The 144,179-nt window shown below is 43.1% G+C and overlaps 3 protein-coding genes across 3 annotated transcripts; all 3 read right to left on the bottom strand.

Annotated features, from left to right (window-relative positions):
• Positions 1–1,661: 1,661 nt before the first annotated feature.
• BSX (brain specific homeobox) lies at positions 1,662–3,447 on the bottom strand (the record flags this gene model as incomplete). The annotated part of the gene is made up of 3 exons (XM_082493869.1): positions 1,662–1,907; positions 2,021–2,217; positions 3,183–3,447. 3 exons carry the CDS (start codon positions 3,445–3,447, stop codon positions 1,662–1,664), a joined length of 708 nt encoding a protein of 235 aa, XP_082349995.1.
• Positions 3,448–31,390: 27,943 nt separating this feature from the next.
• HSPA8 (heat shock protein family A (Hsp70) member 8) lies at positions 31,391–36,670 on the bottom strand. Its single transcript, XM_082493847.1, has 9 exons — positions 36,572–36,670; positions 35,542–35,751; positions 34,848–35,053; positions 34,591–34,743; positions 33,936–34,491; positions 33,439–33,641; positions 32,924–33,122; positions 32,409–32,641; positions 31,391–31,874 (listed from the first exon to the last, which is right to left on the bottom strand). The coding sequence occupies exons 2-9, from the start codon at positions 35,744–35,746 to the stop codon at positions 31,689–31,691; spliced, it is 1,941 nt and encodes a 646-aa protein (XP_082349973.1). The 5' UTR covers positions 35,747–35,751; positions 36,572–36,670; the 3' UTR covers positions 31,391–31,688.
• A 6,741-nt stretch (positions 36,671–43,411) lies between these two features.
• On the bottom strand, positions 43,412–84,836 carry CLMP (CXADR like cell adhesion molecule; the record flags this gene model as incomplete). Its single annotated transcript, XM_082493728.1, is given in 8 exon segments — positions 43,412–44,092; positions 45,512–45,653; positions 47,269–47,391; positions 47,750–47,917; positions 48,775–48,976; positions 49,677–49,834; positions 84,691–84,728; positions 84,730–84,836. Coding segments are annotated over 8 exon segments (1,233 nt in total). The 3' UTR covers positions 43,412–43,797.
• Between the last annotated feature and the right edge of the window lie 59,343 nt (positions 84,837–144,179).

The following is a 144,179-nucleotide window of genomic DNA, read 5'->3' as shown; positions in this document are numbered from 1 at the left end:
GACAGCGCTGAATTGAAAGGTTTTTGAGACTCTTTCCATCACCTCCCTGCCCACGGCCGGGTAGGTGTGGAGAGAAGGGATGAGCCGCAGAGCTGGGAGAAGCGTTTCCAGCCAGCAATGTGAAATGACCTGCTGTCCCCCGCGCCTGGCTCTCCACCGTGCTTCAAATCACGCCAAGGCTTTAGGAGGAAATCAGTTGTTTTACCTTCTGAATTATAATTTTCAGGGAGGCGGGTGGCATTTTAGCAAAATCTGTTGATGAAAATTATTGTCCTAAAAGTATTTATAAACACCATGTAAAAGACAACTAGCCATTTGCTGGACAGCTGGTTGGGTATTCAATATTCCCCCCCACCAACATGTGATCTTTATTATTTTATGTGTAAAAAGCGTAACGAGAAGCCCACAAAAAGGAAGCAAACATACACACTTCAATCGTCTATATTTTATATGGTAAACAGGGACACATTTTCCCCTCACAAAACTGCATGTCCCGTAATCCAAAATGCCTTGAAAGTGCTAATGACACCAGGCAACAAAATTAACTTCCAGTTAAAAAAAAAAAAAAAAAGGAAAAAAAATATTTAAATAACCTAACGAGACACCGACATGCCACCGGGCTGCGCACCCACCGTCTGAGCAAGCACAGCCCCTTCTCAAGGTTTTTACCGAGGAAAGCCCCAGCCCTCCCCTGCAAATTCGGAGCCTCCACCGCGCTCCCAGTTAATTTGCCAGCCAGCAGCTCACCCCAGAGGAAAAAAAAAATAAAAAAAAAAAATCTTAATTTACCTGGAAATTAAAACCATTTCCCTGGCAGGAAGGTAAAGGCAAAGCGAGCGCGGATGGTGACTGCGCTATCTGGCTGCGACACGGAGCTCACTGCTTGGGGCAGAGGCAGGTGGGGGGGACAGGAACCAAAGGTGGGAACAGCTGTGCGGCTCTTTGAGAGGAAAAGTAAAGTATCCGGGAAGTGATTCACACCTGGAAGCCGTGAAGGGATCGGGCTGCCCATGCAGGTGCATCTCCAAGCTGTAGAAAACCTCTTTTTCTCGCTGGGATTTGCGTTTGCTCCGAGCAGCCCTGGCAGGATCGAGTTATTCGTTGATGCTCCCCCTTTCCCTTCCCCATATCGGAATTAAATAAACGGTAATTTTGGTCTTACCTGTTTCTTTGGAGGGCGTTCCTACAATTCTTTGTGTGTGTGTGTGTGTGTGTTTTGTTTTGAGTACGTGCGTGCCCTGGAAGCTCTGCCCGGGATCAAACCCGACCTACCGCACCGCGGAGGAGACGGCGAGCCCCTGCCCTGCCTGCCGCTCCCAGTAACGACAACATGCTGGCACGGGTACACGTTTATTTGAAAATCGAGGAAAGTTCGGGGAACGGAGAAAAGTCCGGTATTTCGAAGGGAAAGGGGAAACTTAAAGGAAACTCGCCTTGTTTTGCTCTCCCCTATCGGATTTGCAGGCAAAGCTCCGGCTTGGGATGATGCTGGGGGGAAGCCGGCGGTACCGCGGGGCCCCATCGCTGCCTTCGCCCCGGGGCTCCCCCCGCATCATCACCTCCTGCCAAAAACCGCCACCCCCTTCCCTCTGGGCTCCGGCACTACCCAAGGCTGGGGCGAGTTGCGGGGCTGGGGCAGAGCCGCCCCGGAGAGGCAGGTCCTAGAGACGGTGGGGGCCGGCGCAGAGGTCCCCCTCCTCCAGGATGTCCACCTCGTCCTCGGGGTCCTGGAGGAGGAAGGGGCCGGGGGGGACCTTGCGGGGCTCGGCGCCGGCCGCCTCGGGCAGCTCGGGCTCGGGGGAGCTCTGCTCCCGGCTCTCCTCGCCGCCCGGGTGCTTGGGGTCGTCCTGCGTTTTCCGCAGCTGCTTTTTGTGCTTCATCCGCCGGTTCTGGAACCAGGTTTTCACCTGAGGAGAGCAGGAGGACGGAGAAAAAAAAATAATAATAATTAAAAAAAATAATTAAAAAGCGAAGTGGAGGATGCTGCACGGGATGTGGTGGCGGTCCCTCGCCCCGGTACCTGGGTCTCGGAGAGGCTGAGGGCCGTGGCCAACTCCACCCGCTCGGGCGTGGAGAGGTAGCGCTGGATCTCAAACCTCTTCTCCAGCCCGGAGAGCTGCGAGTCGGAGAAAACGGTGCGGGCTTTGCGGCGGCGGCAGTGCTTCCCGGGCAGCTCGGCGTGAGCGTGGTGCTGGAAGAGGGCGGGCACCGGCACTCCTGGGGGGGGACACACGGCGGACACTCGGGCAGGGAGCCGGGGCTGCCCCGGGGGCTTCTGCCCTCTGCGGCCCCCGGGTGGGCTCTCCCCCTGCCTCTTTTAATTTTTTTTAATTATTTTTTCGTTTGTTTCTTTTTGGGGTCGTTTCATCGGTTTGGCCTCGGCGGGGGTCTTGTTGCTGTGAAAACAGGGGGCTTTGCAAAGCGGTTCGCCTCTGCTGAGCCCGGCCCAGCAAGGCAAAGGCAGCCCGGGCGGGAGGGATGAGCCCGGCGACCGAGGCTGGCAGGGACACCTCCACCCTGCCGGTAATTAAACCGCAACGAAATGGAGGCGGAAAAACTAGGGGAGCCCTGGAAAAGGCTGCGACGAGACCGGGCGGGAGGAGAGCCGTCCTCCACGGCCGCCCCGGTGCACAACTTGGGCTGCCCGGTGAGAAACTTCGGAGGAGAATTTCCTTCCAGAGCACCGAGCGGGCCCGGGGAAGGGCTCCTGCCGGGCGGGGGGAGCCGCTCCCGGCCCCGGGGAGGGCAGCGGGCACAGCCCGGGCAGCGCTGCTGCAGGGGGAAAAGCGAAGCCCGGACACCGTCTGGAGGGACAACGCGAGGAAAAAGAAATGTTATCTGTCCAAAAATAAAAATAATTTTTAAATAAATAAAATTAAAGTCAAAGAGAAGGAAACTCTCGAGACTCGGGGGCAACCAAGCGATTGACGAGCGGCAGCGCGGTGGGCTCCTCTCCCCTATAACGAAGCCGGGGGCGGCGGGCGGCTCCTGCCCCGGGGGGACGCGGCCGCGAGTTCGGTGAAGGATGCGGAAAGGTGTCCCGCCGCCCCGGAGCGCCTTCTCCCTCACTGCTGGAGCGTGTCCCCTGCGGGGCCGCGGACTCTCGTCCCCACCCGTGTCCCCACCTCGACGCCACCTGGCCACCAAGTCGGGGGGTTCCTCCTGCGAAGGGCTGCACTTACCCGAAGTGGTGAGAAAGTAGGGGTGGTGGTGATGCTCCGGCTTGTGCAGGGCAGGGTGCGGGTGAGGCGCCAGGAGGGTCGGGGTTGGCATCAGGGGGTACCCATAGTCCAAGAGGGGGACGCGGGAGGCCAAGGAGCCGGGGAAGTGCTCGGGGGGCACCTCCCGCAAGGGTTTGGGCTTGTGCAGCAGAATATCCTCGATGAAGAAGGAGGTGGGCCTGGGCGCGGAGACGGGGTGCACGGGCGAGGTGAAGTTGAGGTTCATTTCGGTTGTCCCCCCCTTCGGGCAGCGGGGAAGGGAGCGAGCCGGGCTGAGCGCTGGCTGCCGGAGGAGACGGGGCGGCCGGCGGCACCTCCCGGGGCCGAAGATAATAAATAAAAATAATGATAATAAATAAATAACAATTTTAAAAAAAATCCGGAGCAAAATTAAATAATAATAATTTTTTAAAAAATATTCCCCCAGCCAGAAATAAACTGAAAGAGCCGGGGGATGCGAGGCGGGTGGGTTTGGGCTGCGCGGGGAGATGCGCGCCTTTGAGGCGCGGTGGGAAGGGGGGTCTCCAGCGAGCCAATGGCGAGCGGGCGAGCGGGGGCGGGGGGGGACGGGGACGGGCCCGCCGGGCCACCCAAACCACCGCCGCGGCGCGGAGGGGGCGCGGAGCCGCTCCGCTGCCGCGCAGCATCCCCCGGGCAGCGCAGCGCAGCGCAGCGCGGCAGCCCTCAGCTCCGGTCCGAGCGGTGGGCTTGGGGCGTTTTCCCAAACGTGAGGGGTTTCTCCTTTTTTTTTTAAAGGCAAAAACTTTAGGGGGGAAAAAAAAAAAGGAGTGGCTCTTTCCCGACCTGTCCCACGCTCCGCTCCAAACTTGTCACTTGTCCCCCCGCACGCAACCTGTGCCGTCCCGCTCAGGTTATTACCCCGTTGGGGTTTTGTTCCCATCCATTCCCCGCTCAGTGTTGTACTAAAGCTTTTTTTTTTTTTTTTTGGTCTTTCCTCTGTTTGTCTTTTTTTTTTCTTTTCCCCCTCCTAATCTGTAACATTCATTTCCCCGGAGTCAATTTGCTAAAATGAGGGTGATATACCACATCATAGCCGAGATAATTTCGGTTCGCATCTCAGAAAATTGCTCTAATTATTGATGTTAAACTCAGGGAAATTAAAAGAAGGCACTTCTCCTTCATCTCCTGATTTTAAGCTCTAATTTGTTGAAATCGAGTTGTCATCACAATTCCAATCACTACCGTTAATAGTAAAAGTGTTCTAATAGAGCCAGAATTCGCGCAACCCATGCTATTAGATAATTAAGAAAGATGTTAGAAAGGCAAGTGCTAATCCTTGGGCACACGGACAGCATTTCCATCTGATCCAGCAGGTAGAACAAATTAATTACCAGAATCAATTAGTCCTAAAAGTACAGTTCTCAGGGAAGTGTAAGCCATGTCTTCCATATGGATGAGCTGGTAAATGGTAAATAGATGAGGAAAAAACCTTTAAAAGAATAGAAATGGCGATCGTCGGGTCTTAATGAATCCGGAACTCGGAGCGCCCGAGTTTTCCAGCGGTGCCGTCTATTCTCCGCCGCCGCTGGGCACAGTCACGCGTGGGCGAGGGCACGGGCAGCCCACGGCGGGCAGAGCAGCGGGTCGCGCCCGCTCGGTGTTTTAAGAGCAACCATTTATAACGCGAGGAAGCTTTTAAAACACAGGTGCGGCTCCTCCATCAGTTCCACCGGGCCAAAACTCAGGGGGGACCAGGGAGCTCCCCGTCTCACCGGGAAAACCCACGGGAGGATTTTTCTCTCTATGTACAGTCTGTGCGTGTTGCGGCCGCGCACACACTTCGTTTCACACGTGTAGTGCCCAGGCGCGGGCGGGCACCACTGCGCTCATCACTCACCTGAGCGACATGTGTGTGCATATATCTCTGTCTGTGCATCCATGTCGCACGGTATGGATGCGGGTGCAGAGCTGCACCGAATCGGCAGCGCTTCGGGAGGCGCAGAGCTGGGGGAAAGGCACCTCTCCCGCTGCTGCCGGCAAAACTCACTCTTTTTCTCCAGGGCGGAAAAAAAAAAAAAAAAAAAAAAAAAGTCTGTTTCTGTTGCAGCGTCCCCTCCTGTCCCCTCCTGAAACGCCCATTTCTGCATCCGCCCGGGATTTTGGCCGGGGGTTTAAAAATACAACAGGCTAACAACTTTCTCCGAGGAGCAAATGGGTAAGCAAATGAATTAACAGTGATGAAACGGGTCTAACGCCCGACTTGTTAATGGAGGGAGCGCAGCCAGGGGCGCGTAAGCCGCTTGACTGGCCATTTCATCAGCTGAGATTGCTTCTCGGGGAGGGCTGGGGCTTTACTCAGCACTGGGGTATATATTTATATATATATTTAAAGCAGATCTGAAAGATTAAAGCCGTGTTACTTCAGCCAGATTGGATCACAGCTTTAGGATTCAGGCAAGAACTCGCTTGCCCGACAGCTGCATCGGGAGGGGCTGCTTTTTGGGGGTCCCTTTTTATTTAGGGTACAGCTGGGGAGGGGGGAATGGGGCCACTGACTTGCTGTCACCTTGCAGCAACAGCAGCAAAACTCATCCCCAAACTGGGCAGTGGCATTTTGGGCACCACAGCCTCTCCCTGGTGCTAATTCAAGGGCAAGAAGCAGAGGTGATAACCCCCCACCTGTGGAGAAGCCCCCTGAAAGGAAGGTAACCCCCAAGAAGGGGGGACCTCTCCACTGCAGTCCATCCCAATTTTTAAAATTTAATATTTCATGGCTTTTTGTGACAGGAAGGGGGTGCCAGGTGCTTCCCACCATCGGCAGGCGTCGTTGGCAGGGTCGCCTCTTTGCCCTATGAGCCTCTTAACCTATTTTTCCCCTTTTGGCCCTCTCCTGCAGGTCTCTGTGGTGCTGGCGACCCAGCAGGATGGATCTCACCCCGGGACCCCCAGACACTCCCAGCCCCGGCTTCATCCTCATCCTGACCCTCCCCGATGACCAGCCCCCGGATCACAGATCAGCCCTTTTTCCTGGCTGGCCAAACATATGCACACAAATGGATATACCTATGCATTTTGGCGTACATACACAATTCCATTTGCTGCCAAATTCACGGGTGAGTCAGGTCTCCAAAGAGACCCTCTGTGGTCTCCTCTCAACGAATCGGGGTCCCCTGTTGAGGTGATCCCACAGTTTTTCCCCAGTTTTGGCTGAAATTGCCCCAAAGCTGGGCAGAAGCTGAGGTCTCACTGGGCTGACAGACACATTTAGGAGAGGAAACGAGAGGGACTGGGGCCAGTGCAAGGTAGGGAGAAGCAGCAGGTTTGGCTGATTTACTCACTGTGTGTTTTCCTTCCCATGGCAGGGGGACCAGAATTGCCCCTCAACGCTGTGCTCTTGCATCCTCCCCTGAACACCTCATGGGACAGAGTAACGTCTCAGCCTGCAACCCCAAACGACGCAGACCTCCTCCAGAGACACGCGTCTGTGAACCCAGGCAGCCACACTACTGTCGAGTTTGTTCATTGTTTCTTCAATAAAATAAAATGATTTCTACAGGCTCAAAGAGCTTTATAAACTTTGCTGGTAGAGATGCACACGCATTCCCCCCCCCCCCCCCCCCCCCAAACGCACCCCTTTCATGATTTAATAACATACGTAATACACAGTGTGCTTTGCTTACATAAACACCACTTGTCATTAGTTGCACACTTAAGATCATTCAAAGTTATTATGGGGAAATTTTGCCCAGGAAAACAGAAATTTATTTGACTTAAAACCTAGGGGGGTCATTTAAAAGGTTGGTGCAGCTACATTGATGTTAGTAGCTTTATTTCAGTGTGTTGCATTACGGATAAATTTGGTGCGGTTTGAAAATACATGCACTTACCTTCCCATGGCTCTTGAAGAGGTAAGGTAGCTGGGAGCCCAGCTTTTCATGCCTTTCAAGACAAATCCACTCAAAAAGGAAGGGTTAAATTAAAAACAGACAGCCTTGATATGATCAAAATGGGAGCCTGGCTGCAGGAAAGAGGTCTGAAGAGCTCAGTTTGAGTAGCCACACACATAACATAGAGAGAGGTCTTTTGAACACAAAGCATGGCTTAATGGAGAATGTTCCATGCATGATGCTTCAGGCAAAACCGCTCCCCACCCCGAAGGAGCGGGGTGCCTCTGCCCGGAGCCTCACTGGGTGCTGCCAGTGAGAGGGAAAAACGCTCCTGTCTGTCACTGCAGCCGCTTCCCCCACCTCCATCCCCTCTGCCTCTGCCTACCTCTGCCCTTTCTCTGCAGGTCTCCGTAGCCCGTCTCACCCGGCGCCCAACTCTGCCTCCCACCACCCTGCAAACCCACTGGGGAGAATCGTGGCTCCCAGGAGCCCAGCGGTACCGTGTTCACAACAAGAGAGATTTTTTTTAAATTCATCTTAACTGATGTGACACAAGAGTGCAGCTAAAGGCAGTGGTGGGAAGCGCCTTCAGTACTGTTAGGTCTGCACTAGAGGTTTTTACTGGCATTTCCGTGTGGCCAGAGATAATATTTTAATATTGGCAACCCTCTAGTATGCCTTGACACCAGCTCAAGTTCGAGGAGGGGTCGGTGGGTGGGCTTTGAGGTTAAGCTCTGCCTAAAACACCAGGGCCTGGCAGGTTGTCTCAGGACAGATAGTGCAAACGACAGGGCTGGTAGAGGGTGGGAGGGGAAAGAAAGTGTCAGAGAAGAGTTTACCTCCTAACCGGGGTTGATGGCAGCACCAGGAGAAGAACCAGCCAGATCTTCCAAGGTTCATAACTCTGCCACCCCTTGGCTTTTGCTGCCTCGAAAATACGTCGTCCCGCAGCCCACGGCTGGGCACTCTCCTTCATTTGTAGCTGAGATGAAGAGAAGACAGAATGAGAAGCAGAGAAGCAATCAGCCTGTTGATTTTGTTCCAAGACAATAAACACTCAGGTTAAAAGCTGGGTCTGTGTTATTCTGACAGAATCACTGAATCTACCCACAAACATCACGGTAATTTCAAGGCTACAGTTCTAGGTAAAAAGCACAGGGGGGGATGGAAGTGCTGCTGATGCGAGGGGACCACATTAAGAAGTGACTGAGCCAGGAACGTGCTTTTGAGGCTTGTATCACTACTGATAACTGCAAGAATTTGGGGCGTAAAAAGAGATATGGCATCAATGACAAGCAAAATAAGATTTAAAGAGCAAAAGCTTTTGCTGTAGCTTCCTTATACGGCTCCCAAATTCAACTATCTATGCATGGGCTCAGGGGTTTCATTCCTAAATCCAGAATTTTATCTTTGTACTGAAATTTTGCCTTGTTAGCTGATAATCCTGAGCATTTTCTGAAGGCAGGGTACTGACCAAAAGAGAATGAAAGTATTAACACCAACAGCTTTTGTCTAAACACTTCCCCTAAAATAGTGACTCTTATTAACTAAAACCTAGGATCTTTTTAATTATCTAATATTTGTTTTCAACTTCAGCAGGGTTATTTGTACTGTTCCAAAACACAACAAGATTATTTCTTCTTTCTTTTTTTTTTTTTTTTGGAATGAGTCAGAAATTGGCAGGGAGGCTTAGAAGTTTCCCTGGGACCTGCTTTCAATTAGTCTTCTCTTCATTTGGTTACATATCAATTCCTCCTCATCGTGTGACCAACCCATGGACATTGCTTAGTCTCTCGAGGCGAAGGTGATTATTTCACCCAAGACCATCTGTACTTTGGGATCTCGGCTAATCCTTTGCTCTCAAAAAATCCATTCTTGCTGCCGTAGTCACTGCTTTGCTGTCGCTTTTAGCACATTAATGCTTATTCGTTTTCTTTCATTCCAGCTGTGTAGCAATCATCTGCACAACTCAACGTTTTGATTCACTTTTTTGCACTAATGATTCAGAACCTGCCTTGTTTCCCTGATTTCATGATGTATGAACGTTGTACATCCTCGCTTTTAACCTTCAGGGCAGGATAATCCTCCTTTTCCCTTTCTTATCCATTCAACCTTTAGTTTACTCCCATTGTTTTCCTACTGCTCTTTGTGTTTTGCCTCTGATTATTTCTCATGCTCTTTCTGTAGCTGCAGGTTCCTCATGGAAACCTCATACGCCTTTTCTACTTGGAGGAATACTTTGAATATATAATCCCCAAGTCTGATCTCAGGCTGGCGTAAGTCGGAGTAACTTACATAAAAATCAATGGAACACATAAGTCTAAATGACGCAAATACTTTGATTCTTTTCAATTCCACTCTTTACTTTCCAACTTTAAAGTGTCTCATTTTGAAGCCTTAAAAATAAAAAGCACACAAATGATGTACTCCAAGGTCAGAGGAAGCTTTTATGACCACCCAGTCTGACCTTCTGAAACGAACCAGAGTTTCATCCAGTAACTCCTGTATCAAACTCAGAAAAAACATCCAACCTGGGTAGCCTGTGGAATAAGAATCCCAGTTTTCTAATGCTTTAAATTATGTTTGATACATCACAACACGTACTTAGGCAATACCTGTTAATAAACAGGGTGAATGAGCGGCTTTCTCTTATCCCTAGACCTCTAGCAAGCCTCTCCATTCTTCGGTATTTATATTTTGACTAGCTCCATTGAAAATCTGTGATTATTTACAAACTCTACTCTAAGATTTTGTAAATATGATTCAGCCTTCAGTTAAAAGGTCACTCTCTACTAGAAAGTAGCTTTTATAAATCACTTAGGACAAGCTTCAACCTACTGGCATAGTTTTTCCTCCTCGTTTAAATACACAAATTGTTATATGATCTTACCCTGAGGTTCAAGATGCACACAAATGTCACGTCTTACATACATCTCTCACACCGTGTGTGTCACATGCACAGTGACGTTCACAACCTGATGCTGTCTTAGCCAATCATTTCATTAAAGGAAAAGGAATCATTCTTTATTGAAAGATAATTAAACCTTTCTCTTTCATGTTTGCTCCAAACAGATTGCAAAACTAGTTGGACCTAGTTTACGAAAAAGATAACCTTTTTGATGATCAAAGGAAGAGATTGGTTCCATTACTTGCATTAGTCAGAGTTGTCTGTGCTGTGGCCTTCAGAATAAAGGAAGAAATGTACTTTAGAAAGATCTGAGTAACACGCTTTACTCGAAACATTTTTGTATTATATTGCTTCTTGACCGTTTCAGCTTACTCTGTATCTGTGCACTTTATTTTAAGCACTCCAGAAGTGGATGACAGGTCTGGAGGAAGAAGATAGAATCTGGTCAGCATCTCGCAAATGCATCTTCAAATAATGCTTTAAAACTGGAAATTACATTTTGAAATGGTATTTTGTACATTTCCGAGGACGAGGTATTCAAATGGCGATGTGATGCAATATAATATTATCTAATGTTAAAAACGCTTTCTCACATTTGTCCACATTATTTTTAAATGGAAACATTAAAATGCTCTAGGTCATCTGAAACAAGTAACGATGCAGGCAGATGCCTCGTAATAAATTAGTAAGATAATATTTGCATGGTTTTTCCACACTTCAAAAACTAAACTTGATTTATTTAGTTCAGCAATATTTGATTCAGTCCAGCTATTCCTTGCTCTTTCTGATATTTTATTTTAATAAGATTTCCTGAAAAAAAAAAAAAAAGAAGCTTGTACATCCCTCTGTAACTCTCCTCTTTCCCCTTGCCATGGTAAGGTTTTAGCAGAACAGCCGATTTCAACCAAATCAGTCGGACAATTAGCAGTCTCAAACATACACTTTCCCCAAATGTTCTGTATGTCAGCGGCTGACCAGAAGGCAGAACCTTCTACCCATCGCTCCCTGCCGAAATGCGGGCGCCCAGCACCGCAAGCAGGCTCCCTCCTCAGTTACTGGAGAAAAAGGGGCTCCTCCGGGGACAGCGGGGGGATGGCCAGGGCCTATCCAGGCGATGGGACAGCACTTTAGCATCATCTTTAATTTTTCATTAAAATCTATTGGTGCTTCTCGGGGGAACGGTAACTTTCTGACAAATGTCACTGGACTACGGGATCAGTTTTGCATCATGTATGCATACTAAAGAATTTTGTATGTGGGCTAAACACATTCCAGATAACAAAAATATTTACGTGTCCCAAGTTTTTCAAGACTTCCCGGTTTTGAAGAAAAATCGTTAAATACAGAGTTTGGTATTTTTTTTTAAAACAGGAAAAGTATGATGGAAAACTGCACAGACTTGGAAACACGCTACAATTTCTTACTTATGGGATGCGCAGATTTTATTTTTTTGGTCTTGATTTAGGTTCCACTCAGCTAGTATTATTAATAATGAGTTATGGGGTTTCATATTTCATAAATATGTTATCTCCTCTTCAAAGCTACTGTTAAAAACAATCAATGCAATGTAATCACCAGGTTCACCAATGCAAAGAAAGTGTTTGTTCTCTGCCAAAATCTGCTTTTGTTTCCTTTTGACTTCAGGGGGATCAAGACTTGGCATTCAACAGCCTACAGCCGTCTTTGTAAATTAGTTTGCCATTTGTTATTACACACGGAAAATTAAACCTAGACATCTAACAGGTCAAGAGCCATAAGCTTGAATGGAGGAAAACAGCAGCACAATTATGGGAAACAACATATCATACAAAACGTCCTCAAAGCTAAGGGCGAATTTTAGAATATTATAAGCCTGTGCATCTTTCTAACAGGGTCTCAAATAAGAGACGTGTGTGTGCACGCTTGTGTGTCTGCTTGTCTGTACATTTCTGTCCAACTGAGATCAGTACTTGAGTCTCAAAATAAGTACAAAAAGGAGAATTTTCCAGTTTGTATCCTCTGGCAAATGCAATTTCCCTCCCAACACACATTAAATTCATTTAGCCTAGTGCATTTTTAATAGACATTATTCATCTATTACCTTAATGAGCTTGTGGTGAAAGCATATTGCCTCCCAATTTTAACAAAAGCAGTCTAATATTGCTGCAGCTTTTTCCCCTTTTGCCTTCTAAGGCAGCAGCACAGAGAGGGGAAGAAAAAAAGCTATAGAGACAGATAAGGTTTTTATTCTGTGTCACAACACTACATTAAGAATAAAACCTTCCACTTAAACACTTAAATGAAAACATCGAGAAACTAATTTACCATTTGTAACCACATGATTTAAGTAGGAGCAGCTTTAATTTTCTTCCCATTTTCCTCATATTCAATGTGAGCCCACATTAGATTTCACTGGCTCAAATCACAACACTTAAAGCCACTTTCATTTTCTTTTTGATTAAATAATTGAAATTCCTGTCACTGCCTGCACTTTACTAGCACACAAATTTTATGTGTAAAGATAAATACTCTTTTTTTCTCCCTTCCCTGGCTGTAGGCTTTTTTTTTTTCCTTTTTCTTTTTTTTTTTTTTTTCCCAGTTTAATCTTAAAAGCAGGCAAGGTTTAGTTTATTGATGGTTCCATAAAATGGATCACTACTCCATTCACCTATTTCGTGGAATTATACTGCTCCCATTAAGTGATTGTTTGGAGAAATTATGGAAAGCCATCTTCTCTAATTTAGCTGTCATCGCTGTAAGGTTATTGCTATCCAATCCTAAAAGGACAGGAAGCCTAGTTACTCGTGTGCTGCTCCCTCTCCCACAGACACATCCATTAATGTCAGAAGCCTTGATTTTTATTTAAGTATTTGTTTCAATTAGGGTAACAAGTTTTATTAATGCTCCCTAATAAGTTACTCCGACAAAATTCAAGACACTTTCCATTGCAGCCCAGGGAATGGACCAGTCACTGTGCAGCATCAATTGGCACTGCCTGTAATGAGCCGTGGGCTCAAACGCGGCTTCCAGCTCAAGGGAGAAACACCTGCAAGGCTCACCCACCTCGGCCGCTCCCGACGCCTCTCACAGGGCTGTAGCAAAGCCCATTTCCCTTCCCTTTCTTTTCACCTTAAATCGTGCGAGAGAATTATCACCCTCTAAAACACACCTCTAATGGATCCTACCTACCAGTGAGCTGAAGAGGCTGGTGGCAGCTTGCTCTCCTCATCCCACCTGGTCTTGGCCCATGAGGGTGGACACTTGTCGCATCCCCAGGGGACGGGGAGGGTGGAGGTGCTTGAGCAAGGCGCTTTCACAAACCCTGGGCTTCGTTAATCACGTCTGGCTTAGACTTTGGAGCAAGCGACCCTGCACAAGCTGCTTTGGTCTGGGTCCTCCAAAGGATGGAGGGGTCTAACTCTGATGAACAGGATTTAGATTTGCCTACCTTGGCGTCTCTGTGCTTCGGTTCCATATATATGAAGCACATGTGTATATATATATATAATGGGTGCTCTGCATTTTTCAGCATCAGCTGCACAATTTAACTCTTAACAGTTTTTCGTGGCTACTAACTGCAGGAGATTTGACACAAAATAATAGGCGTTGCCTGAAGACCACAGCAAAAGACCTACCAAAGACATTTAAGTGAATTTAAAGAAACTCTGGAGCCCCCATTACTTTCTTTATCTAAATGACAAAGGCTCGTATAAAACTTCATGTGTCACCCTTCGCGGGCCCATGGAAGCAAAAAGAGGAGACAGAACCCGGCTGGATTCTCACCGGGCCCCGCTGTTTTGACCTGCTTTCCTAAGGCATCAGGTTTCCCCGATCAGGAGGAATGGCAGGGTCATGAAGATGCAAGAGAGGAGTGAGGCTATTGCCACGACGAGGGATAGGGGCTATAGAGGTAAATCGACAAGGAACTGGACTTCCATGAACACCCAGCTTCCATGAGAAACACACGTTACGTTTCCCAGCAAGAACCATTTTGCCATTGCATTGCTGTGAATTCTCTCCTAATCTGACTCTTTGATTTTTCCTGGGCGATGCTTACAAAGTGTAGAGGCCCTTACAGCAGCACGCAGGAGAAGTAGCTGCCGGGAGGGGTCATGAGGTGCAGGAAGATTTCTTCCTCTTCTGCAGCAGCACAAATAAGAAGGGCAACGTGTGTTGCCTCCAGAGTGAGCTTCTCGCTGGGGTGACATAATACAGAGCATGGACAGACGTGGCCTGAACCGGCAACGGGCAGTGTGGACGTACCTGTATCACCCAGCCGAGCACAACACAAGCTCTCAGAGCCACAAACACCACCAAGAACGAGGGTGTCTCTGCAGTGGTTATAAATGAAGACAGAAATTAAAGCAGAAGTCTAAATCAAGCCAAATTATAAGACCAGCAAAGATTAGAGCAATAAAACTGTCAAAATCATATTGCAGCCATGCAAACAGCTTTGTATGAAGTAGGACTGGCAGCCAGCTCAAGAGCTGCCCTGGTCCATCTCCCTGCCCCAAACATGCCCTGCACATCCCACCTGGAGAGGGACGGGTCCGACAGCACAGCTGCTAATTCCTCTCCGATTCCTCTTCCCATAACCACCATGATATTTAGATGCTCTGTATCAGCAGTGCCAACCCAATCAGAAGTTTCATTCCGCAACACACAGTGACACCCTCCTATTTTCTTAGAAGGAAAAGTTAGGATAATTTTACAATTCCCACAGAATAGCAATCTTACTGCTGACATCGTTCCCCCACCAAAGCAGCGATGGCTTTGAATTTGGTATGGAGTTCTTCTAGAAAAAGTTTGTGAGCTTCAAAGGCTGACCAGGTTTTCTAACTGTATTTGCTGAGCTAGTAAGAGGTAATGCCTTTCGCTGCCAGCCTGGCCAAGCTTGTCTCATATATATATATATATATTTATATATATATTTCTTCATCAGGAAAAATGATAAAGGCAACTTTCATTTTCGTATAACACGTCAGCCCATTCCACACAATTCAGAAGCCTTCCTGGTACTGCTGAATATGCATTTTCTAAGGGGTGACAATGACAGACAGACCAAAAACAAACTTCCAGAGGAAAATTTGCCACCAGCATTTGCAAATAAGTTAGGTCCAGAAATTAGGGACCTTTCTGTGAATAAGGCAATGCAGTAGGTCAGCCACAGCTCTTAATTCTGAAAGGAGGTCCAAGAACCAGAAGAAAAACATCTTTGTGATTGCCCCTCCCTTTCCCTCAAACTATTCACCCTAGAGGACATTGTTAACATATAATAACTGGGCATGTCAGAATCAATTAGGCAACTCATAATAAAGCAGATGCTGCTATTGTGAAGACGATGCAGTGAAAGTATGGGTATAGGAAGGCCCTCAGCACAGTCCGGGCTAAGCAGATATGATGCTAATTGAATTCTTGCTGGCAATTTTTCACCCCTAAATGAACAAGAAAGAGAGGAATCTTAGAGTCTCATCTGTTTAGCTTGTGAACAGGAAAATGTTTTCAAGCCCAGTAAATGAGCAACCTAATCCACAGGGATGTTAGCAGGAGGGGTTTCTTTAAAAAAAGCAACGCCCCAAACCCCTGATATGTTGAATATGAGTTGTGCCCTGTTCTCGCAACACCAGCAGTGATCGGGGAGTTGAGTATTTCATTTAACCTTAAGGAAATTGAGCATTTCTGCAGTTTTTCCTTCTCCAGAGGCTGGAGATCCCACACACGGCAGCGAGAGGGCTTTTCATGCTGCCATCGGCACACCAGCCCGCTACTTGCTCCAAGGCACTTTCAGAGCTTTACAGAGGCTCTGACAGCACAAATATTTCAAGTACAAACAGAAGAAGGACTTAATTGGACCCTGGGCACCTGAATTAAAAACTACTCCTCTACATGCCCCTTTACTGCTAAACCCACACCCAGAAACCTCTCAAAACTTGCCAATTCTCTCCCCTTTTGCTCTGTAATTCTGCTAGGAAGAGGGAAACTGAGCTTCAAGCCCTGGTGTTTAAACGCGCTGGGATGTCCCTGGAGGAGCCTCTGACCACCGAGCAGACGGAGGTACCTGTTAGGCAGGAGAGGTGGGGTGCAGCGGGACCCCCTGCCACTGCTCAGCCTCCCCTGAGCCCAGAAGAGAGACACGAGACCTTTCCCCGGAGGTTTAGGTGCCAGTTTGTAAGTTAAGCCTTGCTACACCCAAAGTGAGGACTCCCAGATTTTTACATGGACTGAAACATGAATTCCAAGGTAAAACCTGCTAGGTATTATTTTTTGGCTAACAGCCTTGCTTTTTATTACTACTGGCACAAAAGAAGTGATTTCTCCACCTCATAGTTATCAATGAGTAATTAAGTCTCTTCTAGTAACCCTGTGCTGAGAAGGCCTTTTAAATTAAGATATTTTCCATTTGATTTTGTTAGCTGCTAAATGAAGATCAGGAAAAATAAGCTAATTACAGCTATCCTAATTAAGCTCCTACAATAACTCATAATTACACCCATATTTATCACCTTTGTGCTGGACACTTTAACCTGTTGTGGTTTGTAATTAGCACGTCTGCGTCGGGGGCTGTAAGCTAACATCTTCTCTCCCCGGGTCCCGCTAGAGTTTTGATTGGAAGTGCGGAAACAAACTCTCTGTTTGCAAAACTGTAATTGGGGTAATTTATGAGGCTTTCTGGTTAGCAGCAAACCTAGGTTAGAGAGCTGGGCTGGGTTTTAGCACACCGGCTGACTCTAAGTGCATTTCATTAAAGAGAAATTGTGGCATTAGTGCTGAGCAGCACAAACACGGCCTTTTTGGAGGAGAGAGAGGAGGTAGAGTTTGATCTCAGCTCAATACCTGGGCTTCTGGCTGACCCGCTCTCAGAGCCTTAGCAAGGCACTGCTTGCATTTAGGGGTGAAAAAAACCCTCGTGCCTCAGTTTCCCCACCCGTAGAAAGGAGACAGGCCTGTGATCCAGGGGGTGGGGGCACCCCACACACAGCATCCCTGCCTCACCCCACTCTGCCCCATCTCCACAGCCTGGTACCCCCTCAGCCCTCCGGTTATCCGCAGCAAGGGTGAGCCCGCACTGCACCCACAGCGAGCCGCTGCCCGGCCAGGTCAGCCCGAAAAAGCCCAGCCTGCCCAGAAGAAAGGAAAAATGTGGTGCTTACAGCTACTCCGGGATGCCCCACTCTCCGTGCAGCGGCGGGCAGGTCTCTCCTCGCTCCCGATGTACATTTGCCTTCATCCTTGGGTTGGGAACGTGCAGGGGTGTCAGGAAAGGTGGGCACACCCCAAGCAAACCCACATACTTAACCCTCCAAAGGTGACAGAAGGTGGTTGCGGTGTGTAGCTGGACGTGGGCACACATTTCAGTGCAGGGCTAGTTCCAGCTTTTCCAACTTTTACCCTGGTTTTAATCTCCTCTTGCCTTAAAGCACCGTGAGGCTAAGGAGAGCAGAGGCCAGGCACCGCTGTGCGTCTGCCTGCAGCTCCCTGGAGCTGACAACACATTATCGCAGCTTTTTCTGTAACGAGGGGGAAGTGAAAAGAAGATAAACCCCTCGCATCCAAAGGCTAACTCAGAAAAACATTGGGGTGGAAAAGCTAGATCCAAATACCCCAGAAATGCTGGGGAAAGGCTGAAATCCAGCCAGAGCAAACTGCACAAAATGCCAGCCCCCATTTCGAGGAGGGGAGATGTGGCTGTACTTTTACTGCCAGGCTCTTCTATGCTGGGGGGGGGAGGGGGGGGGAGAGGAAGATGTGCAGGTTGCAAGCGCTCCCAGTGCCGAATTGAAGCGCTTTCCTTCGGCTGAGAGCACCTGCTTTAATGGAGACACAAATGGGTTTGCAGGGAAAAAGCCTCTCCCGGCTGCGCTTTGCAGAGCTGGGGGCAGACACATCTCCGTGTTCCCCCCCCTGCGCCCCAGGGAGCGGAGGGGACCCGGTGCTGGGACTCACCGGGATGGATGCTCCAGGGTGAGGGTGGGACACTCTGGGGCTGAGAAACAGCAGCTTTGAGGGCTCGGCTGTGAGTTGAGAGCACCCCTCAGAAGCAGGACTGATATTTCCTAAATTCAAACCACGCTGACCGCAAGGGTGAAATATCTCTTTCCCTGTGGGGCCCGAAGCACTGGCAAGCCTGGAGGAGCTGATGGTTTTTCTGGGGAGAACCCCAGTTGGCAGCAGGTACCCGGGGAGCTGCAGCACAGCTGAGCTGGATATCCACAGCGCAGCTCTGCAGAACCACCCTTCCCTGCTGCCCGCCTCTGAAGGAACCTGAGGGCTCAAAGGGTCCTGTGGTGTAAAACAACAAAGTAGGGTTTGTTGGGTTTTTGGTTTTTTTTTTTTTTTGCTAAAACGGTAGTATTTCACAGGCCAGGAGAGCTGTGGTTACAGGAATGATTTCTCAGGGTGCTGCAAGTCCTCAAGGGGAAAACTGCCCTTCCCTAGATGAAGGATCCCACACTGAAAACCAGCGAGGGTCCCTTGCCTCCTCAAAACACCCAACAAGGTGGGCTTTGGTTTCTGAATCCTTTCTTACAGCCCTTTTCTTTCTCTCCTCCATCAGTTGTTCCTCCTCCCTGCGTGGTCAGAGAGTTTCTGTGGCCTTTCTGCCTTATGTCAAGGGATGAGCTTTGGGGTCTGGGTCCCCTTCTTAGAATATGGGGCAAGGAGGGTGGCTGCCTGTAAAACCATCCGGCTCACAGGCACCAAAAAGTTTGTGGCTCTCAGGATGGATAAACTCTCCCCTGATAGACTTCAGGAGCTAAAATACAATGAGGGGACATGTATGTACTCTGTTCACTGCAAATCCAGTGCTCTTCTGCCTGTCTCGCCTGAGAAAATAAAGAGTCCATGGTCTGTATGCACAGTGAGAAAGCAAACGCGTTCAAATAACAATTTGTTGTCTTCTAATAAAAGCACACTCATCTCAATTAAATTGGGGGGGAGGGTGTGTGTGTGTCAGTCTTTTGAGGACAAAGTTCTAGATAAGCCCCACAATCAAAGCCACAGAGACTTCAGCAGAAACCAGTCAGTGCCACAATGCTTATTAGTTGGGCAGAAGTGTATTGTAAGACAAAAGAAGAAAAATGAGGGGTGTGATCTTTGCACTGAACAGCACTGCCTTTATGGAAATACTCGGAGGAAGGAAAGAAGAAATTTGTTAAATCATGTCATTTTACTGTTCTGAAATAAAGGGCACCCAGCACTGCCCACACTTACGAGGCCATTCAGAGCTGATTTATCGCTTGAGACCACAGAGACAAAATCAAGCCATTACAACCTTTTAAAAGCTTTCTTGCAACAAACTAAAAATATCCATTGCTGACAGATGCAAGCTGTCAATAAGGAATTTAAGAACTCAGTATGAAGAGTGGAAAGAGTGCAAAGTCTTGATAAACATCTCAAATTGGGTCTTACTCAGTGGGAAACAAGTAGTTTATAGTGGTAATTGTAAAGGGCATTTTACATTGAATCAATTAAATGAAAATCTTTTAAACCCTTTTTAAAAAGAGACCTTTTTAAGTTAACAGGTGATTTTAATTGGAACCATGGGACTCGCATCACGGGAGGTGGGTTGGGTTTTTTTGTTGAGATTTTTTTTTGGAAGCATTCAATATAGGGGAAAATCGATACACTTCCATCAGCATTTGAACTCCTAGCGTCTTGCAAGTTGAATAGTGAAACTAAGCAAGAATTACAGTTTGCTCTGGTTTTGTGTGGCTTTCCCTAACAATTAAATATGTGTCCATCATAACTCCTTAATTGCAAAAGGTGCAGGAGAATTTATCAAGGCTGAGTTACCTTAGGATAATTATTTTTCATCAGAACCCTCTGCCATAGCCTGCTATAAAATACCATAGGTTTTTAGAGACAATTTACCTTTAGAGAAGACGTCAAACATCCCAGCTGACACAATCAAAACCAGTAATTGCATGTGAGCAGGATTTTACTTTTAAATTCCTTTTCTTTCTTCTCCACAACCATAAAGGATGCTCCGCAGAATTATCAGCAGCAGGTACGCCTGCCAGCCGCAGGGACTGGAAAAAAAACAAACCCTTCCCTCAAAAGCAAATGACACTTTCAGCAATTGCCTCTTAGAGCTGGTGAATTCCTTCGCTTCCCCCTGCTCTGCACTTCATCAAACCCAGCGCTGTCTGCCCTGCAAAGCTGCAAGCAGTGATCCAGAAGCACCAGTTAGCCACCTGGGAGAGGCTGGGGAGAACCCGGGGAAGGGATAAGGCAGGGTAAAGCCTTGGAACTGGCTCCCTCTATGGAGCCCCGCAGGCAGACACGAACCGGGTTAACCTGCGGATGCTTTCTTCCCCCCACATAAACTTCAGCCTTTGAGTCTCATCGCCTAAAAGTCGAGTGTGTCTAACCCCGAGGGGGAGAGCTGAGACCCAGGGAGGTTCGCAGCCCTGCTGGGCAGGTGAGGCAGGGCTGGCAGAAAAGCATCACCCAGCCGGGCTGGGCATCCTTCGCAGCCAGTTAAAGGAAAGCTCATCCCTTCGACAAAAACAACAAAGTCTTTGGCAGTGCTCGCTTTAAGCAGCTACTGCCCGTGAATTTCAACGTGTCCATTAGAACCTGTACCGGGACCGGAGGCTGCTTAGCGGAGAAAGTCGGTGCGGTACACTGGGCGAGCGCTCCTCTTGTGCCTGGGGGAAAGGAGCCAGCAGGGAAACTCTGGTCCCGTCGCGACTTTCACTGGCCATGCAGACACTCAGGGCATGGGGAGGTTTGCTTCCCAGCCTAGGGCGGAGGAAAAATGTCAAAGGGGAAGTGAGAACTTCTCCAGGGGAATACAGAGAGGGCGAGAGCAAGGGCAGCTCGGCAGTGTCAGCAGCTCCAGGGATTTTACTGCCATCTTTGCAAGAGACAGTGTACATTTCTTAAAGCAACCCTGGAGTTGCATCCCGGTGTTACCTCGAACAAATAAAAATGTGCGAGTCTCTAAAAGAAGCATTCGGGCTGCCTGGGTGTGGAAAAAAAGCCTGGAGAAGTGGTCTGGCTGAATGCTAGGAGGAGCTGAAGGGCACCCCAGCGTCTTCCCTGCAGTTCCATCCTCCCCTCCCTTCCTTTGAGAAAAGAGGCCAACGAGGCTGAAGAAATTAGGCATTGCCATGATTTTATTTACTTTACAGAAGTATTCGTGTCACAGGGAACGTGAAAGCCCCCCCTAAAAAAGTATCAGACCAGCACATATCTCCTGCCTGCTTGCCCATATGGAGCTGAAGCCTCTTCTCAAGCAGCCAGAAGCTGGCAGGCTTCACGGATAGCTTTAGCAGGCACTAAAACACCCTACGCGACTGCCGGGGGTGGCTCTGTAGCCCTCCTGCCCTTCCCTAACCCTGCAGTGACTTTCCTGCACTTGCAGCCATAGTGTTCCCAGCCTGGTGGGCAACTGAAAGGGTCCAGAAAAGCCAGCAAGTGCCTCCCACATCCCGGCCGGGCAGGTGGGGAAACTGAGGCACGGCCGGTGAATCACTGCAGGGAAGGGAGAAGGCAGCAATCCAACCTCCTCATCTTCGGCGTCACGCCCACCCTTCCTCCGTGGAATTGATGTGCTTCTGCTGTGCACTAAGTGATTAGTCTGTGGCTTCGCTGAGTGTAAAGTTATGGAGCAGGAGATCCAATCACAGGCACAACTCCGGTTGTGCTACAGGCCTATTTGAAAGGGTAAGTGTTCTGCATTTTTTTTCATGCCTGCAACAATCTAGACAAATAGGCTTTTAAATTAAGCAGTGATTTGGAATATAAGTGAGTGCATTTAAGCTGCTAAGAGATGGAAAGATCCTAATGGCTGAAATATTTGTCATATCACAAATAAACTGGCTGTATCGGGAGCTACTAATATAACTAATTTTTACCAAATCCTTCACTGCTCTGTGATAGAAAATGAGGTCAGCATAGGTTGAGGCAACATAAAATGAGCAGCTGCTAGAAGGCAGCACAGAATACTGATAAAGGACTCTGCAGAAACTCTATCGCCTGCCCACAGAAAAGAGGAATCAGTTTGTTCAAATTAAGATATAGCTTTTCCAGAGCATCCAGGGTTTTAATGAAAAGCTGCCGACGAATACAGGCTTTCAATGGATCCGGAATACAAATGCATACCAAGATACTTCCTCAAAGCCTCCCTATCCCCCTAGACATAGGTTCACCGAGTTTTTCCACATTTTAATCGTGAGATCTGTGCAACTTTTGAAGGGTACCGGAGGTGTGAGAGAGGGCAGGAGTGTGCTCTGGTGCAGCCGATGAGTCCCTGGGATTTCTACAGCTCTTCTGATTCGTGTGGGGCTTTTCAGTTACAGGAGTTAAGCCCTGACTTAATCTGCCACTCACAAGGAGGAAAAGTGAAATGAGGAGGAATTCAGAGCACTTGGCCCACTTTAATAGAAAAAACAACCCCAAAGCCCAGAGAGGCTCCCTGGCACGGCCAGAAACAGCTCTCACACCTTTAGAGGTTCAGGAGCCAAGAGGACCTCCCCAAAATCACCTTGTTTCTGCCGTGCATCCGTCCAATCCCATTACACCAGTACAAGGTGCCCTAAGATGCCACGTGGAGGATAACACCCAGAGAAGAGAGGCAAATGCTCAGTGTCAGAGATGCATCGACAGACTGTGTTTTGCCTAGTGTGCTTTTAAGGCTTCCTCAAACATTTGGGACCAAGCAGGATGCAGCCGCGCTCTGATTATATGAGAAAAACAACGTAATTGGAATGTCCTCCCTCCCTTACAGGCGTGAACAGCCTGTCTTTGAATAAGGGGAGGATCTTGGTAGTAATAATTGGCCCTTTTCATCCCAAAACGCCACATGAGTGAAAAAGAGCAAGTAACTCTATTGGTCAAATGGGAAACTGAGGCACAGAGAAACTGGGGCACAGAATGTCTTCTGTGAGGGGAGAGACTGAGTGTCTTCTCCCCCCAGACAGGGCTGGCAGTGTAAAGCACATTTGCTGCCTTTTCTAGCTTCCCTATCAATAAACTGGGACTGACTTCACCGTGGCAAAAACGGGTCAGAGAGGGGACCAGGGCGTCCAGTTATTATTTGGGATGATTTGTTAACGTAGGCTCACTCACACATAATCCCGTCTCGCTCTGCCACGTGAGAGGCCGGCGCCGCTGAGAGCGGCTCTCCCGGGATCAATACGCAGAGAGCCTTGGCCGGGGAACCGCGACCACTCGGGAGTGTCGGACAATTTAAGAAAAATAAGATCAACATGGATTAGCAATAAAACTTAAAGCTCGCTGCATTTCCTAAATGGAATGGTAGAAGGGTTCATATTTGATAACCATTAAATGGTTTAATGAAATAATTATAACCCAGACTCCTGAGCCCAGCCACAATCAATAACTATGAGCTCTAAGCAACAGCATGATCCAAGTTCTGCCATTTTCACAGTGCTCCCCAGCAGGCAGAGTGTGCGACTATAAATGCGATTGACAGTAAAGTTGCATTAAAACACCCCCATCAAGGGCCATAATAGATTAAAGGCTACTGAGGCGCTGCAGTTGGCTGGTCAATATGCTTTATTTTCTGCATCACCCCCAATTTTGCCACCCTCCCGCATACTATTAGTGGGAGTCGATTCGCTGTCAATGACTAGCCCTGGCAAAAGATGCATTAATGCATGCTCACAAAAGCAGTGCGCATGGCATTATCACTTCACTCGCTTTCAAATTACAGCCTAATGCTGTCTCCAGGCAGCTTGTGACACATTAACACTATGTGCGATTTGTTGGTATCGGGCTAAATATTTCATGTCTAAAGATTTCATCAGAGATTTGATGACAGAAATAAACTACCGCCCGGTGGGAAATCTTTCCGAATAATAGAATTAGGCATTGTTGGAAAATCGACAGGACAGGGATGGGATAGAGGAAGAAGAACAGAAAAAGCACGAGGGGAGAAGGAGGGCTGAGCAGAGGGCTGCCGAGTACCCATTTGTCTGCTGACTAAAGGGGGTGTTATTAATAAACCCAGTGACAGGGCAGAGATTGCAAACCAGGTGATTTGTACCTTGCTCGCCAGATACCAGGCTTAGGTGCTCTGGTGCTGCTTTTAAATGTCAAAGAACCCCCCATAATACATGAAACGCAGGCAGATATGGCCAGAGGTTTGCTTTATTTTCTGCCGAAGCTCACAAACCAGCCTATAACATGTGTGCCTGCGCATCCCTCTGCCACAAGTTGCATTATCCTCTAGAACTAGTGAAAAGGGCCTTGAAAACCGAAGGCGTTGACCAATCTGAGGACGAGGGGGGACGCGGCGGCAGAGCATCCCGCCCCGCCGCAGGGCTCCAGGCTGATTCCCCGAAAGCACAGTCGGGGCAGGAGTCGGGGGGGACCCCACGAGGCGCTGCTCAGACGCTGCTCTGCACGGGGAGCGCGGGCTACGCAGCCCCTCGCGCCGCAGGAGCCCGAGGGCCGGTGCAATACAGCCCAGACCCGGGCCCCGCTGCCCGGCCCGGCACCCCGAAGGGGCAGGGCAGCCCGGCTGCTGCCGAAAGCCTTTCTTCAACGCTGACTTGGGTGCACAGCTCGAAGGCAGCAGAACCTATTAATCCTCGCTTTTTCAAGGCCCCAGGACCTCTGCATTGACGACCTCCTCCAGCAAGCGCTCCTGTCTTTCAGCCTGAACAAAACAGCCACGGAGTCAATCGTGTGATGAAAAAACAGGCACTTGACCAGAGAGAGGAGACAAGTACCGAGGCTCAGCAGTGAGCAGGCGGCTTGGTCTCCTGGTCAAGCTGCATTTTGCCTTTACAGCAAGCCCTTCTATAAAGGCAATTTCAAATCACAGCTTTAATTCATGCCCTTTCCTTACAACCAGCTGTTGCCACCCACCACTGAACACCCAGCTCTCACTTTTCCTGAGCTGTTTTTATTATTGTCTTTTTTTTTTTTTTTAATGTGGATTCCTAAGGATTATTTGAAAAACTTAACAGCGCCTTTGCAGTTGCTGTGGGTTAGGGAGTTCCCTCTTCTCCAAGGCAAGAAAGTCAAGCACAGCTTGGTTAATTAACCTTAAGGCTACTGCAGATTATAAACCTGCATTTACTTGCAAAACATGAGTGTTTAACCCCAAAAAACATCTTTCAATACTGCTTTATTCTTCAAGAAACTGTGAAAGCTTCTTCAAAGCTCCCTTTCTTTGCATTTTGCAGTATGTGTTGAAAATAAACTGAACCTGACTCCTAGACCAACCCAGTTTTCCCTCCCTCAATAGCAGACTGCTTAAAGTTTTATAATAAAGCTGTACAAGGAACCTAGAGCTTTTTTCTTACCTCTGCTCCCGGGCTCCCCGTGTAACCCTCAGGCTGTGGTTTTCCAAGAAGCTGAATTAGGTGCTTGAACAGGACTGAGAGAGCTGCTTGGAAATTCAGCCTGACTCTACCCCAGCTTCGGCTTCCCACCGGTTAGCAAGAACGAAGCTCTTCCCCAGCTGGGTCACTGACTCCAGCAGGAATATCCTTCAAGCCCAAACTTAGGCTGCATACCTCTACCCCACTTTTATCAAAAAATAAATGCACTCTGTCTCTCTCACACACACACAAACACACAGAAATTTGGTAATACCCCAAAGCAGGAGCTTTTACAGGGGCAAGCCGGGAACATATTCCTTGCCTGTTCTACAAAACAGCCACAGCACTCTTTTATCTCTGAAAGCAGACACCAAAACACTTTGAAAAGAAAAAGAGATTTAATTCACCTTGGTGAAGACACCCAGAAAGCAGCCAGCAACATCCACGCAGACTTCTGAGCTTGTAAAACAAAACCTTAAGCTAATTCCTGCCTTGTGAAGAGGCTATGCAGAGTTCCTCCTCAGCAGAGCCAAATTCAGCCTCTTCTGGTGAAATATCAAATAAAACCCCTCCCTTAAGGCTATTTACTGAGACATTTTTCATCTTTTCTTCTAAGACAGGCAACACCGGTCACTGGGAGATCTCAGTTTAGCTGGACTTTACTCCACTGACTATTCTTAAGCCTCTACAGCTTTCGAGAGTAGCTGCAGGGAGAGGCTGCCCCTGGACATCAGCATTTCAGCCCCCCCTGCGCTTCAGTATGAAACCAGGCAGGAGAACTAGTTTCTCAGCACTTCAATACCAAGCAGAGACTTGGAAAAGGTCCTCTGCTCTCCACTGGGGCTCCAGTGGAAGCCACAGTGCTAAATTCAAAATGAATGGTCTTTTGTTTACAGTGTTGCAGTTACCAGACTAACGTAACCTAAAACAGGTTTGGGAGAGGGAACCCGAATGAGAACTTCCAGGGAGATGAAACCCCGGAAGCTCCTGAGACCCCCTAAATAAACTATGAATTAACTTTGCCCTTTCCAATAAGGCAGTAACCAAAGGAGGTGATTCCCATAGCCATCTCTTCCGTAGCCCTTGGAGCAGAGCAAAACCTGGACAGATCTTACAAAAAAAGAAATAGTTGTAGCAGAGAGCATGGGAGCTGGGTGGCCCAAGATCAAAGCCATTGCAATAGCTGCTTGGCTGCAAAATTTGCTAGTTAGGAAAGGTGGGAACCTAACCGGGGAGTTTTCCTCCTGCAGAGCTCTGCTGTCGGTCAGACGCAGCATTACTGCTTCTGTTTGTGCTTACAGAGACAGATCTTGCTCATCGGTGAAGAAAATAAAGCCAAACACCCTGCCACCTTGGAAGCACACAAGATCCTCAAAAGATCCCAAAAATAAAGTTGTGTAAACCTTACTTGCCTTTGATTCTTTGCCTCTTTTCGTGCTCCCAGGGCAGCAGCATTACCGGCACACAGGAGAGAAACAGGACAGCGACACAGGTGCCTGCCCTTAGCATCAGCCTCACCACCTACGGCTGGGGGGATTCCAACCTATTACCCAATCTGTACCTAATTAAGAAACACTTGTAACAAAAAAAGAAAAATCTTTAATTTAAGTTTTTTAATAAAGGAAAAAAAGGAAAAAATCACTTAAAGTTTTTAAATAAAAGAAAAGGAAAGAGCTTGAATTAAAAAACTTCTCAAATGAGCCATACATCACCCTAAAAACAGTTCCCCTGTTTTGTACACGACTCTTCAGGCTTCTTTTTTGTCATGAATGTAAAAACTCACAAGTTTGACACTGTTTTCATTCATTTACTCCCTTAAAACTTCCCTATGCCCTTGTGCAAGTGCTGGTGTGACTGTGAACCCCCTCAGCAGCCCCTTCTGCCCCAGCTCCATCTCGCACCCCCGTGGCCTCACCTTCAGCCTGTTCCTGCACTTGTTCATGTTTTGCACGGTGAAAATTCAGCCCTTGGCCTGGCAAACCTGGTAATTCTGAACCACAGCTCTCAGAACCCCCAGGAATGCCCCCCCCCCCTCTAAAAACAGTGCTGGTTTCTAAAACACCCTAAAATACCACTTTCCAAAAGCTATTTTCATTTATCCCCCCTACAGCAATGAAGACAGTGCACACTTTTAATGGGAGATGCTGCTACGGACGGAATTAAACTCTCTAAACATTTTTTGGGGGATTTAAATCAAAACCGGGGGGGGCAAGCAAAAAGTAAAAGGGCCTCCTTGCCATTTGTGATCAGATGCTGCCATCTGGTGGCCATATCCCAAGCTCTACTGCATTCAAACACGGGAGTGTAATACTAATCCCAGAGCACAAGGTTTGGGTGGGTGTTTTTTGGTTGGGTTTTTTTTTTTTTTTACACCTCCCCTCTCCCCTATTTTGTGAAAAAGTGTAATTAATGTTTCAGGTACCCCCCCCAGTTATTCTTAAGAAATTATGATAGCCTCCTGGCAATGGAATGACAGTGCAATGAGCAGGCACAGACACCACGGGGTCATAGAGGGACAGTCACTGTCCCACACTAAGGTCACCGCCTGCATCGGCTTTGTCTGGGATGGGGTTAAATTTCTTCATAGTGGTTTGTGTGGGGCTGTGTTTGTGGTCTGTGGTGGGAACAGTGATGGCAGCGCAGGGATGTGTTAGTTATGGCTGAGCAGTACTTGCACGGCATCAAGGCCTTTCTGCTCCTCACAGTGCCCCTCCACCGGCAGGCTGGGGGGCTCAGGGAGCTGGGAGGGGACACAGCCGGGACAGCCGACCCCAAGTGACCAAAGGGATACCCCCCACACCATATGATGTTGTGCTCAGCAACGGGGGGGGGGCAGACATGGATGTTCAGTGTGATGACATTTCATAGAATCAGAGACTCACAGAATGGTTTAGGTTGGAAGGGACCTTAAGGACCATCTTGTTCCACCTCCCTGCCCTGGGCAGGGACACCTCCCCCCAGCCCAGGTTGCTCCAAGCCCCGTCCAACCTGGCCTTGAACACCTCCAGGGATGGGGCAGCCACAGCTTCTCGGGGCAACCTGCGCCAGGGGCTCACCGCCCTCACAGTGAAACGTTTCTTCCTAATGTCTAATCTAAATCTCTCCTCTTTCATTTTAAAACCGTTATCCCTCATCATTATCTTCCCAAGCCTCCATTACACACGATGGAGCTCTCCTTTCCTGGAGGTGGCTGAACATCTGCCTGCTGATGTGTAGTGCATGAACTCCTTGGTTTGCTTCGCTTACACATGCATCTTTGGCTTCAACTAATGAACTGTCTGTCCCAGCTCATGAGTTTTCTCACTTTTACCCTTCCGATGTTCTCCCCCATCCCACTGGTGGGGTGAGTGAGCAGCTGCGTGGGGCTGAGCTGCCGCCTGGGGTTCAACCACTACGTCCACCTAGCAGATGAAGGGAAGGCAGTGGATGTAGGCTTTCTGGATTTTACAAAGTCTTTTGATGCTGCCCCTCATGGTGTCCTTCTGGACAAGGTGGCCAGCCGTGAGAGGAGCAGGTACTTGGTGCAGCCAAACAGCAGGGCTCAAGGGGTTGTAGTGAATGGGGCTACATCTGGTTGGGGTTCAGTCACCATCCATGTTCCTCAGCGCTCCATTCTTTGGCCAGTTCTGTTCAATATTTATATCAGTTATCTGGATGCAGGAGGTGAGCGCATCCTTAGTACGTGTGCTGATGATGCTGTACCAGGAGGTGCCATGGACTCTCTCAAGGGACAGGATGCCTTGCAGAGGGACCTAGACAGATTGGAGCATGGGGAAAGTCATTACTGGCACGACATTTAACAAGTCCAAGTGCTGGATTCTGCACCAGGCACAAGTATAAATTGGGAGAGTGGCTGGAGAGCAGCCCGGCAGAAAGGATCCAGGAGTGCCGGTCCTATCAAGTAGCAGGTGTGATAGGAGCCAGCGCAGCATGCTCTGACAGCCGAGAGGGCAAACTGCATCTTGGGGGGCATCACAGCATCACCAGCTGCTCAAAAGAGGTGATTACGCCGCTGTATTCAGCATCGGTGTGGCCTTGCCTTGGGTGTTGTGTGCAGTTCTGGGCCCCACAGCTTAGAAAGGACGTGAAGGAACTTGAATGTATCCTGAGGAGGACAACCAAGCTGGTGAGAGGGCATGGATGGCCTGTGAGGAGCAACTGAGGATGCTGGGTTTGTCTAGTTTGGAGAAAAGGAGGCTGAGGGGGCGACCTCGATGAGGAGACATGGAGATGGAGGTGCTGAGCTCTTCTCCCTGGGATGAGAGGAAGCATGGGAATAGCTCCAAGCTGCGACGGGGAGGTTCAGACTGGATATTGGGAACCATTTCTTCACCAAGCAGGTGGTCAGACACCAGGACAGGCATCCTAGAGCGGTGGTCAATGTCCTGTGCCTGCAGTGTTTAAGAGGCATTTGGACAATGCCCTTAATACCATGATTAATACCGTGGTCGGGCAGTTGGACCAGATGATCCTTCCGAGTCCCTTCCAACCAGACCAGTCTATTCCAGTGATGATTTTTATGGACTCCAGTCACAACTTAATGAAAATTGCCACTCCACTGCGCCAGGCTTCACTGGGAGCAGTGCTGCTGGTACCAGAGGCAGGAAGGTAAGATAACGAACGTGATGATGAATGGTGAGGCACCTGCAGATCGCACGCTGCGCTCTTCTCCTTATTATTCCTCAAGACTTTGGGTTTTTTTCCCCCCAAATGTCCTGCAGGATGGAAGTGCATGGGCAGCCTCCTGTTTACCATCGCACTGATCCACACCACCTTTGTGTCAATAAGGTTGACGTGCCAAGTGTTTTAAGGCCCTCAGCTGCACCCCGTCAGCATTTCAGCACCTGAGCTGCAGGCAGCCCCTAAATTCCTCCCCCGGAGTGTTAAGCTGTTGGAGCACCATTTTTCCCCTTTGGTTAAGCACTACTGTTAAAAAAAGATAAAAATCCCCGAGTTCTTCTCCAATGTCGAGAAAGAAGTAACTCGGGGAAGTGTTTAACTCATTCAGTATTATTTTTTTATCTTCTGAAGATGAAGATATAACCAGCACTGAATTGCTGATTATTCTGAATCATCTCTCTAGATGTAATAAGCAATAGAACAGCTGTGAGGATTTTTATGGTCAAACCAAGACTTAATGACAATTGCCACTACATTGTGTCAGGCCTCACTGGGAGCAGTACTGCTGGTACTGCATATAAAGTAGTATATAAATACACACCAACATATAACAAAATACTATATATGAGAGCATTAATTGCTTATTATTGCTGAAAAGGCTGCCCAAAGCCACCTCCCCACCCAGCAATGACTTCTCTAAATGAAGAGCCACCTCTGAACTCACCTTCCCACAAGCAGGGGGTGAAACCTTGAGGTGATAAATGCTTCTAGGACCAGAGGACAAGCAATCCATTTTGTAGTTTGACACTATATTTTAAAGATACTCTTTACTACTGGGGGTTAACAACATCTGCCAGTCCCCTGAAAATGCTACTGGACTTCTTGAAAAGGGCGAGGCGACTCAGTTACCACTTCCTTAAGGCAGGTTTGCTTTTTATTTAATGCCCCTTTTTTATTTAGTGTCCCACAATCACTACATATATCCAAACCCCGGCAAGGTGTCCCTCTTCAGTGGTAGCCCTCCCCTGCCCACGAGGCACCTGGTTCCAACCCTCCCCTTTCCCTGAAGCTCTCCTGCCACCTTGTGGCCATCTACCGAAGTCCGCTCCGGACTGGCAATTGCCATCAGGTCTCCAGCCGGAAAGGGACAAGCAACCATTAATTTTTCAGCTCAGATGTTCAGGACTGTGCAGCTCAATCTCAACCTGAAAGCAAAGCTTATCCTATGCTACCTCCGAAGGTGATGCTGTCTCACTCTCAGCCTTCCCCTCCAAAAAAAACCACCAAGGCTCCAGTTCAAGCCTTCCCCTCCCAAAAAAAACACCAAGGCTCCAGTTCATTACTCAGGCTCCAGAAATAAGCAGCTTTTAACCAGAAACCTCTCAAAGCTGCTACAGCTGAAGCTCACATTAATCCTTGTGCTTAAATCATGCTCAGCTAGCATGTTATCATGTCTTTATTCACTTCATTTCTCACACTTCTCAGTACACACAAAGAAACACAGAACCATTGTGATGCCCATTAAATAGTTTTTATTCCTCAGGACATGAATTGCATTTCCACTTGTTTACAGTACTGTAAAGTGCAATGGTATTCATCTCCCCTCCTGTGCACATGTTCAAGTATTTAAAATGCCCAGAAAATGGTTTGTTTTTTTTTTTTTTTTTGTTTAATTTTTACAGCAGCTCAGTTATGGAGTTTTAATCTGGCAGAATATACCCAGATGTGCCTACAGGTTTGGGTCCTTCAATCTAACCCCCACCTGGGGGTCCTCCAACACTAACTGCTAGTGGAATGCATTTCCCTGGTGTCTTTAGTCCACCTCCTCAATGGTTGGTCCAGAAGAAGCTCCACCAGATGGAGGAGCTCCACCACCAGGGAATCCGCCAGGCATGCCACCAGGCATCCCTCCTGCACTCTGGTAGAGCTTGGTGATGATGGGGTTGCACACCTTCTCCAGCTCTTTCTGCTGGTGCTCAAACTCCTCCTTCTCAGCTGTCTGGAAAGCAAAACAAAAACAAACCCACAAGCTCACTACCTGCTGATCTCACCAAGTGGGTACAGTCTAGAAGAAGTTAATTGTATTTCAAGAGCATGAATTTCTATAACCTGTCTTTAGCTCCACCAAGTCAGACTTGCACTGAGGTCTTTGATACAGGAGCATTTCTCTGCTTGGTTTAGTTCCAGCACAGCCAGCCTACTTACTTAGGACTCCCTCCCATCACTCCCTAGAGCTTATATTGCTCCTGGAGCAACATGACCTCATTTAAGGCTACAGAAGATTGTACTTGCAAGCTAGCCAGCTCTAATGAAGAGGAATTGTAAGCTATAGGCTTGCAACCTGTGGTCGCTCAGACATCCAAGGAAGGTACTTGGACCAACACAAGTCTTTCGACTTCTGGTGGAAACTACGAATGGCTTTGGAATCACTTTCATCACAGCAACCAGTGGTTCTCCTCCATCCTCTTGAGCTCTGTGTAGCGAAGTGAACAGAAATAAACACTGCCTAAATTAAACATGGAATATAACATACCTGATTCTTGTCCAGCCAGTTGATGATTTCATTGCATTTGTCCAGGATTTTCTGCTTGTCTTCATCAGAAATCTTGCCCTGGAGCTTCTCATCTTCAACAGTAGCTTTCATGTTGAATGCATAAGACTCCAGCGAGTTCTTAGAAGACACCTTATCACGCTGCTTCTCATCTTCTGCTTTGTATTTCTCCGCTTCCTGAACCATCCGCTCAATGTCCTCCTTGCTCAGACGGCCTGCAGAACACAGCAGCATTACAGCTCATGGTATTCTCATCAGTCATTTCTAGTGGAGGATTACAGCCTCCCCAGCAAACGGCACCTCAAGTTAGCTTGGGCAGGCAGGCAGTAAGAGAGGCCCATACGCTATCAGGTGCCCCCATCTTAAACTGCTTCATAGGCCTTCTTAGAAACTCCAAGTAATAGTTTAAGTTCTAATTAAGACAGAAAGCAGGGTCTGACAAGCCGAACTTGTACCAGCTAGCCAGTATCCCACCCTCTGAAACGTATGATCCTTACCCTTGTCATTTGTTATTGTGATCTTGTTCTCCTTGCCAGTGCTCTTATCCACAGCAGACACGTTCAGGATGCCATTGGCATCAATATCAAAGGTTACTTCAATCTGAGGTACACCTCTGGGAGCAGGGGGAATACCAGTCAGCTCAAACTTGCCCAGCAAGTTGTTGTCCTTAGTCATAGCACGTTCTCCTTCATACACCTATTAAGAACAACCAGCAAATTAAGTTCCAAGTTTGACCACACATTATTGAATCATAATGGAGTACTACTGTTAAGTCACATGGTCGCTCAGACATCCAAGGAAGGTACTTGGACCAACACAAGTCTTTCGACTTCTGGTGGAAACTACGAATGGCTTTGGAATCACTTTCATCACAGCAACCAGCACATGCCCTGCTAAAAGCAAGGACGAAACACCTGGCCTAAGATTTACTTCAAGTGTCAACCACTGAAGTGTTGACAGGGCCATAGGGACTATGTGAGCACCTTATTTCACCCAAGTGTTGCTTGCCTACCTGGATCAGCACACCAGGCTGGTTGTCCGAGTAAGTAGTGAAAGTCTGAGTCTGCTTGGTGGGGATGGTGGTATTCCGTTTGATCAAGACGGTCATGACACCTCCAGCAGTCTCAATACCAAGAGACAGAGGAGTCACATCCAACAGCAGCAGATCCTGGACATTCTCAGACTTGTCTCCAGACAGAATAGCAGCCTGAACAGCTGGAGGGAGAACACATTAGAAAACCATTAAGACCTCTGCAACAGATAACACTGCACACTACAGTTAATCCCACGGCTCGCTCAGACATCCAAGGAAGGTTTTTGGCCATCATTAGTAGTAGACTTCTGGTGGAAACTACGAATGGCTTTGGAATCTGATTCATCATTGCAAGTCAAAGCTAACACTGATTCAGGTGTAAGACCTAGGGCCTATACCAGTACTGCTCTGAAACTTCCCTTCAGCTAGTTTGCCAGGACCACCAACACACAGAAGATGGGAAATTTTGTCATTACCTGCACCATAAGCCACAGCTTCATCAGGATTGATGCTCTTGTTCAGCTCTTTGCCATTGAAGAAATCCTGCAGCAGTTTCTGAATCTTTGGGATACGAGTTGACCCACCAACCAGCACGATGTCATGGATCTGCGATTTGTCGAGTTTGGCATCGCGCAGGGCCTTTTCCACAGGATCCAGGGTACCACGGAACAGGTCAGCATTCAGCTCTTCAAAGCGAGCTCTGGTAATGGATGTGTAGAAGTCAATACCCTCATAGAGAGAATCAATTTCAATACTGGCCTGCGTACTAGATGAGAGAGTACGCTTTGCACGCTCGCATGCAGTGCGGAGACGACGAACTGCTCTCTTGTTCTCGCTGATGTCTTTCTTGTGCTTGCGCTTGAATTCAGCAATGAAGTGGTTGACCATGCGGTTGTCAAAGTCTTCTCCACCCAAGTGAGTATCACCAGCAGTGGATTTCACCTCGAAGATGCCATCTTCAATAGTCAGAATTGACACATCAAAGGTGCCACCTCCAAGGTCAAAGATAAGAACATTCCTTTCAGCACCAACCTGCAAGAAATCAATTTTCATAATACAATTATTTTTCTACTGCTTGTTTAGCAGGTTTACTAGTTGGACATCAGAGACAGCAGTCACTCCATAGCATACCTTCTTGTCCAGACCGTAAGCTATTGCAGCAGCAGTTGGCTCATTGATAATTCGCAAGACATTGAGCCCTGCAATGGTTCCAGCATCTTTTGTAGCCTGACGCTGAGAGTCATTGAAATAAGCTGGTACAGTCACTACAGCATTAGTAACAGTCTACAAAAAAAATAAGTTAAAAAAAAAAAAAAGTCAGTTACATATGTTAGCTACTCACACATACAGAATTATTTGTTACATTTCATTTAAGTTCTAAGCCTTACCTTCCCAAGATATGCTTCTGCAATTTCCTTCATTTTGGTTAACACCATGGAAGAAATTTCTTCTGGGTAGAAACTCTTTGTCTCGCCTTTGTACTCCACCTGGACTTTAGGTCTGCCAGCATCATTCACCACAGTGAAAGGCCAGTGCTTCATATCAGACTGGACAACAGAATCGTCAAATCTACGCCCAATTAACCGTTTTGCATCTGGAAAAGAATAGTTGTATACGTTAAATATGTTCTTCACAAGACAAAAATATTAATTTCTTCCTAAAAAACCAATGCCTAAAACCCTAGAACACTATAGTCAACCTGGAATTTTTAGTGCCTTGTCAAGAGCCCGCTGCAGGCACTGCTAAATTTCACCTTTTGGATATGCAGAGACTTATCGCTATCACCTCACAGCCAACCTCAATGCTGCAGCTGCTGTACAAGCCAGTGCCATCCGGGATTTAGACAAACTTAGTAAAGGCTACTTTAATTCTAACTGCCAAGAACAGCACAAGTTTTTTACTGTAAGGCACATACTTTCCCAGTACATAATGAAGCTTCATTAGTAACACACCTTGTATTATTTAGGCTAAAAACAAATTAGTAGTTTTAATTTCCCAGAGGTTTAACCCTGCTATCAGTCAGTAACGCCTACCATTACTGCGCTAAGCTTCTCTACAAGTATGCAAATCTTGCAGCCTTACCAAAAACTGTGTTTGTTGGATTCATCGCAACTTGGTTCTTCGCAGCATCGCCGATCAACCTCTCAGTATCTGTGAAGGCAACGTAGCTTGGCGTGGTCCGGTTACCCTGGTCATTGGCAATGATTTCCACCTTCCCATGTTGGAATACACCAACGCAGGAATAGGTGGTGCCAAGATCAATTCCAACAGCTGGTCCCTTCGACATCTTGTCTGAGGAAAAAAAAAAACCACACAAATATTCAAGCGTAAGATTGAGCTCGAACTGAAACGTTTCGTTGCTCTATTATCCCACGTTTCAGCAGCAACACCTCTTTAGTTCAGACGGCTAAGGCAGTTAAAAGCGGTACCACGTGATATCCAACCACGTGGCACACCACGTGGCCTGGGAATCCATCTCCCGCCATGCACCGCGCCGCCCGGGTCACGTGGCCGTTGGCGGACATCTTAGGTGCCGGGAAACGTAGTCCGGCTCGGCGTGGGCCCAGCCCGCCGGCCCATGCGGCCTGGCACAGCCCCAGGCCCGCTGCCAAACGAGCCCACCTTGCACCACCACCACCGCCGCCCGCGTCCCGAGCCCTCGGGGTCCCCAGTCACCACGCTGCGCCCCCGCAAGCCCGCTCCTCGCGTCCACCCCCACCCCACCCCCCCCAGGACTACCAACCCCAGCATGCTTGTCTGCTCCGGACACACCGCTCCGCCTCTCCCCCCTCCCACATACAGCCCCAGGCGCTCCCGGTAGGGGATAACATGGGCGCCGAACCTCCTCTATCCCTCCTCCCCACCCCTCAACCGTTTCAGCAGAGCAAGGGGATGGAAATCTGGAAAAGCGCCCATGAAGTCGAGTTTAGGACACGTTAAAGGGCAAAGCCACCTCATCGAAAGGGGAGGAAAAAAAACATCGCCGCAGCGATAGAAGGGCCTCCACCCTCCAACGCAGCCCAAACCCCCGCAACGCAAAGGCCCCACCAGACCGCTGCTCGCTCGCTCGCTCCCTCCCTCCCTCCCTCCCTCGGCCAGTAGGCCCCGTTACCTGATCGGCGCGGACAGGCTCGGACGCGCACAAAAGAAGAAGCTCGTTAAAGGTTGCTGCTCAATGAGACCGCTCCGCGCCCGCCCCACCGACTTTATATACACCCTCAGAACCTTCCAGAAGGGCCCGCCTCTTCGCTCCGCTCCAGCCAATCCGCTCGCGGAGGCCGCCGCCCTGCCCGCCAATGGCCGTCAGCCGGAGCCCGCACCCTCCGTGACGCACACAGGAAGAGGGCGTGTCCGCCGGCCGGCCGGTATTCTCGAACCTTCATGCGCTTTCCTCTCTCCCCCACCCCAACCACCTACCGCTCCGCAACGGACGGGGGGCGGAGCTTCGTACGCGCGGGAGCCAATGAAAGCCCTCCATGGACCGCATTCAGGTGACGACACTGCCGAGCGTGGGCTGAAGGAGGGGGCGGGGGCAGAGAAAGAGCGCCAGACAGCCAATCGCAACGCGGCGCCCCGAAGATCATTTGCATATTTCGCGCGCGAGGGGGAAGGCGCCTTGGGGTGGGACGGCCAATCAGACCGTGCGGCTGGCGGGTTGATTTGCATAGAGGTTAGCGGGCTGCGGAAAGAGGGAGCTGGGCGGGGGGGCACAAAATGGCGGCGGGAAAGGGGAGCTGGGCTCGGGGGGAGCACAAAATGGCGGCGCCATGCGGGGCTCGGCTCCACGCAACGATGACGGATTAAACGCAATTAACAGCAGTATTAACGGCAGGCGGATCAAATGCAGCCAGAAAAAGAGCGCTTGGCTTTCCGATGGGAAAGCTGGAAGCGCAGGGGGCCTACCCTGGGGCAGAGTACTGGGAGATCACCCTCTGCCCTGAGAGGTATGACAGCATTTCACATTTTGGTGTTCGTAACTCATCGCCTAACGCTTTCCTAAGGGCTTCCTACAGCATTTGCTTCAGTAAATCTCTCTCAGTACAATAATTATACCAGCAGCTCTAATCCTCTGTGTTCTATTTAACAAGGCAAAAGGCAATGTTCTCTGATTTTTCCCCACACCTCATTCTCGCCCAGGCAAGAGGAAACCATGTTGTCTGCAGTGTTTTAGGGCGACAGCAGTTTCTCCACAGAGCAGAATCCGACCTCCACAGCACCTATAGTCCTACTTTTTAATCCAACCTGAGTATTTCTTATCCATAATCAGTGCCAATGCACCAAGGTAAGGGACAAGGTGACACCCCTTCATACGTCAGTGCTGCTCACTGCCTGCTCTCAGCATGGCTTCCTTCAGCAGAAAGAAAACGGCAGGCTCTGAACGGTGGAAGACTGTGGCTGTTCAGCATCCTTGGGGATCAAGCGAGCAGATGGACGACCACAAACGTTCAGCTGGTCTCAGCGCCTTAGGCTGAAGGCTGATCAGAGGTCAGAAATCACATCAGGTCAGGCTCTAGGCAGGAGCGCCGTGAATTGCATCAAATGCTTACATGGCATAAAACACAGAGTGGAAAAGTCAGAGGGAGTTGCTAGGAGGATGGCTACACAAAACCCGTATCCTGGCCAGCCTCTGTGACCCCATGCAATGAGAAAAGGGGAAAGGAACCTCTGCAGTCTGGGGCAAGAACTGCTCTCTTAATGCTGCCCACAGGCTCAGCCTTAGACATGCTCCTGGTAGGTGCTGAAAAGCCCAGTATTGGGAGGGGTGCAGTAACAAATCTCTCTTTTCAGCCTTATCCCAATCAAATGACTTTGTCCTCTGTGGTAGCTTACTGTGTGCATGCCTGCAGCCTGAAAAAGATGGGTGTTAACATCTTTTTCTTTCAAGCCATTTTGAGTGACCTCTGCTAGAGAATATGACGCAGTTACCCCAGATGAGCTGACAGCTGGTAACCCATCATCAGACCACTAACATGCAGATTCTCACTGCCACATGCCACTAGGCTCCTGTGGCAGATGCGGTGGGTGTGCTGACCCACAGGAAAGCGCTCATGTCAAGCAAGTTTGTGACTCCAGTTCTTGCTCTGCCACACACCGGGCTGGAACCTGAACTGGGACCTTTGGGTGACAACAGAGGGCATAGTTTGGAAGGGTAACTTGGGTGTACAAGGCTAGAGACAGGAGGGGCAGCTGGAAAAGGGCTCCATATTGTCAAGCACTAGCTGTCACTCTGCCTTGCTTTAAAGATCAGGGTGGTCAGTATGAACCGTCGCCCCATATCTGACCAGGTATGGCATGCAAAGCACACTCCACCCTGTCCAGAGTACAGGGTCCTGGAGCGCTCAACTCCCAGGATGCACAGGAGATGCTTCTCAGGCACGCAGTGCTAACTCGCACTGAATACATCGCACACCAATTCTCACAGGAGCTGTGCTGTTAGCAAGGGATTGCCTTTGCTTTTTTGTTTTGTTTTTGTAAATCATGGGCAGAATTTCAGTAGGATCTAAGAATAGCACTACCTGCACCTTGAAATTAAATAGTGACATTTGGATGTGCAAACTGTACTTCACACAGCAGACTGATAGCAAGTGAAGGCAGCCTAAAGCAACAGTGAGTCAGTGCAGGGAGGAGGGCAGTTTGGCAAATGACTCATTACATTAGAAATTGACGACTGTTAACATACTGGACAAAAGTAGCTCGTTTACTGTGTATTAGAAAAATTAAGGCTCAGCGGGCAGACACTGACAAGTATTCTGTGCAGATTTTTTCAAATGATGAATTCCAACATTATTTTTTGAAGCCAATTTAGAACATTAGAGACCAAGCACTGCTTCTCCTTTAAGTGTTTAAAACAGAATTGGGAAGAGAGTGGAGATTATCAAAGACACACTTCCTATTCACAACAGCAGCATTTGTTATTTTTACAACACTTGCAGCTGCATGCCCCAGTTGAATTTTGAAAATCATGCATTTCCAAGGCCATCCCTTCCCTTTCCCACCGTGTTCTCCCCCTTCAGTGTATCAGTACAAACTGATCCAGGTTAAAAATAACCCAAGATTCCTGATACTGTACAAAAGTATGCAATTGCACAAACCCTCTCAAAATGTGTATTGCCTAATCAGGATTTTGGATGTCATCAACTCAGGAGGGAGCCAGTAATAGCATTTCCTCATGAATCAGGGATGGACAGGACACACCTATGAGACCACTGTGTTGTCACTGTGTTTTGTTTTAAATACTGTGTAATTATGTTGCAATTTTTACTCCCAGATTTCAGTAAAGAAGATTGCTGATGTTGGGAGACCACGCAAAACACCCTCAGGGAAAGAAGACTGAAGCACTGCAAGAGAAATCAACCACAGTTATGTTTAGTTGCCTTAAATTCCACCTACATCTCCCTGACTGGAGAATCCTGTTAGCTAGTTCAAAATGTTTATCTGCAGAGAACATCTAAACTGTCTGAACGCAGCTCTTAGTTGTTCAAGGTTTCATTGTCATCTCCCGCCCAGTACAGGAGATGAACTGAAACGCACCAGGCGGTTCACAAGTAAGGTCGCAGATACGGGAGTGGGAGGGCAGCGTCACTGGAGGTTTGTATCTGTGCTGTGTCTGTGCTGGCACTATTTATCGTATCAGCTTGAAACATCTACAGCCTCAGCCAAAATATCTCAGGTGAAATAGCTGCCTCGAAGTCAAAACACCATTTACTTCAATACACCCAAAGTTTCACAGATTTCATACTACATCACATAATTTAGACTGGAAAAAAAAATAGGAAAAAGACCAGCTTCCCCACACTTTCTATGCAAATATGCACACAGTCCTCGTTAGCTTAAAAATGGTATTTTTGACTCTGTACTTTTTTCCCTTCAATTCAGCTTGACAGCATGTAACACACCATACCACAGAAGATGGAGCATTAGTACAAGTTTAGTTGAGCTGCAACACTTCAGCTGCAGCACATTTATTTATAAAACAACCAACAAAAAAAAAAAAATTATGAAATCATTGATTCAAAGGAATCAATAATAAATATTTGCTTTCCTCTGAGTTGTTCAGACACAGTACAAGTACACCAATTATAGCAGGTAGAAGAGATGTAAGCTTAGCTTAGCTACTGAGAAACAAAAGAAAGCTACATAACATTGTATGCATTTAATCACACTAGTAATAGCTGGTATATGACAGTAAATGTTTTAAGTACACTATCTTACAAAATAAGAGTTTGGCTTATGGTTCATTTGCTTCCCTTGTGCAACTCCTGATAGTATTATCCAGAGCTCAGAAAATGTCCCTTTGAAAATAAAATACCTTTGAAACGATCTCTTGTATTTCCCTTGAGTAATGAACATTTCCCTTTGGGCTTCATGCTAGCAACTGAAGTGCAAAATTGACTTTGTGTTCACCTGTGAGATCACTGATGTGTGGTCTGAAAAGCACCGCAGCGTTTCAGACTTGGTGATTTTAAATCAGCGTGGTGCCCACACTATCTAACCAGGGCCACACATCTTTGCATCTTTGTTCCATGGCAGGAGAGGGCCACAGTGCTTTTTCTGACACGGTTCATATACAGGGCAGTCTGCACATGCCCAGGCAGTGGGCACACGTACCGCCTGCTTCCCAAGATGGCTAGGAACAGCCGTGAATGATCACAGGCACCAGGCTTCAGCAATTGCTTCCGACTAACTTCCCTTCCCCAGGGTCCATAAACCTTTCATCCCATGCAATCAGGCAGATGGCTCATATGACAAGCAGTGACTTCTCTGCTCCAGGAGAGTTGGAGACCAGGAGAGGGCTGCCACAGCTGATCTGTCCTGAGGCCTCTTCCCAAAGGCCTCCAGGAAAGGACCGCCAGGAGCAGGCTGGGCAAATTCTTCTAGCCGGCAGCGAGCAGCCCCTAGGCTGTAGACAGAGCATCCCCCTCTGCTAATTGCAAGTCTGGCCTGTGACTCAACACTAACCTACAGCATTTGGTACTCAGGCTGTAGCCAGCTCAGCTGTTTGAATTGTTACCCTTATTTTGTGGTAATAAGCTTCTGGTTGCTCAGGCGTGTATTCTTTACCGAGAAAAGCGTTCCTGGTTTTGTATGCATAGAATAAGTGTCCTCAGATGCAACACAGGTAACATTAAGCACAACAAGCAACCATAGAAGAAGCCACAAACTACTTTGGCAGTCCAGCTCATGCTCCTTGGGACTTTCCCAGCTCTGGAGTAACTTGTAAGCGCTTTGGAGTGCCTAAAGCCTTCAGGGTCCAGGAAAAGAGTAACTGCGGAGCAATCACAGACACTTGCCACTGCTGCTTCCAAGCAGTGACAGCCACTACCAAATCCATCAAAACACAGCTGACCCAGGAGCGTGTGGACACTGTCCTAGGTAAAATGACACAGTACCCAACACTAGGAGCTGTCACAAAAGTAGAAACTTATCAAACACCTAATACCAGATGTCTCCTTTGTTTAAATCTGTGACTCAAGACTGCCTTCCCTGCACAACAGATCAGTACTTGGTCCTGCCAAGGGTGGCTAGGTTGACTCTAGGGTACAGAAAGCAAGTGAAATTTTGGTACGTGTGATGTAAATGGGTGATTGCTCCTAGGAAGAGACGTTCTCAGACAGTATAGGGCAAGTTTGAAAACTATCTCCCATAAGGAAGTAGCCCAAGCAGGGCTTGGCTTTGGTCAGGTTGTCTAAGATCTCCAGCAAAGAAGCCAGAATTCCAGGTCTCAGTCAGAAAAGGAGATTAATGACAGTCCCTGGAGTGAAAGAATTATAGATTTGTGGTTCTTCTGTGCTGATCCATCTCCTGTAGACTCATTCCACAAATTGGAGAAAACCTTCCCTCCCTCAAATGAAAAAACCACCTTATGTTTTAAATAGAAAATCATCACTTCAGGAATGCAGGAATCTACAACCTACAAGCTCAGTGTCTTCTGTGTAGCAGTCATCAGAGCCAAGTCCTTCAGAGGAAAATATAAATGACAGATCTGCCTCCAGAGGAAGCCTGTCCCTATCCTCCCATCGTTTCCTATTAGCCTTCACCTTGAAGCGTAAGACTTTATATTCCTTGGAAACATTTATTCTGGCTAATTTAATCACAGAAAAAAATCTTACAATTCTTGCAATTTTTTAAGAGTTGTGCTCAGGTTTAAACCTCAACAACAGCACACGGCCCAGCATTTGGTGTATAAACAGGACATAGCACATAAATATTTTCTAATGGAAGCAGCATTGTGCTTGTTTACCTATCCCTGGTATATTTTCCTCACTATGTGCTCTGTCTCTCTATCCTTCAGTCTTACCTGGATGCCTGAAGTTCAGCTTAAGAATGCTGTTTGTTCAGTCTCGGGAAGAACTCTCCATAAGGCTTCTACAGCATGGCTTACCCCAAAACTGGTGAATTCACAACCTGGCAATAGCAAAGATATCTTCCAAATGCTTTGTCCAAGCTTTTTGGTAGATTAGTGGCTCTCACTTTTTGAGGTACTGCCTTCATTCTGGATTCAGTGCCCAATTTGCATCACACTAAGGCTCATGTGCCACAGATACCACTCCAGTGGAGCTACTGTGGCTTTGCAGTGCTGACCATAGAAGCAGAGTCAGGTTCCTGGACTTAGCTCTCTGGGTGCACCATTACATTTATTCTGGCAGTTAAAGCACCTCTGTTTCCTTGACATAAAGGGTCCTTTCTCTTTAGTACAGAGGTTAGTTCAGACACATGCCTTAATACTGCATCTCTTGGCTTTTTTGTGAGATCTTTTCATTTCCACTTTAGTTACAGCCTCCAAAAGTATTTCACTAGAAGACTGAATGCAGAAAACGTGAAGCATCTGTCAGTCCCCTTTGAGGTTGAACACCAGACACCCTCAGCAGGGAGCCTGCCTCAAAATCTTCAGATAAGACAATGCATCTTTGAGAAGGTCCTCCACCACAAGAGACTTTTCCCTCCCCTCAAAACCTCTCTGGAATATTATGTGTCTTTATGTCTCTGTTGATCCCTTTTAAAAAATCCTGAGGTTTGGGTTCGTTTCATTTGTACAGCACTCAGCTGTTGTAGTTCTAAAATGCTCTGTGTTCCATTTCCAAAAAAAAAGATAATTTAAAAAGAAGGCTCCCTTTTCCTTCAAATGTATCTCTCAAAAAAAAATAATAATTCTGTATCAGAACCTCAGTGCTGGAAGATGTAAGAAAGTTGAGTGGGAGGGCTTCTTGTGGTGTGAATAATCACAAGTGATTAAAATTAAGCTGGCCAGGAAGATAACTAATCTAACAATTCCTATGTGACTGGTGGTACGTGAAGTGTTTCTGGACAGCAAGGAGTCTCCAGGCGGCTGGTGAGCAGTCACACGGTCTGGAACGCTCGGCTTTGGGCAGGCACCATGACCAGCGTCGCCCCCATTTTCATCAGGTTAGTGTAGTCGACTTTCTTTGGCTCAATTTCTTTTCCTTCTGTCTCCCTCTGGCTGTACTGGGGAGGAGTTAGATGGGGAGTAGCCTCCGTTGACAAAGTCCGTTGGCTGCGAGAGGCACTGTTGGCTGTCGACCTGGTGGAGGAAGAACCTGAGCGCGAGCTCCTGGAACCAGAGGAAGAGGAACTGGGCTTGACGAGATGGGCCTTGGGTGCCTCTGCATCTTCTCTGCAATCAAACAGATGGCAGAGCTCAAATACCATGAGAACAGAAATGTTATACATTTTACCAGACTGAATTGCTGCTGCAATAGGCAGTTGCTTATTGAAGCTGCAAATCACCAGGGCAGATTTGTCCAGCAGTTTGAGCAAGGTACAGGGTTTTCTGAATTCTGCGCAAAGTAACTTTGTGGACTGAACTCCCTATTGCTCTGCAGAGCTACTGCTCAAATGGATTTAGAATACATGCTGCACACGACTGCCTCTTTGTGTGAGGCTTTGAGGTCTGTGGAATGAATGCCAAGTGTCAGTACAAATAATTCAGATAGAACTGTCTGCTCTGTAATCCTTACTCATAATGACAAATCACCTAGACAGGACTAGCTGAGACCAGTTCTTCTAGTTAAAAAAAAAAAAACAACATGGGTAGTGAAAGAAGTGCAAGAACTGGGCCCAAGAAAGAGAGAAGTGGTAACAGTCATGTAAAAAGGTGATACAAGAGGCTGAAGCTCAAACTAAAAATAAAAAGGCACGCAAGATTTGAAAGCAAAGGGAAGGGAAGAAATCAGCAGAGGCTACCTTCTTGCTGGCAACCTGACCACCAGCCAATCAGCTGCTGAATGGATTATAGAGATGCCTAATGGTAGAGAGATGTCTTTTACAAACAGAAATAAAAGGATGGAGCAAGACAAGGGGTTTCTTCAAGGGCAGGAGCAGCTAAAACTCATTCCTGGAAATAATCTTTTTCCAATGCTTTCCTTTCCTGAGAAGTTGAGGCTTGATTGGCTAGAGACCAATCTCTGCTTAGGGGAGTTAAGTGGCAGACCTCACACGCATGTAACATGAGTTCAAAGAACATGCGTCAGCATTCTTTGTACACCCGCTGAGGGTGAGGCTTCTCAACTCTGCACACAGCAGCGCAGGGGACTTTTCACCCTGAGCTAAATCCAGAAGCACAGTTGTTCAAAGGACTCAAGACAGACTGAAAACCTGCCTGCCTCATAGCATTCCGAACAGAAATTGCAATTGGAAAAAACAAAACAAAACAAAACAAAACAAAACGAAAACTCCAAACCTCTCAGAACCACAATGGACAAGTGGGTTGAATTTAGTACTGGAGAGGATTATGCAAATGCTTTAAAATACTGAAATTGCAAGCCTGGGAGAGAATATTTTGTTGAGTTGTATGCTAATTTGTATTGGGGGAAAAAAACAGACGTTTTCATCTATCTAATTTTCTGGAAAGTCTTCACAAAGATGATTCTCACAGTGAAGAAATTTGTCCCTTATGTTTCAAGGAGACTTTAAAAGCTTTTTAGAACAACCTTTTAAGACACTTATACCTAAGTTACTTAAAACTGTAGTGAAAAGATGTGTGAAACTGAAAGAAGGGAAGGGAGGAGGTGGGGGATTAAATAAAAGGCGCTACCTGATTTCATTTGGTGCCTCCTCTTCCTCATATCTCTTCTTTTCTTTCCTCCTTATTGTCAGCCTCACCACCACAAAAAGGAGGGAAAGTCCCACCACCACACCACAAACTGCTCCAGCGATCATGCCGATATTTTGTGCATCTGTTGTCCAGAAAAGTTAGTTAGTGGGGAAACTCTCACTCGGGTCATATGGTCAGATTCTAGTCCACAATACAACTTACAGCACCAGGTATATAAATCAGAACAGAAATTATTAGTCTACTTATTTAGGCGTGTCTCCACACACAAGTTGAACCAGTTTATCTTCAGGTATTGTTTCTAAACCTGAACTAACAGTGAGAAAAGTATTCACCTCTGGAAGGGTGGGATCACAAGTGCTATGCCTTTCAGCTATGGGTCAGAATTGAAATGTGGAGGAAAAATCCTCTCATAAAAGCACAGAACCACAGAAACTACAGAGGCAGACAGGACCACCCACATGTGAAACAAAGCAACAAGCAGTTTCCTACAGGCAGAAGAGTGTTTGAAGTATGAATGTTTCCCCATGAGGATTTTTTTTTTTTCCTATTAACTCACCCTGAAATGATTACAGTCCACTTGGAGAATGAATTATTCAACTGGCGAAAAAAGTGACCTGAGGGGGGTAGAAAGGAAGGAGGAAAGGAAGGCCATACTGTGCAGGTGCAAAGCGTTTTTCATCCAAAATAACAAAATTAATGAGAGAATACTTCCTAGGGTATATGAGCCCTCAGCGTTGATACTTTATGACAACTTCTCGTGATAAGAGTGGTTAGGTTGGGTTTGGCTGAAAGTTGTTTCCTTAAGGCTCGTCCCTACGGAGGGTTTAGCAAACCAAAGACAGGTTTTAAACCAATTTGGTTCAATCGGCATAAAAGCTGCCTGGACGCTTTTACTTCAGATGCCTGAGGCAAACAGGTTTTCCTTGCTACATGACCATATTCCAGTTATTTCAGGCCTGGCTGGGCAGAAAAATTCCAAAGCTATGGAATCTCCATAGAAGAGACTTTGCTGTTAGCAGCCTTTTATCACAGCAGATCCAGCTCCTACTGATCCCCCCTGAGAGCTGCTCATAAAAACCTGCTAAACTGTATTGTTTGGATTTGTCCTCAGTGCTGGTGCTAAAAAACGCCCTTTTCCTTGCATGCATACACAAAGGCACAGATATCTAGACACACACACACCCCTGATGGGGTTAATCAGGTAGGACATTGATTTTAATCTCTGTTCAGGACAGAATTTATTAAACCTGGATTAAAACCAAACTGTGCCAGAAGTTGCTTTTTATTCTACCCATTCCTTCATATCAGTCAGCCTTTCCAGCTGCCTTCAGATAGTTTACCATCTCAAGTGCAACAGATAAGTCATTTGGAATGATGGACTATCCACATAAAGATTTTATACTTGAGAGTAATCTCATGCAATCACTCCAGCCAGAACTACCTCAAAAGCTAGAAACTCTAGAACCTCTAACTCACCATTTTTTTCCCTCATATTTCATTAGTCATTCTCAAAATCAAAATTTCTAACAGACCAAAACATCTGAGCCCAAATGATGTATTTACCACATTAGGTTATACAGAGGACTGCTGTGCAAACCGTAAGTATGGTAAAAAGAACTACTCCACGTGATTCATGTATGAAGGGGCAAAGGTGTGGCACAAAATTTACCAGTCAAGATGGGGCAGCTGTGAAGCTCATATGGTGGTGTGAATACTCATTACGTGCCAATACTTACGCTGCACGGTCACCTGAACAACACAGCTTTCTTGTCCAGCCTCGTTGGTGGCAATGCATTGGTACAACCCTGTGCTCATCTGCGTAAGATTCTTCAGTAGGACTTGTCCGGGATTAGAAATGTCTGAAACGGGAAAAACACCACCAGGATTAATCAAAAAAAAGACTAAGAAACCCCAACCGTGGATAGGATGCAGAAGCACAAATTGAACTTCTGGATCAAATCGGTTCAAGAACAATCAATGATGCCTCACAAAAGATCATCTGCCAACCTTCAGCAAAACAGTAAAAAAACTCCTCATGCACTTCCTTGTTCAGGGTGGAGCACACAACATCCAGCTGCAGTAGGTACTGTTATACCATTGCTATCACTGCCACCAAGTTTAAAAAGCAGGCACGTGACTGTCCATGTGCACGTACTCGTGGGTGGTTATCTGGCTTTGAGCATACTCGGAGCTCTAAGAGGAAATGACCTGACTTACTGACTCTTGATGTAGGCGGGAGATGTTCAGCTCTCTCGTCTTCCTCATTTATGCGCTGCCATCGGTAGGAGATAGGTGCAGTGCCAGAGGCAGAACGGCACTGCAAGGACAGTTCCTTTCCTTCCAGCAGCTCCCCTTCTAGCCAGCATTTGGGCTTAGAAGGTTTTTCTAGAAGAAACAGAAGACAGGTCATGCAAATGCAGTAGATTGTTTTCTCAATGGAAACCCCTTTCTTTGGCAAAGTACGTAATTTAAGCAGCTTCCAAGAGCTGCCTGAGAATTCCAAGAGAATCTGGAATACATTAAGGAATTACACCAGTGATGTTTGTTAGGGGACTTTAGCTGCAACTGTGTGCAACTTCATAGTCTAAGAAGTGGAGCTGGCTGGCTCAGACATAGAAATGTCAGACTATAATACTCTGGGGCAGTTTGCCTCGTGGGTACTTGCATCAGTGGAGCTGTATCACTGCACTCCCCTTCTAGGTACTATTTAGAGAACATCCTTTCCCTCCCCCTACTTCTCCGTTTCTTCCTTCTCTCTACACCATCTGGCAGGCCACGGCATTTCTTCCTTGGGATGATAGTATACGTGCCAAAAGCCAATCAACAAACTGAAATCAGGGAAGAGAAATGCTAACCCTGGCAGATTATTTGTCACCTCCACAGACTTGGATCAGTTTGGGGTCCTGGGACATGAACCCAGAGGCCTCAGCAGGAGATCTGGACAGGGCGATCTCCAGCTAGGCTAGAATATCAGTCTAGTTTGTGTGATGAGATCATAGAGACAATTTGGAAAGAATGGTTCATATGATTTTGCAGGTGATTATAATTACCTCAAACCAGTTCTTTAGGCTCTTCCTGTGTCCTGTCCTTTGCCAAAAAATGCAAAGGCAGATAGGGAGTTGGACAGTGAAACCTGATTGAGAGATGTCTTTGTATTTATACACTGCTGAAATAAATCTCTCTCCAGGAAATGAGTCCAGGGATTTTTTTTTTTCTTTGGAATAACAATGAAATGACCTTACCTACAACCTTCAGGGTGATGCGAGCCCATTCGTACTGCCCGGCATTTTTAACCTTACATATGTACTTCCCTGCATCGCTGGACTGCAGGGATATGATTTGCAAGGATGCATCTCCAGCAAGGAAGTTGGATGTGAAGGAAACACGCCCTTTCTGTTCCTCATTCAGGTCATCATAAACACGGCCTCCAGAGTAAGTAATCACCTGAGGAGCAGAGACAGTCACTGATTAGCCAGTTGTAATTTTACTTTCACCCGGAACAACAAATCAAAGCATTTCCAGGAACGGCAGACTAAGGTTCTGCATGGTCAAGTGACTTGCCAAGGGTCACACAGGAAACCTGTGGCAGGGCGGAAAATTAAACCCGGATTTTGAGTCTGAGACCAATACGTAAACCGTATTTACACTAGAGATTTATATTGGAGCATTTATACTAGCATCAAAATATACAACAGCTTATACCACAATATATGAAAGCAGTCTTTAATTTTGGGTGGGTTTGGCTAGCTAATTTAAGTTACTGCGGACCCGATTTTTCTAAGTACTAAACTACTATTTTTTTTTCTGAAACCAAGGGCCTACAAAAGCCAAGGTAATTTCTGAAAACCTGAAGAGCAAAATTCTGAAGGTTATCCAATGATGACTCATTATGTAACAGTGATAGTTTAAAGAAAACACGATTGTCACAGAACCTGTTCCAATACAGCACATGTGAATATCAAATAACTTCTATATGTTATAAATATTTCTAAATAAATCAGCTGTGTTTTCTAATCACTGCTTACTTCATGAGAATAACTTGCAAAGATCATCACAACAGTCTCTTTGAAGCAATGGCTGCTGATGACATCAACATAGAAATAAGACGATTTTCTCAGCAGATGCTAATGACAGCTGAACCTACCGCTTTTTGTACTGTTTCCGAAATGTGCAGCAGCCACTCAATATCCAGGCTCCCTTGCTCCAGGAGGCCCAGGCGGTGGTGACAGGGCAAAGTCACGTTTTCTTCAGCCACTCTCTTAAATTCAGTCTGAGCCTTGGACAGCCAAACAGAACAGGAAGCTGAAAGACAGACGCCGATGGTGAGAGGCCAGGACTAAGAATGCATCTCTGCAGTGACAAGTGTTGCTAGCTTAGGTTTTGCTGGATTCTTCCTCATTTGTTTCACAACATCAAAGAAAACCCAACAGCTTGGCTTCTTAGACAGACTGCAGCTGATTAAAGGGGACATCTAGACATATACAGGCAGTCAGTTTCACACTAATATTTAAGTATGAAGAACAGATGGCTTCACACTTCAGAGCTGTCAATACTAAAGTTGCACACACATCCTCTATGCACACAAAATTTCAGATAACCTCCTAGGGTTTGCCTTCACCTTTTATTACCTTAATTTATAAGCAGTATTTCCACCCAGAAGACCTTCAGAACCCACCGCTTTATTCCTATTTCAGCCTGACAAGGCTTGGATTCTCTTCCCTAGCACTGAATAATGTTCATTGCGTGCATTTCAGCAATGGAAATAAGAAAGCAGCCTGGAAACAAGAGGGTTAACCCTAAGAAAGGCATAGTAGAAGTAGGCTAGTGAAGTGTCTTTGAACAACAACATAAAAAAAAAAAAATCTTAAGTTGTCAAAAACTATGTCAGGATTTTTTTTAAAAAAAGAAATTGCCAAGCTGAGCCACTAGAGGGAAGCAGAGCCTTTTAAATGTTAGCCTGTAAATCTGAAAACTTGGACCAGTAGACGGCGCGGGGCAGAAAAACAGGTTAACCAGCACTGCGGTACTCGCTGTGAAACTCGTGCTTTCTTTCCGAGTTTCTTTCTATCCTCTGCATCCCTGCTAAAACTGAACAAAATTGGGGTCGACTCTTGGCTTGGGCCATCTCCAACTTTTGATAACACACAGACTCATCGTGGTAAGTTCAAATTCGATTAAAACTGACCCAAAAGATGAGAGGTATGGAATATTAGAGGCATTTAGGTCAGGGACCCCTGACTTTGTCTTCTATGACGTCAAATAAAAAGTCTTCCAATCAAGTTTCCATGGGGATTTCTGGGACACAAATACCATCTGCCTTTCATGTATGAATCTTCTGAGTGCAGTTGGGTCATTAATTTTTGCTAAGCAAGAAGAAAGCCTGAAAGCACTTTTTATTTTCCCCTGTGAAATGAAGTGAGATGAAATATTTTGCTTCTTGGGCTAGTTATTGTGAAACTGATGAAAACTGTGAGATGCCACAGCACTAGGAAGTCACATGTCTTATGGAACACCCAATCCTGTGATTACATAGCAAGATTACTGGCAAGAGCATAAGAAGCTCTAGTTGCATAGGCTAAATTTATTCCTATACTTGTATTTAAACAGTAGAACGTTAACCTTTCCTTTACCTTTGGGGGGGGAGGGGGGGGAAGCCAGGATAAATTATGTCCAGCATGACACCTTTCCCAGCTTTTTCTATGTCCAGCTCCGGTTTTGGAAAATTTATTCTGTTCCTGCTCCCATTCTCAGATCCACCTCTAAGTTAACATTACCACCCCTCAGCTCCTGAGCTTCTGATAATTAATCAATACTTGCTGAGCACTTCTATAAAAAGTATCATCTATGATGTGCACATGCATATATAAAACACCTAGAATTTTAAGACAGGTGGAGTCTTGCAAAGGATTAAGCTCTCCTGCCCAGCATGGATCTCCACATGAATCGATGAGAGTGAAAGCTCCTTTTCAGCCACATTAGCTGCTTTCTTTAAAGGGAAAATTAATCCAGTTTATCACTGGATTCACTGGCCTCAAAGCTCCATCTGCCAAATGCAATTATTCATTCCGCTTAAGATAAACTCCTGCTTTCTCCTACAGCCCACATTGCTGCAGGGTGCCTTCATTAACACGCTGACGCTTGCTAGATGACTGATCAATAAGTTTAATTTAAGCACCGCAATAGTGAGCATTCACATAACATTTGCAACATTTTCAAAGTCCTGTGCCAGCAGAGCACTGAGGTTTTGTGCACACCTCCCACTGTATTCTACATTTTAAAATGTAGTTCTACATTAAAAGCTTTAATTTGGATTATAAAAACACCTTTTGAGGAAGTATAACAAGCACCATTTTTCATTCCTCTCTGGCTCGGACACCTTGCTTTGTTCTTATTGTCCCCAGCAAACATGTTCCAGATTTGAGAGAGAGCCCTGTGCCTATAAGCTCATTTTCTAAATGGGAGTAAGATCAGGGAGACATCCAGTGTGACTGTGACTGCAAATTTTCAAAACACCCTTTGTTTTTTCAAAGATACGTGCAATCAGAGATAATTTGGAGCTGATTCACCATTGAACTGCTAACCAGGTTGTCATGCACAATGTACTTTTCCATGACATGTCTGTCTTACCTTAAGAAAACCTCAACTTGTCCCTTTAGTTCCTATTAGTTCTTTAATAATGCCCACGAACTCACAAGGAAGTCTGTAAGTTTTACAAGTGTTTTAGAGAAAACCCTCACATTATTTTCTTTTCAGTCATCTATACCTGTGCAAAGTCAAAAGGAAGCTCAAAACACAGCTTCATAGACGTACCTAACATAGGGTGCCAGTTACGGAAATTACCCATGCAAAAACCAAAGACAAACCTCATGCCTTTCAGTAGTTTGGGCGGGATCTCACCAAAGCAAGCAGCAATGAAATTGAAATCTACCTTCAGATATATGCTGGAATTTACAATATGTGCCTGAGAAAGAAAAAGGAGCCAGAGAACATATCCAAGCCACTTCTAGGTTAAGTTCTTTATTATTCAACGAAGAATAAGTGCCCTCTGAAGTTCTCTTGTACTCACATAGAGGAGACCTAGCAAGAACAAGTCAAGGAAATGAGATTTTGCTGATAGCGCTTTTACCATTTATTCCATGCCTCAGTTTAATTTAAATTAAGTACTAAAGGAGGGTGCCTGCTTACTGACAACCCCTTAGAGCAGCACACACTTGCATATACTGGCCAGGGGACACACCGGCTAGTTTACAGACACTCACAGCACACACTGTGGCTGTGCTGGATGATGGGTGCACAATGGCTCCACACCTTTCCCATCCCAGAGCCACAGGAGGGAAGGGCCCACGCAGAGGAAGGCCTCCAGGGCTGCCTCAGCAGACAACAAAGTAAAAGACAATAGATGATTTTCCCAGAAGTCGGATACAAGAGTCCCGCTCAGTAATGCCACATATATGCAGGCTCTGCTGTTCTTGGCCAAAAAAAAACCCCTCTTCCCATTCCACATCCTGCACACAGCTCTTCATACCGCAAAGAGCAACTCAGGAATGGCTTCTTTCAGCTGTACTCTGGCCTTACTCAGCCCATGTCCCATGACTCCAGAGGGAGGGTGGTTTGTTTTTCCTGCAGAGCAGGAACCCTGACGCTCATTGCGACTGCAGCATTTTGAAAGCTTTGGCCCTGGGCCTGAAAAATACGTTGGGTGCAGTGCCAGGCTCGCTGACACACACAATGTTCTGTATTTGGGGGGGAAGAGACCGTTGTAATATTTGCTCTATTGTTCAGAAGACAATAACTCACCCAACACCCTGCAGACAAGGGAGAAAGATTATTGTCTTTCATCCCTCACTGATGTTTTAAATACCCAAGAAATACAGAGGAACAAATATTTTAAACAATAGCAGAGCTAGCACACCTAAATAGGCAGTACCCAAACAGCACAAGCACAGATTTACTAGGGGAAGGGCACACAAAGGGATTTTTAGCCCTCTCAATAATAGGCCATTCCTGCCTTGTGCGCAAAGCAGATTTTAAAGACAAAATAAAATAAATAAAATCCAAAGTAGACCATATTTGTGCATCTTTCTCATGCAAAGATGTCAGTCTTAAAGAATTTCCTAGAACTCATTTCAACACTTAAAGGACTACTGATTTTGAACATATCACACATTGTAAGATGGTCTGAATTTCAGAGAAGTCTGCCCTTCAAAACTGGTTTAGAGGGAAGGAACCATCTCCTGTGCAATGAAGCAAGTGCTGAGCCAATTGGCACTGTGTATTTGGCCTTATCACAAGTTATGAGCACCAAAAGTAGTGTTTTTATGTCTGCATCCTTAATGTGATCACACATGCTTTCATATACATGCTATTATGAAGCTCAGTTTATTTTCATGGTCATCCAATAATAAGTATGTATATACACAAATACACATAACAATCAAATATACATATCTGCAAGGCACAAACATACAAGTAGAATCAAAGTGAAAATGAATGTTTCACTGGCACTTTTATTTGTAGGCAAATTCATGTGCTAAAAGCTAAAGAGCTTCCAGATTTAAATCTTTCATTAGGTTCAGAAGGCAGCTTGAATTAGGGAGCAATGCTAAATATAGATTATACTTCTAAAAAAGTAATAAGTTGTGCTATATCATTTCACTGCTGGAATTAGAAGGAACAGCCTAGGAAAGATTCAGAGAATTGAGATAGGAGTAATCCATAATGATGCTTTGTAAACTTGCCCCAAACCATACCTACACAAATTAATTTAAGATGTAAGTAACCAAAGTGGGTCTTGAAAAATTTCAGTTGCTGCAGGAACTCCTGTGAAATTCACTCCTGTGAAATGTTTTTTATAATTTATTTTGGCTTTTTATCAAGAATGATATTAGCAACAGACTATTCCAAGATACTGATGTCCATGGAGGAGGAGAAATGCAACCTGTAATTTTCCAGCAACTTGAGACACCCTGTACTAGCACCAAAGGGAAGGGAGTCAGGAAGCAAGTGACTCAAATCTGCTGCTGAGAAAAGCTTTCTTCAATACAGCAGCAAAAGAAGGAATTCCAGTATTATCCACACAGTTTATAGCACTGTCTGTACAATTTCCATTTCACCTGTGATAGGTGCTCTATCTGCTTTTGTTCATTAATATCAAAACATTTCCTGGGTGAAAGTGTGACAGGAACAGTGAACGGCCACTGTTGTCAAGACTCATCGCATCCTTTCTGAAAGGAGAACAGTCCCCTACAGACAAGTTTTCTCAAGTGTAACCAATAATTTTGTGGTCTGGTTTTGAGTCTTCCTTGGGATACTCTTAGAATAATTTTCACATCTGCGTGATTCCACTAGGTGAAGAAAATGGGGTCCTTCTGAGAAGGAAGTTTTTGGTCCTGTAGTCTTCCAAGTAACACATTCTTCTCAAAAATCCAGGTAGGCTGTTGGAAAAAAAAACACCTCGGTGTACCCAGCAGTCCCATACTACAGCTGGTCTCAGCTACAGAAGCTGTTCAGCCTGCAGGTTTAAGTACTTTGTTTTAGTCAAAATGATCCAAATCAGCAAAAACTTTTCACTTAGTTTAAATTAGCCCAAAGAACTATTCAGGCTTGTAGTGTTCCTCTAGCTGAATAATCCTGCACATTTGACTCACTTGTTGTGCTAAAAACATTTATCCCACTCAAGAAAGTATTTGAAAACACAGTATCTAAGTTCAATATATACAAGAATAATATGTTTGAGAATTATGAAACAAAAAGCCCAGGACAGCCTGCCATGTTGCAACTTTGAACCATTCCTTCATGCCAGGAATTTAAGACATTTCACATCTGTTAGAGTTCAGCCTTGCTACAGTCTGGCAGGAAATGATTTACTAAGCTTCTTTAAGAAAAAGCCTACCCCCCACTCTGTCCAGTGGTCATTACAGTGGTAACGCGCAAAATCTGAGCACTTTGCACCTAACAAATTTAGAGTTCTACATACTTAAATAGGAGGCTGACAACTACTTTTATGGCCAAAGAATTACATGTTGAGTAAAACTTTGAGATGCTTGAGTGACTTGGAAGCCCAAATGGGTTAAGTGCTAAAGACACTACAGACACTAGTTCTACAGTTAAGTATTTAAGGCTCAGTAGGCCTTAAAATTAAGCTCTCTATTGAGGAACCAAACATTTTCTCCCCACTATTACTATTCAGTAATGATAAGAGACACATGCACATTAAGGCTTTTATCTCCCCTTTGACTCTTCCCCAGTTTCTGCTGTGGATAAACCAAGACAGTGGATAGCTATGTTGGTTTGCTCCAGAGCTGTAAAGAGAACCCACAAGGTCAACACCCCCTGCTCACTCTCAGACCACACTAGCCCTAACAGTTACCCTGACGACATTTTAGGCCAAAATAAATATAAAATGGTGTCTCCTTACAGACTGCTATTTTGCATTCTTTGCACAAGGGAGGAGAAGCTGGGGGCAGCCGAAGTCTCCTAAGGATAATTAACTCAGCCAAGGCTGCGCTCTGGGACATCTGCTTTCTGTATTCCTTGGCTGGCAGAGACATAAAAGCCAAAGGTCGCCTTCTCCCGAGAGCTCAAGTGCTCCAAGTGACTAAGACCTGGCCCCCAGTGCATGCTGCCTGCAGCCTGCTCCCCTCTGCCTCCCTTTGATTTCAGGAATTCAGTTGTGAAGCAAAAGCATCTCAAATAAGAAAAATGTGAGCTAGCAGTCAGATCCCCCAGGAACAGGCTAGCTGTGTTAAAATAAAGAGGTCAGCCTACCCCCATCCATATCCACATAGCATTGCAGAGGTTCTCTGTAATTGGAACCACATGTGCTTGGGGCTGGGGTTTGAGGAGACTGTTAAAACAGAAAGCAAAGGGGGAAGAGTCCTGCATGTTGACGAGTTTCCAAGTGGTGATGTGAAGCATTTGGAATTGAAACTGCCAGAGAGCTAGGAAGGCTCAAGAAGAAAGAAAAAACAGCGTTTCACAAAGCAAAGCCTCTGATTTTGAGAGCTTCACGACCACTAAAGCAAGAGTGCAGGAGGGGGCTAGAATTTGGCTGGTGATGCACAGGCTCCTACCCACAGAAATATCACCAGCTGCAGAAGCATGGGCAGGAGTTGGCCACCAATCCTTCCCTGGGCAGCCTTGGATAAGCCAGCGAAGTGATCTGTGGGACAGCTGTTACCAGCATAGTGGCAGCACACAACATGTGTCTAAACACACTATGTCTTCACACTGCCCCTGGGCACAAATGAGATGCTTCGCCCAGTGCAGGTTTAGGTCTCACAAATGGCCCCAGTAGCAAGGATGCAATATAGCCTGGGGAAAACTCAGGTTTTCTCTAGTACATTAAAGACAGGATCCTACAGTACCCAGTGGCCATGTGCAATCTAAAGATCTTACCTATACACTCCTAGAATCAAGAGGTAAAATTCTATCCCTGAAAAAGCAAACAGGAGGTTTGCCTTCAACACCACCACACACAATTGAATCCAAAGCCTGGATAGACTTTGGAATACTGGGGGGGGGGGGGGGGGGAGGGGGGGAACCAAAACAAAACACATTGAAGCTTTCCCTTAGCTGAGGATCTTCACAGGCAGCCAGCAGCTATGCATGTCCTGTGGCTGTCCTTTTACTCACTGCATTTTAAAAATCAAGGGCAAGCAGGAGATTCTGGGTTTACATCCCTAGAGACCAGAGAACAGAAAACAAGGCATCAGAACTGCATCTTCCTATTTAACAGTTCAGAGTGTTTATACAGAGGAATGTGTGAAGTTCCATAGCCTTTAGTCCAGGCATTTTTATCAGTAAAATGGTTCAGGTGTCTTCTGTTTACAGTACCAGAGCTCAACTAAGACTTTCAGTAATGCAGCTGGTGATTTCAAGCTCTGTGGACTAGATCTGCACAAAGAGCTTGTCAGTACATATCACAGATTCCTTGGGGCTGAGGCACCTATGCTGGCTGATACTCCCTTTCTCTGCAAGCATCTCGGGACTGCTTTGTGTACCTTACAAAGCTTTGTATTGAGAAAAGCAAGAGAACAAGATATTCCACCCCAAAACATCAGAAATTTCACTCATTTTGCCTGGTTTGAAACGAGGCTTGAAAGTATAAGAAAGGTGGTTTCAGTAATAATTTCTAGGGTGTCTTCTGTCTGAGAAGTACGCTTAGGCCTCAGTCTTCCAGTGAGCCTATTGTTGCTGTCAGTTCACAGACATAAAAATGAAGGCACACAGAAATGAAGTTATCTGCCCAAGGCAGACACCAAGCAGAATCCAGAATACAAACCAGAAGAGACAGCAACAAAACTGTTTTCAAAATTGTATTTGTCCATCAGCTCTTTCTTCACAGATTTCAAAATCCGAGGAGTAGGTTGCATCAGCTGAGGTAACTCTGAAAATCAGGGGGAGAGAAAGAGACTTGAGAGGTTGATAAAGATTCCCAATAAAGCTATTCGTGTACTGAGGATTCCCTCTCCTTTTTATTTTCCTTAGCATCAGTGTAAGATGCTAACCTGGAAGCACTAAACTGATTGTGCTTTTCTGCTGCTTTTTGTCATAGAAACTCAAGTTCTTTTAAGCTCCCAAAAGAGGTACCAAGAAACCCAGAAGGTACTCGTCACAAATAAACTTCATGCCTTTCTGCATCTTTCTCTCACAGAGATTTTCCACAAAGTTTGATGCGGTTTTAAGGTACCAACTTAAGTCCTGTTCAGCTCATCCATGTTACCTCAGTGATACGTTCAGTTGCATACTTCTAATTGCACGTAACACGGTATGACATCTCACTTATCCACTACAAGCACTACTAATATGATACAAAATGAATGCCTAATGTATTAGCACTCTGTCACTTTTCATATTCTCACATTCACTCAATCTCAAATCCTCAGCTACAGCCTACCCTAGGGCAGAAAAAGAACAGCAGCAGCAGCTCCTCCCCATCACCCCCTAAGTCTCATGAAAGAGATATATTGAACTCTGCAGCACTTCTGGGATGAATACAAGGTGCAGTGTTCTGGTCTGAGCACAGGACCAGGAACAACAGCAGCTTAACTCCCTAAGAGTTATGTTACAGGTACTGTCTACCCAGCTGTCTGCAGCCACTATTTCTCACCAATGCTGTAGTAGTTAGGATCAATTACTTCACATTTACTGAATCCATCAGGAGGTTAGAATATTAAAAGAAGCCTCATTCTCTTAATCCTCATCCAAGCACTGGCTTCAGTACGAACCACAAGGAGGAAAAAAGGAGGATCGGGTTCATAGTTATCTTATCACTATGATTCAATTCCCTCCCTGCATCATTCCTAGGGTTTGGCACAACGGCATTACCAGCTGCAAGCAGACTCTGAGAACAGCTACATCTTTTCTCTCCGTTTTTTTTTTTCCTCCACTGTTACGAGGAGTTATGGCATCTGGACATGTCCACTATGGTCTCAGACGAGTAGAGGCGGAGCTCTGTAAATCCCACTTTCTGAATCAGAACTACAAATTGAGCAAGTGGGGATTACTGAGGAATGCAAACCAAAGTGTAAGTGCTGGAAGAGATGCCCACCAACTGCATTTCAGGAAGCTGGAATCACACAGACAATTCGCTAAATCTCTCCACACTCAGTTCACACTGTACTGAAGGAAGTCTGATCTTGCAGTTGGTGAGGCCCTGTGCTCAAAAAGGAACCCGAGGTTCTTCCCAGTAACATTTACAAACCAAAGACTAGACTGAATAGTATACTCGTGAGAACTTGCATTGATTTTAAGAGTCAAGCACAATTTGGAAAGCATTCTCGCTTCATGGGGACAGCTTTCCAAAGTGGAGCACAACAGCTATTTTAACAGACAGCAACACTGCACAGCTGCTGAAAGTGATTCTGAAGAAAAAAACTGTAAAGACACAGGAAATAAGGAAATGTTATTTAACACCAAATAGAAAGTATGATAGATTCCTGCATTTTATTCCCCCCCCCCGTGACTGTCAGGAGCACAGCTGCACCTAAGGCATTCTCGTGCACTGACAATAGCCAGAGACCATGAAGTCTGAGGAAGATGATTCCACTACCCACAGGACTGCAGTGTGCAAGCTGAGGGACAAATTCTGACTTCTGGATCCATTCCAGTAGACAACAGCCTACAGTCCTAAAAAGGACACGACTATACAATAAAGTTACATTTATCAAGTTGGTTAAGTGCAGCAACAAGGCAGCAACCTAAGAAACAACATTAGAAAAAATGAAGAATTAATATTTTTGCTTCTGTGAAAGTTCTGGAACATTTAAAAACATGTGGAAAAGCATATTGTTTATTGGTTTTCAGCTGTCTACTTATTTACTTATAAACCTGTGCTGTTTCTTTTTTAATCTTAGCGTAGATTTATCAAAACCCTACTCTTATTTTAGAAGTTCAAAGCATGAATTAAGTTACCACGCAAGATGCTTGGAAAAGGCATAAGGACCAAAACAGAAAGCCAATCCATTTCACTTCCCTCAGAAATAGAAGCATGTTTAAAGTACTGACTTCTTAAATTCAATTTTAAACTGGCTTTCAAACATACAGGTGGAAAGACTAAAACAAAACTTCAGCATTACCAGAGCTAAATAAAACCTGCAAACTGCTGGGGGGACAACAGGGAGGGATACTATTCCAGAGTTAAACAGCTCAGGATCTATCAGAGCTGAACCATACCGAATTCCTTTATTTCTAACAGTCATATCATCAACAAACAAACTGCCTCTGCAATAGGAACAAGATTGGTAGGGAAGCGGATTTTCTTCTCTGCTCACCATAGGGCTCCAACGCCAGCAGCTGAAATGTTGTTACATATATTTTGCATGTTTGCAAATACCAAGGGCTCTGCAAAGCAACAAAATCTGCAAAAGCCTAGGGCCATTGCTAGGGGAAACTCTGAATGATAACATGCAAGCATCATGCCTGCCAAATATTCCTGTGACCTTTGTTCAAAAGAGCAATCTAGTTCTCCTCTGGCACATGTCCTTTCCCTGAAGTGAGGGATGCCCCAAGTAAGACTGGAGAGGCAGAGCCCTTTGTAAAAACAGGCATTGGCTATCAGCCTTCTGAGAGCAAAAAGGCCCTATCTGAGAGCTATAACATGTCACTGGGCTCTGGTGAGCAAGCACAATGTTTCGAGATGCTGAACAGGAAGAAGGGTTTGGAGGGAGGCAGAGGGTAAAGTGGGATTCAGGCAACAGTTGAACAAATCTGCTCATTGGGTGTGAAAAGGTCAGGCATCTTATCATGAAGCACACTGCAAAGGTCAGGTGAGGTATACAGAAGTAAGCCTAGGAGGAATGGGTAGCACACATGACCAGTTCCACCACTGGGACTCTGACTTTCCACCCTTCTTTTCAGTTTACCAAAGAGGTCTGACCAACTTAAAAGCATCACTGAACTTTTCCTATGTTCTTATTCAGACTGAGGTCCCTACCACAACTAGACCAACTGATTTCCCCAACATCAAGAAGTGTTTCTATCAACAGCCATAACTTATCATAAGCAGAAGATGTTGAAAAGTATTGTGAAGTGTTGGAGAAAAGGTTAGTCCTTAAAAAAAAGTTTACAGACTATACTACATTATTCTTATCTTGTGATCAACTATCTTGGATTTTGTTGTGATCAAAATGCGTATGCATCATCTTTCAGAGACACTTTTAAAGCTGTTGTTTAGGACAACAAACTATCTGTAGCACCTACTGTAAACTCCCGATATCTCAGTTTTATCAAGCTGCTTTAGAGCCACAGAATAACGAGGGTCAGAAGGGACATCCACAGATAATCTAGTCCAACACCCTGCTCCAAGCAGACACTTCAGTCCCTTAATCATCTTTGCGCCCCTTAGCTAGACTCATTCCAGTATATTTGCCTCATATTGGACAGCCCAAAACTGGGTACAGTACTTCACATATGATCTCACCAGTGCTGAGTAGAGATGAAGGATCACCTCCCTTGACCTGCTACCTGCACTCTTCCTAATGCAGCCCAGGATGCTGTTGGCTGCCTTTGCCACAAGGGCACAGTGCTGGCTTGCATTCACCTTGTTGTCCCACAGACCCCCAGGTATTTCAGCTGCAAAGCAGAAAGGATATAAGCTACAGGATACAAGGACTCCAGAGCTAGTGCAGCAATACAGGCAAATACAGCTTCCTGGTAGGAAAGCTCAAGCTAGAAAAGGACCTCAAGCCCTGATGCAGAAGTAAGGTTTCCTAGACAAGCTGCAGCTTCCTGGCGCCTCGCTTCTGTCCTTTTCAATTTATGTAAGAAAACCTGCATGCCTCAGGGATGCATATGTAAAGCTTACAGAGGGAACAACAAAATTATGAAGAAGTCAGAGCCAGACTTCTCAGAGATGCACAATGAGTGGATGAGAGACAATAGACAAGTTCTCAAATGGGGGATTCTGGTCAGATATTAGGAAAGAAATTCACCATGAGAACAGTCAACCACTGGAACAGGAGGTCACAGATTGTAGAATCAGCACTCTTGGAGCTATTCAAAACTAGACTGGCTGAAATCCTGAGCAGCTCAATGAAAGCTGACCCTCTTTTGAGCCAGAGACCTCCAGAAATCCCTTCTGATTTATACTATTCTATGACAAGCTCCAAGTCTTACAGCAGGCAAGGAGAGACCCATGAGACTCAAGTCCCACTCCCTAAGCCTTTGGCCTTCCTGCTGCACTGCAACTTCTAGACTACCCAGAAAAAAAAAGTATGCAGTTCTGCTCTCACACTGCCTTCATTACAGAGGGGTTCTGAAGTGCCACAGTTTGGTTTCAGCAGCCATGACACACAAACTGTACACAGCTGCTAGATCAGCATGGTGGGCTCTTCAATGATTAAGTCCATTGTAATGTCTGGCAGCCATCTGTGAGCCACACTTACAGTAAACCCCAGCTCTCCTAGTGTGTGTGGTCTGTGGGGATAACAACACAATTCGATGAATTCAATGAATTCAACCTTTTTTTTTATTACTGCTGACAGTATCTGTGAGCAGGTCACAGCTCACAGTTTCACTCCAGTACCAACTTTTAAAAAAATTTTTCTCTCCACATGATGGAAAAAAACAAGCTGTTTTAACCAATCAGATACATCACCTAATACTACTAATAATAATTACCTGAAGTCACAAGTAAAGGCATATCTATTTAACATTGGGGTTTTCCCCAATAATTACCTGGGTAACACTGAAATTAATTTCAAAGTGCCAGAAAAATAACTAAATTATTAACTGACTATGGAAAGTGGCACAAAGGGGCAAAGCAAATGCGCTAAGATAAAACATTAATATTTGCATAGTACATTATCCAGCAATGCTCTGATTTGGGAAATTGAAGCAAAAACTGGAGAGCCCAAACACTCCCATTTGCTTCCTTTGTCTTCCTTTCCAGGTGATCCTGGAAATGCATATAAGCCCAGGCTTGCAGGGAGGTACCCTGTCTGCAAAAGCCACAAGAATGTTTTCCTGCAAGTTGAAATCAACTTTTTATATTATTGCTATTCAGTGTTCCTATGAGTTAATTCTGTTTTCAAAAGTTCCCAATGTTCTCTAGTCAGAATTGCCACAAAAAGCCGCCAAAGTATTTGGCTAATCTCTGCAGTACTCGTGGGTTTTCGCTGGTTTGGCTTCTCTAGAAAAAAAAAAAAAAAAAAATCTATTTTCTTTAATAGGAGCTGACACAGCTTCTCCCTTCCCCTGCTTTAAGAAGGCATTTTCAGTCAGAAGGAAGACTAGATAAAAACACTGTCTAAACTGAGCACTCTGGTCTTTGCCTCCCCAAGCTGCTGTTCACCCTCATACCCTTCACTGAGGGCATGCACAGCTGCAGGTCTTCAGCACCTCTGCAAACCAGCCATCAAAAAAAATCAACTGAACTTGTTTGTCCTTTACCTTGCACATCCAGAAATTGTGATTACTCAAGCCTATCTGTTACTCGTCAGGGACCTGGATATCGCCAAAGAGAAAGAGAAAGTTGTAGAGAAAAGGAAATAGTATATTCAATGAAGTCTATCACTTATTTACTTTAAGCCTTATGGACTTCTTCAGTGGCAGTCAATTAACTAGTTTCATATTGCATAAGCAAAAACATCCTTAACATTACCTTTCCCCACTGGTGCCCCATGGTTTAACTTATGCACATTGTACAATTAAAAGGACAAAATCATGACTCCATTGACCCTCCCATGCCAAGATCTCAGTGTTCTTTTCACAGCCCCATGTTCCTAAGTATCATTGTTTTCTGTTTGCAAAGGAAAAAGTAGATATTGAAAGCTCAATTTGCCCACAGATAACCAGGGACACAACAGGACCAGCCAAGGTCACAAGGAATCAGTGGCAGAGTTGGGAATAAGATCTACAATTCACAAGGTCCATCCAAATCAAACTATGCATCGGAAACACCTCTTGACTGGCTGTTTGGAGAAGGCAGGAGCTCTCAGTGCCCCAGGCCATCAGCCCAAGCTTTAACTCCGGCTATATTAACTTATAGCACAGTCTTTCTGCTTCTTATAAAATTAAAGTTACATTGAGTCTCATGCAAGTTACCAGGCAGTGCCAAAAGGCCATGGAAAAAGGCTATATGCCCACTGTGCTGACTTGCAAAGAATTGCTCCCTATACAGACCACAGTGGGAAAGGGGGGGGAAATCCGCTCATGTCAGCTCATTACTTCTAGTTTCCAAATAGGACAGAAAGTGAAGCCAGCACAGAGCTCAAGCTGCAAGGAGGTAGCTGGCTTCTTGCCCAATACATCAGTTCATTTTTCTGAGGCCCCTTCAAGCTTCACATTGCTAAAAAAGGAAGTTGGAAAATGTTATACTGGAAACAAGAAATGCCGCATCTCTCCCTCCCGCTCCCTGCCTGGAAGGAACATCTCTAGGTAAGATTCAGCCACCCAAAGGAAGAGGAGCAGGCTGCTACGATTTCATCTGCTTCTTGCTTCACAAGGGAAGCATGGGAATAGCAACAAGCCATCAGCCATTCCTAACACTCATCATATTCTGGGCTGCAGCTAAGAACTTGGCTGTAAAATACAGGTGTCAGGTTATACCACATCCCCTCCAGCTCTTTGAGAAACTCCAGATCCTGAAGAAAAAGAGTCAGTTTCTTTTACACTTAGTGCTGGTGCCACAAGAGCAGAACTGACAACTGACAGTGTTTTCTCCTGAACCTTGCACAATTGTTACAAAACCTAAGTATTCTCCCATTATTACTAAAAAGGGCAGCAACAAAATCCCTATTCACGCTGCAGGCACCCGGTTTTCTTGCAAGGCTTCTTCCGCCTAGAACTGCCACAGCACAGGGAACAAACACTCCAGAACAACTCCACCAGCACAGCTGCAAACATCCCAGTGGTCCCTTTCATCTTTGACCTTATGTTGCCAATTAGGAAACAAATGTCACCAGTACTGCATTGATTTTGAGAATCTGACACTAGTTCACTGGATGGAGAATAGAACAGCCACTCCACCCCAAGCTACTAAGCAGTGAATTCCAAGAAAACCCCTTCTCCTTTCCAAACCAGCATCCTCTCTCTGCACAAGGTTTCGGGTCCAGCAGGTGGGGAAGGCAGTTACACAACTGCTGCAGGAACTGAGGGGGAGAACGAATGTCAAAACTTGCTAAAGCATGAACCCAGGAGCCTTGCGGATTCAGTCTCTAACATCCATCAAACATGATTAATTTTAATGTCACAACATTTTAATGTCAATTACTTTTAATGTCACTGCTTCTTACTAGTGCAACCACATTTTAGAGCTGATAAGAGATTCCCCCAAAGAACTTTTAAGATCAAATAAATAAACAATCAAAAATAAATGCAACAAACAAGCAGTAGCCTGGTGCCTCCCTGCTATTGTAAGGCTCTTGATGTGGTGCCTTTGACTATTTCAAAGGCTGAGGCAGTTGAGATATAGAGCATCTGAGGCTTTCATGTTCAGGGCCAAATCACTACTTAGTAAAAATTTGCTCCTACTCCTGTTTTTCTGACTACATAATTTGGCTAATTCAAGATATCTGTTAGACATGTGGCTTGACATTATTTACATTAGGCTAAGCCCTCAGACAAGGACATATTTTGTTTAGATGCTGCAAAGAGAATAACAAAGTCATGATTCTGAGTATCTTAAAATTTATGTATAAAAAGAAGAAACAACAGGCAAGAGACTGATGAAGAAACTCATAGAAGACTTGAGACTTAAAATCTTTAGGTTATCAAGTGGCTGGGGAAAAACTGGACAGCTGAAGATTTTTTGCAAAACAACACGAATGTTAACTCCTCACATCATTTCAAAGCCATTCAGACATTGCAAATTTAAAAGCCCATACTTTCATTCAAATTGCTCTGGTTTTATATGCTCTTTGGCAGAGACTAAGAAGCAGCAGATAGATGGGAAAAGAAACAGCACAGAATATATACAGAAAGAGGGACAATGAAAGAATGTACTCTATACTTAATGTGTATAGTACTTGCTTGTTGCGTGCTACTCTGGAAAGCAATTAAAGCACACTCCTCTTGATGCAACATTCAAATAGCTACTGTATATCCAGAAAGTCAATTGTTTTTAAAGACTTGATTCAGGCTGAAAAAAACTTGTGGGTATAAACAACAGGAAAGATTGATATGTGAACTTCTGTTTGTTAAGCAGTTATTCCAAATAGCTGGAGAGGCTGGCAAAGCCTCAAACCCCATGGGGTTTCTCAGAACAAAAGAAGCCTTGTACCTATCTTTAGAATAAATTATAAGACTGAGGATAAGTAAGGCCTCTATTCTAATATGTAATTTAGATGGATAAGAAAAAAAACAAGTATTTACAGACACACTACAGAAAAAGCAACTGGAGAGTAAGTCAGACACCTGCAGACTTTTAGAGTCTAAGAGCTGACTCTGTCCATTCATTGAGATACATTTGTCTACCCACATTTGCACTTGCCACCTCACTTAATGGTAATGCACTACACTGCTCTGTGGAACTACTGCAGTTTTACTTCAGAAAGCATACTTCGAGCCCACAACAGCTCAATGGGACATTTTAAGCACATAGTTCCATCGCTGTTATCAAATTAAGTCTCAATCCATAATACAATTGTAAGAATGAAATGCAACATTTATTAATACATTTTCAAAGCCAGAATAGATGAGTTTTGATCATTCAAGTTTTCAGTACAGCGGAGACCACTGAACATCACTGTGATATTTGCAGTTTGACATCTTGCAGTCCTATTAGTGTCGCTCTCCAAGAAATAGCCCCACTTGCTCCACTGAGAGACTGCTTCAGTGGCACATTAAACTCCCTGGTAATTCCTTGAATCTTAGCTTCTGTCCTGCATTTGTCAAGGTTCAGCTTCTAGCTACCAGCTCTTAAAGCCCCTTGCATTCTAGATTACAGAGCCCTCTGAGAACACTTATCTAGTAAAGACAGCAGGGTCTGCCCTGATCTTGTGCTCCATCTGGGAAGGGGGAGGTTTAGCATGAACCAGCCCTAGCTACCAGTTGATGTTAAGATCCAGGGTTTATTCAGGACTGAGACTGGGATTTACATAACTTGAGTTTAATTCTCTCTCTCATTCCAGGGAATCAATCACAGCACCCTGACCCTTCATCTGGGCAAAGTGTCTATCATGTCATCCTTGTGTCTGTGTTTGCCTGGACACATTGGTGCTCAAATAAACATTTACCATAAAAGGTAATCAGGTAAAACATGAGAGGTGCCAAGAGACACCAGACAGCACATTCTGATAGAGCTCTGTGTATATCTGACAGCAAGCATAGCCCAGAGTCATCTCCCAGTCTTAAACAGTTCACATTCCTTCCTTGAGCTTAAACCCTGCTTGGCTGCATTGCTTCAACAAGCTGAAAAGCAGCCTTGTGCCAGAGGTTTACTGCTGGGACCTTTACCCTGACACACACTAAGCAAGACTCTCCAGGCACAAGCTCCTAAACAAAGCACCACATTCCAATTATTTACACATTTCCTCTGTCCTGAACCAGCCAGAGAAAAAGATCACCGCTGCAAGGCTGCAGGGAGATCCGGAAGGCCAGCTCTTCACAAGATCACCTGAGGCCACATGAAACTCCACAAAGCCAAAGCTCAAATTCCTCAACAGGTTCCCCAGTCTATTTTTGTTCTAACTCCTCTATCAATCTGAGAAATCATCCAGTCTGTCTTCTCTATTACAGCTGACTCAGCTTCACTGAAATTCAGCAGTTCAGACCTATATACTTAGCCAGTGTCCATGCTTTTTATTTATACTCTGATACCGGCCAGGAAACATGTTTTCCAATACAATCTCATCAGTAAGCTCACGGAATCACAGAATTTTCAGAGTTGGAAGGGACCTCTAGAGATCATCTAGTCCAACTCCCCTGCCAAAGCAGGATTGCCCAGAGCACATTACTCAGGACTGCATCCAGGCGGGTCTTGAAAATCTCAAGAGAAGGGGACTCCACCACCTCCCTGGGCAGCCTGTTCCACACCAAAACACAACTTAGGCAAGTTTCCTCCTTAGATTGGTTCCCTCTTTTCCATGGCAAGCTGGGTACATCAGGTCAAGGATGTATATATGCTAGATAGCATCCCATTTTTTCTTCTGTGCACATAGTACTTCCGCCATGCACTTAAAACCCATTAGAAGACAGACTTGCAGTCACAGTGGGCTTGTAGTATAACAGCACACCTACGGTACCAGCAAAACCTGACACATTGTCCTTTCGTACAACCCAAGAACAGCTAAAGACTTCAATTTGCACTCCTTTAAACAGACTTCCACTTTTCCCTTCTGGAAAGGTCTAGTCCCACAGGGCAGAGACTATTCAGACTACTTTCAAAACTGGCATCATTAGTGGCTATTCACCCTTGGTGGGAAGACACGATGGTAAGCACCTAATGTTGTAATATTACAGACTGGCAAAGGCAGAAGACCCATTTTGCTCAGGAATGCACATCAAGAAAAGGAGCATCTGGGTACTAGAAAATGGATTCAACATGCTTCATTTCTATTCAGGGACTCCTTAGGTATTTAAAAGGCTCAAATAACAAGTTACATTAGATGTATTGCTTCAAGTATATAAATACATGATTTTGCCCTAACTGCCCTATTTGGCAATAAGTTTCCTACATAAGCATGTGATTCCACATACTAACAGCTACGGATTTTCTTCCACCTGAAGGAACTGGACTTTTTTTTTTTTTGCCAAGTGAAACAGTCCTTTAGGTAAACTGTTAGTCTCATCTGGTCCAGTAATTCCTAGCTCCTTATTTCCATGTTTGCTGTCACACAGGAGGAGTCTGACTCACTGGCTGAATCTATGTAAGATAAGTAAAATACTTATTAGGGTTATTGTAGAGTTTCCAAAGCATCTGTCAGTCTGATGCAATTGTGACAGCTCACAGAACTGAGTCAAGGGCATGAATAACTGTGACGAACCTATGGGCCACAGTAGGAAGTATGGTTAAATGAGTACATTAGCCATTTGCTGACTATGAATATCGGGAAAAATCTGGCCAGGGAAGCATCCATTTTTTGCCCTGTTCCTATATTCTTTCCCTCAGACCAGCTTCCTAATAATAACTGGAAACAAGACAACAGGCTAAGTTGGTATTCTGACCCTTATTGTACCTCATTCTGTAATACATGCTTATTAGATACTGGCATTCTGTCCAGGACAGAGTTTTAATGTGTGAATCTTGCACTGACAATTAACATGCCTATTTGCTCTTTGGTTGCCATATCTGGAGTGACAGGAGATAGACACCCCTCATTTCCCTGTTACAAGCCTGACTTTACCTTCCCAGTCTGCCTCCCGTGTTTCTTCAGCCCAGCAAGCTCAAAAGGAAAAGTTGCAACAGCTCCATAACACTGAAAATAGTTTATTATGTTTGCCTAGTAGAGAAGGGAAAAGAAATCAAATGGCTCCATACTGTAGATAACAGCAGTTCATCAGCCCCAGACCACACAAGTCTCTGCATCTGGCCCTCATTAACATCTAGAAACAAACACAAAGTATCTGCCTGCCAGGCAGTGGGTCTTACTTGACATTTATGCAGAATAAGCCAAATAAAATGTGGCCACTTGCAGGGTTCCTATTGATCCTCAAGGATCATTTGGGGCGATTCTAGGCACCAGCATGACCGGAGCAGGCATACCAGGGTATAGTAAGATTTACAGTGTGGTTTGTGGTGAGGCCAATTCCCTTGATCAGGCAGCTGCTTCTGGCATCCTTCAGGATAGAAACTGCTGTTTGGGAGGGGGGATGGTGCAAGGGGAGGGACATTGTCATGGGTTTGCTCAGAAATGTTTTATTCAGGCTGTTTATCCTCAAAAGAACGTTTTCCTTTTAGATTAAATTATCTGGATTCTGTTTATTCAAAACACAGGAGACAGGACTCAAGCATTTCCTCTTTTAGGAAGTATGGCTGAGTGTATTTCCTACAAAATTTATAAAGAATTGAAGTAAGGACTTGCATGGCTCCTGAAGATTTCAAACTCTTCTTCCCTAAATGCTGAAAGAACTGGCACTGTCAGAGCACAGTTACACCCAGCAGCATGAAATACAAATGCAAACAGATAACAGCTATAAGTACTTTGGAAAGGGAAGTCTGATAAAAACCGTAATCGAACTACTTACCAATACTGCTCATTGTTTTGTCTGAAGACCATAAACCACATCATACAAGACATTTCCCTTTTTACAGATGAGGAAACCAAGGCTCCAAAAGGACTTTTAAAACCACATATTGGGATTACAGTTGAGATAAGACAAGTTAACAAACAACAGATCTGAACCCCACCAGTGAAAAGTTTTCATTCTAATAAGACTACAGAGTCACCACTGGAACTGGAAGCAAAAGCACAGATTCCTGCCTTCCAATCTCTTCTTACAAGTCTGACTCTCTTGCTTTTAAGATACTACCAAGTTTTGTATGCCATTTTCCATGCATTAGTCACACTTGAAACACAAGGGAAGTGTCTTGCTCAGTCTTCTAGGAGACCTGAAAGCCAGATAATGAACAGAGCTCCTTTGCCCACAAGGCCAACCCGTCTCAACATTCACAGCACAGCTCAGGACTGATCCAAGTCTAGTGTTCCAGTATCTTTACTCTCTCACTGCCTAGGACTTTTTCCCCAGTATCTACTCTGAATGTTCATATATTATGATCATATTACTTCTGGATCGGAGGGGGATGTAGAGAATATATGAACAGTGACTGCTATTTAAAATGTCTGCAGAAATAACATTTATCTGCTACATCAAGTCTTCCCTGCCTGCACTATATGAACATAACTGATGGTGGGTGTTCACAAAGTACGCATAATCATGACCTCCTCAATTGCTGTTGTTATAATACATGGTGGGCAGCAAGTGCTGCCCATTGTGGGGCTCCACCAGCTCCATGTACTGGGGGATTTCTTCATATTTTGTTTTTAATTCTGCATCATAATCAGGCCCTAATTTTATGCATATTGGCTCATTTTATTTTTCCTTTCTTTTACATTGTCAGTCTGCTTGCCACATTCTTGCTGAAGGGGATTCCTCACTTTAAGTCCTTCTCTTGGTAGGGCAGAATGGCCTCTTTTGGTTGAGGGTTATAGGCTCTGACAGTGCTGACACAGAAAAATAAAACCCTGGAATGATTTAAAAGCAATGAGCAGGGCTGTTCCCTTAAGACCAGGAATATATAGCTACTACTGTCCCTTCCTGCTATAACTCACCCAGTCTAAAGCTGGGTACTTACAGACCTTATCCAGAGAGAACAAGTCACAGACTCTTTGACAGCCTCCACCCCATCACGCACCCTTCACTGGCTGATAAGATTGTCAATTTTTAGTAACAATGAGACCACACGCTGTGTCTCCTCCTCTGTGAACTAAAGCATTTATGGCCCAGTGTCACAAGAGAAATTATACTAACTGGGGCTGGAACACTACGGCATAAAGGGATGAAGAGACTTCAACAAAAGCCAAGAATGTCAAACCTCCTAAATCCAGGACAATTGTATCATACTGTGAGGCAGACTGAAACTGAAAGGTGCTAGAAGACATCTTTTCAAGAAGAGAGTATTAAGTGAGCTCAGTTCTAGTCTGCTCCACACAGATGCTTCAGAAAAAACAGAATTTGCCTTTTTAATGGATTTTTTTGTCCATTCTGCTTACACAAGAGCATCATAAAAATGAAGCAGCATTTAAATCAGCAGCAAGGATGGAAAAGCAGTGCCAGCTCCTCCCTATTGAATAAGCTCCTCCCTTGCAGGAGCAGGAAATTAATTTTCCTTCCAAGGGCTAAAGATGTTCCTGTGCCAGACTCACTATATCGGGTGCTTTCAGTGTAAAGAGATTTTCCACCACAATGCTATGACACTGCCAGAATCTTGAGACTTGCAGCAAACATCCCAGACCCCATCAAAGGCTTATGAAGCTCAGAACCACAAGAGAAGATAGGCATATAGAGTTAAAAGCTTCAGCATACTCAAAGTATGTCTCATTAGCATGAAGGATGCCAGCAGCTATTGAAGTTGCTGTTTTTCTGGGCAGACTAGGTTTTCCATGCACATGGTTGCAGAAAAGGAAATATTGAGAGGACAACCTTAAGGACAGGGGCTAAAAGGAAAACTATAGCCAGAAGCATGCTACACATGTGGTTTTGCACCACATAGTATAGGAGAAGCTGCAAATCTGCTCTGAAAGTAGGTAATACAAGCAGGAGTGGCATGGGAAGGGGGCAAGGTTCTTACATATGTCATATGCCATTGCAAAGTGATAAAAAGGTATTTGCATTCAAAGGATTCTCCTCAGGGAAGGCAGCTTTTGTCAAAATAAAGGACATCCCTCTGCCCAACACTGCCTCCATTAAGTAATAGTTTTAGAGTATATGGAAAGTGCCCAGTGTAGCTGTTTCAGTAGTAAATCACTTATAAAAAACAATTCAGTTTTTTTTGCTGTTCACTTAATATAATTCTGAGCTGGGGTAGGGTATGCCATACACCAGGATTATATTCTATAAAACTAAGCATGCATGAATTATGAGTGCATTGGTTTCTGGAAACAAAGAATGGAACAGGGAACAGTCCACATCTTCAGTAGCCCTCAGAGCCACTAATAAGGGAGAAACAAATGACAAAATGCCAATATTGTCTAATAGGCTAGTTAAAAATCCTTCTACATGCATGAATAAACTCCTCCCCCCATTTTTTTTTTTTGCTTAAAATGTTTTTAAGGAGAAGGTGGGGGGCAACTAAGGAGAGAAAGAGCCTAGGCAACATTTTAATTCCCTTTAAAAAAAATTGGTATACAAGTTGTTCCGGGAGCTGAGAAAAACCAACGTAAGAACATACCTGAAGAACAGTATGATTTTCTAGATTTAAATGTCTCTTTATAGGAGGACTGATAAAAGTGACTAAGATATTTTTGAAAATGCCCAGGTACCATACTTTCAGAAAGGTTTCTAAAGGATCTGTGTTCAAGGTCTAACAGTGAATTCCCTAAATTAGTCCTGACGACTCGGCAGAAGCGTGTGGTGCACAGCACCCGAGGTGTGGCACAAGTCTGCTCCATGCTACAGTAAATCTCTTTCGCTAACCAAGCCAGCATTAAATAAAAAAAGCATAAGCTCAGGCAAAGAGAGAGCAGAGATTACATGAACTGAAACCAGAAGTATTCGAGTTATTCAGAAGATATATAATCTTGGTGACAAACTGATGGCAGATTTATACCACCTGAGGCCTTCAAACCAAGCCTGGCTGTCTTTCTGGAAGAGAGATTTTACTCAAGTAATTAACATGAATGCAAGCATAACAACAATGAAATCCTCTGCCCTCCAATATACTTTAGCAATCTCAACACTGCCCTCAATTTCCTTCTAACTCTACCTTTGAAGAGGGACAGAGTTCCTTCTGCAAGATTGCTTGAAAATCCCTGTCACTGTGTGTATATTGAGATCTCAAAGCTTCCCCAGATACGCCTGTAAGATAGATTTCTGTTACGTTTTCTTCTGTGGCTTTAATGTGCTAAAATCCAGAGATGCTGAGGAGTCCAATAATCCTAACTGCACACTACAGGGCTGCTCAGCAGTTAGGACCATTAGCAAAGTATAATAAACTTGCAAGCAGATACCGGTTTGTGATCCAGCCAGAACAAGCCCAATTTACATCAGCCCACAGTAACTGAGCCCCCTCAAAATCCCATCTGAATGGTTGTTCAGATGTCCGAGTATCTTGGGTTCCCAACTTTTCTGCATTCTTGCTGCATGAATTTATGCTCTAGAATTACACACATAGATGCTAACTGGGTGCCTGACTTGTTTAGACAGCAAGCAGGAAAAAAAATAGGTTTAAGACATTCTGTATTGCTGTGCAAGCTTTCAAGTCTGCAGTGTTGTAGGGAACAGTGCAATCAGGCAAAGAAACAGTCCCTGCCTCAGAGCACTTACAACCCAGAAAATACCATCCTAAATAGTTCCATCTGGTGCAATAAGGCCCAGTTTGTTCCAGTCACATTCCGGTTTTGGTGTTCCTCCTCTCTTCTGGTGCACTGAGAGAAGATACAGGGCAGGGGAAGATGCTTGCTGACAACTTGAAAGAAAAAGAAAACACTGCAACCTTCACTGCATTCAATGCCTGTTATTAATGGTATGTATTCATTGCTATCCCACAATGGAAGCAACATGCCCAGGGCATTACTAAATAGGAAAAAGATGCAAGCTCAAGTAATTAGAGGGAACAGTATTGTGCAATGCAGGATCATTAGCTCAAGAGCAGAGGAGCTCAGAATTTTGAACTTTTCTTGTACCAGGTCATACTGGGTCCAAATTAACTAACAGCTGCAGAATTGTCTCTTCTGTTTACTCCAGGGGTAGCCTCGGGCTAAATGGAAGGAGCTCTGACAAAGCCAGATAGGCTGGGATCCATTTGCCACACTGAGTGGCACTGATGGGAAGACTCTTCACCCATTAAACTAGTGCCTGACATGTCTTAACAGACTATCACTTAGGACTTTTGCGGCTCTATTTCTACAGTGATTTCTAAGCACTTTACAGCTCACGAGGGAAAGGTTGCTACATTTGTGAGTGCCAACACTCACAAATGGCACAAAACAGTACAAGCCAGCATTTTCAAATGCACCCCCAAAACTTTGAATGCCTAAAGGACACCTGACAACACATAGTTGGTGCTACCAAACTCATGCATCCCTAGACTCATATCTTCAAATGTACTGACACTTTAGAACACTTGAAGTGCAGACAATCAAAACTAACAGGCACTTAAAAATGGAGCCTGAATTACTAAATCACCAAGTCACTGGCCAAACCAAGAATGGAATCCAGACATCCTGAATGCCGCTTTGACCAGAAAGCACTCACAATTGCTTAAAATTCCCCTTTGGAAAAGAATTTTTTTTAAAAATCACAGCATTTGTCAACACAGAAGCTATGCTTTGTCTGGTTAAAATTGACTTTGTCTCCATGCAAGAGCTTGAAACAATGGAAATGAAGAGGGGTTTAGCCCACACCGCAGACCATATTAGAACAAGACAAAGCTGTACTGTGGAAACAACCATCCAGATTGGATGGATTCAGTAAAACAGTTCCTTATGTGAAATGCTGAGGCTCCTAGGGGATTAGCACCAAGCTCTCTGCGAGAGCCACCTCAGCCACATTCTGTGGTGGGTGCCTGCAATGGAAATCGACCTACTCCAGGCATCAGAAATAGAAAATGCCACAAAAAAAAAACATCAGAGCTGATGACCAGGAACACTTTGAAGGTCTCAGAACAAGAATAATACCAAATTGCTCATCTGGAATCAAATTTCTGAACTTCGCTCACAAAATGTACATGGTCTGCTTTGTGCTCAAGTGGCAAATACTACCCAGTGTTTGTATGTTATGGCAGCATCAGTTCTAGAAAAAGGCACACTAGTCTTCACTTACAGGAAAACAGATGAAGCTGGCACAGACAGCTCTCCGTGACATCCAACCCCAGGCAGACCTGAATAAACACAAGAAAATGGGGAACACCACAACCACTTGAGGAACAACAGGGGATTTATGGCAGTTATAAGTAACGACCAGAACGTCATTCAGCCAGATCACCAATACATATCATTCCCACTTTAACAGTAGAAGGTCACGGATGCTCAGTCACCACACGGCTCTAAACGTTCATTGGATGCTGCTTTTGAAATCTGCTAAGGTCCAGTGCCCAACTCCCATCATAAACTGACTCAGGTTTCTGGCTCCTAACATCAGACCAGGTCTGTTGCTCATCACCTATTAGTACAATGTAAAACAGTCTCCCCAGTGTTTGCAGAGCCCTGATCATAGCCCAAACCTTTAAAAAGTACCATAAAACAAAGCAAGCAGTTGCTAATAATAACCCCTACACTCAGCAGGCCCAGCTTCGCTCTCAGCCTGGTGCAGTACGACTAAGGAAATGAAAGACTTCACTAAACGTGATTGAAAGCTGTGACACCATTTTAAGACTGTTTTTACACTTCAGCAGTCTGAAGTAATGCTACCAGAGACATCTGAGAATTAGGTAGCGCTTCCACTGGCTGCAATCATGTCTTGCTTCATTTTTTGAAGGACACAATAGCTCATAGGCTCACCACTGGATAAAACACTGCACCAAATTCTTTACTTTATATACCTAGAAGTCAGTCAAGTTCCCTCAGCAGACTCATTTCCCATTTTGAGCACACTAAGCTGTTTGCTTTCCATGAGTAGTGCTTTTGCATGCTTATGTCTTACAAGACCCACAGCACATTTAGCAGACATTCACTGAAGCTGCATGTTGCTGCACTGAAATGAGTCCTAGTGCCAGTTAATGCCTGGGGAAAATGAAGCAATTTCCTTAATATTACTCAACAAGGCAGGATCCGCAGCAGGATTCCCTGCACCCCGCCAGACACTGGCCTTGAGTCTCACTTCAGCAGATTTGCTCTGGAATTACTCTACCACAGCAAAGTTCCCAATCTGACTCTGTACCTTTTTTCTGCAGAGGTTTGATAAATGGTCCTTTGTTCAGAAAAAAAGCCCTGATGTTGGAGAACATGGCTCCTTTTTCCTCTTGTCCCTGGAATTGTGATTGGAAATAATTGGAAGTGTCACTGGAAGTAATCAGAAGTGACAGTCCCTGGGCTATAAGGCTTTTGCTTCAAGTCTAACGATCCCCCCGCAAAACAAAACCTAAATTTAAACAATGAAGTCATAAAGTGATTTGCCTTCAAGGTTGAAAACCCTGCAATATTTTTCTTTAAACAAAAAAAAAAAAAAGTGCCTGACTGTTTTAGTTCAATATTCAAGGCTTGCTGTGTTATAGGAAAGACTTCCCCCTGCACACACAAAACCACCCCACCATTTCCTAGCACTCTGCAGCCTACCCTACAGATAAAGGTTCATATCTATATTAAACATTTCTATGGCCTTTAAAATTTTATCAACCCTTTAAGAAATAAAAAAAAAGGACCCTAAGCAGCCTGAGTTATGAGACTCAGCCAGTATGCATCTCAAATATACCAAATACTGGAAAACTACCTAATTCTGTTATTTTGGCTGAGGCACAAACAGGGGAAGGGAATGGAGCCACTATTATTTTCATACAGTGGTTCTGGAAAGGCCTCTTACCAGCCCAGGTTGTACTAAATGCCATCCAGGCAAACAGTGAAAGACAGCCTCTGCTCAAAAGAACTTAGAGCCTCAATAACCAAAGAATAAATCACATAATTTCTCTCTGCAAAACAGTCTGAGAGGCATTTCCACAGACAGTACAATATTGTTAGTGTTACTACGTGACTGCTGCTAGTTAAAAGATTATAAGGAGCAGTTCAATTTTGAGTGAATGGCAGGACACATGCTTTAAGGCAGACATACAAATATTCCCCTTTATTAAAAGCCACAGGGAAGAACGGGGGACTCTCATTTAGTGTAGCTGGCTTCCAGGTTCTGCTGTGCCAAGAAGCTCAGCACAGCGGACACCTAACTACAAGTGATTGCTCCACAGGTATACCATAGCTAGAAAGATGAGATTTTCCTCTTGTGTGTGCAGAAATAATTCAGAAACTAAAACACACAGCCTAGAATTTATTTTCTGTGAGGGTTCTTCTGGTAAAACAGCAGTCATTCATACCATGAGTAGAGTTTCTCAGCACATTGGTACTAAAAAGCCATTAATACCTTATCAAGTACCTTATTACAAAGTAAGGATAAGTCATACTGAGTCCCCTTCTCTGGAGATTTTCAAGACCCACCTGGATGCAGTCCTGAGTCATGTGCTCTGGGCAATCCTGCTTTAGCAGTGGAGTTGGACTGGATGATCTCTAGAGGTCCCTTCCAACTCTGAAAATTCTGTGATTCTGTGATACCTTCCCATGACTTAGAAATCATCCCTCCAGATAGCAGCTCAAGGAGCTCAGCTTGATAATTGTACCTGATGGATTCATCTGTTTGTCAATGATCACTATTTCTACCCACATTTGAGGACATCTTCAAAGGAAAATAGCTTTTAGTTAGAGCTGCGACATAAAACAGCTACCTCGCCTTTAGGTGGTATGCACCCACCTGTGCCTTCGCTTCCTCCTCTGTTAGATGGGCTTTATATACTTCTCTACCCAATATGGCCCTGCTAGACTGACTTATTCAAAGCTTTATATAAGTGTAACACTTATCGCAAAGCATGCTACAAAATAAGCAGCAGTGCAGTATTATGGTAGACCAAATGCAGTCTAGCGATGGTCAACAGTTGCCTCTAACTGTGCACGCTCCATTTCAAAAGACTGTTTCCAGGAGAGCAGGCTCTCTTCTGCCAATGCATATTATAAGCATAACAAAATTTTCACTGACCTTTTCCTACCAAAGGCAATTAAACTGCAGGCACTACACTGAACTTCAACCTTTCTACCTCATCAGTCAGGAACAAGTCACATACACTAAGGCTTCATACTCATTGCCAGCCACAAAAATGGATGTCAGCTACACAGGAGAAAAGACAGGGTGAAAATATACTGTAATGTATATTGATTCTTGTAGGACAGCAATTCTGACATCATGAATCTGGGTCTGGCCCATTAGGGGAAATGCTGAGTTACAACATTTGCCTTTTTAAGCTGCCAAATGCTTTCCCAGAGAAGATGGAGCAGATAAGGACAGGAGTTGTTTCATCATCTTCTATCACATTCACCACCTTCAATGCATCTTACAGTTGCTCAGTCCTCACCGCAATGAAAAGCTAGAGCTACCTAAATGGTCACATGAAGAAACCGAGGTACCAAGAAGTGGCTTGAGAAAAGTACAGCAATGGTGCTTTGCCAAGGCAGGGCAGTACCCACCCTCCTTGCATTGCCCAGTTGCTTTTTCTGGTAGTTAGGCAGTGAGCTTCTAGGGAAAAGGACCAGCTTTATACTGGGTTGCTAATGCACTGCTAGAGCACCCAGTCACTATTGCGTACACCTTCTCTGTATCCTGCCCAGGAAAAAGCATGTTTTAGACAAGGTTTGAAACTCTTGCTGGCAGAGGTGGGCTGTTATACCACTCCGCAATACTGAAGCGGCAGATTGACGTTAGAAGAGAGTCAAAGACAGAGATAGAAATGCACCCTCCTCACTTCTGTTGACTTGACTTCCCATCACTTCACACATTTTCCATTGTTTTGCTTCCTGCACAGCCATTTCTGGATCCTCCACTATCCTGTCATTTTAGTATCTATTCAGAGACCTCAGTGACCTGACTTCACCCTTGGCTTTTTGCTAGGCTGCTTCTGTAAACTAACCGTTTCTAAAAATGGATGAAGGAACAGCTTTGGGGAAAAAAAAGAGACCCATTCATCTTTTAGACAGGGCACCACCAAGTTCCCACTGCACCCAAAGGAGCCTCTTTTGTAACACATTAGTGCATACAAGTTAGGCACAATATTGTGTGTACGTGAGCCAAGCTTTCTCCGCAAGTGTATAAAATACATTACAGATACACAAGCAATGACTACTGCCCTGGCTAACACAGGGGACTGATTTAGCTAGAAATCAAAGGTATCATTTGATGAAGGCTGTGGGGACTATTTCTGGAGGAAAAAGGCACAGAAAGCAGCTTGGAGCACCCCACTTCATTGGTACTAGACACACTTCGTGCAATCATTTAGTATGTTGTAACCAGCACACTTACACACAAAAGATTTTTGAAATACACACAAGTCTTTGTCAGAGTGACTGTTTACATTTCTTTTTCAGGCAGTTCCTGAAAACTCTAACAAATCCCAGATTGCAAACCTGCTAAGTTCCCTATAAAGCCCTGTATTTGCCTTGAGGAAAACAGGGGCGTTTGTTGTGATCCTGAGGATAAACATCAGGATATCTCCATGCCAGTTGTGCAATGACATTTCTGGGAAGCTTGTGCTGCTCTTACACAAAATGTCCTTCTGAAGTGGGACAAAGTACCCCACAGAAACAGACCACTAATTCTACGTAGAGGAGACAAGGTCCAGGGTGGACACAAAAGCAAAACACCATTTGTTTCCCATGGGAAATTCAGAAAAGTTGCCTCTTCCCCCACCCCCCCTGCTCTATTTCCCATAAAAAGAATTTATCTTCAGAATTTCAAATCAACTTTGGCATGCTGCTTTTCCTCATTCTGGAAGGTTACCTTTTTTCTCCTTTTCTTCCTCATGGTAAAATGGAAAAACCAGAAAGGATAAAGATAACCCCCAAAATAATATTTTTTTTTTTTAGACGCTAAAAATCCAAACTATTTCATATAAAACAAAGCACAACTACTGAAAAATAGGCCATTTCTTATCAAGTGTCTTGACAGAAAATATTTGATGCAAACCATCCCTGGCTTTAGAAAAATTTTAGCATCTCACAAGGAGTGTTAACCCTGATATCCTGCTAGATAGCAACTCACTTAATTACGTCTAGCTCCTTTGAATTCCCCCTGGAGTGCCAAATGCATTCACTGCTTTCCTTTGCTCCCATTCCTTCAGTATTCTTAGTCTAGTGTTCTATTAAAGAGCTCTTCACTCTGTCATAGAACTAAATTCACACTACTGTAATAGGCTGAATCTTGCATACAGTTATTTTTTGTTGACTGCTTTTGGAGTGTTCATAACAGAAGTTGTCAATTTTCAATTATAGGAAGCCATCCTTGGTAGAATAATCTTTTGAATTAACTACACCAAGTTAAAAGAATTCCTTCAGAACCCAATGACACAAAGAGAAGGTGAAATCCACACAGCGAAGTCACACACAAAATCCCCTTTCACAGCTACAGGTTTTTCTTTTTGTACTCTACTCCTGAGCCAAGGCTTTGTTTTTTGTAAGTGCTGTAAAAACATGGGGGAAAACCCTTGTCCCACCAAGCTTCTCAGTATACCATGAAACAAACAAGGAAAGGCAGAGGAGCCATGAGAAAACTAGGACACAGCAAGTCTTATGTACTGCTGGTTATTACTGAGAAGTTTGGGAAATACCTGGAAAATCACAAATAAAAAAACCATCAGCACCTATTTTCAGGTTACTTAAAACAGCCTCCCTTGCTTTTTATTAGTTCCAGGCAGAAGCATTCCATTAAAATGCAAAGCTTCCCAGTAACCTCACTGGGAGCAGGAATGCTTTTTTAAAAAAGCACTGCAGTGTTTCTTGGCTATGCTGGAGTGTAGCATTGCAAGGGTTTAAGGAGAAGGATCTCAAGGAGATGTGATAGGGCACACTGCAGGTTGCCTGTGCAGGAGAGAAGGCCAGCCTCTGTATACCAGAGCACAGCCCCAGGCTGACCTACCACTGCTGAATGCTGCAGAGCTGTTTCCATATCATTGCAGATTTTCAAGCTAGAAGTCGGGTGAATACCTAGGCAAATGCACGCTGTCAGACCCAATTGCTCATGCCAAGAGGCACTGGAAGGATCTGCACCATAACCTTTTTCCCAGTGCAGTGAGACAATCAGTCTTGGTGTTCAATGCAGCAACTGTTACACCCCTGGGACAGCACTATAAGAGTCATTGACCTCAGAGGGCAGAGCTCTGCAACATCAGTATAGGAGAGGTAGTTCTGCTATTACAGCTGCTCCCACTCTAGCAACACCACCCCCGTGTAACATACTGATTCTAACACACTGAACACATCCTTGTCAGACAATTGTAAGCCAGACTAAGTGTGCATTGGGGTGAGCAACCCCTAAAAGTAATGTAAATGTTCACTGCCAATAGCAGGACATCAGAAAGTTGGATAACTGATTTGTCTTGGCACATCTACTGCTTTTAATCTCAGACCCGTTGGTTTCTGAAGGGCAATGCCCACACACTACCTAACAACTGAAGAAAAAGCATGTAATGCCAGTGTGAAAGTCAGGCATACAAGCATTGCCCACTTGTGAGCATATTTGACTTCAAGAAAATTAGCTATTTACTGTAGTGGAAGGCTCATTAAAAATATTCAAAATTGACTTGGAGGGGGTGAAAGAAGGCAAAATAATTCCAGCACCTGAAAATTTAAACCAATTTAGTAAAACACTAAATGGGAACATTTGCTACTTTTTACTGGCTGAGAAATGCAACATTCTAGTATGAAGTTTTTATACTCAGTAGTGAAGAATCATAGATATTTCCCTTAGAAATTTCCATTCCGATTTTTAAGAGCTCAGTGTGTTACACAAGGAGTTTGAAACAATTTTGACCAGCTGCAGTCTGAGATGAGAATCAGATGTCAAACACTTGCATGTAGGCACACACATTAGCACACATCACTTTCCACTCGCTCCTTCCTTCTTCATTTACCTAGCTTTTACTAGGGAAGTAAGCATGGTCATGCTCTTGCCCACACTTAGGAAAGTCTGTCATCTTGTCTTTTTTTAAACGCCTCCTTAAAACTAATTGGCTCCTGTTTCCTGTCTCCTCACACAGCTGTTCACTTGCCCCAGAGAGGCAAACAGTGCAAGAGACAAAGACTGTATATATTAGCCATGATATTAGTATGTTTAATAATCAAAACACAAACCAGGCAACCTTCCTTTCAAGTTTGCTTGGCTTCCCTAAATGCTTTTTTCTGCACTAATCTTTCACTTTATCAGCAAGAAAAGCAAGCCATCATTGGCACTTCTATACCTTTTTACTGCAGAAAGTCAATTAGACTTTCTCTAGTTAACAAATGAGACTCCACAGCCTCCTTGTTTTCAGGACAATCCAGGAACAGGGAATCACAGTACTTCCTTACTTTTCCCTGGAACACACTAATATTGGTGAATGAAGCTGAATGCAGAGCAGAAAGACCAAGTTATCTGTTGACAAGGCAGGTAAAGCATGGGCAAGACAAGGGGCAGTAATGACTAATGTAGTGCACCACGAAACAGTCCAGATTTTACTGTAAGCTCTGGGAAGCCACTTATCCTCTCCTCACCATTGCTTGGAGAACTCCCACAGCGAGGGTGAGAAACTCGACTCACAGATGAGGGCATAAGCCCTTGAGGGCAGGGACTGCCTTTTGTGTTTGCGTTACTAGCCTACTGAAGATGCCTAGATGCCAAGGACATAAGAATAACAATGATAAAGCCCATTATATTTTATAGATAAAAGCAGCACTAAACATGCAAATGTAAATTATCATTACATTATAACCAAAAGCACCTTCTCTCTGGCAACAACTTACTCCTTTTGCTCTAAGCCTTCAACATACAGGCATATTTAGCAGAATAGGGTTGGTGGACTGCAGGTCCCATTTGTCTCCATCAGCGAGGTAAGCCCCCTACCCTTCTGTCTCCCAATTTCCACAGAGCAGCTTTCCTGGCCATTTCTGCAGGGATGACCCAGCCCAGACACCTCAGGAAGAACAGCCAGGCTTCTGCCAAACCTTGCTGTCTCACCTGGAGTCGTCTTTAAACACCATCTCCACCACACTGAGACACAAACAGCCATTGCAGATGTTCAGGGGGGACAAACTGCTGCCTGCATTCCCCTGCAGATTCAGCAGCATGTCCAAGCCCAAGCCCCCTTTCACACTCTTACAGATAAAAACTTTGCTAACAGCAATCCCTAGAGCAATCCATTTTCTACAGTTTATTCAGCAGCACTACAAATTCTGTCTTTCAGATAATTAGAAATCTTGCTAGTCTATGTTCCACACCTGTGAGACTTAAGGCTGTTCCCTGCAACATTTCTTTATAGCTGTCCAAAAACTCTATTCTACCTGTACCCAGCCACATCAGTCCTCCACCCTGTGGGCTTAACTCTTCCCAGGGAATCAAAGCCCAGCTCACTTTTTCACACCTGTACCCAGGTTCCTGGGAGACAGGAGGACCCAGGAATCACAGCCTTTGCCCAGCCACAACAGATTTCAAAGCTGTCTGCCTGTCAGCACTATCTGGTGAGCAGAATAGAGACAGAAGCTCACTCATCACATTACAGTGCCTCTGGAGATGCAGAAACCCAGGCTGCTTCTGAGTCAGTCTTGTAGTCAAGCTTTCTCGAAGACCTCAGGGCTTGAAACTCTTTTCTCCATAGGCTACAGCTTTAACAAACAGCTCTCTTCAGCCCTTCTCTCTTCACTCTCCTTTAATGTCTCCTTTCCTGTTCTCTGCTCCTCTCCTATTCAACAGTCAACCTCTACCCCTTTTCTTTCCCTTCTTTCAGCAGCCCTCTTTCTTCCCATTTCTTGCCTTCCCCCTTTATCTCCCTTCTCCCATCCTTTCCCCCCCCCAACTCCTCCCCTCTTGCACTTTAACACATCTGTTTCTAATCTTAGGCATCAATTGCAAACAATAACCCCTTTTTATTTTAAAATCTGAATGTTAAATGCCCAAGTAAATAAAAACAGAGTTAAACAAATTTGACACTATGCCTGAAACAAAGACATTCTGTTCACCTTGTTTTGAACAAGAGGTTTAAGCCCCTCGCTAGTTTATTGCTTAAAAGCACTGCCCTCTTTAAAGAAGGCAGATTCCAAAAGGAATCTGTTTAACCACTTCTAAATAATTAATCCAGATATTAAAAGATCTCAGACTATCAACTTGCTAATAAAGCAACACGAAAAGCATCAGAACCCAAACAACACTGAAATTGGAGTTTTCCATAAAAGTTTTTTTCTGTACAAATCCTTTTCTCTCGCTCATCAGAAATGAATTTCAGTCATGCAGAGAGGGCGCATGAAGTTTGATTAAAAACACTAAACAAAACCAAAAAGCCAACCTACCTAAAAAGAGAATTGAAAGTGCAGACATTCCGTCTCCAAGCAAGAGGGACTTTTCCTCCCTTTTTCTTCCTTTCTCCCAGGAACGGCAGACAGACCTGCACAGGATTCAAAGGAACGCCTCTGGAATGCACTGAGTGTAATTGCATCCATGTGCCAGAAAAATAACCAACTTCACTCTTTCTTCCCTTCTGCTATTCATCTCCTTGTCCATATTCCATCCAGATTCAGTGAGAGCTTTTAGATTTCTGCGGCTGGTAATTCAGGCCCTTGAGTTTTTGGAAAAGAAGAGACAGAGGCAGTGCAGCAAGGAGTTCACATCTACGGCAGCATAGAACAATTTTGCTTGTCTGAAAAGGAGAGAAGCAGGGGAAAACACTGTGCTCAATGTTCACCACATGGCTGCCTCCCAGAAGAGCCCCTCCCTACCATCAGCTGGGATTAATAGTGAAGACCAGTCATGTGGGTGAGGTAGAGCTAATTTCTAGTAATAATATATATATTTACCTTTGAAGGAGAAACAAGAGGATTTCTGTAGTGTCAAAACAGTTAAGTTTGGAGGCAGTAAAAATCCAGCATGGAAAAATAAAATCAGATTCGTCACTCAAGGGCTAGAGAGACTCTCAGAAAAAAGCACACATGCTCTTCAGAATGATAAACACACTCACATGCATACATTATCTTTAGTCTATTTTATAGCTAGGAAATTGCAGAATTAAAGCTTTTAGTCTTACTGGAATACTTTTTTGATTTGCCTCATGGCTTGCTTTTTGGGTTTCTAGGAGAGAAAAAAATCCTATAAACTGTTTTAATTTTGCATTTTTATCTGTGCTTCACTGATGAGAGAAAAAGCAAAATCAAGCAGAAATTGGCTGTCTAGATTTAATGACTGTTATGGGATGCAACGTATAACTCTCTCCTAAAAGCCATTTTAAGACAGCTCAAGACACCTTTACAGCCCATCTTCAGCTTCAGTCTAGTGCAGTGTTCGCAAGTGAGCAAGTCTTACGAACTAGCTCAGATACTCCATTCCATTTCTGCCATCACAGCAGTGAAAACAAACCTCTCAGTTTCTGTAAGAAGGCTCAGATATGGTAGGGAGCAGAATTCACAGAAGACTACTCTGACCATCTACCAAGCTGAACCAGCCAGAACAAAACTTTTATTCTTTAGTAAAACATGTATAAATCTTGCTGGTCACAGCAAGGCCATGGAAATAGTGATGTTTTGCATGTATGCATATAGACAACTGTTCTGATCTAGTGCACTTTACACATATACAGGTCATGCTTACACTTTTATATCCATATGCCCTAGGATACATCTGCTTTTTAGAAAAAACAAAGCATTTCCAGCTGGCATACTTGGATATTAACAGAAGTGTAATACTGGCTACTTGAGACTCTACAGTGGCTCTAAAACCATTCAAAAAGCTGAGTAAGTATTTGGGTGGCTAACCTGTGCTGATCTGGGTGTTGCCACAGCTATACAGGTACCAGACCCCCAGCTAGTTAGTTTAAGCCTGCTAAGGTGCATCTACATAAACAGCAACTGTGCATTTTTCTAAAAAAATAGGCATACTCACAAAGAAGTGTCCATCATACACAGCTGATTGCAAGTGAAACAAATTTACCCATCTTGTGCAACTTGGACTGAAGGAAAGCTTTGGAAGACAGAACAAAAATCCTTTCCCTTAGGAACACTTACAAAATTATTTCTAAGACCCAAGAGAAAGAGCAGGCCATATGCAAGGCTGCCGGCCTGTGGTTTGAGACCTCAGACTTCAGTTTCAAGCTCTTTCATTAGCTCCCTGTGTAACCCCATCTACATGCAGTTTCGATATACCTCCCTTGTAAAATCAGGAATAGCATACTGCTCTCCCTCTTCAGGGCTGAAAACAAATACAGGATATTTATGAAGTCTGTGATGAGGGCACTGTGCTTCGAAGCTCCATAGGAATTCAGTACCTAAGCCCTTCATTGCAGTACAAGCTTTTCAAGTGTTTACTGGAAGACAAGAAACACCGCTACCCTGAACAAAATCAGTCCCTAGATTCAAGCAGACCCCACCAGAGAGAAATAACATGGATAAAAGTTACCCTTCTGCATCCTGTTTCATGTAAGTTTCATTTGCCCCTCCCAGCCTCAGATGGAAACAAAAGCAGCATTCGGCTCCTCCTCTCCAAAACAGCTGTTCTCTCTGTAACAGTGAGGAAAAAACTGTTAAATGGCATATTCAACTAATACAGACTGATCATACAAAAGGAATTGTTATCAGATTAATATAACAGTTCCTGCAGAGCAGCTGTATCTACCCTATCCATCCATATCTTAAGAGCCAAATCCTTCAGAACTTTTCCCCACACACTTGACCAAACAGGCTGCTGGTTTTCAAACAGTTGAGTGGATCTGAGAGAACATCATTGATTTTCAGTGCAGGACATAAATCAATGGAGAAAAGTGCATTTAAACCCTTCCCCCACTCTCCAGAAGCCAAGCAGCACTGAGCTTGTCTCTCTGCATTACGAGTGTGACAGAAGATGTCCCAAGCTATGCTGTAAATACCCAGCATGCTGCTTTGCTTTAATAGAATCAATGCATCAGAAACCAAGACAGAGAGAAGCGTTGTCACCCTGGACTCACTGCCCAGCCTCCATGGAAATCCACAGAGCTGGGATGTTTGAGGGTTGTACACAGAGGAGAAGGGGGATGCGGAGAAAGAAAGAGGAGGCCATGCATGCAAAATCTCTTCTTTATCATCTCAAACAAGCCATCCCACAGCCTGTACTCACTTTGAGTTCAGCCCCTTCAAGAAGCTCCTCAAGAATAGGTTACACTTGGGGTTCAGTGGGGATTCTCCCTCTGGTGTTCATACCTATTACAGCAAGGGTATCTCACTTGTTTGCAGAACATTCCAGTGAGAGGCAAGTAAGGACTAGTACAAGTACCTATAAGGACACCCATGCCACTCACAAGCACATCCTCTCAAGGCCTCTGCTGATTGTGTTTGGGGGAACAGGTCCTATCTGCAGCACATTATTTTTTCAGAATTATTCTAGTGTGCTTGTGAGCACTTTCACCTATTACTACACAATGCTAGCACAGCATGGGAGACATAGCATGCACTTCTCAGCAGACAGAACAGTGAAAGAGAGAAACTGATGTTTGATATCATAAGCATTAAGGGAAAAGGTTTTATAAAAAACCTTTATAAATTGAGTTAGGTTTTCAGGATTCCTGTACTGCTGTTGACAGTTCCTGACTTAAGTCTGGGGTAGGTTCAGATTAAAATACCTGTATGCAAACATGACCCACAGACCAGCTTTTTGGTGGTCTTACCCAGCACTGTCTCAGTTTCAGCCCCTTTCACATTTTCATGAGTAATCCCTTTCAAGAAAATAAGCTCTCAAGTCTGCATGTCCCAAGAGCCTGCCCAAGCACTTGTTACCTCATTCCTGCACCTCAAATAATAGAAGCATGTGGGGGGTAATATTCCTCAAAGCCCTACTGATTTGTTTCAGTGTCAGGTTAAGCCATATTTTCTTCCAGAACTGTTATTAGTTAACAGTTAGTTAACATAGCAGTTAACACAGACTATCACCACTCAGCTACTCTATTGTTGATTCTTTGTTAAGTCTTTTCTCTGAGACTCCAATACAAATTTATCTTACAGAGCTTAAATTATTTAAACAACTTATTGATACAGCCAGGAGAAGAACAGGGTTCATCCAGCAGGAGAGCCAGATAAGCACTTTGAGTCTCTTGAGCAAGACCACATTCTGTTCAGCTCTTCGCTTTGCGACTGAAAACTGCACAAAAGAGTACTCTGACAAAGGAAAGACACCACACAAACAAACCAGCATGTAAATAAGAAAACTCACAACAAACAACACAAGGTTAGAAAAATAAAACTCCACACAGATTTCTTTTCACAACACACCACTGGTGGAAAGGCTGCTTTATACTACATCAAGACACAGATATTGAAGTGTAAGACAGCTGCTGTTTAGGAAACTCTCATCTCTCAAGTAGGCTTCAATAGTTGAACATAAAAGCACTATTAGTCATTTAGTATTAGTAAAAAGCCTCAGTTAACAAGCCTTCACACTCACAGTGTCAGTAAACATATCTCTCAGAAGGAAACAACCAAAGAAGGACTCCTTGAAACTCTAGCTAGTTTGAAGTACATCAATCCACGCAGCTTGTTACACGAACATTTATTTTCTTGTTTCTTTTATAGGAATATACACTTACTACTCTTTTAGGTAGCCTTATTTTCCATATAACCCTGTAACTATATTCCACATTTATACTTTGAGGATTATAATAAATAAGAAGTTCCTCACAAACAAAAAGAACATTTTTAATCTTTATTAACTTTACATTGCTGTTACAATGATTAAGAACTGAGCACAATATAAAATACTTAGATTGTAATATTGTTTTTGTAACAGAAGGCAGACTAGATCAAAACCTAAAAAGTTTTGTTACCCTTAACACTAAAAACTTCAAGGTTTTATAATACAAGACTTACTGGTTTTAAATAAAGCCCTAACAAAACTTTTTTGAGAAGAAAAATATCCTTTTAACAAAAAAGTTACCAACTAGTCTAATAAAACCAGAAACATTATAAGCAAACAATAACCTCTCCTTACCTCCCACATTCAGTCCTTTTCTAACACAAACAAACCAGCTAATGAAGACTGCTGGATTTTATTCTCTATCCTCTGAAAAACCTGCCAATGAAACACCATGCTTTAATTTCCCAGCTGTGAGATTGGATAATTGGCAAGTACAGTTTATCTACCAATCACAGGTGTGAAGCATATGAGATTACACAGGGTGGGTCAAAACACAGGTGTGGAGCATATGAGATTAAACAGGGAGGGTCAGAACACAAGTTAAAAACCAGGAGAGAAGGATGGTTGATTTTTTTAGGTGGAGGAGTCATAGTAGAAACAAATTTAATGGCTTGTAAGGCTAAAAGTTTTTTCATTTTTTTAATGTATTTTTTAATATGTATTTGCTGGATGGTGATAGAAAATGTTGGAGGAAAAGTTGAATAAGTTAGCTGGGAAGAAATGCGTATATGAAAGTAATGGCTAAAAAAAAAGTTATTTGCTGCTTTTACTGCAAGGTAAGTAAAAACCATGGGCCTCTTAATATTTTAGTATAAGTTTATTTTAATTAAAAATACTTTTAACATGTAGGTTGGTTTTTTATTTGCTTTTATTTGAAGTAAAAAGTAAAAAAGACTCTATACAACTGACCTGCTTGAATCAGTAAACACCAAACATATAAGGTTGCAAGTTCTATTTTATGGTATTATGTGGACTATTTAAGTCACTTGTCTATAAACAGAACGAAGTAAGTAAGTAATGGTTAATAGACTACAATAATACCTAGAGAACTAGGGAACCTTTCAGTTAATCAAGATAACCTGAGTTTCTGCTTCTAGGCAGTAGGGTGTTAGCTTTTAGAGTGTCTCTCTGAGAGGACTTCCTGTTTTATGCTTTTAAAGTAAGCTTTTAGAGTGTCTCTCTGAGAGGACTTTCTTCCTGTTTTATGCTTTTAAAGTAAATATAGTTTTTATGTCTTCGGAAATTGTTTGAGTATGTGAAATCAACTTCATTGTAAGTAAGATATAGGAAAGATGAAACTGGACACAAAGCACAAATTAGCTCAGATGCTTAGAAGCAAAAGAAAGCAATAATGTTGTTTACTGTAATTGAACAAGTAAGATGTCAATACTGAATAATAGAATCTTTTTTTAATCAACTTTAAAATATAGTCCTACAGTACTGAGTAGTATAGACTTTCAAAACTCCTTGCAGCTGTTTTTTGAACTTGAGCGTCTGTCTTCAAGTGGAGATAAGAAGGCTCATCATGAGCACTGTCTTGACTTTGTAGAAATTTCCTTCTTCAAAGGACTCTGTAAAAGTTAGTGGAGATGAAATCTGATCTGCAAAAAAAATGAGGAGGGACTTTTTTACCCCAAGAACAAATGTTTAAGCCTTTTTAAATTAAACTGTTGAAGCTAAAAGGTGAGGTCCACATCTGACTTTTGTTTTGTTCTTCTTGGCTTTAAACAAGTATTTTGATATTGTCAATATAAATATCAGTGCTGCTTTTGAACAAATTTATAATAGTATGCTCCAGAAGAGCAAACAATAACATGCTTCTGAATTGCTTTCAGGTAACTTCTGTCCAAGTACTTCTGTACTTTTCAACTCTTCTGCTAATAAACAATTAGACTGAAGCTTACGTTCTTGACTGCTTCCATCATAGGATGCAGTTTGTATGACAGTATTGCCAGCTGCCTGTATAAAAGTCAGTCCTTTGGCTTGCTTAAACAGCATGTAACATTTTGGTTAGCAAACAAGATTTTCCTCTTGATATTAGAAGAGGTTATTTAGAAGTGCTGGCTATGAAAAGACATGTCTTAAAATCAAAGGGAAGGAAGAAATGCTTTAGGAGTTTTCCTATACATATGCTTATGAATGCTTAGTAGTGAACTTGAAGTTGCTATATATAGTAAGCAGGGCAATCTAGGAATACCCATGCTGAGACTGAAACTGCAAGTCCCAAGCCCCAGTCTTGTTCTCTTGTACTTCTCATTTATTCAGCCTTAGAGAAGGGGATAGGAGGAACCAGCGGGCCATTTCCAAGTGGAAATGGTCAATATGTATTAGTTCCACATCCCTGCTATCTTCATTTCTCTCTTACTGTAGTCACCTGTTTGTTAGCAATAGTGCTTAAGAGCTAGGTAAGATCTTCTGTGACTCTAAGGAAAAGGAGGGATTTGTATCAGACCAGAGGAGGCAAAGAAACAGCTTGCATCTTAGAAATTTCTGCCTCTCATCTATTAACCTTGTCATTGGGGACCGTGGCATGCATAACACTCATCTGTTGACTGTTACCCAGTTGGGTAGTGGGCAACTGGAAGTGGGCAGAAGTTTTTAATGTGCTGTAGCTGTTTACAGAGCCATAGGAGACAAATCTGAAAACTTCTCCAACTGCTTAGTGGGTGTACTAACCCCACACACTGTTATGGTGACCTAATACAGGACAGGAGGGAAAGGTGACGTTAAAATGATTAGTGGAGACTTGTGGGCTCATTCTTAAACACTTTTCTCTAGTGTGAAGTGAAAATGACGTGTTAATATGGTTTTGAATGATAGCCAGTCTGTTGCAAGCAGGGGCCAGGCAGAAGCCTTCTATCCCTGGAGCTTTTATTTTAGTCTTTACTATATAGAGTTCACTTAGACTATATGGAATAATTAAAGAGCCTATTTATTCAAGGATAATCAATATAAAGTATTAACTGCAATGGCATGGTGGACTATGGTGATGACTGTGTGGCATTTGAGCACCCATGGTCCTGGATTCTCTTCTGTTCTGCCTCTTTTGTCTACTCCCTGAGGTACAACAAGCTGTTAAGTTATGCCTCAGTTTACAGCTCCATAAATACATTGTAAAAGCTTTTTTTTGAGCTGCTTAGAACCTGTGTTTAAGTACTTTAACATTGCAAAATCAGGGTTGCTCGTTTGTTATAGGTAGTTTGGTTAAATAGAGTCTGTTTCTACCTTTGCTTTACAGTTGTTGCACTTAAGTTGTATTTTCTTTCTTAGCAGTGAAATTTTCTAACCTCAGTGGCTAGAATGACTAGATAATTTCATTAGGTATCCAGTGTTGCAAGAAACATTTACAAAGCCATTAGAAAAAATTCCTTGTTTTCAATGCCATGCTCAGTGTATAGTTCCTCACAGAGTCAGTTTTAGGAACTCTCAACAATAATGTGAATGCAGAAGTATGCATGTTTCTATTGAAACTAAGAGTGGACTGAAGTCCAGATGCTGAAGAGATGCCAAACCTGAAAATGTCCCTTTGAATCAAAAATAATTTTGTCATTGGATTAGAGGTGACTTCCCATGTTTTAGAGTATTAGCTTTTGGTCAGGAAGGTTGATCTCTGGACTTGCTGTCCTGGTGTTTAAGTATTCTAATGCAAATGTTATCAAACTGTTGCATTAACTGTGTGCTGCAGTACTGTAATTGGACCAACTTGGTACTGGTTAGAAGTAGAAAACGTGTTATCAGTGAATTTCTCAGCCTGCTTTTATCTTGGAGTCTTGAACTTGATGAATCATTCCTTACAGATGGTTAAGACTTAAACCAGTTTCCAGGACAGTCAAGTCATGCCTACATTACTTGAAAAGAATGTCTGGACAGTGTGAACATAGTTTTCTTTGCCTTTCTATATAGAATGTTCTCTCTGGGCTTGTTTTAGAGGATTTGGTCTTGTTGCATCTGAGGCTACACTGCAGCTACCTTCTTTGTATGCCACTAAATTCTATATGCAATCTGATGTACAAGGATTGCTTTGACAGCTTTATTGCACCAGTTGCTAACATAGTTGAAGTTGTGTAAGTTGCTGCTGTAGACTGCATGGCATCATGCTACTTCACACTGTATGTAACTGTTAAATTTAATTACTGCAAACTATGATTTAGCGTACTGTTGCGCTGATAAATAAAGCAAGGCAAAACTCTGTGTCGGTAACCTGAGGCACTTCTCTCAAGTTTTTACGAAATCCCTGATACTTTTGGGTGCCTGACACAGGAAAACTGATGGTTCTGATTCTTCCGAAAAGTCACGTGCTGACTGCCTGACAATGGGAGACTTCCAGCCTGTTCAAAAATGACTGTATCAATTATAAAATGCTGGCTTTTCAGTATAGACTCTTAATGGGTTTGGGTTTGTGCCTGTGTATCCCTATGCTTCAAAAAAATGTTGAACTTGTGAACTTGCTTGGGCACACTTACATGTGCAAACATGTTGTATACTCATGCATATATAAGATACATAATCTCTCAGCTTTTCTGTTGCAGTTTGCTTGAGGCAAATGTCCTGTGAGGTTATGTTTAAATAATGCCATCTAAGATAATCATTTAATGTGAACTGTAAGGAGTGAAGGTTCCAAGACCTGTTCTTTCAGCTCCTATTAAAATGCCAGCATGGTCACTGAGGCTATGACACTGACTCTGTATGGCTAAAAGACACTCAGAAAGGTTTCCTGTTGAGTTGCTAAACCTTTTCTGACAGTCCCAGTTGCACCAATCAAAGCCATTTAAACCCAAAGGCCCAAAGGACTCTTTTGGCAAGTGATAGGAAATCTTGAATGCAGACGAGGGATGCAGGCCATAGGGAACTTACGTTCCCCTCATTGGCATCATTCTTAAAAGTTCCTTCTACAGCTCTGCCTTTGTTATCAAGTGACTGGGTGAAATCCACCCCATTCTTCAGGAGAGCTAAAGCAGTGAAATAAAGGCAGTGAATGCTGCAGGCTAATGGAGGAAATTTCTTTACTTTTTCCTCACAGTACCATGTTCTTGTCTGCTGGTCTGAGTGATACTCAAATTGTTTGGGCATCAGTGGGCAGCCTGGAAGAATCAGGACCATGGTTAATAAAGAGTAATTTGATAACTGTTCAGGCCAGTACATTAGGGAGTGATTGCTTTCTGTACAAGTCAGCTGTCTCGCAGGAGGCAGTACCTCAGGAGAAGCTTTGTTGACCCCCTGCCTTAGCTTGCTGAAGTAAGCTCCTGTCATTTAAAAGGAACATCTATTCTAACATCTTATTTCTCTTTTCATCTTCTCTGAGGTATTATAGCCTGGTTCCTGTTGGAATTTTTTTGTATAGATGTTAAGATTGGTGTGTTGGACTGTCTCCATCCAGGGCTGATCAAGTTCTGGAGGAGTCTTAGTCTCTTTGCTTTTTCATGTGGGTCTGATAAATTTCACTTAACAGAATTACTGTTCTACTCTTTTCTTTCTTCCACCTACTGTAACTATTCTTGGGAGATGGCATGGGTTGAAGAATTTGGAAAAGGCTTACCACACATGTACTGTGCTGTGAATTAATCATGTTATTAAATGAGTAATCTTTCTCAAAGGTATTCCTGGCTACTTGAAACTGGATTTTTGTTGATTACAAGGAGCTCTAGTTTAAGGAGAGCAGATAAACAAGGTGGGTTTGCTCAGGTTTCTTGATAGGTTTCTGAATTACAATAGCCTAGCATCTCTAAGGAAACCAATTTCCATGGTCCCAGTAGTAAGGAGAGAAGGGTCTCCTTCCTGTGTGCATAGAAATATTCATGAAGATGTTGAGATTGCTAGGCTGGAGTGAGAGCACTCTATCAATAAATAAAAAGCACCAGTATCTCATGACATTAGTGAGGAAAGAATGACATCTCTCTTGCTTTTATTTCCTTCTATTTTAGAACATTCAAGTTGTAATATTCAGCTCAAAATGACACTTGAAGCAAGTTTCTGAGGATTTGATAAAAAAAAAGTACTTTGCACTAAAAGAATCCATTAAGCTCAGTGGGGGATGAGCAGCTATGTAAAACTTCCCAAAGTCCTCTCCGTGGAACATCTCAGTGTCTGAGATAGCTGGCTGGCAGGCTTACTTCAGGCTGGAGAGGTCCTGGATGAATATCGGGAATGCAGGTTCCCCAATAAACATATGTAGGGAAGGAAGTAAGCAGAGTGAGCTAGTGGATTTTTTTGGTATGCTGTCAGGGATGCCAACTGTAGCAGAACTTCAATCCCATTTTTTCAGAAGGATCAAGGTTTTTTAAAAGTAATCAGTCCAGTATTAATTAAGAGATAAGCCCCATCTAGCTACTTTGGTATCTGGTAAAATCTTGTTCTCATGTCACAACTGTTACCTTGGATAATGATAACCATTTTTAGACTCTTCTGTTACTGAGTTTCCTTCAAGAATTCCTTGCCCCTTCAAGAATCCCTTGCCTCTTACAGATTTCCCTGTCAAAATGATCTGCTTATTGGCTGTTTACTGAAGATTTAGGCAACCTACAGGCTATTGCTTGAGTCCTAATCTGAAATGCATCACCTGAAAGGGAGTATCACTTTTATCTGGGATTGTTGGCTTTTCTTGTATAAAGAGCTGTCCCACTGTAGATTGGTGGTACCACCTTGCTGATTCTGTATTGTGGAGTTCCCTTCTAAAGAGGAATGGTGGTCTCTCAGTTCTTCCATGCAGTACATCCTTTGCTGGGCTAGCAATCTTGATCACAGAGAGGGAATTGGGGAGAAACCCAAGTGTTTCAACATGATTCACTTCTAATCCAAATGTATTTAAATGTAAAGCTGACCAACCTTTGTACAAATTTTTAATATGCCCAATAGTCTTCTGGCTCAAGTAAACTCTCCTAACTCTATGTGCTTGCTTCTTTCCTGTTTGCACCACAGAAATGCTCTGGAAGTGCTGATATGTAGCACAGGAGAAGGCTGTTCGCTTAATATAGATGTAGCCCATGGTGCTAAAATGCATAATCCTATAGGTTTTGGAACAAAACTGCCTTTCCAGGTGAGATTCTCCCCGCAAACTAATAAGGGCATTTGAGGGCTACTAAATATCTGGAAAGCTGGAGGTTCCCCCATAGCTAACTTCTGGCATGTCTTCCAGTCCCTGAAATAAGCTGGTTAATATTGTGAAAGAATTGCAAAGGGGACAGCCTGCTCCATTCCTGTGGAGGAGAATCTCATCAGGATTATGATTAGAGTCCTAGCCTCAGAAATGCAATCTGAGAAGCAGTGATCCTGCCTGTGCAGACTATGTGCACCTCCCCTCCCACTGAAAAAGTGATGCTCAGTTGAAGTACACATGGCTGTTCTGGTACATCAGTGGAGTGGTGAAAGAGGAGGGGCTTGGCAGACAAACTCCTGTTCTGAATGACTTTACCTGGAGGTAATCTTTTCCGCCAGGCTGAGTCTGACATTAAAAATGGAAGAGGCCAGGGACATTTTCCACCCAAAGCTCAATAGAAAGTGGCAGGTGTCAGATTTTTGCAAATTTCTTTCTCTTAACTCACAGGCTTCTGCTGACAGGGACTTGAAGGCTCCAACCTGGAAAAGCTCCAAACTAAACTTCTGCAACTAACTTAAAATACAAAATATTTTTAAAAGGTGGAGGGAAGGAGGAAGGACGGAGAGGTTACAGGTACAAATGGAAATTCTTCAGCTCAGAGAAGCAGTGTGAGGGAGAAATCTCATTTGTACACTGCTAGTCAGCTGAAGATGTTCACTTGCATGCTGGTTTAGTCATTCAGAATACTGTGCCTTTGCCAGAAACACTGAACTTGGAACAAGATTTTTCTTCTTTCGTCATTCAAGTGCACATGGAGAAAACTTCTTACCAGTTAGGCCCTTTGGCTAACCCCTCCTGGGTTACCAGCTGCACTTTCTTTTGTTTATTGGATTCAAATACGTGTATCCTGTATGCAAGCTAATTCTCGGTATTGTGCTATTTAGTAGTCTACCATCAGATGAGGAACAGATGCTACAAGAAAGTGGATCCCAAATTTAGGTGACTCATTTCCTGCTTCTAACAGATACATGATGGATCCGTCTTGAGCAACACTTGTCTTTTGTCATGGCAATTTCATGGAATTAATCAACCCTGCAGACTATGACTTGGATAAGATGCAGTCTTGGCACTTGAGGCATGTGATGAAGATAATGTGCTTTAACCAGTTACTGTGTGTCTGTTACATTGCAATAGTTATTCATACTCTTAGGCCACTATGATTGCGAGGTTAGGCAGCTCAGTTTAGATTGTGATGGCAGACATTCAGTGCTTAGGCTGTGGTGCTTGGGAACCTCTGTATTAAGCTGGTGTTCAAACCAGATCATGCTTAATGTCAGCTTTCACACAGCCACTTTGAAGTAGTGTGTAAATTCCCACCTGGGAGTGTGTTCTTCCCTCCCCACCTCCCTTAGTGCTTTCTTAGAAGAATAAAACCCAAATACTAAACCTTTGACTTCAGAGATGTGTTAGCCTGAGACATGCAATATAGAATCTGTCAGGACTCCATAGGTAGGAAGAGTACTATGTATTAATTGCTTGGGGGAAACTGTTTTGCATAATAACCAGTGCAGTTTACAGACTGGGGAATTAATTTTTGTACAATACCTTAGGAGATATCTGCTTGCTTGCACCCTGACAGGAATAGGTGGAGCCAACTTACTTTCAGACACTTTCAGTTTTGGATTACTGAAACAGAAGAATGCTTGAAGTGAATAATCTGGCTCAATTAGACCTCTGAATGAAGGACTGTTAATAAATATAGGAGATGTATTGCATTCACAGAATGTCAAACTGTTCCTGGTTGGTTTTATTGGGAAGGTTTTCCAGGTATGTGATGGGGTAGAGTCATACAAGAGTGGGAGAGAAGAAAGTGAAGCTTTGCTGCCTAACTGACAATGACATTAATCTGCTTCATGTACTCCAAGTGAGCTACTGGATAACGTGCTACACTTTTTTTTTTTTTTTGCTTTCAATTTATATTGATTCAAAGCTAAAGTTTGAAACACTTCATTAAATAAACTTTTCTGCTTCAACTTCTATTTCAGATGGCTATGCAGGTGGGTTTTCTTCATGAGGTATTCTTAGTCTAGGAATTCCCATTCCATTATCAATAGCTATGTTAAAAGAAAAAATAATTCTACATAGAAACAAACAGCTAATAACCTCTGCAAACTGGAAGGTGAATTTAAAATTTTCTCACAGTAATGTTTAGTGATATCACTTTGACATCTTGTTACTTAAAGTTACTGTGATGGTTTCAAGTGAAAAAAAAATAATCAGAAAAAGTGAGGAGAAAATACCTTGACTTCTGGAATTAAGTGTTCAGATAGCTTTATTTCTACCACTCTGTCCCTCACATCTTGTTGGTGGATAGAAATGAAGTAATTGACACTTTTAATGTTCCTGTGAAACCTCCAGATTTCAGTGACGCCGCCCCCTTTCATGGGGAAGAGAGTTTCATCAGATACACTGCAGCTAGCTATATGAGCTTTAACTCCGCTTCTCTGGCTAGAAACTGCATGCAGAAGGTGTTCAGTTAGTAGAATTAGTAGGCAATATTGCTGTTCTAAAAACACTAAAGTTGAGGATTGGCTTCTTGCCCTTCGATCTAGCTGTTCCTCATGTGTTACTATTCTTGTTCCTTATTTCCTTTAAGTTTGGTAACCTGAGGATAAGAAGTTGAGGTTGGTGGATGAAGAAAACAAACTAGTTCTTTCCTCTTGGAGAAATGTTTTTGGTTGCTTTTGTAATAAATGTTTTTAGTTAACTTTTAAACAAGTTGTCACAATGTGCTGCAGTGAAAACTAACAAGAGTCTCTATAAACAGGTTGTACAATGATAGCAATGTTAAGACATGCTGTTACTTTTACCATGGCCCAAACATAAAAGGCTTTTAATTATATACCCACCCAGCCTCAGCCCAAGAGGACAGCTGCTAGTTGACAGCTCACAAGGTAGCAGAAACCTTCAGGTAAAGAGTGAGGATTATAATATTTCTTAAGCAGCAGCACTTTCATCATTGTATCACATCCTATTCTTCTACTGCAAGGGTACTTGAGTCCTGTCTTGTGGTCATGCACAATAATATTATCCCTGCCTAGTGGAAGATAAAAATCTAAAGGATAGAACAGAAGCTCAGAAATTGAGGTATTGTGTGTGATGCTCATTGGTAGTAAAACCATAGTGGGTGGGTATAAGAAGCAGGCAAGCACAGTATGACCTTCTCGTTTGCATCACCCTGATGTTTTACAAGGAGTGACTTGGAGATTCCTTGAGCCAGAGGCAGTTACTGCCTCCCAATGTTTGGTTGAAAAAATAAACTATTTTAACTCAATGGAGCTGGGGAAATTGGAAGAAGATAAAACCTACTGTTTTCATCTAGTCTACTTGTGACTCAGTACTGTTTTGCACAAGTATATGGCTCAATGTTTTATCAAGTGTGCCACGTCATTGCTTCTGTGAAACTTCAGAAAGCATAAAAAGTCTTTAATGTGAGCCACTGTATGCTAGTTATGCCTATAACTATGCACTTAGATAAGATGGCCTATCAACATCTGCTTGTGTTACAGGATAAAGTATGCCTGTGCATTACTGCAACTGAATTCCTTCAAGTACCTTGTGTGGTTTTTGTACTTAGTGCTGCATTATTCCTGTGCCTAAATAGATTTACATACTGTATGTAATAGCACACGGATTACCACATTGATGATTCTCTGTTAATGGAAAATTGGTCCTTTAACTGTAGTGTACGTAAAAAGTTGAGCTTTGCATGTTCTTTCAGTGCATAGCTCTGAATTATTTATGACTGACCTTCAAAAGGGAAGAAAGTAAAGAAAATGTAGTTAATGGAAATGCTTTCAAAATGTAAATATCTTTCATAAGTACATTGTGTGTCTTTGAAACTGAAGACAAAATAACATGTCTGGGAGATAAAGCAAAAAGCTCTTTGGAACATAAATTGTAGGAGCTGTGCCCTGCTGTCTCTGAGCAGGGGGATGCTGGGTGGTCTGTCACTCGGGGGGAAAGCAAGTTCTGGCATTGTAAAGTACGCAGATGTGGCTTTCCTCTTATGTGGTATCCCATTGTTCATAGTGAGAAGAAAAGCAGTGATATAATTCACCGAAAAGTTCATTTTCTGGGAAAGAGGGACGCTTAATCACTGATTTTGCTATAGTTAGCTGAAGAGGGGTATTTCTGGTTTTGCTAGCAGATGGAACAGGCCATGTTCTAACCCTTGCCTGACATTGGCATGGAGTTTAAATGGAAGTGACCCTGGCCTTTCAGACAAAAGGATATTTCCATTAGTTCTTGGCACCAACTTTTCTATCACACATAACTGGCTGTTTTGACTGCTAGTTTTTCCTGCATTACCACCTTTTGTTTGGCAGGAGGATATTGATCACTTCACTGAACAAATGGAATTGTTAATCCTGTGTCTTTGCCTGAGTTTTAGAAGGGAAGGAGAGTGGGAGCAAGAGTGTTACTGTGGGTTCCACCCAGTTACTCTTCTGGACTGGACAAGCAGAGAAATGTTGGGAAAAAGCCGATGTGCTTGCTAGCATATGCTAGGTGATGTAGTCTGTGGTGGGGGCCTAACTTATGTCCTTCTGCTGAAACAGCTTTCTCCTGTGCAAGCAATAATGAATGCGATGGCATCTTCTCTGTTTATGCAGGTCAATCTACCCGTCATGTATTTTGTTCGGTCACTTCTAAGTGAAGGCTTTGCTGATATTGAAGTGTTGGCTGTGAGTTGGCCCTTGCCTCAAATCAATTGCAATTTCAGTGAGTTCAAGTAGGAATGCTGACTACTTAGAGGTGGTGAGCAACAGCTGCATCAGTGTCTGAAATTGGTGCAATTTCCCACAGTGTATATGAAATCAACTTGGTGTTAAGGACAGTGGTCTGTTTGTATCTTTCCTTTCAGCCTCTTTGCAAGGAGCCCTTATTAATTCCTAGACTGTCCCATTATTGTGATGTGAAAAACTGTTTCCCCCTTAGACTGTAGGGGACAGGGTTGGGAGGGAACACCGGGGGAGGGAAAGGCTGATCATCTTTGAGAATCAGAGATTAGCTGAAAAACATAGACTCCTCTGCACTATCAAGGTCAAGTGATTTGTTGCTTGTTCTCTTGACTGATGTTCTATCCTGAAAGTGGATGTTCATTCAAAGCTCTAAACTGACAACCCTCAATTTATCTATTCCTCAGAATAATTTGGCAACAGATTTGACTTGACATCACTACAGTGGAATGATTGGATGTCTGAAGGGAAGAAAGGGGCTTGAAGCAGTTTTGTAATAAAGAAGGAAGACAGGACCCTAACTTGAATGTCTCATTTGCTGATCAAAAGTGTGATGTGAACTTATAGCTCAATGTGCACCTCAAGAATTTGATTCCATGATGCTTGTTGAGTCTTTTGGGCCTGCATGCTTCTGACATGGCTACATGGACCTTTTGGGAGCTGTCCCTTGATGTCTGAATGCAGAAGTTCTACACTCTACTGAACATAACTAGAAGCCTGTTAAAAGGAAAAATATGTTTTGGGCAGATATGCAAGTTGTTACAGATACTGTGGTTTTTTCAGTGTATAACCACAAGAAGGAAAAAAAAATTGCTTAATGAATAATTCACAGATAATGCTCTGTTAGGATTAGTGCCTCTAACTGGGCTGATGCCTATCAACATTACTGGGTTTATGTAGCTTCTGTGTTGGAATCTTGGTTACTGGATGCTAATTTTTATAAGTTATGGGGTGAGATGGAGGAACAAATTGTAAGAACAATGAGGATGCATTGTTGTAACCAAACACCTTTGCCTTCATTTTCTAAAGGAGCTGGGTTGTTATAATGGAAGGTAAAAGAGATGAAATTGCTTTCTCTTGCAGAACTCAGTTGTTGAACAGGTCATGAATTTGAGAATTACAGTGAAAGCCACCCATTAATGTGGCATAAACTCCATGCTGACCAGTATCACCTGAGAATAGTTAGGTTCTGTTCCTTGTTTTAATTAGAATTCCCAGTTTTTACAGGTTACTTTAACTTAGGCCAAAGGGAAAGGTCTCCCATTTGGTTTTACTGCCCTATGTTTGCTCAGTTTGGTATGAGAACAGAACTAGAAGCTGCTGTTATCCAGATGTATCTGTGTCTTGGCATTAGCTCATATTTGCTATGGGGGCACATCTAGGTGCCTGATGAGAAATGACAGGCAATTCTTGGGACATGGGCAGTAGTCTTAGAACTCCTGCAATCAGTGTTCATTTCCTGGCTCTATGACAGAAGTTGTGGGTTATGTGGTGCTATTTCCTTGATCTCTCAATGGCCAGGTTGCCCACCTGTGAAAGGAGGACTACAATTTCATGTTTCTCACACCATTAAGTGTTTACAGAGCAGATCACTGGTAATAGGTACATGGGGTAGTCCCCTCTCAGAACAGTTTTGGCCTGTCTGGTAACTCTTTTCCACAGGAGCTGAAGGAAAAGCCACTCCCAGTCAGGAAAATGATAGGGAGGAGAAATGAGAATAATGCACTGGAGGTGTTCATAGTCTGCCTTGCCTTCAGCAGGAGGACATGAGATGAGGGAAGCCTTTCATGTGTTCTGTGGTTTTAGTGTTTGAAGAATAGAAAGTTGACTTGTGTGGGGAAAAATCTGAATAGATTTTGGGCCTGTTACTTGTCATTCCTCTGGCAGGAAGGCATATCCACCATCCTTCAGAGGGCTTCTGCCATTCACGTATGTGCACACACCCCACATAGTGTGTAGTATATGTCTGTAAACTTTCTCCTTCAGTTGGTAAGATGCTTGTGATTGCTGGTTGTTTGGGGAATGCAACCTACTCCTACTTTGTGTTTTGCACAGTGAAGTAGAAAATGTCACCTTGTTTCAGATTCTCCTCTGTCACATTGATTACAATGATCTTGGAGAAGGGCAGAATGATCTTTAGCAGCAGAAACCCATGATTCTTGTAGCTTTCATGCTCTGCCGGAAACACTAGAAACTGTTCAGCCTGGCTCTCACTATCCAATGGAGTTGGAAATAAAATAAAACAATTTTTATTCCTACTTATGTAGCAGTAAGACATTTTTCTTTAATTAGGGATACATTCTTTTTTCCTGTTTTGTGCTTTTAGTGTAGTATTGATGTTGTCTAAATAGGTGCTTGTACCCTGTGCTCAGACAAGTGAGGTAAAGACAAGGACCGATTTTAACAAACTTTGATTTCAGCTTTTTATCACCTGAAGGTTTTGAATATGCGAGTTGATTCAAAGGTGCTATCATCATGGCTAGCCTGTGTTCTGGAGTTAAGCCAGGGTAACATGGGATGTGTCTACATGTGGATCTTCCACCATAACTAGATGTGCTACTTCATTCATTGAGAATGTAGGATTCTAACTTTGATCTTTATCTAGTGGTTTGTAGTGGGTACAATTTTTGCTTATGTTAGATACCTGCACTACATAGTTTGTGGTACTGACATTCTTAGGAGCATTTGTTAAACTGCTACTGTGAGAAAGGAAAATAAAATGCTATTATGTTTTTCTGCTAAGGAGAAGTATATATGTATGATTGAGCTAAATGGAAATGCAACATTTCTCAAACTGCTGGCCACAGCATTTTGACAAAATCAGAGCATATTTATTATTTGAAGTTAGTGTAGGAAAAATCTCAGACTTTTAACTTGAAATGGAACAAGGGACATAGAGAAGGAAGACAGTGGTCTATTCCAGTCATTAAATATTGAGGCATATGTCAAAACCAATGAAACTGAGTGCTTCTGTTGATGTTATTGTTATGAAAATTAGGACTGGAGAGGAGATGCACAACAGGATGAAAGCTCTGGGGCATGACAGACACAGGTTTATTAAAACTAGAGTCTAGACAGTAGCTGTTGTTAAAACTAAAAATTGTACTGAAGTAGGCCTCCATGTCTCATCCTGTTTCTCAGAGGGGGCCGTTGAATGTTATTTGAGTTACAGTAGCATTGAAGAGCCTCACTCAGAGCTATGCATGTTCACAGTAGGTGCTCTCCAAATGCAGAACAGATACTGTCTCTGACTTATTATTTCTTTCTTAGTTGGGCTAAGGGAAAATGTGGCATTTAAAAGCCACTGTTTCATGAAAGTGTGATTTGCAACTTCAGTAAAAGCTGGGGGGGGTTGTATTTGACTATTGGTTAATGGATTATGAAATAATTAATTTCCAGGCTCTTATTCTTTTAGTAACGATGCCACCTAGTGGGCTTGGTCAGTAGGAAGGACGGTGGGTGCTGTGAAATGGTGGGGCCAATAGGACAAGGATGAGGCTGGAAAGGCAGAGCATGTTTCCAGTGCTTTGGAAAGGCTGGTGGCATTTGCCTTTGTCAATGTTCTACTAATTCCCCTTACCATAATACGACGTTACCTAGCAACAGTCTTCTTGTTCACAATTACTTTTTATACTTAGTTACTCAGTTGCTATCTGATTACTTCTAACTTCTCTCTGCTGTAGTAAGAGAAGGCTTATTTGGTGGATTTTAATTTGCAGTTTTAAAAGCAGCAGGTAATAAATAACTTTGAATTTCTGGACACCTCTATCAAATACATAAAAAATTATAGTGCCAAAAATAGCTCCTTCATTGGATGTTTTAGTAACTTCTACTCCCTGAACACTGTTCCTTTACTGAGGATTTCGGAGGGCTAAGCTCACAAGTTGGTTAATATAGTTAAATGCCACATCCTTCTGATATGGCATAGAGAAGTAGCCTCTTGAAAGTTCTCGATATTTCTACTATCTGGGGCTGTCCTGTAACCCTTCCACTTACCACTATTGATGAGATGCCTTTGAAGAATGAGAGCGCTTGATTTTCTGTGTTTTCCTCATGTCCTAAAAAGAAAAAAATCCTTCTGTGAAAAGAGTTGTGATACCTTTTTTCCTCCTAGTGAAAACATCTGGCAGGTTTTCAAAGGGAAGGGTGATAGAACACTTGGACTCTTTGGCCTGCAGCATCAACAAAAATAGTTGTTGTTATATGCTGTGATATCTTGTGACAGTGATGGACAGAAGAGAAACAATTCTGTTAATAGCAGTGCACAGGGCAGTTGCATGGATTTGTTTTACTCATTTGCAGGAGGAAAAGAGAATCCTTCTCCCCACTACGGCTAGATCTCTTTATTTGTTGTGAAAAACAGATGATTTGAAGTATCTTCCAACTGCATAAAATGGCTGTCTGGGAGCCTAGCTTTAAGAAGACAATGCTTTGCATGCTCTCAGAACTCTTTACTGTTTGGGGTCAAGCCACAAGTCTCATGTCAGTTAATATGTGCAATGGCTCAAAACTGGTGGATGCCACCCATGAAAAGAACAATGTGTATTTTTTCTGTTGTTTTCAAGGGGAAGTGATTAGAAAAGGGGGCTTAGCCAACAGGCTTTGCATAGCAGAGCCACATGGGTTTGAGCCATGTGTATCAATAACCTTGTCATTCACATCTATTCCTGAATTGGACTGGGCTACATGTCTCCATCCATTTGGCTGCTGTGTAGCAGCTGACACGTGGCAACTTGTTACACTTCAGTAACTGAGTAACTTGTCATCTACCCAAAGCCCTTTAGCATTGATAAGCTTCAATACTGTGGCAGTAGTATAGGCAACACCTCATCTCCCTACCTCTATCGCTTATCTTTGGTTTGTTGGGAATCCATCTATGCCTCAATAGGGATGAATCTGTTGTGTGCTGGGTATATGATATTTATACAGTTTTTGCAAGCTGAATCTATGTGGTTCTGCAAAATGTTGTAACCTGTAAATTTCTCTGTGCTATATTCTTGCTATAACAGATAACCAAAAGAGTTTGTGGCCTGAAAAATTTGTGTACACATACCACTATTTTGATATTTTTCTTTAGAATTCTGTATTTTTTTCCATTCTTTCACTGTAGAGCAACCTGGTTCTGAAAGGCAAAACAGATGCTAAAACATTGCATTCTTAACTAAATGCTTGTAGAATCTCACAAAGAATACCCTTAAATATAGAGGGTTGGGAGGAAAAAATAGAAATGCCTGCTTATTAGTTCATGCTGCCATTAAAATACTAGATTTCTCTGTCACAAGGAACAAGTGTGTGCGAAATGAGCTTGTGGGTTACCTGCAAACCAGAAACATCCCTTCTGTTTCCATTTCATAACAAGCATTCCTGGGGGAGACTGCCAACAGTTTTTGTGTTAGCAATGATTAATCTCAATACACAGAATAAGCACTGCCTGACAAGGATTTGGGCCCATCAGAAAACATACTTAGCATAGAAACTACAAATGCTAAGGGGATGTGAAGGTATGAAGTAAAAGAAAACAGAGGAGGCTGGGAGGTGTTTGCTCTAGTTTAGAGCTGGAGCCTCTGTTCAAATATGGCCCTTCTCAGCAGGGACTGGAAGCCACGCTTGACTGCGTTGTGAAATGTCTTTCCTTTGTTCTCAGCTCTCAGTCGTGAATGCTCTAGGAAGCATAAGATCACTTTAGTCCAGTAGATGAAAAGATGGAAAATGAGTTCTAGTAGAGCTCAGAGCCTGAATAAGCACAGGACATCTAGTTTTTGTCTTATCCCTGTGTCTGCCTCTCAGATTTGCAGCTGTATGGACATACTGAACATATGCACCAACGCCGTAACTTTTCAGAGGCACCAAAACTGCACACTAGCTCTTTGTCTCTGTATTGGGATGAAGTGCCACCAGAGCCTGAGGCCTGCCCCGTCTCCCAGTAGATGGAGCCCTTGCTGAGCCTTTCCATTTTCCATTACTGCTGCATCTGCTAAACACACCCTGGTAAGCAAAAAGTTCAGAAACGGTTGCAAGGCAAGGGTTACTGGGGTAAGGAGGAAAGAGCAATAGTTGAAGCTTATTTCTTTGCATGAGCTGATCCAGAAGATAAATAAATTGCTACACAGGACAACCAGAGAAAAGAAATTGCCCCAGTAAACCCATCGCACTTAACAGCTTGAAAAAACTGAAGGAGTTTTGACCAGAGCCTCATGCTTCATCCCTGTTAGGAATTTAGGGAAGAAGACGCAGTTAGATTGGATCACGATCTAACAACAGTTTATTAAGTATACTCATGTCGTACCACATTAAAGCTTAAATGTTTCTCCCCAGGCCTCCAAGGAAAATTAATGCCTTTCCCTAGTGCTTTTATCTTTTCTTGTACTTCAATTGCAAGCATGCTCTTTTGCTGCTTTCCACAGTAAATTTTTTCTAGGTCATGATTTTTATCTATCAATGGCAGTTAAGCAAGGTTAGTCTAGGTTAACACTTCAATAAAGAGTTTTATTTAAAACTCAGTCTGTGGAGAGATTACTTATGCTGGGTTTCTTCCACATTACTTTGGAAAATGTATTACATGAGATGTATCTGTGGTGTAGAAGAGTGATGTCCTGATGGCATATGCTTATTGGTATTAAATAGCATGTGGTACTGCTATTTGAAGTTATTTTTGGCTTTATTTCAAAGCAGAGATAGTATCTTGTCATCTTGGTTATTCAATCAAAAGGAAATACTGCCCGATTGCTCTTAAGAGTTTTACAGTGTTCCAGTGACCTGCACTGGTGGCTGCTTTCCACTGCTGCTTAGAACTTGTTAGGAGTGATATATGTGTAAAATGCGTTCTTCATTGCATGATAAATGCTCCAGGAAATGCTCCAGGAAAGTTATTTTGGTGCCAAACGTCAGGGTTTGCACTCTGAAGCAAGTTACTGGGTCATGTAGACTGGCAAAGCCAGGATGGTCAGCAGGTACGTCTACTCATAGAATGGCTATTTCCTATACATGCATATTTTGGTGGGCATTAACAGGAATATAGGAGAACAGATTGCATAGAAAACAGATGGCTGCTTCAGCTGTTCACAGATGTCACAGCAATGTCCTAGCAATGTTCTTTGCAAATACCTGTGTATGCTTTTTAACTGTTACTAGATGCTAAGAAAATCCCCTAAAGGCAAAATGAGGAGCCAGGACTTGTGCAATTAACAAGATTTCATGCAATCATTTGCTTTTTGGGTGAAAATCCTTTGTGTAAGGCTGGCTGGGAAGGCTGCTATGTAGTGGAGGAAAGCAAATTTAAGCTGGAAGGTGCTTATTAGGCAATGCTAATTAAGAGCTAGTCTGGATGTGTTGTGTTTTGCTGATGGGGAAATGACTAACTATGGAAAAGGAATTTCATGCAAGTGAATGTATGCAAATATGTCTTCTGAATTGCTTAACATGAGAAGGATTCAAGCAGCATGGTTTTTGTGCTCCAGACTACATAATAAGGCCAAAAACGTCATATAAGGACTGTGGATTGTCCTGTATGACAGAAGCACAGTTGAGAACTTAATTAGAGCAGGGCTGCCTAAAATAAGGGATATTGTACAGAGTACACTGATGGTACAGGGTGTTAGGGTAAGAGTGTGACACTGTTAATGAAACATTGGCAGGTGTTTTGTATGAAATAGTGGTGTTCAAGTCTACTAATCTACTTTCCTCACCATCATAAGGGCCAGAATGTCAGCTTCATAAAAGTGGTAGTCAGCAAAAGGCTTTGCTTCACTGAAACGGATGAACAGAAGCCCTGTCTGATGGGTGCTATCATTACAATTTTCCACTTGACCCCCAAGAAAGGTCTTTCAAGGGTAAATAGTTGAAACTGGTGTCTGATTGACTCTTGTCACTCAGAATACCTTAAAGACCTCACTTCCAACTCTCCTGAGGTACTCTATTAATCCCCCAGGCCAGAGATAGTATAATAGGGTACTTAAATCTATTCTTATTATCATTTAGCATGTAGAAGCCTTAAGCATGGACAAGGAGTCTGTTTTGCTAGGTGTTGTATAAACACTGAACAAAATATAATTCCTACCCTAGGGAATATACTGCATGCAAATTAAGTCAATTACAGAAAGCTTAAAATAACTCTAGCAATTGCTGGCATGCTGCAGAGGCTAGGCCCTACCACATCCCATTCACTGAAATTTTGTGGTTGACATCTGAGCAGCTTCTTCAGGCTGAAAGACAAAAAGCTAGGGAAAAAAATGCTAGAATCGCTCTTTTTGAGGACAATGCTTTTTTTCTCAAAAGGTGAAGTTTCTGCTCCTTTACAAGGGAGTAAAATCATGCTTCCCATCAGAGGGGAGGACCTGTGGGAAGGGTGGTCAGCCTACTTCAAAACCAAGGTGTGCTGTAATACTCCTTACTGAAGAGACTATGCTTACACACAGTGCTGGTGTCTCTTTCCTGTATGGATGAAAGCAGTGGCACAAAAGACAGCTTTGTCAAGTAAAGCCAAAACTTGTAAAGGGCTTTGACGTATTTAGTTGAGCAGTGGTATTCATTTATGAAGACAGTCTAGGTAGTGTGAGTTAAGATGTTATGCACACTTCATGCAGGAATGCATGCATGCACACACACACGCCTGCACAATGGTGCAAGTTTGTATTTATAGCATCATGTTCTTGTGTTAAGTGACATGCTGCCTCTGTTCTTTAATACTCCCTTTTTTTGTTCTGCTAGCTTCTGGTATTCAGTCTTGAAATCTGACTTCCCAGTTGTCAGCTGTGTCCTGCTGGCATCCCTAGAGAGCAGAAGGGTTGTAGTAATTGGTGTTCTCAGTAGCAATCAGTCTGCCTTTCAAGTGGTTAGCAATTCAAGCTGCACTTTTAGAATCTTTATTAAATGTGGAAGGCAGCATATATTCTTGATGGAAATAAGGAATTCAAAGTCTTGCTCTGAAATTAGGTGGTTTATCAGGTTAGCATCAAAAAGCACACAAATTTCAGCAGCCCAGGACACATGAGGAACTGCTCCTCAGGCTGGAAAACCATAGACTTGAGCACAACTGAGATGAACTGGTGCACCCCTTAGATGTGGAGTGAGATTTGAGTAAGGATACATCGTTTATAGAGAAGCTTTTCTTGACCAAAGTGGAGGTCACAGTGAGTGAGGCCTGACATAGCCAGGTGACCTGAAAACAGAGGAGGGATTTGTAGGCGAAGTGATGATAAACTTAGATTTATACCAACCTTGTCACCCAATACTTTGTAGAATCATCTTGGAACTTAAGACCAGTGACAGCCACCTCTGGGCAGCAGCTTCTGAATGTAGCGTGGCTATGCCACCTGACAGTTCAGGATGGGAAATTGTGTGTCTCCCTGAGAAATAATGCAAACTACCTCCTGTGAGGTAAGTCCCTCCTGGTGGAGGTCTCTAGCTCAGTTACAGCTTTCATGTTAAGATGTTGGTATGCTAAGGACAGCTCTTCTCCCCCAACACCCTTTTGCATGCCTCTCTTGCTTCCCAGTTTTGTACAGTGCTATGTTGTGGCTTATGTAGCAAAGCTCATGCTTTTTTCCAGTCTACATAAATAAACTTAGATCACCCATAGATTTACTAAAGGATGCTAGAAGGGCTGAAGCCTATGACAGAAAACTGTCAAGGTAATGCATGCTCTCACTTCACATGATATGATAGTAGTTCTTTCCCCACTCAGATTGGGGAATGCATCTGCCACCACCTTACATAAAATGGGAAATTTGGCCTCTGGGAATGCACCGGATATGGTTGTGTAATAAAGCCTAGCAGGGAAAGGCTGCATCAGGAACATGAGTCTGTATAATACCAGCAAGAAGAATTCATCCTTCTATATTTGATACAAACCCTGTAGCTATGAAAAAATGGTTTGGCATGAAGTCTTCATATAAAGGTCTAGAATTTGCTGTAGTACTGGAAATAATTTTGATTGTTCCAGTCTGGCAGACCTGTTACTGCCATAACATCTCAGTAGCCAAAATAAGTAATGCGCTGCTGGCCTTGCCTGCCACATGTTCTGATCCCCCAGGGCTCACGATCTCCTACTAGTTTTCCTTCTACGTACTGGAGACTGGCTGAAGACATCTCCTTTTCAGTTCTAAGAGACATATTTTTATGCTTATTGCTATCCAACCCATTGTCAGCCAAGAAGCTGTTCTGTATCTCACAAAGCACAAATTCGGAAGGTTGGACATTCTGAAAAAGAGAATCACAGCAAGATGCCTTTGGACAGGGACTTTCTTGACTCTCCAGGTCTACAGACAGCCCACGCTTGTGTTCTTTAGAGCATTTTACCTCAGAAAATGATCTTGGTAAGAGATCAGCGTGACCCAAGTGTACATACAAGTACTATTAATGGAGTCTGAAAATACAATTGAAGTAGGGCGTAAATAAAAAGTTGCTAGCATATCTTGTATGGCTCTCTTGTTTTAGGTTTTGTTGTTACTGAATGAATTTGTTGCACTGAAGGGGAATACTGGCAAATGCCACCACATTTTTTTTTTTTTTTTTCTCCTCTACGCTGTTTGCTGATAGATCTTGTGCAGAATGATTGCCATGAATATTTTACTTCGCTGTTCAATAGGCTAAAATGTTACCCCAGGAAACTACGAAATATTCATGTTTTCTATTTCGTTAACAATGAGTAAATCTAAGCCTCGGATCAAAGGTGTTCAGATGATCTAGATAATGGAATAATGAATTTTTATGTAACTATCTTTTATTGGAAAGCTTAAAATTCAAATTCTGCACATCATCCTGGAGTGACTGAAGGGAACTATATGTCTGCCAGACTTCTCCAGCTCTTATATTCACACAGGCATAGGTTTCCCTCTATCAATTCTTGCATGTAAGCACTTGTCTCTTATATATGATTAGTAGAATCCTCAGATTTCATATCAAGTTTTCTGACTTACTAAAATCTTTATGCCTAGAAGAGGTAAATTTGCTGTTATACTGGACTATTTGTTCCTGGTGTACTGTGTTAAGAAATACCTAGACCTTTTTGGCTTTCTATATAACTAATGTTAGCATGCCTCTTTTTTTTTTTTCCAGCTAATAAGTTTAAAAGTTCAGTCAAAGAATAGGTATGATAAGGTAATCTCTTGCTAGGATAAAATGCATATATGCTGCATGTTGTTATACCTGAGTTCATTTGCATACCAGACACATGAGACAATTTATTGCCTGCACCTCGAAACCCTAGATAATTGGTGGGTTTGGGTTCCATGACTAGAATCACCTCTATCCAGCCTTCTATTGTCTGGTTTATTGTTAATTCTCCCTCTGAGAATGGAAGGAAGTCAGAGAAGGAACCCTTTTAAGCGGGTACCTTTCCCTACCCTTCTTCCAAAGGGAAAGAAAAGAACAATGGCATACTGGATCTGCTCTAGTCCCTGGCTGGACACAGCTCTTAGAGGAATTGCAAGAAGTTAAAAGCTCATAGCAACATAATCAAGCAGTTAAAGGAAGGTATTAGGAATTCAGCTGAACTCTATTTCTGACTCTGACAAGGCTCCCCAGGTGGCACACAGCAACTCACTGAATTTATATCTAGCTCACAGTAACCTTTTCCTAAAAATGATTCCTCTATAGACTTTTTCCAGTGGCAATAGCAGCTCTTAAATAAGAAACAGGTCTATATGAATACTTGTGTTTGCTAATCTTGCAAGGCTACCAGTCCTGCTCTGCAGGTGCTCTAAAACACTGGGTACGTGGAGGGCCTTGGAAAGGCACTTGTGGAACTGTGGGCTTGGAGGGAAATGGGTATAAAGAAAGTCTCTTTTCCTCACTTTTATCTTGGGTAGGCTAGGTTGGTACTCACTTGAAGTTAGTTTAGTAGCTAGAGAGGCAATGTGGCAGCAGAAGGAAAAAAAAAAAACAAACAAGCCACCAGACAAAAACAAACAAACAAAAAAAAACAAACAAAAACCAACCAGAAAGTTCTTCATTTGGGAAATATTTATGTAGTGTAACAGGTAATTCAAACAAAAACTTAAGTAGTGAAAAATACCATCAGAGGGTTTGAACAAACACATTAGCAGTTGTAATGAATGCACCTGCTCGAAACCTCCCACAAAATGCTCCCCATATGATCAATCAGTAGGGTTTCCTGTAAGGTGGCAAGACAAAGGTTGCAGGTGCCCAGCCTGGCAAGAACGTGGCCTGCCATACATGCTGAAGCAGAGGGTTGCAGGATGGCAATGGTTGGCTTCCCTGACCTGTGTGTGAGGCAATGTCACTGCCTGAGGAAAAATTTGGCTGTGAGGCATGGTGGGGGGGTACGACAAAAGGCTGAGGGGGGTTTCTGAAGCCTTTCCTCCCCCTGCCCTCAGCAGGGAGCCTGGGCACAGCTGTGGGGACTCTGCTCCCTGTGATGAGCTGTGGGGACTCACCTGTTCAGCCTCCCTCGGCTGAAGTAACGAAGGCTCTGTGGGGGTCTTGCAGCCCAGTGTCCCCTCTTCTCGGGGCAGCAGCTGTGTGGCAGTGTCTCTTCTGGAACCAGGTCACTTTATGCAGTTTTACAGGACGCCAGCCGGGCTGGACAGGCAGTACCCCGGGGGAGCAGCCCCTCAGCGGCAGGCCGGGGCAGGGGTGGGAGCGGCAGGGGAGTTCCGCTTCTGGAAGGTGACCCTCGCGGGAGGGAGGGGCCGCTTTCAACGGCTGCTAACGGTAGCCTCGCGCCTGCTCGTGTGGCATCTCCTTCCAGGGATAGTTATGCGGAATGTAATACCTTATAAACAGGTAATTCTTTTTTTTTTTTTTTTTTAATGTCCGAATCCGTCCTGTGTGCTGGAGCCCAGGAGTGTGTGCGACGCTGTCTTTGGGTGCAAGTCCCCCAGACTGTGGTGGGTGTTGGAGGATTGTCTGCTGAGGCTGTGGCTTCAGTGTGTTTAAAAAAAAAAAGGGGGGGGATAAAGGAGACTTTAGGACCCTTGCTTTTCGGGGCCAGGAAGCCTGAGTTCAAATCTCTGGTTTTAGTGGTTCTGAGTGGTAAACAGTCTAATATTGCTTCAGTCCTTGCTTCTGTAGTGTCCTAGTGACCTCCCAATTGTCAGTGCTGCAATAGTATGTTACTGGTGGCTGGCTTTTTCCTGTCCAAAAAAGCAGGAGTGTGAAGTGAAGTTGTATCTGCAGGGTTGTGAGAAAGGGTAAGTCCTTGAAAAATTAGAATTGTTCCAGTGTCTGATCTTCTGTGGTACCTGTTGTTCCCTTCATTGTAGGGCTTGGTGATATAAATGGTCATGAGTCTCTGCATGGGGAGGAGAGACTGGGAGAAAGGACTTGCTTGTGATTATGTCTTATGATTAAGGTTTGGTCTTGACTAGTTGTGTTTAAGGGCAGTTTTTGTCTCTGTCACGTTTCAGGTGGACTCTTTTTTTTTTTTTTTTTTGCCTAGGTTTCTGGAAACTGTCTAGTTGCTGGTATAAAACCTAGAGCAGATGCTGTAAACTTAAGTTTTAAGTATTCCAGTTACAAATGCTATAATCTTTGGGCCAAATATTCTCAACCCAGGAAAATTCCAGGTTTTGAATTGTATTAATTTGTTACATGATTTTTCTTCTTTCCTAAGCTTATGGTGGTTAATGCATTTATGGTGGTTAATGCCTGGACGTGTTCCTGTGCAACCTGCTCTAAGGTGGCCCTGCTCTGGCAGGGGGGTCGGACTAGATGATCTCCAGAGGTCCCTTCCAACCCTATGATTCTATGATTTAATAGCAATAACTGAGCTGCTTTGTTAATCTCTTGAACTTGATTTTGCTGCACAGTTGCAGGGCTCCTTCTGGGCAAGTACTTGCAGTATGAGATTTAAACAGGTTCTCATGAAGGAAGAATGGATTAGTCTTGAAAGAAAGGTTTTTTTTTCTTTATCACATGCTCTGTACAAAGCTGCATGTTTAAGAAGTGGTTTACTAAAACAATATAGTAGAGAGACATGAAAGTGATGAACCATTGTTATAACATTGTAAATCCTCAAATGTGCTTAAGTAGTCAATCTTCGGATGACTGTCAAATCTCAGTTATAATACCTTAGTTGGTGTTCTTGGTTTATAATTTGGGCAATAAAAATAGATGCCAAAGTCAACAAATCCAAAGAGCCCTTTGCTCCCTAGCTGTTGAAGGTGCAAAAATTTGTTATGTTTCTGAATATCTATCTGGAGTAGGCATGCTGAAACAAACCCCATGGCAGAGGCTCCAGGAGTTGAAAATTATTATAATCAGCTGTTTCAGTGACTTGATTGAAGAAGTAGGAGCAGCTGTGACTTTATTGCTGCATTCTTTCAACTTCACTGTGTGAAATGAAAGTTTAGTGTCTTCTGTGTAGGGTTAAGAAACTGCCTTGGCTTGCACAGGTATCAAAAGCCCAGTTTTTAGAGTTGTCATGCTGAAGCTTCAGGCACCTGATAGTTCTTGTTGCCAAAGCACATGTCTTGGAATTTAAGGTGTAATGAGGTTTAAGTGTGGTGGCTTGGGGTTTGGCAACTCTGTAAACCAGTGGCAGTCAATAATATTCTGTGCTCCCCAAGGTCAGGCTGGGGAATGTTTATTTTAGTTGCTAATACTCCAGAAAGACTAGGAAAGCCTGAGCTTTGAAGGCAAATGCTCTTCCCATATGCTCAGTGCACTTTCCTTTTTGGTATTGCGTTGGAAGCTTTCTCATTAGATTATTTTGAAGAGGAACTGTTTTACTGTTTAGCAGGAATGATGCCCTTGATATACTGGTGATTTTTCACTGGCTTTGTTGTTCTCTTTGCTTTAAAGATCTTTTTGAGGAATGTTTTGTGTGTGGAAATGCTAGAAAGCAGGCGAAATTGAAGAGCTAAATTTGGACAATACATCTGTTTGTTTGGAGTGTTTTTGGTATGGAGCAAACATTGTGATATGCTAAATGACTGTAATAAAACAGGCTCGAGCCCTTTATTTTTCCCTGAAGGCCTGCTCTGGTGGTTGAGAGCTGTATTAATCTTGCGTTTATTATTAAACACCCTGTCCTTGAAAGAAGCCTTAAGGCCCTAGTTTTTCTCATGAACTTTTATATCTCTGGTATTTATTGTCTACTGCTGCCTGTCTCTCTAGAGTAATCTACCAGCTTTATGCTTGTCTTGGCCTTGATGGCAATGACCACTGGGATGGGGGGGGAAAAGGAGTGTAGTGAAGATGTCACGACTCTTCTGTGCCTGGCTTCTGGCCTTTAAAACAAAACTCTCTAATTGTGGCCAGTACTCTAGCAAATTACTAGGATTCTAGCCGAAGAGGGCACAGCTCCTAACTCTGCCCTAAGGTTAGCAGCTGGTATTTATACACTCCCTCAGTGCTCAATGAGCTTCTAGAAGTAGAGCAAACTTTTTGCACTGAGTTTGAGCACCAAGTTTATATCTGAACTTACATAAGGCTTTGTTTGTACAGAACTTGGTACAGATTTGCCTTTTTACAAAAAGTAAAATTTGAAGTTGCAAGGTTGGAATTGCAGGTCTAAACCTGCCGAAGTCTGATGTGTGTTTCAAAGTGGTATTGTTAGAGGATAGGCTTTTGTCATCTGCTTGGATAGCTCAGCCTTCTGGGAGATGGGACCTTTTTTTGCTGTTAGTTGGGGGACTTTCAATTGCTGTAGGTGTTGCAAGACCCTGGCTATATTACATGATGTACTTAATCTTCAAATCTAGCATAGCCTAGTGTTTCAGGAAATGGGAGAGTGAAGAGGTTCCTCAAGGGTGTATGAGGTAATACATGAATTCATGAAAAAATGTAAGTAATAGTATTAATGTAACTAGAAAAAACCTTCTCAGAGGCATGTTAATGTGGATGAAAGGTGTTTGGTTTCATAACCCTAATGAGCTGAGGATACTTTTAGGCATACCTTAATCTATGGAATTACCATATCTAAATGAAACTTTAAAATGTGATTTCAGGTTTTTCACTATTCACAAATGGTATCAGAGGCTGAAAGTGGGTAAGTTAGCCAACTAATCACTTTAAAAGGGGCCATGCAGCCTGTCAAGGACTTGATTGTTGTAATATCTTTCTTTCTTCTCCCTATAGAAATGTTATGTATTGCAACAGGAACTGATAGTTGAAAAGTTTCAGTAATGTGTAGTTCTGTTAGAATTCTGCCAAATGCAAGATAGGGAATCGTTTTACAGCATGCAAGACTTAGATAATAGGTTTATTTCCTTAGAAAAGGAAGCTCAAAGCTATCATGTTCTTTCCTGCCAGGTCTGTTTTGCCCACCCCTGTTGTTAGGGCGCTAGGGCTTTTGAGACTGTGTTTTTTTGTATTCAGTTACTCATATGTGCTTTCTTATTTGAAGTGTGTAGTCTGAAGTAAACACAAGTTAAGAGTAGGATGCAGTGGTTTGCTGAGGAAATTCAGGACCTCCAGTTGAGCATTTCTAGTGAGAGTATTCAATTGGAGAAAAGATATGTCTGTTACAAGTATTTTTCAAATCTGGCCTGACTGCCCTAGCTTGAGGAATGTTTAGTTCTTTTGTTGTAAATGGCATGTAGATGAACTTGTCATGGAAGTGGTTCAGAGTAACTTAATATTTTTATTTTCAAGTTCTCCACAGTCTACATGTGCTTCAATTTCTCTGCTTCAGCTCTCACAGGTACTAAGGCGGCTTTTATCTTCTAAATTACTTGATGCCTTGTTTTGAAACTAGAATTGGTTATATGGAATAAATATTGAAGGAAATTAGGTCAAAACCTGGGACCTGCTTCTGTGATAGGAGCACTCTATCTCAGAAAAAGGACCCATTTCCTTAAGGAACTCTGCTTATGTTTGTATAGTATTTATTAGCTGACAAATTGTAAATTCGATCTTATGATTAGCTGACCAGTCTTTTTTATTTTTTTTTTCTGGTAAGGATGTTTGACTAGTTTAAACTTGTATTATGGACTAGTAAACAGTGAGCTTTTTGCTGAAACTTTTTCTGAGGGGTATCTGAGTGTACTATTGTTTCCTAAGAGAGAGAGTGAATCCATCTTTGGTTGTGTCATTTCACATTAGACTCTTCTGAACGCTGGATTATATATTATATCAATCTCCAGTGGGGAACAGTCCTGCAGAATGCCCAAGGGATGACTAGTGACCTCTTAAATCATATGAAGTTATTCTGATCCCATGCTCCAGCTGCCTTATGCAACACCAGAAGCTGTTCAATTTCTACCTGAATTTCCTGACTGTAGTCTGCTTTCCTTTCTCCCTGCTCCAGTTCACTGGTGACTGGTTTGCATTTGAATTTATGGGTGGTGGGAGGGGGAATAAATTCCACTGCTCTTATTTTTTAGTGGAATGGAAGGGCCAGGGCCAAATTTCACTTTCCTTCAGGGTCTTCCCTAAGGACTTGCAAATGAAGAATGAGGTCTTTTCTGTTTTTTCTCTCTAATTGGCAGCTGAAAAAGTGAAAGCTAGTCACAGCATTTCCTAGCTCGATGGAGCCAATTGGAGTTGTGAATGATTTAGGAGTTGTACTTGCACTGATGAGCTCCCAGCTGCTTTCTCTACTTGGTTCAGGATGGAAATGAACATGTGGTCCTAAACTAATTATGTCTGTGAAAAGCAAAGCAATAGGGTAACTGAAAAAGTTCTCTAGTGCAGATAGGGTTTTGTTCCTAAGTTCTAATCCCGTCTCTGCCAATCTTTCTCTTTATGGAATGATGTACTTCTGCCTTGAAGGGATACTACTGTAACATTTTGAAAGCAGGAAAGACTAAGTCAGTCCTAAGTCTAGTTCTGTGGTTTATTTTTCTAGGGGAGAGAGGTATTGTCTGTGCCTGCTCAGAGGAAAAAAAAAAAAATCTGTGTAGTAATAAAGCAGTGTTTGATTGTTTGTTTTTTTTTTTTTTGTCAGAAACCAAATGTTTGGCAAAAACGAAATTCTGGTCTTACCCTTGAGTCAAGTCTTGGCGGAAAACTTTGTACTTGGGGGCAATAAGTAGGAACCTGTTGTGCAGTTAGACTTAATCTCATGTCTAGGTGGGCAACTTTAAATGTTTTATTTCTTGTTTGTACAACTATTTGTAGCTTATCAATATCCGCATAAGTTTGAGGTCACATTCCATTCTCAGAAGCACTGGGTTAGCTTTGTCCTGACTCCCTCCTTGCAGAAGGGAGATTAGAGCCTGTGGGAGGTAAAATGGTAGAGTTGGCTGTAGTGGCACAAATTTTTTCTCTTCCCAAGGGAACACATCTAGATCTGAAAATAGGCAGGTGGAAGCCTGATGTCCAGTTGCATAAATTACTGTAAGCACAAGAAGTATGCTTTTTGGTACTATTACTATATTTTACCTTTAAAAGTCGCTATCTCAGCTCTTATGGAAATCCCTGTGTAACTTTGTCATCTTAAAACTATCTTAAGCTGTGCATTGACAGCTCTGCCTTCAAGGAAGCTTTTCTGAGCCATCAGGTGATGCACGAAGGAGTAGGCTTCTGGGAAGGGTCAGCTTTGCTTTTTATAGATGAGCACTCAAAACGAGTGAGATGAGGATAATCTTAACATAACAAACTTGTTTGTGTAAAGGATGTATTTGAATAATATCTGTGTCCCTGATAAAATTTTGCTTCTGAACACAGAATTATCTTTAAGTCTGGGTAGACTAACCCAAGACATTGATTAAAATGTGAAGTTTGCAATATGTCTGGATTGTCTCTTGCAGACAGACCAGTGCTCGTTTTGCTTGTGCTGTCAGCTCACAGAACAGTGAACCATGCTTTACTCGGATATGCCTGGTTAGCTGAAGAGCAGTGGCTTTGGTTCTGTGCTTGCTTGTATATAGTAAGGAGTTTAGGCAAAACAGTTTCCTCAGTAAAATGTCAAGGGATGGGGCTATATTCTGTGGGCTGCTAGTACTTTATGATGTGATGGGCTTAAATGCTGGCTGTGCTCCCAAGAGGTGAAGGCGAATTTGCAGGAAAAAGTTCTTTGAGCAAATATTCCTGCTTAACATGTAAAGAAAAGCAGTTTACTGAAGATGGTGGGAGGTGGCTGTGTTTCTTGTTAACTGCTACCTTGTACATAAATGTTGGTACAGCCCAGTGGTGATCACAGCACTGGTGCATCTTAGCATGCATAATGCTGCTATTCTGTATTAGATCAGAACAATATATAAGTTGTACCCTCCGTGAAGGGGGACTTTCATACTGTGAATTAGGGGGAGACTCTTTTTTACTTGAAGGAATTGGGAAATGTCAATCTTTCCTTTTACTTGCTCTATATGTGCTACTGTGTACATGAACTAAGTACTCCAGCAGCACAGTGTGGGTCATGCTGAGTGGGCTAATGCACCCTGCTGCTCTGTTTCTATTTAGATTGCATTTGATATCCAAGATAACCTGGGTATCTCTCCTGCAGTGTAGGCAAACCTTTAGTCCCTGACTACAGTTTTGCCTGGCTGCTGCAGTATTCCTTTATGCTATATAAGGTTGTTCTCTAGACAACTACTGTAGTCTGTTCGCATCCTTGCAAAAGGTGATTGCACCCAGTCACATGCCCTTACAGGTATTAAAGAACAAACACTGAAGGTTGCCAATGTCTGACTTAAAACTATGACAGGAAGGCTGAGGTTTGCTTTGAGAACAAACAGTATAGAAGCAGCCCTGAATTAGGCCGTCTTGTGGGGGAAAAGGGTGTTGAAGTTGGTTGGATTTTGGTTTTGTGGAGGTTTTTTTGGTCATTTGCTGTCTACCCCATGTGCTCCAAGCTATACTTCATTTCTTTGACCACGGTCCATTTGCGGTATATGTTTGGTTCTGAGTAAATGTCTCTTGAGAAAATGTGCTTTTTTATTTTATTTTTTTCCTCTGATTAGGGTGGGACACATCAGCCTACTGAAAAACAGTGCACCAGCTTTCTCTGACATGCAGTGTACAAGTCAGTCACCTGAGACTTGTCAACCAGAGGATGGGATCTAGTGTTTCTGTCACAACTGGAACTCTTAGGTGCTGTATTGAACTGTGGTAAAAAGCAGGCCCAGATAACTGAGTCTTGAGCTATGAGAACTTGGTGTCCATATCCCTAGGGCATGTTTTTAAGGACAGAAAACTTGCTCTATAGTCACTGAATTAAAACAATGTGCAAATGCAAACTAATCATGATGAGGAAAAGATGATCACATTAAAGCTGTGAGCTTGTTTTGGCAGAGAGGAGTAGTATACTCAGAATTAGTTTAATGCTCAAACAAACCTGATTACCCATTAACATGCTCTAGCTCAGTATCCGTGTCTTGTCATTTTTGACAGGTATATATAATCCTAGTGCCTTAAACTCTCTGATTCTGGGAACAAATCTTAAACTTGCACAGAACTGTATTCTTGCTGCAGATGGCAGGGACAGGTACACAAAACCTCTGACCCTCTCTAAAACCTAAATCCCTCTGTAAATGGATGAAATATAAACATTCAGATCACTCCACTGTAAGATTCAAGCCAGTTTGTTTCCACCTCCAGTCCTGTGTTTGGTAACAAGGTGGGATGCACTTAGTCTAGGCATTCTCTTTCTGTAGCAGACCCTTGTTCTGATAAGGGGTTTTGTTTTTACCTTCTGCATCTGCAGCTCTCTTGGGGGAATTTTGTTGGCTTGGCAGCCTCTTGTAATTCCTTTAAATATCTCTTTTAGATTACAATGCAAAATTGTACCTGATGTGGAAGAGGGGTTTCTCCAGGAGTGGCCCTGAGAGGATGGATTGGAAAGCAGAGAGAAAGGAAGATCTCTTAAGAAAGGAGAGCTCCTGCTTCCTGCCCTACAGCCAGAAGAGAGTTAAGGCGCACAGCTCCTGTGCAGGCAGTGTGTGCACTTGGCAGTGAGAGATGTGCTACAGTAGGAGAGGAGTGGAGCAGCTCTTTGTTCAGTTTGCCGGCTGTCACGCTGACCCTGCATCTCTGGAGCTAGTGTCCAGCTTTTGTTGAAGGATCCCCGCCTCCCAACCCTGCATCCCGCCTCTCTGGAATGGGATCTTCCCCTCTTTGCATGGTGGCGTCTGACGCGAGCATGCTGCTGTGAGGCGCTGGCTGATGAACGAGTGCCCTTCCAAGCAGAGCCAGGTAAGACAGCCTTACTCTTGTTCCCATTTGAGCCGGGAGTCAGTGGCAGTACTGTAGGCACTGGGTTTTCATGGTCTGTGGGAAGCCAGGCAGATACATGACAGTGCTGGTCTCGCAGCATGGAAGAAAAAGTACAGGTCTTTAGGGACACTGTCATACTGTCCCCTCTGGAGGTGTCTGTGAGGAGACTTGAATCATCTTATCAGCTATGTTCCCTATTGGAAGCATTGAAGTTACTGTAAGTCAATAGTAAAGCTATTAACATGGACTGTTGAAAAGGCTGTGATGTGAAAGATGGGCTTGTATTTGTGAAGGGATTAGAAATTCTGTTACTTCTCACTTGTTTCATTTCACAAGATTTAAATGTTTTTGAGACGGGTCTCTGGGAGTCACAGTATTAAAATACTACACACCATGTAAGAATAGAAGGCGTGTGTCTTTTCGCACAGGAAGGATGGTACTTTCAAATAACTGTCTACTTAATAACATAGTATTTTTGTGGACCTCCTGGATATTGCAAAACACTCGTGCATATATTGCTTCAATTTTAAAATCAAGTTTTTTGCGCTGTTCTCACATCTCTTAATTCTGTAAGGTTTTTCCTCTAACTTTAGTTTTGTGGTGTTTTTTTTAAAAAAGCTTTTAGCTCTGTCACCTGTATTCCATGCTCACACATTTAAGTGATTGTCTTGGAAATAGCATGCTAAATGTGAGTTAGCAGGCTACTGCATGCAGCAGGTTAGCCTTCTCATTTGTGTTGGCAGAAAAGCTATTGCTACAGTTAGTCCATGCTTTTCATAGCTAGTTGTCTATGTGCTTGTAGAATGAACTTAAACAGGGCTCCTGAATATCTTATATAATCCATACATATACACATATGTGTATGACAGGAGGTGTTACTTAGTGCAGTAAACAAACAGTTGCCAAAAATCCTTGGCTGGAGTCTGGGCTGAGCTAGATGATTTTGACCACACGATGATTATTCTGTGAATACAGTTGGCTCATAAAACGTATAACTGCTTAATCTTATTAATAGTGATCCTTCTCAGAGGCAGGAATTAGACCTTAAATAAAAGATGACACTGTTAATCTTGGCTGCTAGCTGGTTGTGATTCTCTGAATGTTTGACAAAGAGGGAACGCTTATAAAATATTAGCCCTGTAAGTTTACGTGTATACAGTGAATGCAGAAATGGCAAACTTCATAAGCCACTGGAGTTCTGATAGAGATGTCAAACTTGGAAAGAAAAGGGCAGATGAAAGCTTGATTTAAGGTCTATGAAGCATTCCCTCTGTTTTTTGTTCAGTCTTTTCCACAGCTACTTAGTGTCCTGGTGCTTATAGCAATTGCAAGCATGTAAATGGGAATGAAAGAATACTATAATTTGTGACCAGAGCTATATTCTGCTTGTCTTTCATTTATCTAATAACAAAATGTTGCATCATGTGATATGTAATCCATTGTGCCTGTGTGCATATTTCATGAAAACATGCTGAAGGAAATAGCGGGAAAGAAGAAACTTAACGTCAATATGGAGAGATTGGGTGCTGTTACCACTGTCTGCTTTTGACCTTTCCCATATAAGAAGCATGAAACAATTGGGTAAATGTTAAATAAGAGATTTATTACACGATTGTATCAATTTTCATGTATTAAAGAATGATTGTGATTTGGATCTTGCTTTATCTGGATTAGATGACATCGGAATGCTGCTTGTTTTGTTCTGTTTGCAAACTGTATTCAGTGAATACTAATGATGAGACTGGAGCTCAGGTCTTGGCAAACCAGAAGTTTAAGGCTTGAAGCTCCTGGTGCCTTTTTTCCTCCCTAAGCGTGGAAGCAGGGGAGTGAATATTTCAATCTTTGGCCTATCCTGGAAAGAACATGGTCTCTTAACACTACATAGCATCAGTTTTCTTTTGTGAGTGTAGATGTTTATCATTGAAATTTATCTGGCAATTTCTCAATTCCTTGCCAGGCAGTCAGAGATCAAGGACTCCTAGAAGAATGTTAGGAGGGAGTGCAATTAGAGCACCACCTAATGATGCTCTTGGGGATCCTCTGTGTGCCAACCAGGCATGCTGTTGAGGTTCGTTGCAGAGGATGTGTGCAAAAATGCAGCACCTTGCTTAACACCATGTGTCTGGAGTATCTATTAGAACAGAGCAGGAGTACCTGGCTTTCATGTACTGACCAGCGGCTGAGAATGTGCACTACTTAAGTACAAAAGATTGCTGTAGTTAACATTCCTTGGCTAGCTTGGAATAATCCATGCAGGCTGAAGAAATGTCTGATGGGGTTTCTCCATTTTGAGATGACCCTTGGTATGGAAAGGGGAGGAGAATCCCCTTGTTAGCCATCAGCACTGTTTCCCTGGGCCAACAAGTCAATTGTATCTGTCTTTGGAGCTAGCCTGTGTCCCAGCTAAGAAACTGAGTGCTAGTGAAGTCTTGGGAGTCGCTAGTCACTGCTAGTGAAGTCTTGTGGCAGTGGTGGGGAGAACCACCTTGAAGAGAGGTTGAAAATATTAAGCTTTGGGGGAATGTACAGGCTTTGTCACACACCTGCACACTCCTTCAAACACCGTACCTTATTGTTGGCTTAAAGTGTCTTTTTTTTTTTTCTTTAAATTTCACAAAGGAAAAAGGACTCTGCTTCAGAAGCAGGAGTGTATTTTGACCTCGATCAGTACAAGCTGGAGTACATACTATGTATAACTAACAAGTGATTGGTAGAGTGAAGAGATATTTACGGAAAGGTTGTGCATGCTGCTGAAGGGCAGAAAACACATGATTCTGATTACCTTGCATTTTTTAAGAATTCTGAATCTTGGAGGAGACACTCTTCCCCAGGAAGAAAATGAAGCAAGTATAGTGCAACACCTGACAGAATAATATTATTGTATGTTTGGCTAAACTTTCTATAAAGGTTCTATTTATAAAAGACAAAGAACTTATAGTTGACTGTTGGCTGGGGAATACTATGCTTGTAGCTGGAATGTAATGTGCCTGTATCAGAGGTCAGTTTAAGCAGCGAGTTTGAGAACTTGTTCATTTCTATGTAGAACTGTTGTTTACTATTTCTAAAGCATCTGTTGCTCTTTAATTACATGAAAGACTTATAAATATCTGTAACATAACTATGACTATTCACACTCCATTGTGGGTTGTGTTTAGTGTTTTTTGCAAACAGATTTCTAAAGCCAAGCTTTTCTATTGAACCAAATTTGATTTATACCTAAAAGGATGAGGTGCTGGAGTTCTGGGCTCTTGGTTAAGAACCTTAAATTGATATGGGGTGAGCAGTAATGTGAAATAGCAATAGTAAAAGGGACTGTAGGAGAAGAGGGACAAAGTATAGTCTTACCTGACCTAAGGTATACAATCATGTTTTCATGAACTTTCATGGCATGTGTTATTTTTGATCCAAAAAATAAAATTGCCAATTATAATGCCCTATCTTTGGTAACATGTTTGTCTGGCATGTCTGTGGTTAGTATTCTTTTGGTGTGTCATGCTTAATAAAGGCTTCTATATGCATATATGCAGAGCAAGATGTCACCCCACTTTCACCTATTGTTGCATTTGTCATGCATGCTGCAGTCGTGTGAACTTGTGACTTGTGTATATATTCTCCTGATACTACATTTTGATGCTCCCTTGTCCTATGCACTTCATATATGTCCCGAGTTACTTTAATGAAAAGGGTTGTGGTACACAAGTTTATTCATAATCTACTCTGAAATACAGAGATCTCAGGTCTCAGAACAGAGTTGCATACTGCAGTGAGTTTCTATGGTAATGAAATGCAAATCAGTAACTCTTCCATGTGCTTCCGTGCTCTTAAGTCTTTATTGGGGAAGCAGGTGCAGGGCAAAGTTAAAGACATGTTTTCAGTCCTGTAGTCTCTGAAATAAGTTACTTCCTTATAGGAGATAAAGTCAAACAATATGCAAGCTCAGCTGGATCAGGTGTGCAGTCGGCAACTTACGGGGTACATGCAATGAAATTCACTACATTTCATATATACAAATTAACAAGTATAAAACTATGCCCTTGATCTTGAAGGTATTGGATTTGTCTACAGTGTAGCCGTTCATGAAAGGCAGGATCAAGCCTGCTGTTCTTGGATGGCATATGAACAGCAAGATCTATATTTTAAACTTCTAGTTAATTCTTATGTAATGACAGGTTGGATAGAGAGCTAACATAGGACACTCAAAGGCTTGTGTTTTGTTCCTGCTCCATTGTAGACTTCTAGAATGACTGTAAGTAGGTCACTTAAGGTCAGACCTTTTATGGGTGTGGTAGTGTTGCTTTTGGTGGTATCTGAGTGTCTAAAGGCTGTTGGATGAGTGTGAGTTGTGCTGTCCCTCAGCCTCTGGCAAGGAGGATCCCAGCGTCATACTACAGGATGTTGTAGTGATAAATACAGAACAAATAGAAAAATGCTCTATAGTTGTAATGGGAAGTGGATGAACATCTTAATTGGTAGACTGGAGTTGAGTTATTATTGATTCTATATTAGCACTACAGTTTTTCCTTTCTTCTGCTCTCCTTCAGACTTAGATTTGCTTCTTTCAGAGACAGTTTCTTCTCTTGCTTATGATAGCTGTACTGATAACTGCCTCCAAGACCTCACATGTCTCCTGGACTCCTTTACTTAGCTTTGAAAACTCTGAGACTGCTTGTTAATGCCATTCCCATGTCTGGTTATGGGATTTGGCTTGAAAGCTTTGTGTGAAACAAAGTGGTAGCCCCATTGCTTGTGGCAGTGCTTGCTGATCCTGTTCTATTTCAGAAAATTATTCTGTTACTCTTTGCTTGCCAGCCTCGCACAGCAGTGCTGTGGACTTGTAAATACTTCCCCACTTCTGTGGGGTCTCCTGAGCCACTGAAGATGTATGCTGCATAATTAAAATGTGGCATTCTACCACTAGAAGATTGACAAAATATGGGTGGTGTCCTGTCTCCTGTCTGTAAACCAACAAGATGTGTGCTTTTCAGCTGTGCTGTTCTGCAGCCTATCTAGTTCCTGTTGATCCACAGTTTCATTTCTGTTACCAGCTTTATGCTATTTCCAGCACTTCTCATATATGCCTGCATCCTTTTTCCATCCTTCCATCCTCGCTTGGATGCTTGGCAAGATGGACACTAAGGAATTGGACTTGTATAAGGATGATACTTGGCTTTCTAAAACAGTGTAAAACAGTGACTTTTGTAAAGTATGGAAAATGTGATGCCTCTACCGATGTTTGTTTGACAAGGAAGAACTGGGGGTGGGGATGGTGTTGTTTCAGACCTAGCTATAGAGTATATTCTGCTATTCACAGAGGAGGCAGGAGTAATAGATGAGAATGACTGCTGTGTTCTAGCCTTATAGCTGCCATGTTTTGTGCTGTGATATGTTAGGCTGTTCGATGACATACAGCCAAATTCTGAGCAGTTGCCCTGTATCTCTTCCACCATCTCTTCCTTGTGAGATGAATGGATCATTTAGTGCTATTTGAGTCCTATGCGTACTACATTGGAAGGAAGAGGGATTGGAAATGGTATTCGGAGATAATTATGACTGTCTTCAGCCCTTATGTCTTCTAAAAGAAGCTAATGTAGAAGAACAAGCTGTTGCCTCTGCCTGTGGTGTGACACTCATCACTGTGACGCATGACGCAGTAGAAAGGGCAGAGACCCGCAAGCTGTAGAACCTTGCTGCCCTCCTGGCCCCTTAAGCAAGGAGGGAACCCATCCAAAAAGGAACAGTTTACCTGATCTGACAGGCTTGGTTTTCAAATTAATTGTATAGAGTGGAACGGAGCATACACAGGGAAGGAAGATGCATTTTCCCCCTGTGCCTTGCTTGTTTAATGCCAAACTATAACCAGGTGGCTCAGGACCCTGAAGCGTTTGTGCCATTTGGAGGGATTTCTGCTCTAGGTAGAACAGAGCACAGCTGGATAGGGAAATGAAACCAGTGGTTCAGTGTGCTGGTGTAGGCTGTAGTGCTGATTCAGTGTGAGATTTCTACAGCTTTTTCTCATGTATTTCCATTTCTAACTAGGTCATTTACAGTAACCATGCTTAGCTGGCAGGCCTGATGACCGCAGTAGCACCACATGTGTTCTCTATTCCAATTCTTAATTAATGGATAAGGTATTCATTTGAAGTTGCTCTCATGAAAATCTGCAGTGAGGGGTCAGGAAGAACAGAATTAGCATGCTTGCAGGTCCCAATGTATGTATTAAGTTATTTGATGATACCACAGGAAAAACTCACTTATGGAACTGTGCTCTTTCTTATATAGTTATTTGTCTTCATTCCCTGTCAGAGAGTTGATTAACCTCAAGCATTAACAGATAATCTGTGTTGAAATAAAAGATTAATCAAGGAGCAGCTCTGGTGCACTGCTGAGATTGAGGTGAAACTGCAGAGTCCAGTTAAGACTTACTAGTTGGCTGAGGCCTGAGTCCCAGGAGAGAGCACTGTTGTGTTGATACCCTTTTTTTACTGAAATGATTCATGATATTTCAGCTTGCAGTATTTGCTGGCAGAGTATTTGTAAGTACTAGAAAGGAAGGGAGATGAGCGAAGTATACTTAGTCCATCTTAAGTTCCTTGGAGCAGTTATTTATATACCTATACCTATATTATCTATACCTATATCTAGTTATCTATATGGAAGGCAAACAGCTGACCTTAGATTTCTGTTTCTAGAAACTACCGCAGTACAGCTAACTATTGCAAGGGAGAGTGCAAGTTCAAATAAATGACCTTAGAAGAAGGTGGCTCTTTCTAGACTGCACAAAACGGCCCACGTAACAGCATCTAGCCTGACAAAGGGCTATGAAGATGGCCTTCAAAGGTATCTCAAAGCATCATGTGCAAATATGTGTGTATTTGTCATAAGCTTTTTAAAATGTATTGTGTCCTGAAAACAGTTCCTGTTTGAAACATCCACTGACTACTTTTATGTTTGCAGTGTAGTAGATTTCCTTAAAACATTTCATTGCCATCATGAAAAGTTGCACTTGGAACAAGACATGATTTTACCCTGAATTTAAAAAAAGTTCCTGTGGACAGTTAGACATAGCGATGCTCTATTTTGAACTCATCTTCTCAGTCTGAATTATCTTTTAAACCTTCAGGTCGCTGATCAGGATACAGGTATTACTATGTTGTAATCTACAGAGGCAGATTTGTGGCCAAATGTTTTCAAGTTCTAAAAGAGGATTTGCATTTCAAGTTACACAAAGTAAGGACTGCTCTTATGGCATCTGTGGATGGACCACTGTGTACATTTGGCTATGAAAACAACTTGATCAAGTCTGTTATTGTCACATACATATCAGAGAGCACAATCCACTTTTTTACTTGCATGATATTGGTAAGTATATACTTGGATGCATTTGTTGAATACTAGTGCCTTGCAACCCAAGTTTCTATGACATTATGTATGGTATGAGTCTGGGAAAGTTGTATCCAGGTAGCATTTTGTGATACAACCTGCAGTGCCTGGGCTATATGTGATGAAGACCTGCTTCCGGGATTGTGGCCTTGGAGCAGTGACTGGGAGACTTAAAAGGATACTGCTAGCATGTTTTTGGTAGAGCTTAGGCAGGCTAAGACCTGGCACCATAGACTTGGTATAATGAGATGCACAGGGTACCTGTGATCCTAAAAATAGGAGCTCTGTGCCCAGTAGATAATTGCTGCAAGCACAGAAACAGTCATGCTCAAGTCCTAGGTTGCTCTGATTTTTTTTTTTTTTTTTTTTGTGTTGAATACAACTCAAAGGGAATAAGAAATACTGACACATTCATCCAAGGAAGGCAAGTGTCATGAAGATTTTCTCCCTGTCCTGAGAAACTTAAGTTAATGGATTTATGGCAAACAGAATGAGAAACTAGCCACATCTATTTTTATCACCTGGCCCCTGTCTTTCTGTTGCCTGTTCCCTTCCTTTGCTCAATTTTAGTTTCTGTCCCTTCAGCTGTCCTTGGTTTGAAGTCAAGCACACCTTTTCTCACACTTTGAATCTGTTTGGTCTGTATTTGCCTGCTAGATGCAAACCTGTTTTGTGTTACTAGTTTGTCTTGCAACCTTAAATTCCAGGGAGAGAAGGCTGTTCTGTTAGGCTTGGTGTGGATTAGCTATGGCCTTTTGGCAATGATACTTTGCACTAGCACTACTTATATCTTATAGCCTCAATGCTTTTTATGCTTTTCCTCTCCTACATGTGAGGAAACTGATGTAGAGAGCGAGCAAGTCATTTGTGTAATGTCAGGCACGTTTAAAGGTCAAGTTATGAAAACAAATTGTGGATTCTCCTTTTGTGGATAGAACTTCATGGCCATTGCTTGAAAATGACTTTTAACTCCTTGTAGCTTCACATTAAGGTATCTAGAGCTATGTTCTCTTTGCAGTATGTCCACTTTTGTGGAATCTCTTGAGTCACTTCCCTTGTAGGGTTCTTAAGAAGCATTTAAAATACTAAAAATGCCTATCGGTGGTTTTCTTAAACTTGTTGTGGTGTGCTCACAAAAAAAGTCTATTCTTAACTGCCTTGTTGTGAATTCTGGAACTTCAGTAAAGTGGGAACACAACTTGGACTTACTGTTACCCCATCCTGATTCTTCAGAGCATGAATACTGGAAGGGCCTAACCTTGACTAAAGAGCAAAAGGTCAATTAGTAGAGTTAAAAAAATGAATAGCTTGGTGACAATAGCATACTGAAAACCCTCAGAAAAACCCAGGCATGTTTACCAGCAGTCTTGCTGTAGAGAAGGTTTTAAGACTTGGTTTCCTGACAATGCCAGGTCAGTGATCATGCTTAGGACTTAAAGACCCTGTGCTAGAAAATGCTCTTGAAACAGGATGCCTGGAAAAGTGGTCAGCAGGATGAAGAAAATCAGTGGCGGCTTCATTATGCCGATGTGACTGTTTGCTGTGATGTTTTCCATGGCTATGACTAGTCCAGCCCTAATGAAAGGCATGGGAGAGATTGCTTCTTTACGTAATCAGTTCCACCCTTTGTGCTGGGAAATGGTTACAGAATAATCTGTTTCTGATCACCAGGCTGGAAATCTCAAAGTGTATCTGGATACAAGTTTTACAAAATGGCCTTAATCCTTACTTTTGCCTCAACCCACACCCCTCACCTACCTTTTCACTCTCGAGTTCAGCTGTGTGATGACTAAAAGACATCAATATAATTGTCTTCATTTGTTTTTATCCTGTTATTCCGTGCTTCGTGCTCTGGAGACCTCCTTAAACAACTGCTGGCTGTGTGATGTTTTATCATATGAGTCACTGCAGCTGTCATCCAGCCAAGATATACACATATAAGCTTTTTATTCTAGCTGAGTTTGTCAATTTCTTCTCTACTCTTCCTGATTTTTTTTTTTTTCTACCAGTTTTCTTTTCTCTTCTAATATTTGGGGTACCCAATAATTAACTACTATTTCACAGTTTGGTTTTGAGGTCTTATGAGTGGTTGTCAAGATAAAATCAGTAGATTGGAAACACAAGTTCCTCAGGCTAAGGGAATTTTCGTAGCCAAATTACTTGGTTCTGCCACATTTCCCACTTGGTGAAGTTGGTCATTTTCTTGTGATTTTTTTTTTTAACTGCAAATTCAGTTACCAAATCTGTGAGATCTTTTTTCTTGGCTTTCATTTTGATCTCTGTCCTTTCTTTTGCAGGATAGAGAAACCAATGTGTAACACTTGTCTCATCTGAACTCAACATCTGTTCTTCCTCGCCTTTGCCAGAGAAAGCTTTGAGGATCTAGGCTAGATAGAGAAAGAGAAAATCTAATTATTTAGTGTTACAGCAGACTGACTATCGAAAGACTTACTTCCCCCTTGTATCACAAAGGAGAGAAAGGAAATAAAATTGACTAGTGTGTACAGAGGCTCTGGGCTACCTTGGTAGTCTGAGAAGCTCCTCATTTTAATGAGACCTTGGGGTACAAAGGCAACTATCTGATCTGTTGCTTAGCAAAGCTTGAAGAGACGAAAATGGGGCAGTGTCCCTAAAGTTTTAACTTTGAACTTCTGCAAGGCAGTCTGCTCCCCTGGACTGGGAATGTTTCAGCCTTTGTGCTGCTAGGAGATTACTTGGTATTTGTGTGTTTTGGCTGCTTTTGAGCTGTCTGTGCAGTGCTATATGGGCATCTCAGATCTGGAAATAGTCTATCTCCATCTGTGCCAAGTGCTGCCCCTGAGCTAATAAGCCCTTAGAGCTCAGCGATGTTTGTGGTCCCTTTCCAAGCCCTTGCAATCTTATATGGCTGGAGTAAGCAGATCGGGCCAGCTGTATGTTTACTATTTGTGTAGGTAAGCCTTTTATCTCTTAATGTATCTTTGAGGAAGGGCCTATCTTTGAGTAGATAAAAATTGAAGACACGGGCCTATAGCATCTACAGGAGCTCCTTGGCTCTAATGCAGTGTGAATAACATTGTTCTCGTGTAATTATCCCTATAGATCTGATGGCGGAGATGGACATGAGGAATTTTCTGTGTAACAGGAAATTATCTGGCGCAGGAAACAAAAATGAGCTTTTGAATCTCAACGGTGGTTTACATGCCAAACTGTTGTTGTCTTCTACTGGAGTGTACTTGCTGCCAGAGCACAGATATGGATTGCAGCTGGGGGGACATAAAGCCAAGCTCCCCACTGCTCAATACTAGCTGATGCAGCTCTATTGAAATCAATGGAGCTGCTCTACTTTGTGCCAGCTAAGAACTTTTGCCTGGAGTGATTTGCTTTTTAATGTGGTCCTGCAGGGCTGTCCGTGTCACTGCAAGTCTCTGCTTTTATGTGGCCACCTTTTCATTCATTGTCTCCTTTGACTGGTAATTGCAGAAAGTGAGACAGAATGGGGTAGGCCAGGTGGCATTACTTGACAGTATTTCATCGGGTGTGAAGAACAAAATGTGTGTAAGAGCTTTACAGAGAAGGAGTAAATGCTTTTGTTTTGCTTTCTGCCGGCGTTGCTTTTGAAGGCAAAAATTCTTTATTACAGGTCTAGTGCTGTTCCCAAGTTGGCTATTTCTTTGACATCTTGAAATGTCAATAAATACCAAAGCTTCTTAAATTTGGATGTGAAAAGGGAGATGACTTGAGATTTCCCCATTTAAACACTGAGTACTCTCAGTTTAAACAATGTGGAATAGAAGGGTTTAGAGTGGCTGTGAATCTCAGCACTACATTGGCAACAAAAGAAATCTTTGGATGTTTAAAACATGTTGTGAAGACCCTTTTACTAAAGCTGATGACATTACTGTGGCTCAAATTCCAGGCCCTTGAAAACCAATTCTAACACAAGTGGGGCACGGTGACTGTTGCTCTGTTTATTTCTATAGCAGCTTAGTTTTTATGTACTGGCTACTACGAGATCCTGCAGTGGCTGCTTTAATCTGCTTGTCCTTAAGAGTCAACTGAGTTCTGCAAGCAGGGGTTGTAGGCTTTTTTCTAGTGTCCCTTACCCCATTCACGAGTCTGTCAAAGGGTAGGAGTCTAAGGAGTTTAACACTGCTCTGATGTCAGCCTGTCGTTCTTCTGTGATGTTTGACATTTTTTTCCCCTCCTGTTACTCAGTGAAGGCATAAATGAAATTAATCTGGGCTATAATTTAAATGTCAAGTGTAATTATGGCTGAAATGATCTGCTTACTAGTGCTTTTACTCTCTGGAGACATGCCTTCATCCTGAAAGGTGAACAGAAATTGTGATGAGATTGCTTGAGGCCAAAACCTGTAAGCTGTGTCCCCAAGAGAACATTTTCTCTTGCCTTCTTTGCGATACAATGAAACTCTATAAAAGGTTATGTAACTTATGATTAAAGCGACTATTAGGAGTAGTAACTGAGTCTCCCTGATCTCTGGCATAATCCTGAAAGAGTCCTGAGGTTAGCTCAGTGTAGTCTACTGTTTGTAGCAGCAGTCTGGGAGTAAGCATCTCCTGGGTTACGCCCTTCTGAAGATGGACATTAGTGACTGGCTGGATGATTTTGCGCTACAGGTTTAGAGTAGACACTTGTGGAGTTTTTTTTTTTTTTTGCAACACAAGATTGCTTGTGAAAATTCACAAATTCCTATGTCTGTGTACTATCCCTTGCTGCTGAAGTAGCTGTCAAGACTACCAGTTTTGTTTCCTCAGTTTTAAAAACTCCAATATTTATAAAACCTGTGAAGTGGCTTTCACTTAATCGTATTTTAGTATCTTGTGTAACAGTACTCATGAATGTTAAAGTATATTGGTGCAATGGAGCAGGTTTCCGCTGAAGTAGTTTAGCTGACTGCAAAACTGCTAGAGAGAATTTGAATGTGTTTTAAAAATGGGAATTAGGCTACTTCATCTGCTAAATGGGTTGGGAAGCATGAGAATGGCAGAGAACATCTCCTCTTTAACCTCTGTGGTGGATAAAGTTCAATACTCTCAGACTTCTTTCTGTAAGAACTTTGACAAGTTGGTAGAGGCATCTAAAGGTCACTTCAATGGACCCCTTCCATGAACTGGAAGTAAGAAAAGTTTCTGAAGGGGTCTGTTCCTTTAAGTATCCTTTTCATGGGTTTGCATATTGCTTTTCTTTTTCCATTGGCTTCTGGCTCCCTCCAGACTCAAGGGGGAGAAGAAAACTAATCACAGCAACATAGCAAAATCCATGTTAATAGTTTTACTATGAGCATGCTCAAAGATATGTGCTGTATATGTGTTTAAATATGAAAATAAATGGGGTGGAGTTTTGGTGATGGCAAATAAGCTGCTCTGAGTAACAGATTGGCATATTCAAATCCAAATGTGCTGCTTCCAAAATGTCATAAAATGTATGTGTAGCATTTGACTGTCTGTGTGCCATCTGTGTGTTTTCTAGTAAAGCTCTGAATAACTTGCTAATTGTTACTGTATGTTTTTCCTTTCTTTAGCACCCTTGGATCGTTAGCAGAATGCTTGAGATAATATTTTTCTTAGGGGTTTAATTCAGCTGATCGTTCTGCTTTACTGGAACTCTTATCTGAAGAGGAAATTAAGTCGGGAACTCCTACACCTACTTCAATGTTTTGGATTAAGGACTGCTCCCATTAAAAAAAGCAAAAGGCCGGCACTAAAAGGGGGAGAGCTCAGCTTCTCTATGCTGAGCAACAAAAGGTGCAAGTTAATGCATCAGTATCAGACAAATGGAAGTAATGGAGTGATTTGAGGAAAGAGGGAGATAACATAATGTGGGCAGTTCGGAGAAGATTGTTTGAGTAGAACAAATAAACACTTCAGTAGTCTATCAGGGTAATTCTGTTCAGTGGTAGTAGTAAATCTGTTAGAAATGCACCCCTGAAGGATGCTGTAAAGGCAAAACTGAGAAATTCTAGTGATGATGGGCACTGGAAAGAATCACCTGTGAAGACTTTACCACTTGCTGCAGCCTCATCTGTAGCACTTAGCTGTTCAACAATTTCTGACCCTGTAAGTCATGTTCTGAAACTTCAAATTAGCTAGAACCTATCCTACTTTGTCTTGAGAAAAACGGACAAAAAGTTACTTCATTGTTTCTGTTCTGCTAAGTTTCTGTAATACACCTGGATTTCAGACAGGCTTTTTATGCCACACCCTGACTTTTTCTGACTTTCTTGCTGTCCTACACTTCCTCACCAGAAATGTGTTTGTGGATGAGCCAGAAGCTCTTGTCTTCCATGCTTGTCAGCTTGTTTCCAGATACATGACTCTTCTGTGTTCCAGGCAGCACAACTAAAGTGCATATCCTTATAAAACCAATCTTTGAAATGCTTTCAAACTCGTATGCTAGCCAGTACAGTTTCCATTAGTCTTCCTGCCTTTTGTCATTCCATAGTGCATCTGTCAGCAGGTTGCAGATAAGCATCTATTCAACAGATTGACTTGGTTCAAAGTAGGAGTCCTTCCCTCCCCCTCCCTCCCCCCCCAAAAAAAAAAATCTATTTGTATGGCATGTGTTGTTAATGATGTTGGGTGAGAATGGTTACTTCAAATAGTAGTTGACCTGTTAATTGTCATGACTGTGGATATGCCGTTAGCCTAGATATAAAATGTCAATTCTAATAGCTTGATGCACCTTACTGTCTTGTTGGAAAGAAAACTGTTAGGGAAGCAAATTAATAAATTGCATCTGTTTTCCTAGTGTTTCTTACTTAGACTTCGTAGAACAACTGCTTGATGATGCTGCTTGTGCTGGAAAAACAGCTCCGAATCTCAGAAGATGATCACAACTTATGAGTTGTAGAAAATGTTTCTTTAACTTTCTGTTAATTGTGGCAGGGAGAGAAGCACAATAGCCCCAAGAACTGAGAATGTTTTTCCATTTCAGTCTGTACAACACTGATATCTCTTCTGCCTATGTATACAATGCATGTAGCTGTATGATTGGCAGTCCAAGATAAGCAAGACTTGTTTGTGCTTTTGATATGTGAAAGAGTGGTTATTAGAGGAGTACAGGTGTCTACTGAAGCTGTACATAGCATAGTTTTATTTGGAAGGTGTTCCCTTAAAATTGATTCTCTTGACTTATTTATTCCTGTTTGTTTCACCAACTCCTTATTGAAATTTTGTCTGAATGAAACCAAAGGCTTCAGAAATTAATGACTTCAAATTGTAAAATTACTTTGAGTCTGGTTCTTGCTGTAGTAATGATAGCCTTTTGGCCAAAGCTCAGCTTTGAATTCTCTTCATAAGCATATGGTGAAAGCCAATTCTGAGCTCCAAAAAGACACAATTCACATCATGCTTGAGGTTTTGATGGCTCTGTTCCAGTGAATTGAAATTTGCCTTTTGAGTTTGTGATACCTTTTTTCCCATAGGTTTGATTTAACATCCTGCAGTAGAGAAAGCAGAATTTTCCAGCCGTAAATAGCAGACCCATTATAAGGGTCAGGGAAATGGTTTAGAAAACTAAATTTGCTGGAAGATAGACAAGTAAGGCTCTTCCTGAGCCTCGAAGAGAGGAGGATTTTACAAGGAAAGTGTTGTAAGTTAGGTTTTGGCAAGCAAAGGCAGGAATGCAAAATCAAGCAGGGCAGGAAGAAGTTTGAGAGTTGTGGTGTAAGGTTGAAAAAATATGAAATAGCAGGGTTTGGAAAGCTGGGGGCAGGGCAGGATATTGTGTGTGCCTTTTAATTTTAATCTTATTAGAGAAAAGTCTTGCCTCATGTTAATTTCAGGAAAAACAGGAATAGCTTCTGTGAGTGCTGTGTGTGCGCAGCCTTTCTGTCCATGAGCTGTGATTGTGGTTTCACAAGTTTCAGTGTTTGAATACAAAGTTCTTTTCAGGTAAATATAATAGGAGAGAATGGGAAAGGGAAACATAGAATGGAAAAAACTGAGAAAAAGGCTGAAACTGTAACTCTGTATGTCTTATTCTGTACCTTTTGTAACTCTGCACAAAACGTTTCTCCTTAAATTAGTGACAAAGCAGCCAGATCCTGGAAAAGCTCTCTTTTTTTTTTTTTTTTTTCCTCTGGAAGAAAGAGACACTGCCTGTATCTGTTTGAATGTTTCCTGTGCTTTGCTTTATCCTCATCAATGCTTAATGAATGAATTGGGTATTGGCTGAGATAAGATTCTTGGTTTGCAGCTAGGGAATGGTGGTGCAGATAACCAGCTGCTTAGATTGTTTCAAATAAACAGCATTAAATAATTTGACTGAGGTTAGTGGACTAGCATGTGCTGATTAAGGATCAGATTTGACTCATTTGCTCTAGGCTTCTAATGTATTTAAACGCTTATTTCACAATGAGATAATAGCATATGTTTACCTCAGAGTACTGTAGAGGGAGTCCAGGGTAACTGCAGACTTAGTTTAGAGTAGCTGACTCTTGGCCTCAGTCCAATGATAATACGCATTGCTATGGTTTAGTCTTCTGTATTGTGAATAGAGTGGGAATTTCCAGAAGGTTTCTTGCATTAGATGGTGGCTGTTCTGGAGTCTGCACCTCCAACATTGCCTCAAAGTATAAATACTATCTTTTTTGAAAGAGGCTAATCTGGTGAAATTGGTAGACAAGCAGGCTGAAAATGTACCAGAAATATCTCCATATTTTTCTTTCAAAGCAGGCCTGCAGGTTTATAAGGTTGAGAATAGTCACAGGTGTGTGTGAGAATTTATGGACCTCTCCTAACCTTTCTTAGCTTGGATCGTACGTAATTATGCCAGGTTGCACAGGACTGGCTTCTAGGTTTTAGTTAGCAGTATGGTGTATTATAACCATGTAGACACACTTGTCTGTCACCAGTGCCTGTGGGCACTGGAATCCCTGGCCAACACCTGATCTCAAATATGCCAGGAGTTCTTATGCCATTAAGTCTCAGTGCTGGTCATGAAATATGCAGATACTTGAATGACACCTTGCCTGGTTTGCGTGGCTCTTGTTTTACATATTTAGATAATGATCATCTCAGTGTCTTCCCACACAAACCCCCTCCCTTCATCTCCTCTAACAGTCAGGGCTTGTTTCCATGGAGCTATTTCATCCATACCTTAGAAAACCTTTTTTCTGTTTCCCTATAGACATAACTTGAGGTTTCTATGGCAACATCTGAAGAGGGAGGGAAGGCCCATGATATCTTACGCAAGTAAGAACTGATTCTTGGTAAGCCCCATGTATGACTGTGCGCTGATAACACACATAATGGCAGTGTTCACTGCCCTATTGGTTATTCTAATGGCAAATATGGTAGAACAAAGCGTGACTGACTTAATAAAGCTTAAACTGTGAAAGTTACAGTTCAAAAAGAAAAAAGGAATTTCAAGCTGTTAAGCTTAACTGTGTCATGCTGTGTATAGCTGTAAAGACTTGTGAGATCAAAAATGAATGGTGTAATGTAATTTCATTCAATGTCAGTGAATCTTCTAGAAGGATAATAAGTCCTGTAAATCCACGTGCTTGTTTTTAATATTTAAATAAATTGTAAAATAATATATTAAAAATGAATTATTTAAAAATAATCAGATTGTGTATCTAGAGAAAAAATAGTTTTTCCTTTAAACTTCCAATATTTATTTGGGGGAGGAAGGAAGTAAAATACTCTAAATTACGCGAAGGCCTACAGCAACAGCATTGTGTAATTTCGGGAGAATCGGGAAGTGGAGTTCATTTGTGTTGGAAGCAGATTAGAGATCAGGAAAAGACTGTAGTTAAAATAGCAGAGTCTAATCTGTGTTTCTGTGTATGGTGGGGTTGATACAAAAACCAAAACAAAACAAAAAAAACCCTAAACTGGAGCTGGTTAGAAAAAGATGCTAGGGAAGTTTTACTTGGTGTGATCAAGTTGATGAGAGGTTTTGTTGCTTGTAGTGATTTCTGGATCACATCCTGTGACTTTAAGCTTGAAAGATCATTTGAAGAATCCTGGAGAAGGAAAAGGTGCCAAAAACTCTCCTGAGAAACTTAGCCCTGGGAGTGTTTGTCAGTTCAGTGAGTCGGAATTGTATTTCAGTGGTATTAACTGAGAGGAAGATGGGAAGGCTCTGTTAATGACTCATAAGTAGAGGGTGGACTGTGGCAAGTCTTTTGTGAGCTTGGCTGAAGTGTGGTGAGTGTCTGGAGGTGGCTTATTAAGTATTGCATTAAAGAAACGCCTGAAGAAAAATGATATGCACCTTGGCAAACGTGGGCCTTGAGTCTTCTGTTAGAAAACTGTAGCTCTTTGTATTCTTGTCACTTGCCTTTTCTTCCATTGAAAGTGACTAATATGGAGTATGGCCTAGGTAGAGATCAGTTTAACACTCATGTGCATCTTTGCTAGTTAGATTACTGACAGCTGTTGTTTCACATGGTGAGTGTCAGTTCGGGCTTTGCTCCTGTGTTTTGTGTGTATTTTCATAAGTAGCACCTCAGAGTGCAGAAACTTGCATATAAACCAAATTCTCGCTGCAGTCTGCCTGATAATTCTTGGGGGTGGGTGGGGGCAAGAAACCCCTTCAGGCATATCCCAGTTTTTTACACATCCAGTCAGACTGCTGGGTCCTTCTAGAGTGAAAAAGGACGTGTGGAATTACTAGTCACTTCTGTAAAAGTTTTATCTTTAATGTTTTCTATGTAAGACAATCTTGGATCTCTTGCTGCCTTCTGTCCTAAAAACAGATGCTGCAGAAAAGTTGCTTGTTATTAGAGGAAGCACCATGTGAGGGACAGAATCTCACAATCAGTGTATGCCTGCAGGCCTGAGACCCACCTGACAGCTGCTCCGTTTCCTTCTGGTCCTTGTGGCAGCTGCTGTAGTAGCAGTTGCTGCTTGCAGTTGCTTTCTGTGCTTGTCGAAATGCCAGAGCAAGTTGTTAATTCACTGCAGTTTTAGACAGATTAGGGCCAGTGTTATAAATGTGAACTTTGTTAGTCAGTCTTGTTTGCTGCTTCTTGCTTTGAAACCGCTCTTAGGATAGCGGTGGGAAGGGGAGGGGAAGAGAGCCACGGAAGATCCTGTCCGATTCTCATACTTTATTCAGCAGGATTTCCTATGATCCGGTGATCCTCCCTACTCCACTTCCCCCTCCTCCCCCTCTTTTCTGACCATGTACAAATCCATACAGAGTGTGCCTTCCCTCCAACACCACTGCAGCTCCCAAAGGCGATGAAATGAATCCAATGCTGTGGTTCCGAGGTTTCCCTGATGAAGATAGCCACAGAAGACTGCCTGTGCTCTCTGCTGTTTGTTTAACCCCGTAAGTGCTGTGCTACTGTGTGCCTTCCATACTGGCTATTTGAAGCGTATACTCTACTGAGCATTTAGCTATTTAAACTTAGGCAATTTTAGTTCAAAAAAAAAAAAGTATCAGCTACCAAAAAGGAGAAAAGCATGAGTGGATGTACAACACTGGGTATTAAACAGGCTTGTTGACTGTAGCTTCTGTTGTTTTTTTATGTGAGGCTGTACAGAACAATAGCAGCTTCCTTGATGTATTTGTGAAGGAAACTGCGATAAACGTGGTGGAGTTTGCTAATGGAATTGGAGTTTCAAAAGTGCTACATAGAAAAAGCATTGGGATGTTACATAGGTCAATTTTCTAGACAGTGATACACAGGTGAAGTGATTTAAATACTGTTGTGCATACTATAAATGTTAGTCTGTAGTAGAATTGTTTTTATATGAATGCTAGATGCTCTGTTATCCTCAAAAATAAGTTGAGTGGGGACCAAAGAATATGTAAACCAAATGTAGTAGCTCGGAGGAGAAGGATCAGGGGGTCATGGTAGAGAGTAAATTATCCATGGCCCAGCAATGTGCCCTTGTTGCCAAAAAGGCCAATGGAATCCTGGGCTGCATAGGGAAGAGTGTGGCCAGTCGGTGGAGGGAGGTCATTGTCCCCCTCGACTCGGCGCTGGGGAGGCCGCAACTGGAAGACGGTGTCCAGTTTTGGCCTCCCCAGGTCAAGAGGGACAGGGAACTGCTGGAGTGAGTCCAGCGAAGGGCAACTAGGATGATTGAGGGCTTGGAGCATCTCCCTTAAGAGGAAAGGCTGAGAGAGCTGGGACTCTTGAGCCTGGAGAAGAGAAGGCTGAGGGGAGACCTTATGATGGTGTACAAGTATCTAAAGGGTGGGTTGAAGGAGGATGGAGCCAGGCTCTTTTCAATGGTTCCCAGTGGCAGGACGAGGGGTAATGGGCACAAGTGAGAACATAGGGATTTCCGTTCAAATACACGGAAAAACTTCTTTACGGTGAGGGTGACTGAGTACTGGCACAGGCTGCCCAGGGAGGTGGTGGAGTCCCCTTCTCTGGAGGTTTTCGAGACCCGCCTGGATGCAGTCCTGAGTAATGTGCTCTGGGCAGTCCGGCTTTGGCAGGGGAGTTGGACTAGATGATCTCTAGAGGTCCCTTCCGACTCTGAAAATTCTGTGAAATGGAACTATTGTATGCTCTTGACGCAAGGATGATCACATTTGTCAACAGGATGATGGCTAAGTAGAATTCGCTTTCACACCTGATTCTGAACAGTTTAGGACACTGTGTGGAACACTTGCATCAACTTTGAGAGGAAATACTCAAATTTTTCCTGGAGTGCATCAATACTTGTGACACATTTTGCTAATAGTTTTTACTGCTGATCATCTCTGCTGCAGTTAGTGTTGGACCTCCACCGTCTTGCTGCAATTTGTATTGGCAACCCTGAGCATTGCACTCGAATGACAAACTTAAACTTGTGGCATCCAAATTCTGCACAGTTAATGAGACAAATTAGTGTCACATCCACTGCTGTCACAGTTAACTATCTGAAATGGAGTCTGTGCTGATTGCAGGCCTCTTCACACCATGGAGGTCAACTGTGGTAGTGGGAAGGAGACTGATATAAAGACTCAACTGATGTTAACCTATAAACAGCTGCAATGCTGGCTCTCAGCATTTTGTTTCAGGCTGAGAGGGAACACTGCAACATTGTACTCCAATTTTATATCTTTCTTTGCCCCTGCTCTCGATTCCCTTCCTAAAAGAGTCGATTTTTAAAAGTCCTCCGAGACAAGTAATTTGTGGTTTTCCCTTGTTTTGTTCTTGATTTCTTTTTTTTAGGCATAGGTTCATTTGAGAAAATGGCTTGTGTAAGCACCTGCTTAGAAAGTGTTCCTACCATGCTCACTTCAGTAAATATCTAATTCTTGTGGTTGTCTGAGTGTTATGTGGGAAACACCAGCCAGCAGTGACACGAGATGTAGATTCCATACTCCCAGGGCAGTGCTGACTTGCATCTTCACAAGTTTGGTGTTATTCCTCTAGAGAAGGACTGGTTTTCCTGGAGCAGAGAATCTCATTTCTTTGTGCATGTGAGTTTGCTTAAGTGATTTGAGGCTGACAGATACTGATTATTTTTATTTGTGTGACAGAAACCTTCTGGATGTCTTGAGCAGATGCTGTTGAATTCCCATTTTTTGAGGGGGAGAGACTCAGCCTGCTCATCCATCTGTCTGGGCTTCTGCTTCATTAAGTGCTCTGTATTTTAGACTAAGTGGGCAGATCATTTTGATCTGAGCAGAAATGTATTTTTGTGTCTCAGACACACAGCTCTTTGTAGGTATTTGTATACCTGATCTGTCCATCTAAGTTTGCAGAAATGGAATAACATCTCTTACACAGCACTGGTTCTACTGAGCACATGTACCTTGTGAAAGGTGCATTAGCAATTTTTCTTATCTTGAAAACCTGCTTGGCATGGGAGTATAAATTTCACTGAGAGTTGGTGGAAGTTAGTTCTACAACATTCAAGGATTACCTGAAAATCTTATTGAACTATGTGCAGAAGCAAAGCATATGAGTACAGACAAATCACTTTTTCCCTCTAGGCCTTAGTTTTACCAGGTAAAATCCAGTAGAAGTATTAATTACCTGTGTTGTACTGGAGATGAAAGCTTAATTAGCTATCTGAAAGCTTTCACTGGGTTGCTGATGGTAATTCTATATAGTGGTCTAAGCAAATTTTTGAAGCTCACGAGCTGCTTTCCAACATGTTTAAACCAAGGGATAACTTAAAAACAGACTTTGGAGACAATAACACATCTTTATGTAAAGATCAAAGATGCAACAGGTCCAATCTCTTAGGTCAGGGATGAAAATTATGATCATTCTTTGAAGGTGGACTAAGCTGTAGTGGAAGAGAAGGAAGATTAATGGGTCCCCAGGCTCTGTCTCAGATGGAAAGAGGTTTGCTGATTTCTTGGTGCACACTTAGTATTTAAATAAAAACCTTTACTTTGAGAACTCTTCAGGAATTGCATTGGGCAATTGGCAGTTATCCTACTGCTGTCAGTACCTTTTTAACTATGCCTAATTATAAAGCTTGATGGTTATTTTAGATCCAAATCAGCCACTTAAGCTTGTGCCTTAGATTTAATTACTAGATGATATTTACATCAGAGTCACTGATTCATCTGAACTAGGTAGTTGCCAGATTCCAGTGTATTAGAGGAAGACATTTATCTCATGCCTCACTGAGCTTCTGCTTACAGGTCTTACCATTTTCTGTTTAATCTGGGTTTTTTTATTACAACTTTATAAAGGTGTCATTCTGCAGTTTAGCCCTAGGCAAACTGATGAGAGGCCCAGAAATATAATTTTAAAAGCTCAATCTAATAAGTGTCATTGTTCGTATCTAATGCTGGTTGGCTGGGAAGAAGTGGGATTAAGTCAAGAATGAATAGCAGATATATTTATAACTAATGGGAAGGATTCTGTGAGGAACTAAGTATTCATTCCTGCATTTGACTCAGATGCTGAGTATGGGCTGAATAATTTTGTAACTAAGAGTCA

This window comes from Vanellus vanellus (genome assembly GCF_965231255.1).
Source record: "Vanellus vanellus genome assembly, chromosome: 21".
NCBI classification, from domain to species: Eukaryota; Metazoa; Chordata; class Aves; order Charadriiformes; family Charadriidae; genus Vanellus; species Vanellus vanellus.
This window is presented reverse-complemented; position numbering and strand designations above follow the sequence as displayed.

Excerpts from the sequence above, each read along its gene's own strand:
- HSPA8 (XM_082493847.1), bottom strand. The coding sequence starts at position 35,746 with ATGTCGAAGGGACCAGCTGTTGGAATTGATCTTGGCACCACCTATTCC. Across the intron at positions 35,054-35,541 it reads TCCAACAAACACAGTTTTTG|ATGCAAAACGGTTAATTGGG; the intron begins GTAAGGCTGCAA and ends ATTCTTTTCCAG. Across the intron at positions 33,123-33,438 it reads AGCCTGGTGTGCTGATCCAG|GTGTATGAAGGAGAACGTGC; the intron begins GTAGGCAAGCAA and ends TGTTCTTAATAG.